We start from the raw sequence: 136,866 nt of genomic DNA, 5'->3' as shown, positions 1-136,866 counted from the left end.
GGAGTTTATAGTTTTAATAGCTAGTTTCAGGCTAGAAGTCCATTTTTCAAAGCTATTTTAGTGGACAAACAGAAAACTAGAAGATAAAGCAGGGTGTGGTTTAGTGAGTAGCATTCATGGTCTCATCATTAGCTTTCCCATTCTCTTCTGTTCATAAACTAAAGCAGTGGTGGGAGAACTGGTTTTCTCGACAGGAGCATGATTAAATCTGACCCTGAATGCAACTGGGAGAGAGTGATGTAGGTTATGTGGAGTTTAAATTTTGAATCTCAGCTGTACTTCTGGGAAAACTCAAGAGGTTGTTTCTGAAAGAGACAAGAGGTGTTGATATTTTCTAACTACTGTTTTTTTAATCCTCTTCATCCAAACGACTCTATCAAAATATTTAGAAAGCATACAAATGTATTACCCAGCATATCACATGCCACAGCATCATTATCTGGCAGAAATATTAGGCTTAATAAATCCATGCACTGACATTTTAGATCCACTTGATCTGTGTAACAGAAAACTTCCCACCAGTGTCTCCAGACTTCCCCGAAACGACCATAAGCTGTTAGGAATTCCAGCTATATAATAAAAACTACAATATTTCATGCATCTAACTCAGAAGGACTTTTCTTTATTTGGCTGTACTTCCACTGATATCTTAAAAGAGAAACTTGTGTGCGTGTGTGTGTGCAGGAATATGCGGGAATATGTCACAAGTTCATTGTTGACTTAAATAACACCAGCCCAGATGGTGAGTCCCTGAAGGCTAGACCAATGAAAAACAGCACCTCTGTTTTGTGGTTCTGTTCGGCAGACCCTCTTCTCTGTGCAAACGCAGCTGGTCCGACTGCACATACAAAACCCACGCACACCCACTCACTTCCCCTCTGCAGGCTCTGTGCTGTGGTGGAAACTCTGTGGACGCTGACATCATCACTCCGAGACCACTGAGGAACATTACAGACAGAGAGTGGAAATATAGTCCCAGGCAACGACATCACACTACGGTTACTGTCATTGCTGTACCACAGAGATGGAAGCAGAGACTGCAGGATGCACCAATCACGTGCCCACCCCACCCCCACCCACCGTCCTCCTAAGGACCAGCGTACACAAACAAAGTGCAGAAATGCAGCCTCTAAGGTCCTCACTGCTTCTTGCTTCATGATAAAACCATCTAGAAACGAATCATCGTTGCTGCTTTAATTGCATGTTCTTATGACAGCTCCGGATGGCTTTTGTGTACTTGTTCACTATCGAATCCCTCCCTAACAATCATTTGTCCATCCAGTATCTCGAGAGGCACCTTTAAACAAACACTCCGGTGGGGGTGAGCTATTCCCTGATGTGTTTATCTGCCTTGAAAGATAACAGTTTCTGGTAAATTCCTGCACTTATTCGCTCTCTCCTGTGGATTGGAAGCATATGGCTTCAAGGGGGAGAAATGACTTCACGTTATTAGAAGAAGGAGTAGGTATGTAGGCTCCCTTTGTGAATTTTAAGTTTGGCCATTAATCTTATGAGTATAACCTGATCTATTTTGCACATGTCTGAACACAAATGAAGTCTTAGTCAGTGTTTCCGTTTCCAGGTAATTGGCAGTTTAAAAAAAGCCCAGAGGACAAAGCATTCCCCATCAAAGTAGAACGAAAACAAATCGGGACAGTAACAAAAAGTTTAAGCCAAAAATTAGTCTCTAAATGTGACGTCGTTCTAACACAGATGGTTAAACATAATAATTACCATGTTTGCCTTTTGGTCTGGTCTGCTGTTACACCACTTCACTAAATACAGACCAGAAGCTTCATTTACTGGATAAGTATATTTAAAAAGAGAACAAATTCAAACAATTCAGTGTTTACACTGAGTCTGGCATAACACTTGAAGCATTTTTTATGTTATATTTTTAAACCTTGAAACATTCACATCATTTGCTACTATGGCCTTACTTTCCTTCTTATTTTAACCAATGTTCTGCATAGTACCAGGAGCACAAGCAAATCTATCTGATTTCATTCAGCACTCACAGTCCTTAATGAAAAGATCTAATCAGCCAATCAAACGGCAGCATCTCAATGCATTGTTCACTTCAAAATTCTACACAAAATACTAATAAATAATGACAAAGTGAAAAATGTTAGATTGAAATAATGCAAATTTATTAAAACCAAGAGACAAACATATAACATTTACCTAAGAATTCATGGCCTTTGCCACAACACTCAAAATTGAGCTCAGGTGCATCCTGTTTCCACTGATATCTGTCAGATGTTTCTTCAACTTGCCTGGAGTCCACCCATAGTAAATTGAGTTAATTGGACATGATTTGAAAAGTCTACATAAAGTGCATGTGAGAGCACAAACCAAGCCATGAAGTTCAAAGGATTTTCTGTAGACCTCTGAGACAGGATTGTATCAAGGTGCAGATCTGCGGAAGTGTATAGAGAAGAGTCTCCCAGAGTCTCGGTGCATAGTGGCCTCCATCAGTCTGTAAATAGAAGAAATTTGGAACCACCAGGACTCTTCCAGTATGAGTGATTAAAGTTAAAGTGTGTCAGACATGGAGGTGACCGAGGAACCAATGGTCACACTGACAGAGCTCCAGTCACCAATATTTCTGCAGCACTCCACCAATCAGGGCTGCCTGGTAGAGTGGCCAGACAGAAGCAGTAAAAGGCACATCACATCCCAGCTGGAGGTTACCAAAAGGCACCTGAAGGACTCTCAGACCATGAGAAACAAAACTCTCTGGTTTGATGAACTAAAGATTGAAGTCTTTCGAATGTGAAGCATCATTTCTAGAGTAAACCAGGCACTGCTCATCACCTGGCTAATTCCTCCCCTACAGTGAAGCATGGTGGTGGCAGCGTTATGCTGTTGGGATGTTTTTCAGCAGCAAGAACTGGGAGACTAGTAAGGTTTGAGGGAAAGATGAATGCAGCAATATACAGAGACATCCTTGATGATAACCTGCTCCAGAGCACTGTGGACTTTGGACTGGGGTGAAGGGTCATGATCCAACAGGACAATGATCCTAAAAGCACACAGAGATGAATGGCCAGAGTGCCTCAAGCTGATACAAAGCCAACAGTAACTCAAATAACCACTTGTTGCAACCAAGCAAAGCGAAACAGTATCTCTGAACTTATAGCACACTGAACCTTGAAGCAGATGCGTTGTAGCAGCAGAAGAACAGACTGGCTGCTAATGTCAGCTAAGAACAGGAAACTGAGGCTACAATTTACACAGACTCAGCAAAATTTTTCAACTGAGCATTAGAAAAACTTTGGCTGATCTGAAGAGTCTGGGTTACCCCTGCAACATTTGGATAGTTAGGTCAGAATTTGGAAGAAATAAGGGACGAATAAAGTCATAAAACATGAATCCCTAGAGGTAGAATAACTACTTGCTTCCATCTTTGCAATTCATTTGATCTCTCTTATGCGTTTTGGTGAAAGAGGCTAGAAGGCAGGTGGTAACTGATGGTTTAAACTATGATCATTTTCTCTCTGACTTTGATTAATTAAAAGCTTAAGAGGAAGATAAACAGGGCTGAAATTTCACTAGCAGAAGTCACTGATGTCTGCTTTGTCAGAATGTTGGATGAAGCCAGGTTCAAACTTCTGCTTCTTTTCACTGACGCATTAGAGTCAAAGATCTAATTTATTTATTTGCCTATTGTGTCACATTATTGCTTAAAGTCCATAAAGTATAGCCCAGAGATGTAATGCCTTGTTCTAACAGTGGCAGGTACCATCTATCACATCCTGTATATGTTTGAGAGAGAACACTGCAGGTACAAAGCAGCCTGAGCTGAAGTAAACAGGATGATTTAAGAGTGAGGCTCTGTTTATTTCTTGGCTGAACAGATTTGCTGAGAAGGGAAGGACCTTTGCAGGTTAAGGGCATTCTGTCTGGAGGGGCAGGGTGCACAAGAACAGACACCAAGCTGACGTACCACAGCTGTCTGACAGATTGCATTGCATTTAAAACGTCCAAATGTTTCACATTTACTCTGAATCATTTAAAAGATGAAAATGGAAATACAGTTGGGATTGCTCTAGGAAGACTCTGGAAAATCAGATCTGGGTTCACGGGCGGGTCCTTATCGCCTCAAAGAGACGCTCCTCCAGATGTGCAGACCACTGGCCAAACTTCACAGCTTCGTGCAATAACGAACAAGTAGAAATATTTATTCACACCTTCAGCGTATTGTGGAGATCTCCACATGTGGAAGACAGAGAGAGGGCCCTGATATCACCCAAAGCTCCAATCGCTGGCTCTTCTGGAGTTTTTCTTGTTTGTCATGAAAAGGAAAATGATGCTTTTCTGTCCGAGCACTTAAAGTAACTCAGTTTAGAGCTTAGTGCTCGCAGCTCTGTGAGGTTTTACAAAGGCTGCGCAACACTTTGTGCTGAATGTCAGCCTAATACCAAAAGAAGCAACATGATGCTAAAAGAATTTCACTGTGTAACAGTGGAGGTGGTAGAAGTATAACTTCCAGGCATAAAAAGACCTAAAACTTCACATTGGTGCAAACTCAGCAGTGTTTGAAAATAACTGGACATTTCAAAATAGATGACACAGTCACAACCTCCGTGCTAACTGATTGTGCAATTTAACATACCAGCATGTGATATAGGAGGAATTAACTCAATAAACCTGTACACATGTACACAGTATATATGGATCAATAATGTGATATTTTTGTGTCTGAACGCATAATTATATAGGTTCTAAAACGTGTAAAATATTTTCAGTGCAAATAATGTATATTGTTTTATATTTTGCTATCTAAAAACCATAAATATAAGATCACAAATTAACTTTGCTTCTCAGATTTTTTTATTGTTAAAATAGTCCCATATTATAACTAATATTAATTCTAAAGATATTGAGATAATTTAATGTTGACCATCACTGTATGTCCTCAAATGTCATGGTGGCACAACCATAAACATGAGACTTTTATTATGAAGCAAAACAAACAAAAAAAATCATAGAGAGAACTCTATGTGACTAAAAAGGTTGATAACTGTCTTGTGAATATGGATTAAAAAAAATACCCTGCTGCTTCTCAGGTTGTAGAAGCAGTGTAAATCTGGGAAACCATCAACTTACCGTAAATATCTGTGTGTTCTTTCTGCCAGTCACGAGCCTTAATACATGTGTCCAAGTAAAATCATGTTTAAATTGAAAACAGCTGCCAAACTCAGGCGGCACAAGTGCAAGAAATGCTGCTTACATAAATCAATAATGTTATATAAACTCTGAGACGATCTATTTGGTTTCTAAAACATATAAAATATGATCATTTATCGAAAAGAAACACCTACAGATCATGAACTGAATAATTTCATTTAAACAGAACAGCTGCACTCAGACATTATCGCACCAGTGAAAAACTAAAAGTATTAAGCAAAGTCAAATCTTCCCCAATGCTGGCATGAGATCAAAAGCCCAAGAAGTTTATTGCAATTTATTGTTGAATGTGTGCACTAAATTTAATAGCAGCCAAGCTGGTGAGATATTTTACTAGAAATTCTTAGTCGTGCTGGAGAAAAAGGTATTTCAGATTTATTATCTGGAAACCAAATATGTCCATATCACAGTTTTTGCCCATTCATCAAGATTTTTCCCAATTTTCCAGAATCAGTAAAACATTCGACCTGATATTGGCTGGATGAAAAGTCCCTGGAGTCATCGTCTGCAGATGGTTTTGGCAAAGTTTTATGGCAATCAAATATTTGTCAAAATATTTCTGATTGGATCAAAGCGGTGAGTAACTGAACAAAAATCCTAAGAGCCATTCACGAGTATGGCTAAAAAAAAACGAGGTGAAGATCATATGAGATGATGAAAACCTCCACAAACCTAATAAAAGTTAAAAGTTATGAGATGTGATTTATTGATTTATTTGTCAACAGCATTTTAAGAATTTTTAAACTGTTCACAAAAACTTTTTTTTTGTTGCTATAATTTAAATTGTCCATCCGGCAGAACCGGGCAATTAAAAAGCTTTAACTCTGTCATCCTTTGGCTCCGGTCCACTAAGGTGGAGCAGAGTGCTGTGTGCTTGGCCGTGGCCCCATGGGAGTAATCTGTTTTCTTGAACCGCACCAAACAGCTCCAGCATTTATTAAAGAGCCTGCCTTGTTTTACGCCTCCCTCTTTAGCTCATCTCTTTGGAAGTCCTTTGGAAGCAGGGAGAAAAACACTTTTTTATGAGAGATACCAAAAGATGGTGTCTTTTCAGTTTCCTTGCAGGAGAAGATGTTGTTAGATTTGAGGAGGCAGAGAAGATGATGTCTGACCACGAAGGATCAGCTGCATGAATACTCAAACATGGAGAGGCAGCAAACTTCCCAAGTCTTCTAAGAAAAAGAAAGCAGACTTTTCTCATTCCCAGAAAAAGTGTCCAACAACAAATACGTTCAGCTCAGACTTGAAGTTTGGAAGTTTCTGGAGGGTGAAGATAACATTGTGTTGTTGTTATGGCTGCTGCTCCGTGCGCACGACTGGTTTTGTGCTGTAATCTCAGGGAGACATCTCCTGACATTTGCAGAAGAATATGTCTGAAAATGCTTCCAGTGCAAGCTAGCATGATTCAGCACTAGAAATATGAAGGTACACTTTGTACCTAAATACACATACTTGCTACATGTGAATTGGCCCTTCATGCTGACTATGTTTTTAGGTAAGTGAAGCATGAGTTATTTTTGAGATATGGTGATATCCATCTGTTTATACAAGAGAATCCATTATAATAAACTCCACTGAAATGCAAACATGTTATTACAATGTGATAATAATGCAATATTCATACATTTGAACTAATATTACAAAAGAAGCTATGCTTCTATGACTTATATAAATAGTAATTAGGCATTTTATTGCTACTTCTGTAGGCTTGTATTTTTGTTTCTGAATGTACGTTGTGGTGTAAATACACTGTGGTTTACAACATTGTTATCTGGAACTATAACTATGTCTTTATTGGGTGTGGAAACATAATATTTTTACAAGATGGTCTCTGTTGGTCTAATAGCTGATGAAAGATAAAAGCTCACCAACATGAACCTCACAGTGTAGCTTACATCGGAGGTCTCTTACGGAGATCTTTCACAAAAAGTAAACATTTTGGCCTGTTGGTGACATCAAAGATCTGAGAGAATCTGCGTCAGTAATCACTGATGTAATGTTACGGTTCATCCTCCAAGCACTAAGGAAGTTACCAACTGAAATCTTTCACCCTAAAGCTGTCAAGATGTTTGGTTGAGTTCCAAAAAATGGTGCACTACATGAAAGCGTGAGAGTCAAACACATTCAGTAAAAAAAAACTAGATATTACAGTCCCTGATAATGCATTGCTTTAGATGGAGAGACTCTTGAGGGATGGCTGTTATGAGGAAAGGCAGCCCAGAAACTTTGCCAGCAGCGCACGTTGTTGTGTGCCTCAACTTTCAGTCTTTTACCCAGGCTAATCTGCCATTTTCCTTCCTTAGTTAGGATTAGGGATTAGAGATCTGATCTAGCTTATCATTTTAAAATTTGGGACACATCGTCAGTAGTGGACATTGTATTCATCGGGTGTTTCGACCATTATCACTAGACACCCTCATCCAAGGAGGCCCTGCCAGGGTTGATCAGGCCCTGGACTGTGTCACTGGTATATGTTAACTTGTTATTTCTCTTCTTCTTTCTTCTGTTTAGTTTCCTACAGTTTATTTTCTATCTATTCACTGTAACTGAGAAATAATACTTACCTCTTTAGCATTTATGGAGCCTAATTTCTGCAAAGGGATAGATAGGCATAGATTCAGTAAGGTGATGGTAACATATCCATGTCCATATTGACATGACAACATCACACAGTCACTGTGTGTCAACTGCACCCATGGGATGCTCTATGCTATGGGAAGCAGCCATCAATATGTATAATCTGCATTCATAATGAGATGGTCATGGCATCTGCTTCTGCTTCTGTCTATTTCAGTTATTATTGCCTTTCTATCACCTCTAAGCAGTCTGGGTATTCTCTTCTGACCTCTGACCCTCATCAACTGCTTCTCACTGGATATTTTCTCTTTTTAAAATCGTTCTCAGTAAACCTTAGAGATGATGGAAAATCTGAGTAAATCAGCAGTTTCTGAAATACTCAGAACATCCGGTCTGGTACCAACAACCACGTCACGTTCAAAGTCACTTAAATCAACTGCACTGAGTTACTGCCATGTGATCGGCTGACTTGATATTTACATTAACAAGCGGTTCAATAGAGTGCTGAGTGTGTGATTGCATCAAAATAACCCCATGAAGAATTTCAGGAAGGGAATGACAAGGTAACGTTTATAACCAGGGATTATCATCCTTCCACATTGTTACATAAACTGACACTTTGAAATGTTTATAATTTTATACATTTACAGAATGTTACTGATAATTTTGATGTTCGCAAAGCTACAGCTTGAGTCGTTATCAATTATTAAGAACGCCAGGCTTTTACTGATTTCCTGTTGGCTTTTCATTAATTTTTCATTAATTTAGGTCAAAGATCTTGAAAGGGTACTCCAGCTTCCTCCCACTATCCAAAGATATTCAGTTAGGTCAACTAGTGTGTGTGTGTGTGTGCGTGTGTGCGTGTGTGCGTGCGTGCGTGCGTGCGTCCTATGATGACCTGGTGACCAGTCCAATGTGTGCCATGCTTCTCACTGTATGACAGCTGGACGAGGCTTCAGTTCCCAGCAACCATGAACTGGACGAGCAGTTGAGAAAACAGATGCTTTCCAGTCATCTGCACAGCTGTAAAATATATCTTGGAATATTATGTTTTTGATATCAAACTCTTTTGAATTATGTGTGGGCTTGCTCTGTCATTTCCAAATGTCTTTGAGTGTGCTGTTTAATTGAACAGCCCTTTTATAAAAAAAATCATTTTTCACAGCTTTGGGTTGCAGAGATTTTGGTGAGGAGCAAAAATGACGTAGCCTGAAATACCTTAAGGTTGACAGAAGGGCAGGAGACCGTGTCTGTCATAACTATCTGTCCAGTTAGTATATATTAGATGGAGAGGAGCGAGACCATATGCTCCACGTTCTTCGCCATCACTTGAGTTGATGTGATATATGTTGTTTGGCTGGCTGAGATCCTGTGAACCCATTGTGTCTTTTTTCCCTTTTTAATGAACTAAGACGAGCATCGGCTGTTAGGCTCAGCTTTTGCTGTTAGAAAATGAGTTCTCCCACACATAAACACGCCTTTGCATAAGCTGAGAATGAGGTCTTTGTCAAGATGCTATATGTTCAGCCATGTAATTTGTAAACTTTACAGTTCGAGCAGCCTCTCAGTTCATACCAAGGTCTAGTAATACATCCATCCATCCATCCATTCGCTTCCGCTTCTCCTTTTCAGGGTCGCGGGGGGCGCTGGAGCCTATCCCAGCTGTCATAGGGCGAGAGGCGGGGTACACCCTGGACAGGTCGCCAGTCTGTCGCAGGGCCAACACACAGGGACAGACAACCATTCGCACTCACATTCATTCACACATTCACACCTAGTGGCAATTTGGATTATCCAATTAACCTATCCCCACAAGCTGCATGTCTTTGGACGGTGGGAGGAAGCCGGAGTACCCGGAGGGAACCCACGCAAACACGGGGAGAACATGCAAACTCCACACAGAAAGACCCCGGCCTGATGTTGGAATTGAACTCAGGACCTTCTTGCTGTGCGGCAACAGTGCTAACCACCGTGCCACCGTAAATGTGGGCTCATTGTGCTAACTGTAGCTACTTGTACATAATCCTTTGAAAAGAAGCACAGAGTCACTTGAGACATGAACTAAAGCATTTGCAATTTGATAAAACCAATGAGAAATGACATTCTGTTGTGAACAATTGCAAGGTGGTTTGGAGATCTGTCCATGTTATTTTGAGAATGTCATCTCGGTTTCAAGAAATGAGCCAAACCAATCGAGAAAAACTGTAATACTGAAGGTGGGGCTATTGGCCCTGTGGCATGAAACCCTGTCCCCATCTAATGGTCAAGAGAGGCGTTACATGAACATAGAGAGTCCCTGCTGAGTCAGCTCAGTGATATTAGAAGCTTTGGCACAAAAGAACAAAGTTGTTTGCCCTCTGCGATGTCTGTAAAATATATTCTGATAAAAGCGGTAACTTCATGGTAGCTTTTTTTTCCACTTTTTGTTTTAAGCTACTGAAACCTCCAACAACGGAAAACATCTGGCTGCTAATACTTGAATGTTCTGTAAAAGCTACAGTTGACCATCAGGAGTAAGGTGGTCATGTATATTGTGCTGGCACTTATTTATCAAATGTTCAGAGTTGTTTTTACAATCTGTTTTAGAATAACTGATTAATAGACTGCACTGCTTGGTGCAAACAGTCAACCGGACTCCAGTTTCTGACAGATTACATCAGCTATAAAACCTAATCTGACGTTTCTGGTTCTTTCCAATAAATAGTCGGGTATGTTTTTGCTTATTTACAAGTGGGCACTTTTTGCGTCGCGTCATCTGACAGGTTACTGTTCTTATATTTGTAACATTGTATTGGATTAAGCTTTTCCAAGTGCCCTGCGTTAATTAAACTAGATTTCTCCCTGTGGTGTATTTGCTGTGGTTCAACTTCCTCCAGTAACTGTTAACAAGTTCAGTTCACTACAAGTCAGTCCAGACACAAGCACAGGAATTACTGTCATACATACATTTATTTTATATAAAAGAAAACAAGGGTTGTAATATTAACAGTTATACACACACAGCCCAATCACTGGAAAACTACTGTATCCAACATGGCAGCTAGGCACTGAACAATGTTGGATGTCATTAAAACATCTACGTGCTCCTCCAAGTGCCTCTTGGGATCCTGTAGATTAAATAACAAAAAAGTTTTAAAAAGATGAAAAATGTAAACCACAGGGTCAAGATTTTCAGATCCTTTTTGAGAATTCCCTGGTTTCAATAAAGTTTATAATAAATACAAACAAAAATCTACCTGTTTTCCAACATTCTTGATTGCCAGCTGCTCAGGGGTCATTTTGTCCTCTTCTTCAACGGCCTGAGGTGGAAATATGACAGTATGTCAGTATTGTGGAACAGTATGGTAAAAAAAAAAAAAATTTAAAAATTTAAAAAAATTATCTGCTGCTGAATTATTTCAAGTCGCACCTTATTGTAGTTCTTAGCCAGCTCCAACATTTCTTTGACGATGGTCTCATTGTGCTTGCAGTGCTCGCTGTAGTCCTGCAGGGTCAGACCCTCCATCCAGCTCTTCTTATGCAAGTTCAACAGCATCTGAATAAGAAAAGTCATGTGTCATATGTTCTACCACAAATTAACAAAAGTATTAACTCTTTAATAGGTTGTGAGACTCAAACCTTCTGCTCCAGCTCATTTTTCCTGTAATTGATGGTGATGGAGTAGTAGTGTCTGTTGAGTCCGTGAATCAGGGCCTGAAAACACAAGAAACATCAAGTTTAGCATTTTTTTTTCCTTTTTGGATAATGTCAGCAAACATTGCACAAAAAAAATCTCTAACACTGGATTTGTTTTGAATTTTTACAAAAAATCCTCTTTAGATCTTTTACACTGATTTAGTTTCAATACAATGGCTGGAAATGAAGTGTGATGAATGGCAGGGCACACAGCTGTTCCTGTTCTTCACGTCTCTCTGAATGCAACCTTACTAGTGCCAACTGCCTCAGGTATATGCTGTTATGCAACGATTTAACTGCATGTAAATAAAGTTAACTGAATTGTGTTTGTTCATGTTATAACAAGCTGATTGTTGAGGCTAACTGAACACTAACAACAAAACAAACAGCTGGTGTTGTCTGCAAATATTCAAAGAAAACGCTGAACATAATTTTATGGAGAAGCATGAGTGACTATTACTTTGCATATGATGTTCAGAAACTGGAGATAACAATACACGTTGCTACCATCTGTTAGGAGATTTTAAGAAAAAACCCATGTTCTAAGAACACAAACAGCAGGTTACCTGGATTGAAGGCTTGTTCAGATGACCCAGGTTGGATGTGGTTTGTCTTGGTTCATGACCCAACACCATCATGTTGGCATTGATCAATCTGAAGGCATCAATAACAACCTGAAGATGACAGTGGAGGAAAAACCGTTTCACAATTAAACGATCATCATCACTAATTCATTATGAATTCTCACTTAATAACTGATCTTGTGCGCTGCACTTGAAATAATAAGAGGCTGATTAGAGGGTTTCTCCTTGGTACCCACTCATCCCTACCTTCCCTTTGACGCTCTGAATTGGATCAACGACCACTGCGACAGCTCGCTCTGACAGAGCCTCAAAGCTCTGCTGTGTGTTGATATCCACACCAGATAACCAACAACCAAACCCAGGGTGACTGTGGTACCATCCCACCACCATCTCTGGTCTGTTAAACAGCACAGGAAGAGGACAGCAGACATATGTGAATATGATTTTAGAGACATTTAACGTAAATTTTTTCATAAAAACTTTTCATTTTCTCTTCTAAGCCTTCACTTTATGCATCAATTACTAGCTAAGCAGGTATTTGATCAAACTATCCTTTTGAAAATGAGTTTTTATTCATTTTATATAGTCTCAAGTGTTACCTGCCGGTCTGCTTTAGCATGTCCAACATCTTGGCCTGAAACACAGGATCCACTGCTTCGACACTCACACCCTGTGAGGCACAAAATTGTGATTTTGTGAAAAAGTATAAAGTCAACATTAATCATCACAAATTTATTTCAAAATTGGTCATATCATGATACAAACAAGGTGTTTATTATCCAACTGTGCACTCCTTGGTAATCTACAGGAGGAGATTGGGACAAATGAACTTACCGTTCCTGACTGCGGCATGGCAAACACATCAATCACTCGCACTGTGTAGTCATCAACAAATTCTCCCAGCATCAATCCCATGACCTCCATGGGTACACCAGCACGCCCGTGTTTCAACATCTGAGGAATAGCATGAAAAGTCATCGAGATGTTTTTTTTTTATGGACATCATATATTTACTGCTGATGATGTGGTGCAGAGGTGTTACCTTGAGCAGGGCAAGAGAGGAGATGTACACCTGCTCTGCTGTGTCCACAGCAGGTGCATCTGTTGGGGGGCCCTGAGGAGCAGTGTTTTTTTTATTAGTTCAGGCTTTTGTAAGACAGCAGCAGCTTTTACTAATCACCACATTCCAGGTATCAGTTAGAATTTTAGAGCATACAATGTGCATATGCATTATATTTCTTTCTGTTAATATTTATTTAATGGCAGTAACCATCTGATAAAACCTGCAGCACACAAGCACTCCCCTTTAGCAAGTGTATTTTTTATGTAATGTAGTTATACTGTTGGTTATCTTTAGGTTACCTGGCCAAGACCTGGCATTCCACCTCCGAGCCTAAGCAGCCGGTCCATACTGAGATGTGTTAACTGTGAAACAGAAACAAACAAAAAAAAGTTTTGTTAAACTCGTGATCAGGACATGGTTTGTGAAGATACAGAGTTATATGTAATAGTTCCTTCAGTCCACATTTATTCAAAGAAAACTTATAGAGATCAGATTTTACTCTGTTTGGACAATCTCCAAATTAATAAGATCACCCTATACATTATTTAAAATTATATTTAACTGCTAACATTAAAATAAATGTACCTTATGCATATTTTATTTTAATATTTTGGTTATATTTTGTTTTTATGAGATTAGACGTTATGTGTAGTCACAGTGTACGTAGGCCTAACGAGTAAACTCGAGTAGAAAATTCGGACTATTTCTAAGCTCTGTGTGCAGAAAATGAGCTAAACTGCACTTCCAGTAACACAAAAAATTACATTAATTAATCAAATATCCATATTCCACAGAAAGGCTAATGACAGTTAGCTTCAATGTGCTAATTCACCCATAATCGTCAAACGCAATACGGCAACATCATAAGCCTGATAAAACATTATCGGCTCGTATGTTTTAGTTAATGTATCATTACATGCCTGTGGCTGATGACTATAGTTTTAGCTTGTTTACTGTTTTGAGCTGCTTTTAGCTCAGTTCACGGACACAATTAGCGTGATGCTAGCGCTAGCCTGTTTGTGCTAACTTAGCCTGCACCGTTTAGTACAAGAAAATGATTAACAAATTGTTTACAGTAATCCCCTTTCATCAGATTTAATGACTTCTGTGAGCTGTGTTGAACGTCTGCCTCCACTTACCTGCTGTCAGACCTGTGTGGTATTCAGAAGAGTTTGTTTTTCTGGTCGTAGCCGAAACAAACCACCCGGCTACAATGAATCAGCCAGAATCGTCTTTTTTCCACAGAGTAACTGTCGCACTAATGACGTATATTGGTGGAGCCCGACTGGCATTTGCAACATTGAGACACTAGAGGGAGCCACAGTTATGTATGTTAAGTCATTTAGGACAACAAATCGATTATGTAAAGAATTCGACAAGAAGGAGAAGAAGGAGAAGAAGAAGAAGAAGAAGAAGATGAAGAAGATGAAGAAGAAGAAGAAGAAGAAGAAGAAGAAGAAGCACCAGATTTATATCAAAAGTCTTTATAATTTATTATTTGTATTAACTTTTCTGTTAATCTAACCAGTTGAATTATGGGTACTTATATATCAGCTCTTTCTGTCAATATATACATATTTTGAAGTCATTTACATACCCTCATCATGGACATGACTGTCATGTTAATTTTGGACAACTCGGCCCTTGTGTATGCTGTATAGTTTTCCAGGGAGGAATGATTGTACAGGTTACACATTTAGTGACTCAAGAAACAATAATTGGGTGTACAGGCTTGAATTTATTTTGCATTTTCTCTAAGTCACACAGGGTCAGATATAAACATACACATCAACTTATATTAAAATGTCTATCAACAAGCAGCACCTTGACCAGATGCTTTTGCTAGCCATCAAGTCAACCCAAACTAACAGTAACCAAGTTTGAACTGTCTCACTGTTTTTGATGCTATTTGATTTGAGGTGAAGTGGAAGAATTTGGAGGTAGCCCTTCATTATTATTCTTCCATCCACTTCGTGCAATTTACCACTGACAGCAAAACAGCCCCAGAGTATGACGCTACAACCACCATGCTTGACAGTCAGTCCAATTTTTTTAGTTTGAAAGCCTCACCTTCACTCCTCAGTACCTACATACCTCTTGCCACTGTGACCAAATAGCTTAGTCTTTAGCTCATCTGACTAAAAGGCGTTTTGCTTGCTTTAGATTTTTTGGAGCAGGGGCTTCTCTCTCTCTCTCAGCCCATGGCCATGTAAAACTAGCTTCGCTGTGGACAGTGATGCTGGTTTTCCAGCAGTTTTCAGTTAATAGAAGGCGTGAGCCTTGGTTTCTGAACATCCTAACCTATTTACTCTCATCTGAGGGCGAAAGTTTCTTTTTCCAGAACTTGCCAAAGTGGCGACACATCCAAATTACTGATGATCCTGGAATCTGCAGCTGTTTACAAATGGCCCAAGAGACCTCCCCAACTTGTGTAACTCTAGAATTCTCTTTCTTAGATCTTCACTGAGATCCTTGGATGTTCCAATTGTTCTAAGTGTTGATCAATCCAGTGAGTGCGGTCAAACAAATCCTTTTTATGTATTTTCTAAATGTAATGAATCTAACCAGTTGCCACCTCTAGCCCTCACATCAGTATCATTTCTATGGAAAACAGAAGTGTATAAAGTAAATAGTATTTTTACATAAAGGCTGAAGACTGCTGTGATGTTTTCATGGTTTCTCCTTTTTCAGCAATCAAGCATTTCATTGCTCCCAAAGGAGCCACAAACGCTGAGCCAAACCACACCATTACTGGAGTTGTGAAAAAGCTTTTCTGTTTGTTTCCTGTATTCTAGCCAGACAGGAGCCAGTTCTACAGAACAACTCGTATGATCTCACCCAGCACCGTTACTAGATACACTGCGATGCTAGATGCGTCAGCTGCCACGCTGATGGCGCCAAGGGGGTATTTCAAATTCCCTTATTCTTTGGTGGATGTGGACAGAGCAGATAATCATCTACATTCCTCAGCCCCTCCCTCTTCAAACCCTCAGACCCCCCCGCTACATCAACACAGTTCAATACACTCAGCAGTCTTAACCAGGATGTGCTTCCTTATGATGGGTTTCTCTGACCTTTGGGATCCAGGGCTAAATTAGTAGGGCGTACATTATTAACTTTGCCTCAAAAGTACATTGTTTCAGGGCTTTCTGCTGGCTTATTTTTTGTTATAGTTTTAATACATACAGTCATTATTCTACCAAAAATGATGAGAGAAGCAATTCTTAAAACATCTGGAGGAATTATTCAGAAAACTAAAACTAAATTCTATGGAACAATCGACCTACTGGATATTTTAATTATTTATAAAGAAGAGCTTTTAAAAGAAATAATTAAAAAAAAAAGTAGAATGAAAAAATACAGAGATTTGACTCATCTACATTTGAATCTTTTGTGAAACCTCATCTGTCACCAGCACATTGGATGTATTGGATTTATTAATCAAACATGGCCTAACTTCATAAAAACAAGTGTACAAACACATTTATGAAAACAAATGGTGCAGCTGACTGTTCAGATAGGAATCATTGGACTTTTCAAGTCACATCAGAAGTGGCTTGTAACTCAAAACCAGCATGAAACCTTAATCCTACCAGCAGAGGAAATAAGGAAGAGAAATTTGATGCTTTAAGAGCTTCCCTGCACCCTGATGGGATTTGGATTTAGAGCTGCTTTATAAATCTCCAGCAGGACTTGCAGCAGGATGACTACTAGAGGAAGGCACTGCTTTGAGCCTTTAAACATTTGTATGTGAATGCAAAATGAGTGTAATTAGATCAAAGTAAAAAAGGTAAAATGGGTGCTCTAAAAGTTAGAACCAACAAATCCACAACACACATCTACACGTGTGTGGTCTCTGATACCATTTCCTCCTTTTTACATGTGTGAAAACCTCTTGGTAATGGTTCAGCTTGGGCCCAGGTTTGTATGCCATCATTTTCCTATTATCCCTTCATAATAATAATAATAATAATAATAATATTAACAATAATAATAATAATAACGATGCTGAAAATATAGCAGTTTCCTTCTTTAGAACCCCCCCCCCCCCCAAAAAAGAGCATCATACCGTTTTTTTATGTGTTTATTAATTATTATTATTATTATTATTATTATTATTATTATTATTATTTATTCCTTTTCTGTAGCAGCTTGTTTCTTTTCTACACTGAAATCTCCTGCATCGTTTGCACAGGTGAAAAACTCAAACTTAGTCCTGAAAAGATTCTGATGACCTGCACACTGCTGTGGACTCGTTTTCTTTCACAATTAAGGCAATGCACTGTGGTAAGTGTAGTCATTTTGCGGTACTGTACTTACTATTTATGTCAAACTAGGCTACCATGACTGTAAATTGACCAATGTTTTGCTGTGTGGATCTGAAGTTTATTTGTCCAATAAATAAAAGATTTCTTTACTCAAAATTTCAGATTTTTGTACAGATAGTTTGGTTTTGTTTGGTTGTTTTTTAGAATAAAATTATCGCCCTTAAAGGTAGGAGACGGGGGACGGGACTTTTAAAGCGCTTGGTCTTTAAATAAAGTCTTCAATACACAGTGAAGCCGCTGATGAGAATCTAGAAATGTACAATTCCTGTTTTCCCATCATTCAGTGAAGTGGTTAGTGTTAAAACGCACTTTTACGAAGGGTCCATGAACTCATCAATCTTGTAAAGCCGTTAAATAAAAAAAAGGTATTTCTTCTTCTGACTCATAATTATGTGATATGAAGTACACGAAGCCTTCCAGAAAACATCAATAGCATGTTTTTGTGTGTTTTGAATTCAATATTTGCTCTGTGTTCTTGCCTCCGTCCCACATTGTGCGGTTTACAGGGAAACTGTGACCTCGTCTCGGGGCCGGTGGCGACTGCTTATATATCACTGCATCCTGACTTCTGTGACATGTACTAGCCTATGTTGGACGGGGTGTGTGTGTCGGGGGGAGGCGGGGGGGAGGGTACAAAGAGGAAGAGGGTGTGTGTGTGTGTACAACTCTGTGTGTGTGGTTTCAGGAGGTGGGGGTGAAGAATGCTTGGTATGTGCGGACGACGACAACATGAAAGGCGGCGAGGGTTGAGCCCAAACTGATTGTGCTTCCCAAAATCAAACCCAAACCCGCTTTGTGTCTGAATTTCGACCGAGCCTCAGACACCACACGTCCGTTTATCGCAATAAGCAAGCGTCCGCTGCGAGTTTTTAGGTGGCGGCAACGCAGTTTATTTGATGTCAAACACCCTGCAGAGGCGGAGATGGTTTAGTCTGTAGTAGGTGGGACTGCCGAGCGGTCTGCAGCAGGACGTCGTAGATCAATGAACCGGACCGGAGGGCTGGTCCATCGCCTGGTGTGCATCTGACTGTATAGATGTAACAGTGTACCTATGCGGGACCGAGGGTTCTTTTTTAAAGTGTCCAGCAGCCGTTCATGATGCGGATGTTATAAAGCGACTGGGTATTTGATAGGCTCCCGAACCCCGCTCGGATTTCGTCTCTATAGTGGCTCTCATCGGTGCGATTTTTTTCCCCTTTTTTCTGGGGGGGAGGAAGTAAAATCCATCTATAACCTCCAGGATGATCTTTGCAAACACGGGCAACCCGCCGAAGACAGCCAATCGTAAGCAGGTAGGCCAAAGACACACACATACACACATTGGGTTTTCCCCCTTTCTTCCTACTTTTTTTTTTTTAAATCACACTTTGAGGGGAGAAAATGGGGTGAATAATAGCACATGACATTGGAAAGCCATTTCAGGATTTACATGCGTTCACGCCACATTCTGGTAATAATTAAACCCCGTTTGGAAAACAGATCATCTGCTCTCAGCACTTGTCAAAAGGGGAAACCTAATAAGATGAAGATATTAAATAAAATAAAGATAAAATCCGAGCCGATCTGTAGCTGTACAACCGATACTTTAATTATTACGTCCGTATAACCTTGCTGGCCAACTCTGGTCAATGTGCATGACGGTTGTAGTCCATTTTATAGGTTAATGCATTCTGGTTGGATCCAGAGAGGGAGAGAGAGAGAGCTGGGATGAATGTCAGTGTGCTGGCTGAACTATGCAGCCTGCCTGCCTGCATTCTTCTTTTTGACCTCTCAGGTGAAGAGAAAAGGCTGGTCTGAATGAAGGCCGTGCCCCTGTGCTTTTCCATCTGAAGATGGAAGATGGAAGGAGAGAGGCGGCGGGTGTTTAACCTCTGCCGCTGACGGAAATGTGAACCCTGCTTCAGATAAGGTGGAGCGAGGGTTCAATTTTCTTGTAATATATATTCATCGGAAGGTACTGCACGTTACTTTGAGGACGGGGATGTGAATCCGATCTCCTATGAATCCCTTCAGGGGAAGAATGAGTCTTCAGTGTAGGTGTTTAATCAGCTATAAGAGGGCCCTGCGAGTAAAATATACCATAGCTGCCCTCTAATGGAGAAGCTTTGATGGGCTTTTTTTTTTTTAGCTTTAAGTTAAGCTTTGTAATTGCACACCAACAAAAGTGTAAGGCCTCTACTTGAACACATAAGAGACCTAACAGATGTTCCTGTGGCAGGAATCAGGTCTTCACGTGTGAAAGAATAATACCTGCTATGAACATTTAGCCATAGTTGGCCTTGTTTGGCCCATGTGCACAGTTTTGGCTCCTAAAATGTGGATTGTATTTCGGTTATGGACAGATGGTGTTATTTTGCCACGCTTTGTCTTTGATCTGAACTGGAGAGGGTTGCGGTGGCTGGTGGGGGGATTTTAATGAATGAGTAAAGGGAAGGAAATGCTTTGCAGGGCAGTGGTGTGGTTTGGTGTGCAAGTAAGAAAAAAAATGGAAGTGTCTGTCTGATGTCAGACCCAAAGGCCCACCTATAAGAATGCAAAAGAATGCACAGGAAATTTGTCTTTTTACAGCTAAGGGGTTAAAGGGCAAACCTTTTGCTCAGTTTAAGAAAAGGTAGAGAATTCAAGGAGTTCCTCTGTGACCCTAAGTCAGATAAGCGAGTTAAGAACACGCATGGATCGATGGAAATATGGAAACGTACAAAATTATTATAAGAACATATTCAAGATGTAGGAAAGCTGCTTTTAGGCTGCTGTCCCTTTAAATAATTTAATTTGTTTGACTGCTTAATTTTAGGTACCTCTATGCACAACTGGGTAGTTAATTAGTAACATTTGTTAATATTTGTTGAGTTTTCTGTGATCGGCATCACTGCAAACTCACCAAATGTTTAGCATGCCTTATTCTTTAAAATGAATGTGAGTGGCATACAAGCAAATAACCTAAAAGCAGCTCAAAGTTGGCCAATCCTTGAGTCCTTCTTCTGTTACCACCGGACCTGTTGTGGTCTCAGGTGTGTCTCGCTGTAGAAAACCAACTGAAATGCAGCTCTTTAGCGAGCAGTGCTTATTGATGTTAGACGAGTACTGCATGGACTAGTGCAGACAGCGTTTTCCCTGTGTGTTTGTCACACTGATGAAATGTTCTTGTGATCACGCTTGACCTGAGTTTAAATTAGATTATCCAGCTCCCGTACATTTCCTAACAGTGTGTTTCCTGTGTGCAGTCCTACCCCATGACTCCGTCCAGTCCCAGCAGCAACAGCAGCAGCAGCACAGGCCTGGAGCAGCTCAGCAAAACTAACCTTTACATCCGTGGCCTGCCTCCTGCCACGACAGACCTGGACCTGATCAAACTCTGTCACCAGTGAGTTCGTGCTCATATACGCGTATGGCTGTGCAAACGAATGTTTTGTCACTTATTGTACTTTGCAAATGAAAGGGGTTGAATAGTAGCTCTAAAAAAGGACAGCAATTTTTTAAAAATACATTTTAATTGAAAGAATATATGACAAATTCAGGCTCAGATAATGGCCCAGAAAAGGCAAAATATAAGTAGTTTGCGCTAAAATAACTCACAAAATTGAAAATTATTTCTTAATTTTTTTATGTAAGGGATTTGTTATGGTACACGAGCAGCACTTCAGTGGTTCACCAGGTTGATAAGCCCCACACACTGGGAATCACTGATCCACAGGTTACTGAAGTCCTGCTATTGACCCATGAGTGTTTTCGCCATGATCGTCCTGCTGTTTAAATTTGCAGCATTAATTTGATCTTTTGTTCAGTGTAATCAGAAACTAGCAATTGTGACCATAAATGTATCAGGAACATGTAAACCGAGGTCCCAGTCCAGGGGTTTCTATCCAGCCCAAATTTATTTTGGAACCACAAGAGTCGTCCCCTGCTGGCTGTTAAAGACAATCCAAAGTAATTCCACCTTAGATTCACTTTTCACCACTAGAAGCTAGCTCCATTGTTCAAGAGCTGTCCTCTTTATTGGACATCAAAAGGGAAAAAAATTATATTCCCCAACCATTTCGTAAGTAGTTGCTTTCTTGTACTACAAGAAAAACCCTTTAGCAATTGCTTTGGTCACTAGCAGTAGCTTGTCTGCAAACACTCTTATTACCTACTAGCCAAGTAGTAAACCCTGAAAAAGTGCTGCACAAACTGGAAAAGAATAATGTTCGTCTAGCTAAGACATTTTAAAAGGCGCATTTTTCACAGTTCTACTGCCATTTTTAGAATAGTTGGCCAGTGTTGGTAGACAAGCTAGCTGGGTTCATGCAGACTACAGGCGACTGCAGCATTCTGCTAGCAACCAAAAACCATCACAACAAAGGTTTTGCCTATCGGTCAGGGAATCCATTTTTCCCAAGAAATGGATGGTTGTCAGATGGTCGCAGACTGGTCTTTAGGCCTGTGTATCTGGGGTTTTATTCACTTAACTTTAAATTGACAGCATGATTGTCACGCGTCCAAAAATGGCAGATAAGTTGGTATCTCATGGCTGCAAAATCTCAATACTTTCTATGGTCAGGGTCAGCTTGTCTTAGGACAGAGGACAGAAAATAGAAAGCTACCATCTGTACCAGCACAGCATGAAATTGTTACATTTAAGGTTTTTAAATCTAATTAGTAAGAATTTAAGAGTGGACATGAGACATATTTTGTTCTTTTGGGCAGAATATATATTTATTTTCAATTCATCACATTGTAGTAAGCTAAGCAGATTAACAGATACCGTTAGCCATCAAACACCACCTGTGTTGTGTGGACTCCTGCTTTGATATTACGGCTTTTACAATCTTCAGTTTTTGAAGCCAGAGGTGACCATATTTGGACAGGATGATTGGATTCTTGCTACTCAGTGCTTGGTGACAGGAATATTTCATTCACCATATATTCAGCACACTTCTTAAAACGTTGGATAGTAATTAGTTTAAGTAAAGCCTAGCAGTCTGCCTGTTATTGCATAATTTTAAGTGTGAATGCAATATAAAGAGGTGAGTTATGATTTCTTGTTATTATTTTGTGTATAACTGGTTTCCTACACAATAAGAAGAGACCTTTCCTGAATATGCTAAATAAATAGCATAAGTGGTTTAATAGTTACTGGAATTAAAGTAAAATATTACACTCTTAAAAATAAAAGCCTGTTTGCTGTTTGATGCCAAAAAATCAATGCAGACATGCAAAAACCATGCTGGTTTAACCGTAGTGTCCACATAAAAGGTGCCAACCACCATAAAGAAACATATAGAAAAGTCACAGCTCATCTTTGGTATGCAAAGCAGATTGCAAAACTCTCATTCAACTGGTGAGAATGCCTTGTACGCCTCCTGCCAGTCTAAGTGGTGCCAGTCTAAGTGGTTAATGTGGTGGGTTGCCATAATTAGTGCTGTTTTGTCCAATCTTTTTCCTTCTGATTCACAAGCAAATGGAAAAGGACGTCCACTCATGTAACCCGCAGCAGCAACAGCAGCTGTTTGTGTCATGTTTGCTTGTGTTTTGTTCGTGTTCCCAGTGGTGTTTGGCAGCACAAAGCAGAAATGAAAGTGCTTTTCATAGCAACAAGGTCTGAATGGTGATGTAAGCTAGGCATTCAGTGTGTATGGTGTGCGGGTAGAGAAGCTCACAGTTTGTGTCAGAGTTCAACTTGAGTGGAAAGTCAGAGATAAAGCAAAGCCTGAAACATGTAAACTGAAACCAGTTACACATTGTGTGGTTTAATCGTCCTGTGAACTGTTCTTTTCTTTAACCTCACTGTCAAGTTGAATGAAGGCTCTCCATGTAGAGATTTCTCTGGAAACAAATCCAGAGAAATCTGGATCTGGAAATCTTAAATAATACACAATGAGAACAGTCTCAGCTGTTGATTCATCGTTGTCTTTAACGGTAGTCTACATCTTTTGTGCACACAGGTATGGAAAGATTCAGTCTGCAAAGGCAATCCTGGACAAGACAACCAACAAGTGTAAAGGTCAGTGAGATCAATAAGTTCTAGCTGCCAAAATATACTAGCAGTTCAACTTTAAATTAAGTACAGAGAGCCACCTAACACGTGACCTGAAAGCCAACTGTGAATACGCCCGGTTTATAATTTTGTCACACAACGTGTGCTGTTGGTTTGCTTCACAGGTGAAAGTGTAGATTGATTGGTAAAATCTTCATTGCATTTTAACACTATGAAGACAGAAGTGTGATAAGTATCACAGAGGTTTCACCGAGTCTCCGCAAATAGATTTAACAGATTTTTACACTTTATGGAAATAAATGGAAAACAGTGCATAATGGCTGGCTGTATAATAAGAAAGCAGATGGTAAGATTCGATGCACTGTTTAAAAAAATACGGAAAAACTTTCTTCATTTTAAAATGCAGAACATACTGTACTGCATTTTTACAGATCTTTTTCACACTGTTGGAATGTTCTAGAAAATGGTGAAAAGGCATGCATAGAATGTGGGTGAGACATAGATACCGGTTTAAAGGAATAGTACAGCATTTTGATTTCAATACTACAGAAAGGTGGCTGAAAACCAAAGGTTTTGCCCAGATAAACAGGATACAATGCATTAATTATATCCTGCTCATTCTGAAGAGGTCCCGGTAGACGGTTATCTTTTTATCTTTCAACAAAGCCAAGTATAGTTTTTAGTGTTTATTCTTAGCCGAGCTTACCCGCTCAAGGATCTTAGTGTTATCGAGCTTCTGGTCTAACTCTGGGGAAGGAAATGAATAAGCAGACTTCCCAAAGCAATTCCTTTAAAAGATTTCCCACACATCTCAATTACAAGATTTCTTTTATGAGTCTTTCACGTATAAAATATGTTGTTATATTTACGAGAATAAGCAATTTTTATATATATATATATATATATCTCAGTAAGTGATGTTATCACTTACTGACTGCTGATGTAAATACTATTCTGCAAACTCCAGGTTACGGCTTTGTGGACTTTGACAGCCCAGCGGCTGCTTTAAAAGCAGTCCATGCTCTGAAAACCAGCGGCATACAGGCCCAGATGGCCAAGGTGAGTTTGGTACATGCACATGTGCATGTCTGTGCATATTTGTTATGCTTCCGAACATCTCTTTGGGGTTGTGCTTTTTTTCTTCCTTTGTTTTTTAATGCGTGCACACTTGTGTCCACTGTGTGTTGGGGAATGACATTAGACCGGTCACATGACCTCAGCTGACAAGCTGTTCTTCCCGTGACCCCATTTACTTTCACTGTAGAAACCAGATGTCACATCTCTCTCTGCCAAATAACCTATCAGTGCAACACATTACCCACTCTCCTTTATACACTATACAGAATTTTACCAGGAACTTTACTGCTATTGGGTATTTGCAGTTGCTATTTATACATAGTGATATCTGCAGCAGTGCTCTGTTATAGCAGCACTTTAAGCGTTGAGGCATTCTCAAGCCTCTGTGGCCAATTGAAAGTAAAGCACACAAGGATATTTTTGCATAATATCTGTGATTTCTCTCATAGTGGGCTAATGTCTTCCAGTCCTTTCCCTTTCACATGCATGCTGCGTGTGATTGAATTCACGGGTTAGAATTCACTGGTGTGCGGTGGCTCACTGGAGACCTGCATGTAGCTGCTTTGTTTGGAGCAAACATGGCTGAACGCAGTTTGTGTGTTGCGGTAGCTAGGCTACGCCGCTCTCCTGCTGTTTCTAGGGAAGACTGTGGAGGCGCTGAGCTGCTGCACAGTGCGGATGAAGTGTGTAACACTGTGTGTGTGTGTGTCTGTGTGTGCAGGAGAGCTTGTTTAACCAAATGTTCCTCTAGCCATTAACCACACTTTAGCTGATCTGCGCCCAGGCAAGTTTCATGCAGAGAATTTATTTTTTTTGTGTCATGCATTCATTTGTCAGTAGAGAAATGGCACAACACAGCCTTTGTGAGTGTTGATTTCATTTTATCGTGACATGATGCTAAAGCATTCAGTGCATTTCTTCTTTTCTGTCTCCTTCAACACGAGCAGCAGCAGGAACAGGACCCCACAAATCTGTACATTTCCAACTTGCCTCTGTCTGTGGATGAGAAAGAGCTGGAGAACATGCTGCAGCCCTTTGGTCAGGTCGTCTCCACGCGGATCCTACGAGACTACAGCGGCAACAGCCGAGGTGTGGGCTTTGCCAGGTCTGTCACAAGAGACTCACAGAAAGAACATTCTTTTCTTTTTTTTTTCCTGTTTGATCGGTATTAAAGGAGGTGCAACATAAACCTTCAGCAAACCTATGATGATAAATTGTGTTATGAAGTAGCAGTGGCACTGTGCAGCTCCTGTCCTAGCACAGCAATCTGTAACCTGCCTTCCTTTATTAGACATAGAATTAACAGTGCATTAGTTACTGTTACCGTTTGCTTTTGAAATTGTGTAATACAATAGCTCACTTGAGGTACCATTGTATTGCAATGTAGAGCAAACAAGCCTGTGTTCTGCCCTCAGACTTATTAAATAGAGTCAGTTTTGGCTCATTGTCTGTGTAAGACATGCTTTTGCATAACACTGCTGTCAGTAACAGCAAACACGAAGCATACAGGCTGTGTTTGTGTTGTCTGTGTTCCTCCAGAATCTGGCGTTACAGTGCAAAACCCAAAGCAGTCATCGATAACTGGACATATAACCCTATACTGCCTCCTGTTTCACTTCACATATCTATGCCGGTTGTTGGCTATAAACCCTACAGAATGTAAATGGTCACAAAAATGAGAATCCGAGTTATTCCAGTCATGCCAGCATCACTGCGTTAAAGAAGATTGCACTTTAGATGATCTCTGTGTCACTTGATGATGAGTCTTTGTTGTTGTTTCATCCTCTCCTCCATCAGGATGGACACAACAGAGCAGTGCAATGCAGTCATCTCCCACTTCAATGGGAAGTTTATCAAGACGGCTTCTGGAGCTCTGGGTAGGGAAGAGTTTCCCCTTTCTGGATACTTTCCCACAGATGAAAACCGCAGAGGCGGTGATTAATAATTGTTGAGTGATTGTTAACATGTCAGGGTTTTTGTTTTTGTTTTTTTTCCACATCCCTCCTCCCCAGCACCCTCTCAGCCCTTGCTGTGTAAGTTTGCTGACAGTCAAAGGAAGAAACATGCTCATGGCGGATTTGTTCCCAACGGACAGACAGCGGATCTCAGATTAGTACGTAATGTCATCTATCTTGCATGTATGCCACCTCGTTTTTATTACTGAGAATCAATCTTCTTCTAACAAGTCTATCAAGAATATTGTATGGGTCTGTTGAGCCATACCGTTGAAATGAAAAGGTAATTTCACCAATTATGGTTTCATGGTGTTTTACTGTTACGCTAAAGTAGTAAGAACTAATAATTCAGTTATGTAATTCTACCTTTTTGATGGTTTTGTCATTTAGGGGGCAATGACTCTCACTTATGACCCCTCCTCAGCAGCTATACAGAACGGGTAAGTTGCACTCTGGTTATAACAGTTCATGCCCTCATTTTACACTTTACTAGCCTCATAATTCCCAAGCTTTGTTGTAAAATACTGTCTTGTTTCCTAGGTACTATGCTTCTCCTTATCCAGTCACCAACAGGATAATGACTGTGCAGCCCACAATGGCTCCCTACATGTCTCCAGTCTCTGCTTACCAGGTACTGCACAATATCCCTTTAATGGGCCAAGAAAACCCTTTCTAAGAGCTGAACCGCTTTCTCGATACTTGTCCGCTCCTCTGTATTCCACATTTGAGGTTACAGTGTGTGGGCTGGTGGATCCTTTTGCTTGTATATGCAACTTACACTGGCAGCCTAGTCACTGTGTACCCCACCTCTTGCTCAATGCTTGCCGGGATAGGCTCCACCCCTCCAACCCCCACATCCTAAATCAGTTAAGATAGATGGATGAATGTAATTTTCCTGGGCTGCCTCAAACGTTGGAAGCTCCATGTGGTTTTGCATTTTTTTTAATGTGTGAACAGAGCTCGTGTTATCTGACAGTAAGCTTAGGAGTTCGCTGGAACAAACTCATCATTTGAGCAGGCACAGTCATCATCTCTGAGTCAAGGTTTCTCTGAATTCTCACGTCTTCCTTCCTGTTGCCAAAGAGTTTTAATGAATGACATTCTGTGTGGAAAATACCTCAAACCACTGAAAAGGTCTGTCACTTGCACAGGAGGGATAAATTTAAGTTTTGATTTGAGTTTATTTTTTTTCACCAGCCGTCTGCCAGATGGTCGCAGATAAATTCACTTCAGAGTTTTAAGAGCTGTGTAGTAGATACTCGGATCACGTGAGGAGTTAATCACGAACTCCAATAGATTCTTAACCTGTTTCCAAGAAAGCAATGCCTTTACATTTGCAACACTATGATCTTCTACTGCCAGAGCTTTCCTGTATATTGCCCATACCAAATTTAAATGATAACTGTTTAACATCTAACAGGCTTACATTTACAGTTAAACGAGGAAGGCAGCTGATTACAACAACAAATCAGCTTAAGCTTATAAAAAACTGTAAAAAAGGGTTTTCGGGAAAAGACCAGTTGAGCAGAAGTAGGGTGGACCTCACCCAGGCTGTTAGTAAGGCATATGAACTCCTTAATGGAGATGATTAGGCTCAGTACTGAAGGCAGAACTGGAGTTATGAAGCCACTGGTGTGCTTAGTGCCACGCAAGAGAAGCAACCAGGCTTTTACTTAAAAAGATGATGGCTTTGGATATTACTGGGGCTCTTATGTCTGAGCAGGAGTGTGCTGTCTTTATGATGATAGATGGCGTTTATGCTGATTCGCCTGTGGCTTGTGATTCAGACTGTTAGAATCATTCAATTTCTATCCTAGTATGCATCCTAGTTTCTTTGTCATATATATTAATTCTTAAATGGCCAAAGGTTCAAATGATCCATTACTTTTGAACTGTAAATTGTGCAGAGCTACTCTTATACAGTCCACAAATAAAACTACTGAGGTGGAGATGAGATAAATTGTTTTGCATTTGTAAATGGGCGACACGTTTTGCTGCTTTCATCCTCTTTCTTTGCATCTGTCTCTCATTCTGCCTCTCTCGTCATTAGGTGCAGAGTCATTCTTGGGTGGCACATCAACCATACATCATGCAACACCCGGTAAGGCAGCTGCAGCCACGGCTTTATAAACTGCGTCGTGTTCTGTGCACAGGAAATGGGTGTGTGGTGCCACTGCAGCTAAACTTCTGAGCTCATAGCCGCTCACAGTGTCACTTTATTCCCCCTGTTCTGCTGATGCAGACAAGTCCAGCTACAAAACTTCCCCAAACACATGAGAAGGCCAGAGGCTGAGACAAGTTCTGGGAAATAGCCGCTGCATGCTTTAAGTGTGTGTTGGACTGCGTATGAAAGAGAAATGGAACAACTAAAGAGGCTTCCAGCCACTGCCCTCCCCCCCCCTTCTCCCGCTTTCTGGATCCAGCAGGAAATGCCTGAAGCAGAGACAGTCTTGTGACTCTTTGACTCTTCCAACAGATGGTTTCCAGTGGAACAAGTGTCTCTGCTGATCTGCCCCCTCCCCCATTTTTTTTTTTTTTTTGTTAGGAAATGGTCCGTTCCCTGAGGGCATCATGTTTAAAGCAATACTCCATCTGAAAACTGGCTAGAGCTGGCAACACCACACCTTCTGCATAATTTACTAGCATAGAAGACAATGTTCTGAATGTGCAGCGTTTTCTTTCGACCTGAAACTACTACACCGTCACAGTTAGTGTTACGGATGTGTTTCGAAAGCCTGTCCTTTTCCCCAGCTCGCTGGCCTGTGCTGACCCGTATATATGTCAGAGAGTAACACTTGTTATTTTTGTACCAATCACTGCCTTTCCTGTGTGGTGTTGCTGTTTTTATCTAAATGACTTGACTCATGTGACGTGTGCCACAAAACTGAGCCACTTTGTGTTTTCAGGCCTCTGTGATGTCGCCCTCTGTGGATCCCTCCATGTCACTGCACCCAACAGCCATGATGACTCAGCAGATGGGCCAGCTGTCATTGGGAAACACTGGAGCGGTGAGTGGAATTCTGGGATATCTTCCATCTCTCATGCACACACACACACAGCACTAATCAAATGAAATCTGTGCTACCATTAAACAGCACACTAGAGGCAATTATGATTATGATTGCAACACTGTGCACAGATATCTGTGAATTGGCAAGATGAAATCTTTATTTTTGGTTATTACCAGCTGTAGTATAGCTGGCAATTGCACCTTGTGAGTGTGTGTGGTGTGTGTGTGTCATTATTGCAAATGAGGTCATGTTAATTTTTTTAAAAAGGGCCTTTGGCACACTTTTATTATTGAGCCTGAGCCAGAAGACACTTTTTTTTTTTTTTTTTTTTTTTTTTGCACTTTAAGGAAGTTAAATTCATTCATACGTGACAGATGTTTTTGGTTCTTATAACTGCATCTGCATGTCTCCAGATGCAGTTATAAGAACATAACACGAGCTTCTAACTGCTACAGTTACAGGAGGTTTTTTGTCAACCAAACTTTGACATTCTCCTGTGGATCAACGTTGTCATCCTGAAAATGCTGTGCACATAAAGTTGAGTTGCCTAACTGTCTTTCATGCATCTCCATAGGTAATATACTATTAAATTATTTCCATTTTTTTCTTATCTTTCAGTATATTCCAGCAAACCCAGGTGTCCAGGGAGCTTACATGCCTCAGTATCCCGCCATGCAGGCAGCACCGGTAGGTTTATTCTATCTTTATCATATTCAACTTTTCATTTAAAATGTTCAGCTTCTGCCTTAACGGTGTCGTACGTCTTAAAACAATAAACCGCTTAAACAAAATTGCAACAGCCAGTCCAGTGGTCTGTCCTTCAAAAGGGCCTGGATTGTTTTTGAGGTGCTTGTCCTCTAAAGCTATCAATTATCTCAATGCACACACAGCGAGGATGGTTATTATCAGATTCTAAATGAGAGATGCTGATGTTTTGCTTTTCAGGAAAATGGCACGCCGCAGCAAGTGGATTCCTCCAACAACTCGTCCCCTTACAGTCAACTCAGCAAGTAGATGCAGGTATGCTTTGGTTTCCCAACGTAAATCTCAACAACATGAGTGTTTACTTCAGCAGCTTCACTGACACGTAACAGTCAAGTGGACATCCTAATAAAGCCCCGGGACGAATTTCTGTAATGATACAAAACTTTTGAGGAGAAACCTTTGTGCGAATGCAAAGTACTGTAAATGTTTATATATGCTGCTCTGTTACAGTTGTCTCTTTTATTAAGTTAAGAGTTGGGCCTCACTCGGCTGCCTGAGTGCACACATAAAACCTGAGCAAAGGCATGTTGAGTCAAGCCCTAGTGACTTATTTGCCACAAGATCAAAAACATACTGAAAATGTAGATTACAGACTCGTGGGAATGTATATGTCTGAGTTCAAATCGTTAATTTAGTCGGTTGTGATTGTTATGTCTGCTATGCTCCATTTAACCTTTGACTGTTGTGTTTGTGCGACCCTATGGTTTAGCTAGCAATGGGCCACCCTGAACGACGAGACTTCTGTAGTGATTAATTGCACCCGGATGTTCAGGATTGTTGTTCAAATCTCAAGTGTGTTTATAGATATACACCGGCCACTTCATTAGTTATACCTTGCCTGTACCAGGTTGGACCCCCTTGTGTCTTCAGAGCTGCCTTGAGTCTTTGTGGCACAGATTCAACAGGTTGCTGGAAACATCCCTCTGAGTTTTTGGTTCCATATTAACATGATAGCATCACAGCCAGTTTCTTCACTTTTGTCATATTCACATGGAAATAAGTTGACTGCGGATTGCATTTGAGTACAGTCAATTTATTTATGTTATTGGCCAATTACCGTATTTTTCGGACCATAAGGCGCACTGTTGATGAACGGGTCTGTTTTCATTAATAAGGCACACTGGATTAAAAAGCGCATTAAGCGAAACAAAATCAGATAAGTCAAACTTTACTCAAATCATTCTTCTTGCTTCCTCCACTTCCGTACCACTGATTCATTAATGTTGAATTCACTCACAGCTGCTCTATTCTCATGTTGTTGCAGTATATTAATGACTAACCTCTTATTGTGGATGGATTATCTCAGTTGTTCTCCTGACTGAAGTTTGGTCCATTTACAGCAACCTGCAATGCGATTGCATTTGTCCCTAACCATCGGGAACCCTCACGTTAACTTTTATAGAGTGGAAAAAGTTAGCATTCATCCTCCAGCTTCACTGTGCTAATGTTATGCTAACATAGCTGTGTTGCTATCGATCACGTAGCACATCATTGTATACCAGCTAGCCCAACTTCAGTAACCCTGCAAAAGTCACTGCTTTGTAGTTTTCTGTCTTCATTTATGTTGGAAGTGATAGCAGAGCTGTACGTTTTAATTCTTTCAGCAATCTCTCAGTCAGAACATTCTATATCATGTTTAGGTAGAAACTAGCGGGCTAACTTCCTGCTAATTTCTAACTCCATTAAATTTAATAAATTCTGGTTTTATGGATGCCTGGATGTTAAACTTAATTGTTACACCCGGTAAAGCAGAAACGCTGATCATGTTATTAAAGATGATAGAATTTAGAGGGTTTTTAACTCGAAGCGAACGGAGTTTTGGACCCAGATTACTCCGCAAGGCTCCTGACTACGGGAGCCGTAATGCTCTGACAATCCGGTGCAGCTTCGTAGCTTACCAAGGTCGTACTAAAACATTTTTTGACAGATTTTTGAGCACCGTGTACCACATAAAATTGGTTCGAGGTCAGTAAGCACAACCAGAATTCATACATAAGGCGCACCGGATTATAAGGTGCACTGTCGATTTTTGCGAAAATTAAAGGATTTTAAGTGTGCCTTATAGTGCGGAAAATACGGTAGATATTTGCGTTAAGGAGCAGCTGACCTGTAGCAGTTGAGTGTATTTTTGTGGCCCCTGTTTAGTAAAAAAATCAAGTTTTATATCCCTGTTTCTGCTTTCTTTGTCTTTCAGGCCACATTCCTGTTTTGTGAGCCAGTTGGCAGGTGGGAAGTTGCTGATGACATCACAGGAATAACAGTCTCTGTCTGCTGATTGGACCAGAAACATGAACTTTTTTTTTTTTTTTTGCACAGCCCCAACATTTGTAGTTGAAAATGAGGACAGTGTAAACAGACTCAAGCAGCCAGCGAGTCAAAGTGGGGGAAAAGGAGAAAAAAAAAAAAAAAGAAAAACCAAGATTTATTTTGATAAAAAAAAAAATACAAAATGCTGTTCTTGTTTTCCTCTTTTTCAAGGATTCTCAAACACTTGCCAGATGACCCCCGTACCTCCCTCCATCCCCACCTGTGCCCATTCACCCTCACCTTCCCCATTCAAGTACGATGTGGTAATAAATGCATGAGATGGAGATATCACTCCCTCCCTCCTTATCCCATCAAGGTTTCTATGATTTGATAGTTCCTTTATTTGTGGTATATGGACAAAACCCTTGCAGACCTCGTTTGCACAGAATTTTGAAGTTTTAAAATAACTTCACTTTGGTTTTCGACTTTGCCACAGCTCAGAAAACTGCACTCGACAGTTGATACGAGTGACCATTTCATTAGGAATTTACTATTGGAAAAGGTGCCTTCCTTACGTGATATCGAACATTCTCCAACCTTGTTTCATCAAAACTTGATCAGGTGTCACTTTTCTTATCGGACTGAGCAAAACGGTGTGTGTGGAATCACGAGGCTTTCCATTGAGCGTTGCGCTATCTAGTCGTCTGGTAGCAATAAAGAAAACGAGAGTCCCGCGGCAATACTGAGAAATGAGAACGGTGACAAACTCAGAGCAAGGGAAATCCTTATATTCTTCTTTCCTTTTTTACAAAAATAAATAAATAAATAAACAAAACGACAACAAATTCATGACATGATTTGAAACGAGAGCTGTACTTTTATGAAATTGCATGTATCTCACCCAGGCGGCATCGTTTTTGGGAGGGTTTTTGTTTCTCTTGTGGTCACTTTGACCCGTAATCTACCTCATGGTTCTGCTAGCGTCCGCTGGGGTGGTGGGGTTTGCAGGTAAAGCTCCTTTTCACCAGGGTGGACAAAAGGGGAACAGAAGCCACGCTCAGGAGCTGGCTAAACAGGACTTCTAACATTTTTCTCCCACATGCAGCATTACACTTTCTGATCTTCAAAAAGGCAACATTGTGCTTTATTTTTTATTTTCCATCCGTATTTGTCATTGCTTCTGTTCCGGGTTTTCTTTTTCTAGACATTACGAGTGCTTTTCAGGTGCGATGCTCCCCCTTTTCGAAAGCAAGACAAATGCCGGATTCTCTGTAAAGTAGATGGCTTAGTGTGTGCTTGAAACATATGAAATGCAGGCAACAGGAATTTGCTGCATTCTTCTGCCTCTGACTTCTATTTTCCCTCTTCAAAATTAATATTACGATTTTGGTTACTCTCCATTTAACAATGTAGATCTCAAACTATTTGGGTGAGTGGGGAAAAAACCCAAATCTTGCCTTGCCTTGTGCAAAACAAAATATATGCAACAATCATGGATGGAATACTTAAAAAATAAAATAAAAACTGCGGTATTTCATTAATATTAGATGGATGGTGAAATCACACGGCTGATGTGTTTCTTAAGAATGCGATGTGTAAATTATAAACGTTCAGGGCCAAAAGTGAACAGTTTTATTGTGTTCTTAGCTTTTCTTCTTGACATTTACGATGTATTACCTCTACACCACTCTGAGACAAGAGAAATGGTAAAAGATGTATGGTCACCGTCCATCTGCCCACAATCAATAGTAAGCATTAAATGCTCAACGTAGAAAAATACAGCCAGGCCTTACCTGAGTGTACTTTCCCTTACTGAACATTTGTTGCTGGAAAAAAAAAATGGAAAAAAAAGAGAGAAAAAAAATCATTGCTTTCACCTACCACCTTCTGCTGATACTCAAGTTTCCCCTTGCTCTTTCCTTGGAACAAAACCAGTGCTGAATAAAATGCTCTTTTCTTTTTCAGACGTGACTCCGATCTCTTTAATTTAATTGACTGACAGACTATATGCATTAGTTCATGTCTCTGTACTGTACTGTACTTTGGGGCTAGCTAACTGGACTTTTTAGGTATGTTACACTCACAAGGATTCCTTAATTGCCACATTTGAGTTACTGACGAGCACTGTGCTTGATAAGTAAATAGATTATCATAATAAATATAAATTGGTACAATATAATGCCTTGGGACCAGAATCAGCCTGGGAAAAACTTGGATGGCTTTGGGGAAAAAAAAGTTGGAGGGCATAAATTCTGGAGTTTTATCTGTATTTTTATAGGTTTTATAGCTTTTCTTGCTGATAAATAGCTTCCCCGCAGCCATCATACCACACAGCTAAATGTAGTTAAGTAATAGATAAAGAATTAAATGACAGAAAAGTACTTGTTCTTCATTTTATACTATAGAAATTTAGCTTAAAGAAAAAAAGGAAATACTTTATCAATCAGCAAAAACTTTTCCGTTTTATAAAAGTGAGCTACCAGAACCATTTCCTCTAGTTTTACACATTTATCATGTAGAAAAACTGAGACGTGCTGTTGAGATTGCACTTCTTACTACATAAAGATATCTCAGAGATTAAATGTGTAGTTAAATGTCTTTAACTACGTTGTATGTGGCTCTTGATGTAAAATGAGTTTGACATCCCTGGTGTAAACTGGACTCAAACCCTTGAGTGGAGGCCGTACCAATTATCTGCCAGCAGAGGGTGCTGAGAGCCAAAGCTGCCCAGCATATTTGAATCCAGAGATCATTTCTGAAGGAGTGTAAGTCTGCTCTTATCTATGCAACTTATACTGGATCAAATTAGCAACAAGTGCGACATGTGTGCTCGCACCCCAGCCCTTTCCTGCACTATTTCGGGCACACAGGCTTTGTAGTCTCACTCATGTGCCGGATCTCCCTTCTTAAGCTCTGACATAGCACAGCTGATCCCAGGGACATAAAGGCACCATGCGCGCATCTCTTACTAGTTGAAGGGATCAAAAGCACTCGGGGTGCAAGATTAGCCATCATCCCCACACCTCTCCGATCCCCACACCAGGAATATATATACATATATACATACATACATGTAGTTCATGCACACCCTCATGTCAATCAAATGCTTATTGTAAGGGAATCAGACCTTTGAACGTCACATACAAGACAAATCCCTCTCTCTCGTTCTCCACAGCTGAGAGGACACATGGCACTGATCCCTTGGGAAAGACCAAGGTCAGAGTTGGGGCATAGACACAGAGAGGACTCCTACAGTACTTGTTTTCATGCATTTAGTGAAATACGCATGTATCCAAAAAGTGAGATGCAATCAGGCTGAATAAGCCTGGTAAAGACTCCAATCCAGACCACTAGAGAGTGTTGGAAAATGTGTAGGAGATCATATATTTGTTATATCTTTTTGAGTTTTATATTTTCTCTTGCTGATAAAGACCTTCCCCATTGCCATTCAAAAAAAAGTAATTAGTAATAGATAAATAGTAACAATAAAAACACAGGTGGCATTTTCTGTCAATTAGTCTGGCTAGTGAGCCACCAGAACTTTATATATACCGGTAATTAATTCTATATAATTGTATACATTTATTTATTTGTGGTGACAAATTCCTTTATTTAATACATTTACTTAACTGTTAAAACTGCACTACTTTTTCTCAAATGGGATGAAATGTGTAGTTAAACATCTTTACACTGAGAAAAATGAGTTTCACTGGTACAGCCCAGATAAGATCAACAGATCTTATCAGTTTTAAAGTCGCATCAAAAACAAAAAGAAATCCATTCCAGGACCAAGAAGCTAGCAGAAGCTAGCTAACGGCGACTATTTGAGGGTAGAACAAAAATTATTATTATTATCTTTTAGTTATTAACAATAAAATTCTAATATATATACATAATTGTTAAGTTTATACGAGGTGCGGGCTCTGGATTATCATGTTGACTTCATCGTTAGTTTCAGTTACTGATAAAAGCATGACCAAGTAAAACAGTAAAATGATGCTTCAGGCATCAGTAAAACAATATATAGAACAGACACAAGCAACATTTTTCTTCATCATAAGTTATTTTAATAGGGAAACTATATTAATATGTTGTTGTTCAGTCTGAATACTTTCAAAAAAAATTTTATGATGGATTGTTCTGCTGCTTTGCCTAAACATCAGCTGAGCTCAATTCCTAAAATAGTTTATATTTAAAATATACTTCCACATCTGAGCCAAACTTTATTTTGTTTATGAATAGTTAAAATATTAATATTATAAAGAACTAATAATAGTCAGAGGAGTAATCATTGTCTTAAATAAATAACGCCTTTATTGTTTCACAGCTGAAACCAAACCTAAAGTAGAAAATTTGGACTTATGATGAATTGCGGTTTTCCAAATGTAGTCAACAACATTTTTCAGAAGTGTCACAAACGTCAAATGCTATTATAAACAAAGCATTGAAGGGAACATTTGTTATCATTTCTCATTCCTAGTTCCTGTTATGCAAGTCATGTTTATACATTTCCCCATGCTGAGTCACAATACTTAGCCATTAAAAGTATAGCCAGAAGCACCTTCTGACAGGTTTGCATATATACATATATGTATACATATACATATGTATGTTTTTACTACTTTCTACATTGTAGATACTTACTGAAGACATCACATACTGTATATGAAGCAAGATTATGGAATTATATAGCAAACAAAAAACTTTCATATTTTATATTCCCTTTGTTTTGTTGACAATGATGCAAACCTTTGGCCTTCATAATGGGGTTGGGACCATCAGTTGTGTTGTGCAGAAGTCAGGTTGGTACACAGCTGACAGCCCTATTTGACAACTGTTAGAATTCATATTATGGCAAGAACCAATCAGCAAAGTACGGTAAAGACAAACGACAGTCCATCAATACTTTGTAGAACTGAAAGTTAATTAGTCTGGAAAATTGCTACAACTTTAAATGTGTCCCCAAATGCAGTTGCAAAAACCATCAAGCCCAATGACGAAACTGGTTCACATGAGGACCGCCCCAGGAAAGTAAGACCAAAAGTCCCCTCTGCTGCCAAAGATAAAATCATCTGAGTCCCCAACCTCCAAAATCTCAAGTTAACAGCACCTCAGATTAGAGCCCAGATAAATGCCACACAGAGTTCCAGTAGCAGAGACATTTCTAGATCAACTGTTCAGAGGAGACTGTGCGAATCAGGCAGTTATGGTCAAATAGCTGCTAAGAAACCATTACTAAGGGAAAGCAGCAAGCAGAAGAGATTTGTTTGGGCCAAGAAACACAAGGAATGGACATTAAACCAGTGGAAAACTGTACTTTGGTCTAAAGATCTTTCGTTCTATCTGCCGTGTCTTTGTGTGACGCAGAAAAGGTGAACGGATGGTCTCTATGTGCATGGTTCACAGTCCACAGTCACCTGACTTAAACCCAGTCAAGATGGTTTTGAATGAGATGGACCGCAGAATGAAATGCAAAACAGCCAACAAGTGCTCAGCATCTCTGGAAACTCCTTCAAGACTGTTGGAAAATCATTTCAGGTGACTACCTCATGGAGCTCATCGAGAGAATGCCAAGAGGGTGCAAAGCACTAATCAAAGCAAAGGGTTTCTATTTTGAAACTCTAACATATAAAACATGTTTTGAGTTATTTCACACTTTGTTTGCTACATAATTCCATATGTGCTGATTCATAGTTTGGATGCCTTGAGTGAGAATCTACAATGTAAATAGTCATGAAAGCAAAGAAAAACCATTAAATGAGAAGGTGTGTCCAAACTTTTGACTGGTAGTTTATATATATGTATGTATTCTCTTCTTTTTCATTCAAATCAAACAATGGTCCAGCAAAAAAATAACATGTACAATTCTGTGAAACACTATGTGCTCCTTCCTGATTTCTTGTTCTGTTGCATATTTGTCACCCTACATACATTTTGTATATCATCAAACAAAAATAATAATATCAGACAAAAATAACCAGAGTAAAATCTAAATACAGTTTTTAAATAGTGATTTCATTTATTACGGGGGAAAAGCTGGAACTCCAAAGCTTTCCTTCTGTGAGTTGTGGATTGAATGGGTATTCAACCTAAGGACATTCACACTGATGTACCATCCAGTTAAATATCAAAAGAATAATCTCCACTTTATGTTTCAGTTTTTTCCACAGTGAATCAGACTACTGTCAAGAGAAAGAAACACTGTTGATGTACATGTCAGCACAGCTCCTCGGCTTGACCACCTCACATCAGTTTTGTTTGGCAGACAATGGGTATTGTTTTGTCAGTAAGCAGACTTCAAGACCAACAGCGATTCAGACTTCTGGAATGGATCATAATTAGGAACAACCACTCCTGTGACCTGATCCCTTCTTAATCTCGACGCAAACCGCAGCTTATCCTATGCTCAGACGTTTTTATATTTTTTGTATTTATATTTGCTGAACCCCCTGATGAGGTTGACTTTTTAGCCTCTTTTTAGCCTCACATTACATGGCATTCTGTGAAATTTAGTAATATGGTGATGATTAGCATTCAGCTCAAGTGCATTTGTTTGTAGACTCTTTAGATCAGAAATGAGGCTCAAAGAAAAGAATCCTTTGTTGTTGTCTTAACAGTAATAACTTTCAGTTATTATTTTTCTCACTAACATATCCATGTACACCTGCATTCCTACCATACCACTGCAAGAAGGAGGCTGTATTACACTCTGACACTCCTTCTCTTAGACACTTGCGTCCTCCTCCTCCTCACTGCAGGAAGTAATTGTAGCAAAACACACACACACAAGCACACACGCAGAATCCTGACTAATCACAAGGTCTTTGAGTCAGAAGTGTTGTGATCCAGTTCATAAAGGGTTTAGCCTCTAGAGTGCAACACTAGCACATCAGTCAGATCGACTCTTAATAAAGAAGCTGGATCTGGAGGTCTCACAGCCAGCAGTTGTTACCGTCACTCATTGTCGTTGCGGCCTCCCCCTACACATACACACAGATACACTCACACACACACACACACATGCAAGCTAGAGCTTGTACAAACACCCACACACGACCCCAGAATGCATACATGCACACATACTTACAAACTTCCAGACACACACACTCACACGAGCGCGCACACACACATGAGCCAAGGAGCATGGGCAGCAGGGTCATCCTAGCGCCATGCTTCATAAAGGGCGCCGTTACAATAGGTTTACTGTTACTCTGCCAATTGCTGGGATACAATAGGACTGAATGTGCTGGGCTGATGCTTCTCCACTTCTCTCCATTTTTCACTTGATGTCAAGGAAGAAAGACTGAGACGGGACAGCATGTTATCAGAGGACAGCCTTGAAGGTGAGTCGGCTCACTGCAGCATTACACTCGCGTATAATGCTGAGAGAAGAGAGATAGGGGAACGAGATCTCTGAATTTGTAAATATTGATTGGCCTGATACTCATTGAGAATGCTACTTTGTGGTTTAAAGAGTCCCACTGGGTTTAAAAAGCCTGAATATCTCTGAAATGCTAGTGAAGGGCTACAGGTTTTAAAGTCATTTTGAGACATGAGACAGCGAGGTGAGGTGCAGAGGCAGTGATGCTGCAGTACACCTCTCACACAGGACAAACAGCAGGACATGACAGGCTACAAAAGTGGTGTTGGACTGCATCATGTTGAGGAATTCAGAGGAGAGGAGTGAAGTGTGAGACAAGGGAAGAATTAAGCTGAAGGAGGCATGAATTAAATGGCAGAGGCTACTGGAAAATATGGATCACAACACAAAGAACTTGGGAGAAGAGAGCCAATGAAAGACAAAAGGAGAAGAGGCATTAAGGGGTGAGAGGGTTTGCTGTAAGAGGAGTGGAGGTGGGGTTTAACTCGGGGTGGCAGATGGGTCTCACAGATTCAGAAGGGGTGTGGTGCTGAATTGTGAGATTCCTCTAACTTAGGACATGCGGGGATATCTGCACTGCAGCTGTCAATAGTTCAACACCTACTCAGCCACACCCCTCCTCCCCTTCTATTACACACACACACACACACACACTGATCATATTTCATATCTTGCGATAGGCCTGGTTTTCATCGTGAGTTAATCGTCAAGCTGGAAAATTCTTGTGAGACAGTGACACTGACTCATGTTCTCTGAGTCGCTGTGTTAAATATTAACATAACTTCTGTTATAGAGCCCACAGAATAGAGTTTTGAAGGATTTATTTGCTCATGGCGTGCCCTGTCTGCACTTTATTATTCCTCTCCACACACAATTTCAGCGATCCCATTTGACTGTAGCTTAATTCTAGCCTATTACACTGTAGCAGCATTGTAATGAGGGTATAAACAATCTCATATTTCAAATCCAGAGTGACAAGGTGCGCCGCCAGGGCCTCACAGAGAACAACAACATTTTTAAAAGCACAGAGACTTCAAGGGGATGGCCTAACAGAGAGAAAGAGAGTACATTCAAAAGCAACACTAGTTTGCTATCATTAGCTCATAACAAAATGGCATAGCTTAATATGAAGTATTAAGCCACATTTAATGCTTCATTAGAACAGAATGTTGTACTTTTACTTCAGTTTCAAATTTACAAGCAATCTAGCCTTAACAAGAAAGTCACTCACACTTACATAACACAAACACGACTATTTTTTAAAGGCCATTCATACTACAGAAACACTGTAGCTGATGCAAGGTGGAGCTAATTTTACCTACTTTATATACATATATATATATATATATTTTTTAAAGTAGAAAAGACATTCAATTACACATTTGTCACGCCTGAATCTGTGATGTACTGTAAGATTTTACCTCCTGATATTAAAGGGGAAGTACGCATTTAGCTTGAAATAATAAGCTAATTATTTCTAGGAGAAAAATAGGCCTTTTTAATATTTTTATTTACCTATTAATTTATTTGCAATGCCGTTTATTTTTGGCTTCACGTTACTTTTAACTAAGAATTCCTATTTCCTATCTTATTCCTTACTAATACACAGACACAGACGGTGGGAACAAACCTGATTCATTAACGAACAGCTAAATAAGAAGGGGAGACATCAGCTAGCGGTTTGCTTGCGGTTTGTTTTCTCCTCGCGCCCGCCTCGCGTTCTCACCTGGACGGAAGTTGACTTAAAAAGGCAGGGCAGGTAGAGGCAGCCCCTCACCTCCTCCTCCTCCTCTATCCAGGTGGTGGAAAGCAAACTCCTCTCTTATTGTAGCCTACGTTTGGCTGAAGAGAGGAGCCATGACGCTGGATAGGCTTCACTCCTGTTAACGCGCTATGAAATAACCTGAAACATTCACCTTGTGTTTCTTATCAACCAGTAACCTCACGGACTCATGGGGCTTCTACTGCTGAGCCTGATTCTCCGGTACTGGATCAACGCCGTGGAGGGTAAGCTGAAGTCCTGGCTTTCTTTTTAAAAGCTCATTTGCAAAGTAGTAGTCACTCAAGAGCAAGTCAACAATGCTGTCTTGGCACTGAAGAGTGGTTGGGATGTTTTATTGTGAGAAGGTATTAAAATTTGAAACCAAGAATTATGTTACATTTACTACACTGGACTACACATTTACTACTACTAAGGATTAGAATAAACACACAGATTAAAATAATCATATCAATAAGTAAATAAAAAATGACACCATAAATGCAGACTTTTTGTAGTGTTGGACTCTGGTCTGTGCTGACAACCCTTACCTGTTTATGTGCTGTGCAGCAGGTTTGTGTTCAGCCGGCAGTGCTGTGACTTGTGACGACTGTCTGCAACTCAGCCCCCAGTGCGCCTGGTGCACACAGGAGGTGAGCAGCTATACGAGAAGACAGTCACATTTAAAGTGAAGTGATTTTTTGCAAAATATCTTCTCGTGTTTGATTTACATGATGACGCTGATGACAAAGTAATAATCTTTATGGCCTGCTGTAAAACAGCCTGCAAACTGAGGTTGCTACTTGTCACATGTTCCCCTTTGTTTGTCAGAATTTCACAGACTGGTTTTCAGTCACACAAAGATGTGACACACTGGATGTCTTACTGGAAAAGGGATGTGCCAGGGACCTGCTGCAGTTCCCTGTTTCCAAACACCAGATCCTCCAGGATCAGCCACTTGGGAAGAAGATGGGCAGCACTAATAGCACACAGATATTCCCTCAAAAAATGTCCCTCAAGCTCCGACCTGGTATGCAGTCGGACATCTTCTGAAGTGACGATTTGTCTTCTGAAGCAGTTTTTTGAGTTCAGAGAGATAAAACGTGGCCTGATTTTGTTTCTCGCACAGGCAGTGAGGTGACCTTCCAGGTGAAGGTTCAACACAAAGAGGACTATCCTGTGGACATGTACTACCTGATGGACCTGTCAGCATCCATGATCGACGATCTGAAGATGATCAAAGACTTGGGCTCTACTTTGTCAAAAGAAATGGCGAAGCTCACGAGTAAATTTCGAATGGGCTTTGGCTCTTTTGTGGAGAAACCCTTGTTGCCCTTCATCAAGATCACAGAAGAAGAACTGGCCAACCCGTGCAGGTTTACATTAAAATAAAAATCTAAACATGAGTAGAAGTTTGTTTCTTTTTGTTTTTTTAAAATGCTCTGATCTTGTAAATCTGACACTCTTACTCTTCTAACGCTCGCTTTTAATGTCTTGTTACATTACAGCCGTATAGACAACACCTGCTTACCGACGTTTGGCTACAAGCACGTCTTGTCTCTGACGAGCAACACCAGCAAGTTCAACGAGATAATCGCCGTGCAGCATATATCTGCAAACATTGACGACACGGAGTGTGGTTTCGACGCCATCATGCAAGCAGCCGTTTGTGGGGTAACATTTCCCATTTCAAGGTTCCAAAGATGCCGGCCGTTCGTTTGTGACGCCACCTCGCCAACTGTTTTTTTCAGAGCAGCTGTGTGTCTCCTGCTAGGACAAGATCGGCTGGAGGAACGACTCCATGCGTTTGCTGGTGTTTGTCAGCGATGGCAACTCACACTTCGGGATGGACAGCAGGCTGGCCGGTATTGTGATTCCCAATGACGGGCAGTGTCACCTGGATGCCAACAATGAATACTCAAAGTCCACAGTGCATGTAAAACCTGATTTTATCATTTGATTCATCTAGGATTATTATTTTTCATTATTATTTGGCTTTCTCCTCTAACACTGTGGTAACTCATGGTAAATAATCACCTGAAACCTCTTAGAAATGTAACCTTTTTTTTTTCAGGAATATCCAACTCTTGGTCAGCTGATTGATAAGCTGGTGGACAACAACATCTTGCTGATATTTGCAGTGACAGAAGACCAGAAAGACAACTACATGGTAACAGCTCCCTAGTTTTTTTCCCTGTTAGAAGAGATCAAACTAGAGAGCTGAATAACACAAGTGTTTGTGAGGTTAGCATATTTATCTTCTGAGTTGCATTCAACTTGTTACAACTGGCCCCGTTTCTCTTCCACACTCCTTTTCGTACTGTTCTTTTAGGGAAGATGTGTGGTGATGAGCTTCCCGTATTTGTAACAGTGACATTACTGTTTATCTGTTTTTTTTGTTTTGTTTTCTGTGTCTCTTAGAACTATGCAGAGCTCATACCTGGTGCCACTGTTGGAGTCGTGGCGAAAGACTCGCGGAACATCCTGGAACTGATTGTAACAGCATACAAAGTAAATAAAAGGGCCTGATAATCAGGATGTGCTGGCAGAGTGGATGTGTGGCTTTGTGTGTGTGTGTGTGTGTGTGTGTGTGTGTGTGTGTGTGTGTGTAAAAGTCATAAGACAATTTTTTTTTAAAATCAAGTAATATTTAATGGTGCAGGCACGAAAATGTATCTATAGCAAACTGGTATGTTACTATTTTTATTTTCTCCACCCCTTTGTTATTATTTCTTTTCCTTCTTTTATTCTTTCTTCTATCACATTTTCCCCTCTACCTCCCAACACTCTGCATCAGCATGTTGGCCAGCATGTTTCTGCTTGTCCCAACCGTTTCATCTCCTCGCCCCCTCCAAATCTGATTTGCTCTAAACTTCCCCTCCCTCTCCCGCACACTGCCTCTTTTTTCTCACTCTTGGTCGTTTTCGTTCTGCCCATCTCATCCACCGTGCGTCGTTTTGTAAATCCCCCTTGGCGGCGATGACTGGTAGTTGTGCAGTCCTCTAATTACTTCATCGGTTGCGTCATTTAAACCCACATTTAGTCTCTGCCGCACTAGCAGAGTCCCTGTCATCACAGTGATTGTAGATGTGGTGCTTAACTGGAACGCTCTGAGTACTTGCACTCACCTGTAATTCTGATGAGTAACAGCGAAGTCTCTTTAGATGCGTTTTATCTACTTAATCCATCCTCAGCTGGGTGTATCCCATAAGTGCTCCGGTTTTCTTCTTCCTTACCAACACTAAAGCCAGGAAGCACACAATATGCCCTCTGTTAGCAGTCAGACGGGCCGTTACAGAGTTCATTAGTCAGTCAAGCACACTATTTTCTCAAGCTGAGGTTAGCTGTCACACTTTCTTCAGGTGCTTTATACAGTGCAGCGCACCTGGGATGCTGACTCACCCCCCCAAAAAAGAATTAGACATGAGGTGTCAGGTCAGGTCAATGCAGGGTGAAAAGTATAATTCATCTGACAGCGCTGGAAATCCCACTTCATCTTGACTGAACAAAAGGAAAATCTGATTTGATTTTAGTTAACTTAGTTTTGCTTTTTTTTTTTTTTTTTGCTTTTTTTGAAGGAGAAACCTGATCAGTACCGAGGTGTGCTGCCCATTGTGTTCTCATATGGCTCACAATACACATAATCTGTTTTCCAGGAACTTCGCTCAGAGATTGAACTAGAGGTCCTTGGAGCCACGAAGGAGCTGCACATGTCTTTCACAACCGTTTGCCCTAATGGAACTATCCTCCCTGATCTAAAACGCTGCTCCAACATCAAACCAGGAGAGACGGTGAGTTGCTGTTGTTACAAATTGCTTCATTTTTTAAAATTTTTTGAAGTGCCTTTCATTAAACTATCTCATCAGACAAGAACAGTTATTAACAATTCTAGTGAAACACCAAACATAACATAAAAAATGTAGATATTTAAGATTAAATGTGAACAAAAGTTGAAAGCTTAAAGGAAACTAAACAAAGGCATTAATTCTCACAAGGCATCAGGAGGGCATCATCCCTGGGTCCTGAAGGTAGGAGGGCCCTCTCCTCTAAAGTATACTGGAAGCTCATAATCATGGTGTTATGATGAAGTGGACATACTATAGGAGTTCCACTATGCCCATGGTTCTGTCTTGTGAATCAAAGCCTAGCTTTTATGCAGTGTACATTTTTCCTCACGAACTGAAACAAGGCTAAATCTGTTTTGAGTTTGTGGGAGCTTAGCTGAAGAAAATAGTGTTAGCGTTCATTCCCATGACATCTGACCCCGGATGTTGTCCATGGTGCTGATCAAAACGCTGGAATTATACTATTAAGAGTATCGATTATTATTGTATGCTATTTTTTTGCACTTGGAGCGTGTGTCAGAGAGAGAATGGGATGCTGTGTTTGTTCTGTTGTTGTTACGCCTGTGAAACTAAATAATGGAAGGGACAAAAGACTATTCTAACACACAGACAGTCCTAACAGCTCAAGAGTGTTAGGTCTTTCTGTGTTCGGTCTTTCACTACAACAGTAAAAGCTTAATTTTAGTGTATGCAGAGAACTTTGCAAGACCTGCAGTGCTTTATAAACTTGTAAAAGTATGTAAAAAAAAAATCTATACACAGACTGACAGGTGAAAAATAACACAACGTGCACTCTGCCTCGTCAACATTCATGCCTTAGTTGTACCTGAAGAATTGTTTGGATTGGGTCAGATAGGAATGTGTTGTGTAAATCTGGAAATTTTTAAGTTGTTTTTTGTCAGAGACTAATGTTGATTAGAGGGAGACCTGGTGAATTTGAGGCTTTAGCACTTGTAACTGATAGATCAGACAATATTTCTGAGAGAGAAAAAAAATCAACCAGTTTGTCTGTCAAAACACAAATGCATAAAACACGCTAGGACAGGATAAGAACTTAGATTAGATAAGACTTCATCAATCCCTCGGGTGGCTTCCTCCGGGGGCATGTGCAGAGGAGGGATGGTGGATATATTGGACAAAGTTAAAGATGGAGGAACATAGGAAGATGACAGAAGATTCATGGATGTAGTGAAGGAGGACATGCAGAAGGTTGGTGTAACAGAGGGCGATGCTACAGATACGTGAAATGGAGATAGGTGATCTGCTGTGGCGACCCCTAAAGGAAGCAGCTGAAAGAAGAAGAAGAACGGAGGAACTAGTTTACTTACTTTCACCAACATCAGGGCTTAATGATCTTGTTTAGCTGGTTCAAATCCGAAGTTTTTCCTCTCTCTCTTAGCTGTGCTGTCTAAAACAGATGAAAAAGCCCCCAATTATCAATGGCGTTGCTGTGGGGATTAATAGCGCTGACTTTTCGCAGGCAGAATATTTGCAGTCTGTTCTTAGTTTGATCTTAATTTGATGCCCTCCTTGTTTTTGCTCCTCAGGTAGTGTTCAATGTGTCTGTGGAGCTTCTGGGATGCCTGTCAGGAGTTCGGCACTTTTCCCTCAGACCTGTAGGCCTTCAGGACAGTTTGGAGATAGAAGTGCAGTCCCTTTGTTCCTGTGACTGTGAGCCTCCAAAGTCAGACAGCAGCCAGTGCATTGAAGGCCAGGGGGTTTTCCAGTGCGGCGTGTGCATATGTCAGCCGGGCTTCCTGGGAGCGCAGTGCGAATGCAATGAGGAGAGCACTTTGTTGAGCAACTGCCTCGCAAACAATCAGTCTGAAATATGCAGTGGTCAGGGGCAGTGCTACTGTGGACAGTGTGTGTGTCATGCATCCAGTTTTGGGCGCATCTACGGTCCCTACTGCGAGTGTGACAATTACTCCTGTGTTCTCTTCCGTGGGGAGCTCTGTGGAGGTGAGTAACTTCATGCGAATGCTTCTGACTTATTCATGTGTTTTTGTGGAAAGCCTTTTATTATAAATGAAGATTTCTTGTTTGTAGGCCATGGAGTGTGCGACTGCGGAGAGTGTGTTTGTGAACACGGATGGAAAGGGCAGTACTGTAACTGCAGCACCAGCATGGAGGCGTGCACATCTAAGGATGGCTCACTTTGCAGCGGCAGGGGGAAATGTGTATGTGGCCACTGTGTCTGCACTGTACCCGGAGCATCTGGGGACAAGTGTGAGAAGTGTCCAACCTGTGGAAGCTCCTGTACATCTGCAAGGTGAGAGCGCACTCATTCCATCGCTTCTTTCAGCCGAACGAGGGTGTAATGTCGAGTATTTTGTCAGCGTCACCTCGGTGATTGGTATTTCTTTACCTCAGAGATACAAGATATCGTCTCCTTGCGCCGCGTGATCTGTCTGCTCTTTGGAGTTCAGGCATATCAGGTTCTGGTCCTGTTGTTCACATGTGTCTACACCTTCCATGTAACTTCAAAAGATACTAATGTCCCCAACACAGCATTGAGAGATTTCCTTTCTTCATTGTAAAGCAGCTGTCAGGGCCAGGACCATTTGATACTACTCTTACTGTGGAGGGGGGGAACCCGTGATAGAGAGTGAGAGAAGCCTTGGGAAAAAAGCTGATAAGTGACCACAACTGTGATTTCTCCTTTCGCCCCGTGTCAGTGACTGAAGCCTCAAGAAATGCTTGCTGCATCATCTTAACCTTTCGTTTTCCTGCTCATTTCAACACTAGGACCTGTGTAGAGTGCCATCTTCAAGATCAGGATGATGCTGAGTCATGTGATCAAAGGTGCAGCGCTACTACAATTTCCATCAATACAACAGGAGGTAAAGGATTCCCTAACTTAACCTGTTGTTACTTTACTTTCATTCAGCCTCTTAGTCTAACTCACTGAACTCTAACCGTAACCTAAACTAAACTTACTTACCTAATGGGGTAAATCACTAAATCACCACATACAAACCTTCCCATTTGTCTCTAGTAATGTCGCTCTACAAGGTGCAATCGATACATTTTCTAACTCTGGCTATAAAAGTCATAAAACCATATCTGCTTTAAGTTCGGCCCTTCCTTATTCAATGTTATCTTGTTGGAAAGCCCCGCAAAGGTTTTCAAGACTACTGTTATTTTTAGATCACTCCTCCACTGAGTCAAAAATGATGACCAAACAGTTTGACTTGCATTTCAGACAAAAGGACAAAGTCACAGTGAGACTAATCTGGCAAGTTGAGCAGGTGGTGTGGCTAAAAAACCCAGTCCTGCCTTTTCAGGGTGTTACATCAGAAAGAGCTAGCTGGTATTTAGGCCTTCCAGGTATTCCTGGTTCAGTAACACAAAACAATTATTCTCTCCCCCAAAGAGAAGGAGGATGTAAGCAGCCTAGTGTCCACAGTTTTCAAGATATCATTTTCAAATATTTTTTTGTGATTGTAGATGCCAGTAACAGCTTGAACTGATTTCATTTTGTTGAAAATCGGGTCAAGGTCACTCAAAATGTGAAAATCAGTAAAAACTATCACCCACAATTTTTTATGGATCATCTTCAAACTTCACAACAATATACTAGGCCTTGGGGGATATGAGTACCTAGGTTGACTAAGCATTTGACCTTGACCTTCATTTGTTTGAGTCCTGTGACACCTTTAAATCCACAGGTCTCTCTGGCCTGATAGTACAATACACTGCAAGCGACGGTATGAAAACTGTGTGAATCCACAGCTAGAAGGACAGCCTGTTGACTGTTGAGAGAAATTGCTTTTTCACTTCTGTTTGGTTACTTTTTGCAATTCATGTTCACAAACTCGCTGTGGGGTAAACGGCAATTTGACACCTAAATCTGTATATCAGACTCTCTTGTATGATGTTCACAAGGAAGAATTTGCAAAACAGGACCTGCTTGCAACTGTCAACGAATGTTTCAAGTCTATGCATGTTAACAATCCTTAGTTACTGGTATTGATTTAAATCAATCAAATAAAGCTGGTTTTTAACTGCCACCAAGAGATACTGGATCTCATGCAGGTTTTAAGTCTATGCAGGTTAACACCCCTTAGTGGGTAAATAGTAATTAATGAAAGAAAACCTTCAAAAGATATATGACATATTTTGAAGAATGGCCAGGAGCAAAATATTTAAAATAGCTTTTTTTAAATGTGCTAAAATGTAGCAACTCCTTAAAACCAAGCAAAATATATTAAAATCAAATAACATCAAGTTTTTGCCTCCCTGTCCTGCAAGGGTTCTTATTCATGGTGGTGCTATCAACACAGAGGCCTGCTAAGTTTCAGCCAGGGTCGCTGCTTTGGAGGAATGCTGACCTCCATTGACTCGGGTGTCTCTGTGAAGTCTGCACCCCCCCTCTCTAACACAACGCCATCCATGTCCTTTTGGGCAGTGTGGAACAATGGGGAACATATTATTTACCTTGTTGTACAGGCAAAGCTATTATGGTGCCTGTGAATAGCCAAAGAACCTGGTCTTCCTTTGTAGAGGAGTTGATTTTAAAGCCGCTGTACTTGTGCAAGCTGAGAGGCATATCTGATTATCACAGAAGATTTTCAAGCTTCAGATGTGAAACACAATGGTTCGGTCCACACACACCAGATTCTAGTCTTAGATAATGAAGTCACACTGACAGCACAACAGAGCAGAGTATATCATCTGACATTCTCAGCACAATGTCAAAGGGAAGATGATAGCCTTACCTTATGGATATGTATGTTCACATTTCCTCACAGATTATGACAAGAGTCCTTCTATGTCGTGCACGTTTATGATGAAGAATGAGTGCTGGGCGTCATTTAAAGTGGTGGAAGGTGAGACGGACACCACTGCCTATGATCTGCAGATGTACGGTAAGCTTGACACCAACGTAGACGACTAAAGTGAAAGATACTCCCGGTGCAAGTCTCATCTCGCTCTCATGTCCTGTCTCAGGATGTCCAGAGCCACCCAACATCCCCATGATTCTTCTCGGGGTCTCCCTTTCTGTCGTCTGTATCGGCCTGATCCTGCTGGGTGTGTGGAAGGTGTTGGTGTCAGTCCATGACCAAAAGGAGGTGGCCAAGTTTGAGGCTGAGAGGGCAAAGGCAAACTGGCAGTCGGTAAGACCGTGGATGACTTCGCTTTTATTCTTTCTAATATCTTTTTGTTGGGCTCAGATGAATAATTAAAAAGCAAAATAATGTATTAGACATTCATTAGATATTCAAAAGGGTGGACAAAGTCTGATGGCGAGGTGTCTCTCATAACTAAACTGTTCCCACTAATATTCACTGACATACATCCCGTGACTCGGTAGCTTGTAGAAACACCTTTGGCAGCAACAAATAGAGAAAAAAATTCTGTGTGACTTTATCAGTCTCTAAGATTGTTGCGGTGGAATTTTTGCCCACTGTTTTTTACAACTGTGCTTCAGGTCATTGGGGCTTGTAGGTATTCATTAATGCACAGTCACCTTTTCCACTCTCTATGTGTTTATACACGTCTCTGGGTTTAATCATTAGTTATTATTAATCTCCGGCTCTCTTCCACAGCATGTCTTTTGTCTTATCTTCCTCCCTTCACCCCAACCGGTCGCGGCAGGTTGGGGCCGCCCCTCCCTGAGCCTGGTTCTGCTGGAGGTTTCTTCCTGTTAAAAGGGAGTTTATCCTTTCCATTGTCGCCTTGCTCATAGGGTATCGTGTGATTGTTGGGGTTTTCTGTGTTGTATTGTAGGGTCTACTTTACAATATAAAGCACCTTGAGGTGACTGGTGTTGTGATTTCGCACTATATAAATAAAATAGAATAGAATAGAATTGAAAAGTTACTGTAACAGCATTTCAGGCAGGTCGAGGTCTGGACTTTGGTTTCAGCCATTCTGTTGTAGATTTACTGATCTACTTGGGCCATCTCTCTGAAACTTTAGCTGTCAGAGAGATGGCATCACATCTGACTCTAGAACACTTTGGTATACAGAAGAGTTCATGGTGGACCCAATGACTGCAAGGTGCCCCGGTCCTGCGACTGCAAACCGAGACCAAATCATCACCCCTCCACCACATTGTTTGACAGTTGGTATGAGGTGTTTGTGCTGATATTCTGTGTTGTTGTTTTTTCCAAATGTGGTGCCGTGCATTACAGCCAAACATCTGCACTTTGGTCTCATCTATCCACAGGACATTGTTCCAGAAATCGTGTGGTTTGTTCACATGCAACTTTGCAAACCTAAACTGTGCTGCCGTGTTCTTTTTAGAGAGAAAAAGAGGCTTCTACTGCAACCCTTCCATACTTGTTCAGTCTTTTTTTAAACTGTGCTATCATTAACTTTAACATTAAACAAGCTCACTGAGATTTCTGATTTGGGCCAAATGAGCTTCAGGCAGTTTGGAAGGTTTACAGGACTAGTGTGTTGTTGGTTTTGGTCTTTCTGTGGCATCTGTAAAAATCTAAACGTCATTGTGTTCTTTCTTTGTTTTCTTTCAGGGGACCAACCCTCTGTTCAGGAGCTCAACATCTACATACAGAAATGTAACTTATAAAAATGCACAGAAAGAAAAGACTATCACAATGAATCACTACTGATGACGAACTGGATGCGTCTGAGTGCACTTAAGTGTGTGACTTTGTGTGTGTATGAGACAGAGAATAGTTTTTGTACGAATCCCTGTGTTAATTCAGAGATGTCCTAGCACAGTAGACAACACTGTGAACAGACAAACACTGCGAGATGAATTTGCTGCTGTAGAAGTGCACTGTACTGTCAAACACTGGACATTTCTATTGCATGGCCCTACATGTACTGCAACTTGCAACTTGGTAAAGGAGAAGTCTACACTACAAGTGATCTACTACTGAATGAAAATGTATAAATATACAGGTGTAAGAGATGTTTTTTTGGTAATAATGTGTCGATTGTTTTACTGTAAAACAAGGCTGAGCCTTTAATTTTAATAACTGTTGTTCTGAGTTTTTTTTTTTTAATGGTATGTGGCACATAATTAAAGTTGGATTTGGCATTTTTGAAATGACTCCTCTGCAATTTGGGTTTTAATTGCAGGTTACAACACAGTTCTCACAAAGAGTGAGCAGACTGATTTGATTTACCTGCAAGAAACAAAATTTAAAATTTATTTTGCTTACAGTGGGATCACACAGTGCTCAGGGTTTCCATTTTTTAACAAGGCAACTTGCCCTGGATACTAAGGCCCTTTATTCAATGTGTGTCAGTTTGATTACTTGTTTGCAAATCTGACTGAAATTGCAATAAGCTAGGGTGCTTTATTTATCCCCACAGATGGGAAATTCCTTTCACACACAACCTTTAACTTAGTATAAAGGAGCAGGTTTCATAGGGATGAGGGAATGGGGAACGGGGCTGGAACAGAGGAGGATTCAGCGCAAATAAGATATACGTGAATCCCAACATAAATGACTCAATATCCTAAAATTGCCAGAGGAATCCTATCATAAAAATAACACTAATCCAATACATCCAGAGAGTGGCACAAAAAAAATAATACCATAAACTTCACATAGAGAGTTGTTAAAACTTTTGAGAGATCCTTGCCATACAAGGTGCAGTATAAGACATATTTTAGCGCAAGTGCTGTTGTTTTTAGCTATTCCAAAGTTGTGTACCTTTACAGGTCACACCAAAACCTGTACGCTTAATTTTGTTTTTTGTTTTTTTACGTGTTATATGTGTTGGAGGCATTACACATTGTGACAAGCATACAAAGTCTTTTGTTAACTCTAAATATACATAACAGAGGCAATATGAAAGATAGATTTTCTTAGCATAGCCTAACTCCAGAGTACTTGTTGATATCTGAGTGCCTGTCCCAGACATGACACAGCTGTAGGCTACAGTTTGCTGTGTGTAGTTTACCTGAGAGCAGTCTGTTCACAGTCATGTACTTTACACAGCTTACAGACAAACTGTCTGTCTGCCCTCTGTCTGTTTTTTTCTTCGGTCAAGTCTAAATACAGACTTGTGGCTCTGCCCCAGCGAAAACAGTCCTGAGCGGCAGGAATGCAGCTTTCAGGCCGGACAGCAGCGGCTCCTCCGTCAGACGTGACGTCGCTGTTTCCCCGCTGAAAAACCAGACTCGACGGAGGAAGTTTTTGTACGAGGGGAGGAAAGAAAGAAAGAAGAAGGGAAAAAAAGAAACCCCCCAAACACCCCCTGCGCCTCTGATCTTCGGAATGTGCGGACATTGGCTCTCCAACGCTGCATCCCGCTGTCGAAATGTTCATCCAGTTGTACCGCTGCGTGGACTCCGCGCCTGTTCTGGCGATTATTTGCGTGATTGTGTTGTTGGCGAAAGGCTGTGTGTGTGTCACTGAAGACGAGGACGATGAAGTCCTGGAGAAAAAACAGCTCGTGGAGTTTTACAGTAAGTTACCAGCTGGTCCCTTAGTAGAAGTTTAATTGCCTACATGATGGGACGCATAACGCATGTAGTAGTTCCCTTTTTTCATATTTCATGAAGATGTTGTTTAACATCAGGGAATTGTGCATGGAGGGGGTGATCTAAAGACTCACCTAAACTCTCCTCAGGTCTGAATAGAGGTCTGTGGACCACAGTTTGAACCCCACAGCTGCACCAGGCTCACATTTCTTGCTGTTTTTTTTCTCAATTCTCCCCCGTGTGTGTGTGTGTGTGTGTGTGCATGTGAGCATGCAGTCTGTTTATTATGAGCACAATAGGCCAGTGAGTCATTCGAGTGATAAGCAGTTGGGTTATTCTGGGAAAATGTCAAACATTCACCTTTGCATGTGTGAGACTGCTGATTTTCTCCATCTTTCGCCATCTTACATCCCCGCGTTTTAGAAAGCTTTGCATCATATTGGCATATCCAGCTTCTTAAAGGTGAAGATCTGGGCATGTTTAAACGACGAGTTAGTCAAAAATATCTGCAACTTACTGAACTGTAAGGAAAGTTATGAGCAGCAACCACAGTTTGTTTACTTTTGTTCAGATCAGCCCATGTTCTCGTCCAGAATGCAATCAAATACAGTGTGCACATTAAAAACGCAGAGGAAGAATATCTGGACACTGAAAATGCCCTTTTGGTGATGGATGTGCACACCAGCATCTTTTTTTTTTAAACCAATTGAGCCATGTAAATTCTCACCGAACAATTTTAGTTATTTGTTTTAGATCCGGTAACATATAATGCTGATTTTCTTTGTCTGTACAAACTAGCAAGATGCAGGAAGAGATGATTCATTCACACTCTTTTCATCTCCGCTGCTTGGAATCATCCTCTCTCTTTGTTTGAGTATCCAGTTACAAAAGACCATGATTTGTTTCTAAACACAAGGCCTTCCTCGAGCTTGAATATTGCTCCGTCAGATATGGAAATGCGGAAAAGCATGTCTTTGTACTTTACTTTTTGATCTCTGAAGCTGAATGCATTCCCTGTTGTTTACGGCACACGTTCACATGAATTGCCCCACATTGCCCCGTTTTCAATCACTTCCTACCAGAGAAAGGTCTGTTTATCCTGGAGAGTGAGCCGCTGAAGCAGTGCATCTCAGCAAATCGCTCGAAACTAGTGCTGGAGGACTGCGAGCGTCCGACGCGCCGCATGCTGTGGAAGTGGGTCTCCCAGCATCGTCTCTTCAATCTGGGCACCAGCGCGTGCCTGGGCCTCAACATTTCCGACTCGACGCAGCCCCTCGGGATGTTCGAGTGCGATGTGTCCCTCCCCGTGCTGTGGTGGCGCTGCAGCGGAAACACGCTGTATGGAGCGTCCCAGTGGAGGGTGACTGTGGTTCGAGGTTTAGTGGCGGTAAAGAAAAACATTTACCATCAGTGGAAGAGGTACAACACTCCCAGAGAGGGTCCCTGCTCATATCCATATGAAGGTAAACAACCCAAAACTTCCTGTGTGCCTTGTCTGCACAAGATATTTCTGACATCAAGTGAAACTTGGCATGTTTTGTTTACAGATATCCACACTTTGTTGGGGAATGCACATGGAATGCCTTGTGCCTTTCCTTTTAAATACAACAACCAATGGTACTCTGAGTGTACTACTGAGGGGCGTGAGGACCACCTTCTGTGGTGCTCAGCCACCTCTCGCTACGATAAAGGCGAAAGATGGGGTTTCTGTCCAGTGCAAGGTAAACCAGACACACAGACGCACCAGTGCAAGAAAGGAAGACAAGTCATCACAGGCCGTTGTTGCTGCGTGCTCATGTTATCTTCGTCACTTTACCTTTGTGCTTATCAGTTTTCATTTGTCTGTTTTTTCATAGTTTCCGGTTGTGAGCACTTCTGGGAGTCAAACCAGGAGTTGCGCGCATGTTACCAGTTCAACCTGTACACTATCCAAACCTGGAGTCAGGCGCTGTCTACCTGCCAGGCCCAAGGTGGAAATTTGCTCAGCATCACCAGCCTGGCAGAGCACAAGTATATCAGAGGTACCGCACATGTTAAAAAAGACACTAAAACTGTTTTTATCTAGGATGAGTGCCACCCAGCGTGGTCTTCTGCTGCTGTAGTGTTGTGCATTCAGAGATGCTCTTCTGCATACCTTTGTTGCAGTTACCTGCGTTACTCTTGCCTTCCTATGAGCTCAAAGCAGTCTTATCATTCTCTGCTGACCTGTGGAATCACAAAGGCATTTTCATCCATACATTCTCGTTAAACTACCTTTCTTCCCCATTCTAATTATCCTCGTGAGCATGTGCACGTCTACATGCATTGAGTCGCTGCCATGTGATTGGCTGATTAGATATTTGCATTAACAAGCAGCTAAACCGGTGTACCTAAAAAAGTGTCCCATGAGTGTATATTCAGTTATGTCCGAAGTGTATTTTAAGAACTACTACAACACTTTTCTGTGTTTGCATCTTGTGGTAGATCGAATGGCGAGCGTTGGGGCGATGGTGTGGACCGGGCTGAACCACATTAAGGATGGGCATGGATGGGGGTGGTCTGACGGAGCCCCTCTGTCACTGGTGAATTTCACCACAGGTACTGACTACTGGTTTATCCAGGACCAAGTGAGAGGGAAATTTAAAAAGTACCCCACATTTTCACTAATGAGAATATTAGAAATGCCTCTCCAACAAAGGCAAAAAAGAAGTCATTTTATCATGAAAATAAAGCATAAAAGACTTATTTTATAAAACCTATGTTATAGAAGTTTCATCTAAAATAGCCTTTTCATCTGATGTACATCGACAGCTCTGTCAGGACTTAAACATCCTTCCATCTTAACACTTTAATGTTTAAATATGTCTAGTTGCAGCTAGACATATTTTGCAGAACTTTAACTTGTGTAACTGATGAGGAAATAAAGCCAACAAAGCTTTTTTACCATTTGTGCCCGTCAGATCTCCCAGCCAGCCCGCTACAGGACAATAAACAGTGTGGGGTGTACTCAGGATTCGAGGGTCACTGGCAGAGTCTATCCTGTGAATCTGCTCTGCCTTACATCTGCAAGAAGACACCTAACGACACGCGTGGAGCTGAGCCACTAGGTGAGAACATGTTAACGCGCAGGAGACACAAACATATTGGAGACCTCTCTGCATCCTTGGAGGTATCTGTGCTGTGCTGTGCCCTCACATATCTGAACCCCCAAAATCCAGTTTGTTTGAGTTGTGAGGGTAAGACCAGCTGCAGTTCAGCTGGACTCTGGCACATGACTCTATCCATGCCCCGACATGGATCTCAGATGTTTCCACAGCCATAGCTGCATCTGTAAATACTGCTTTTTTAAGTAAGAAATTAAAAAAAAGTATAGGGCAGTGAGAGTGCAAGCCAGGGGAGGAATGTGGACAGGAAACAGTCGTGCTCGAGCTCAGTACAAGGCAGCTGCGTCCAGTGTGAATATGCCCTTAGAACGTGACTGGGCAGCTGCACTGCACCTGGGGGCCGAACCTTTGGCCTTCCTCTGTGTTGCGCTGTTGGCAGCTAGACCAAAAATAATGTCTGCAGCTTTGAATATTCTGGTCTGGCTTATGTCTCCTCTCCCTTTGCAGAGAACTGGCAGTATATCGATACCGAGTGTGCGGATGGCTGGTGGCCTCACAATGGTTTTTGCTACCGAGTGCTGCCAGAAGCAGAAGCGGGAAGCTGGGAGGAGTCTTCTCAGGAATGTCATTCTTACGGGGCAAATCTCACCAGCATCCACTCCTTGTCTGAGGTGGAAATGCTGGTCAACCTCCTGGCTAACTGTAAGGAGTGTTATGCAATCCAGATATTTCGTGCTGTGTTTGTTATCCACCCTAAATGCTAAATTCTGCGGCGTGTGTGTGTGTGTCCTCATATTTGACAGATTCTGGGGGGAGTACAGAGGTGTGGATTGGACTTTGGAAACAGGCGTTATTGCCAGCTGTAGAGTGGTCTGATGGCTCACCAGTAACTCTCACTCTCTGGCACCAGTATCACCCTCTTCATAACCTGACGGATGGAACACTGTGTACCAAAGTGGACAGGAAGGTGGGAAACCCTGTGTTGGTGTAAGAACGCTGCAGTATTTAAATTTCTGATTAAGCTGCCCGTTTAAAAAACAAACAAACATCTAATTAAATGAAATGTTAAATATGCCCACTTCTAGCCTTTTATTATTACCAACAGTTGAACAAAGGATATTTCACCCTAATCTATTACCAGGAAAAGTGCCAATCTCATTTTTCAGTAGCTGAATGCATTTCCATCAGACTCCATTAAAGCAGGTTTTAATGGACTCGTGATTAATAAGCTACAGAAATAGCCGCCAATTTATTCTCTGTCAATTAGCTAATAAATTAACCATCTAATTATGTCAGGGTTAATCACTTTATAATGTTTGAATGCATTCATCACGGAACGCATCATCTTTGAACACATCTTTCACAGAGTGGCAACTGGCTGCTAGCGTCATGTGACGAGCGACTGGCTGCTGTGTGCAGAAGAGAGAGCCAGAATGGCGTTCAGCACCACGGAACCTGGGATGAGGGCTGTCCTGAGGTAGGGAAACAAGAATACCCCCAAACACACACAAGTTCAAATGTGCGATTTCTTTGAGCAAGATATAAGAAGTCATCTTTTGGCAATATGTGAGCTTTAAACTTTGTCACATTATATGACGGCATGACACTAAAACGACCTCCGATAAACATTTACTCGCAGCAGGGCAAAGCTGAGAAATCAAAAGAAACATCTACAAGACTTGGGGTTAGAACTGAATCATTATGGTACTTGTCTTTACTTTCAAACATGAAAGTATTGCTTTTTTACAGAAAAAAATAGCTATATAGTGAACATTGTAAAAATTAATATTAATATGTAATATTTAAGTATTTAGATTTTTTTCATTCTGATGAGAAACTTGACACTAAAAAAACAACTTATTTCTAGTTTTTCAGGCATATTGTGTGCTGTGTAGCATTAAAATAGCTCCACAGAGATCAGGACTTGCGTTAGAAAGTGCCACATGTCTGCTGTGGTTCAATTTCTGGGCATTCTGCTCCTTCAAATGCACAATTAGCTGACTCATTCAACCTCTGACGTGTTGTCTGGCATGCATGTTGCTCCTTGACTGTGTTCAAAGGAATATCAGACTCCTGAGTCATCAGGGTGCTTCATGCCCTGAAACAGGAGGCCAGAAATTACCCCGATGACACAGTATCAGTGGACATGCTCGAGTAGTCTGTGAATTTTTCTGACAATATTTAAAGAATCAAAACAAACTAGACAGGAAACAGGAGCGACGGGGGGGGGGATGTGGGGGTTTTCTCACCTCTTGTCCAAGCACGCTCACCACATTACACACACACGCACACGCACAGGCGTGTATTCTTGCTGATATGCATATTATTACAGTATTATCATGTTAGAACAGATGTAACAGGTGAGTTTTAGCAGTTATGTCAAAAGGATATTTTATTTAACATAACTGGCTTAAGTGCGATTTTTATAAGGCAGAAATATGATTGTTGAGTGCTTTAATAAATAGAATAGAATAGAATTCAACTTTATTGTCATTGCACATGCACAGGTACAGGGCAACGAAATGCAGTCTGCATCCATCCAGAAGTGCTTTAGCCATGATATAGATATATTACAATATATTAGCAATAATATAGATATGTAAGTATATTACAGAAATGGGTCTATTATGGTATGTAGAATTAACTTCTACAGTTGTAGAATTAAAAATTATCGTATTATACAGAATGATAAAGACATATCGTTTGACTTATTTATCAGCCAGTATTAGTTACACTATATTGCTAAAAGAAGCAGTCTGCGTGTTGGACCAAAGAATTGATTGTGGACTTCAGGCGGACCAGGAAACCCTTGACCCCTGTTTCAATCCAGGGGTCGATGTGGACATTGTAGAGGACTATAAATACCTCAGATTACACATAGATAATAAACTGGACTGGGTTAAAAACACCACTGCGCTCTACTGGAAGGGCCAGAGTCGTCTCTATTTTCGGAGGCGGCTGAGGTCTTTTAACATCTGTCTGACAATGCTCAGGATTTTTTACAAGTCAGTTGTGGTCAGTGCTGTCCTCTATGCTGGTGCATGCTGGGCCAGCAGGTTGAGGGTTGCAAATGCCAACAGACTCGATAAACTTATCTACAAGGCCAGTAATCTTGTGGGGACGGAGCTAGACTCCCTTAAGGTGGTGTTGGAGATCCGGATGTTGTCCAAGATAAGGACAATGCTGGATAATGCCTCCCACCTTCTCCATGACGTGCTGGCCAGTCACAGGAGAACATTCAGTGAAAGACTGAAATGACCCAAACGACCAAAGAACAACACAGGAAATCAATCCTGCCCATCTAATCCACACTACAGAGTGCAATAGTTACATCCTTTTGCACACGCTCTACAGTAAAATAGCAAATCACAAGTTTTACAGGTTAGAGTAAAATGTCAATCATATATATTTCATCTGTGTGACTGTAACCACATAATTTCATTAGGGATTAATAAAATATTGTGATTCTGATGATTGATGAGAGCAGAGTCAGGCAAAGCATAAACAACTAATCTACAACTTGTAACAATTAAACTAGATTATTTTTAAACTGTCGTCTTATCTTAGCAAGGACTCATAAATAGCAACACATAACAAATGGTAGGAAAATCTATTTATGTTTCATGTGTCTGAAAGAAAAAGATATCGGCTGACATATTGTCTTCTTATGTCACCAAATATCTATATCGGTTTTGAAATTAGTCAGTCACCCTATCTATCTCTGAGTGATCAGTGCCACCTTTCAGTTCCTCGAAGGCTACAGACACATTTCAGTTGTTCACTTTTAAATGATTTAGTTTGTAAAACGCCTTCATTTGTGTGCACAAGCTTAATTTTTGGAGATTATAGAGAAAATAGTAACTGTAGCACTATTTGGCTGAAATGATGTTTTCACAGAAGAAGCATCTCAAATTCTGCCTGTGCTGACTGATCTGTTAATAAAATCTTCATTTTTTTTCTAAACCCTGAATGTATTGTCCGTGTGTAATAACCGTATATGTAACTACAGCAACCGATCGAGCATGATAATTAGAGATTACAGCCTCTGCGGTAAAACCAAAGATCAGTTCCAAGCACCAAAACAATAACTGCAACGTTTTTTCCAGTCTTGTGTTTTGGAAAACCTAATTTTTCTTTTTTTGGTTAACAGTAGCGGCTTCGAGTGTGGTCTTCTGCTGCTGTAGCCCATCTGTTTCAACTTTCTATGATGTGTAGCAAGTACAGAGATGGTCTTCTGCATACTTTGGTTGTAACGAGCGTTTGTTTGAGTTACTTTTGCTTTCTTACCAGCTCAAAGCAGCCTGGGAATTCTCATCTGACCTCTAACATCAACAAAGCATTTTCTCCCAGAAAACTGCTGCTCGCTGGATATTTTCTCTTTTTTTCTGGACCGTTCTATGTAAACCATGGAAATGGTTGTGTGGGAAAAAACCCAGCAGATCAGCAGTTTCTGAAATACTCAAACCAGCCCATCTGGCACAAACAACCATGCCACGTTTAAAGTCACTTAAATCACCTTTTCTCTCTACTGTGTTGCTCAGTTTGAATTCTGCAGGTCATTGTGACCATGTCCACAGGACTAAATACACTGAGTTGCATTTAGAGTTTTGCATTAATGAGCAGTTGAGGAGGTTTGTCTAATAAAGTGGAACGGGACTATATGTGTGAAACTGTCATACTTTTACTCACATTACCATAACAGAAAAGTATAGAAAGCCATATTCTGTTGCAGTCTGTACTGAGGTCCTGACCACTCGTGTCTACACGTCAGGGATCATTATTCACTATAAGTAAATAATAGCTGCTGTGCCATGTGCTTAAATATACCTTTCAGCTTTCTGTCTCAGAAAATCCCGTTGCTTTATAAGAGCTGCCTCGATTTAATAAAGACGGGGGAAAAGACTCCTACAAACAGCTGTAGGCAACAACCAAAATGTCAGCTCCTGTTAAGCTTCTGGCTAAACCTGGATTCGAATCAGTGGCATGAGGGGATGATTGTTCAGCCTCATTAATCTAACCTGTTACGGCACCAGGGACATTTCAGCGAGTAATAGATGGAAAGCTGTAGAGCAAAGCACATGAGGCAAAACCCGATAATCTGTAAATAGAAGCACCATGCATATTTACCTCTATCGCTGCTCTTTAAGATAAGATAAGATAACCTTTATTAGTCCCACACGGGGGAAATTTGTTTTGTCACAGCAGGAAGTGGACAGTGCAAAAGTTATGACGCAAAAATTAGAATACAATAAGAATAAATACAGTACACAGCTGTACAGAATAGAATAAAATAATATACTATATACAGTAGAATAAAATAGAATAAAAATATACAATAAGATAAAAATAGAATACGAATGCTATATACAACTGAGTAAAAATACAACGATGCCAGAAAAGATTATTGCACTTAGTGTTATTGCACATGTGTGGATGTGTGTGTTTGTTCAGTTAAAGTCTTTGTTGTGGAGTCTGACAGCAGTGGGGAGGAAAGACCTGCGAAATCTCTCCGTCCCACACCGTGGGTGCCGCAGTCTCCCACTGAAGGAGCTGCTCAGTGCTGTCACAGTCTGCTGCATGGGGTGGGAGACGTTGTCCAACAGGGATGACAGCTTAGCCGCCATTCTCCTGTCACTCACCACCTCCACTGGGTCCAGAGGGCATCCTAGAACAGAGCTTTAGATAGTTTATTGAACAGGAGTGCTGAAATGTGAACAATGATGACGAAAGGCAAAACCTGTCTAACCTATAAATCCGATTTTTCTTATTTTGGAGTTAAGCAGTGAGAGAGAGCCTGATAACGGGTGTTTTTGTGGGGGTGGTTTTAGGGCTGGAAGAAGCACGGCCATTCCTGTTACATGGTGACAGGTCAAGAACAGAGCTACGAAGATGCCCTGATGGGGTATTACTGCAAGGGTTCTCTTCTCACTGTGGAAAACAGGTGATTTATCAATTCATTTTTGAATTTGTCACTTTAAGTTTTTACTCACATTTTGCCATTCTTCTTACTTTTCTCCTCTCTTGCTCCACCTGCTGGCAGGTTTGAGCAGGCATTTGTCAACAGTCTGCTGAGTGAAAGTGGGGCCAAAAGTAGCATGTATTACTGGATTGGTCTCAGGGACCAAGACCAGGGGAGGAAGGGAGAGTACAGATGGCTTCATCATAACGGCTCCTCTCTGCCTCTCACCTTCACAAACTGGAATAAGCACCAGCCAGGTAGCCCAGTGTTTGGAAATGTTTGTTTTTTAATTTGACATTAGTAATACAATCGGATTCGTAAACTTTTTCACTCTTTTTTTTAATACTCCTACATCTTCTGCTTTCACTAGTCAGCACCGGTGGCTGTGTCGCTATGTCAGGAGGACCTGCTCTGGGCCGCTGGGAGGTGAAAGACTGCAAGGTTCACAAGGCCTTGGCTGTGTGTAAGCAGAACATCAGGAGCTACCATGATGTTCAGCTGCCAGAGCATCACATTGATGCCTACGCCCCGTGCCCCCCAGGGTGGGAATCAAACTCTGGGCTGCTCCACTGCTTTAAGGTTAGATTATCCTCCTATTTTTTTATAACACTAAACAAATCACCATGCACTCTATCTGATGTGGATATTTGCTTTTTTGTTTTGTTTATCACGCTAAGGATCACTGGGGACGGTGTCCTATCCCATCATGCACTATGCAACAGGCAGGGCTACCTGGGGTCTCACACATTCACACTGACAGGCAATTTATTTTCCTGATTTCCAATTTCAACCAGCTCTACATTTAATAGTTATTTTCATTATCAGTTAAAACGTCTCCTATAGTATCTGTTTACTCCAGTTTACAGCTGCAAGATATTTACTTCAATACAATAGACAGATCCTAAAAGACATTTTAGGGTCTAGAGCTTATTAACTGTCTGTCGCTTGACTAATGAGTCGATCAGCTTACTATCCCAGCTCTGAAAATGCGTCTCAGTGTGTGTTTGTTTGATCAGTACTGCACTCCCACACTGGTTTTATTGAAAACCCATCCCCCGGATGGCTATAATTTTGCTGTTGCCTGCCTTCTATGAACATCTTCTTTGAGCTGTTCCCTTATAAACGAGGGATCGCGGCATATTTGATTTAACACATGTTTACACCACGCTGCCCTTCTGAAGCAACTCACAGCAGGATCAGTGTCCCCCCCACCCCGGTCTCAAACTGGAACCTTTAGGAAGTTAGGCAGATGTGTAAACCACTTGTCTATCCCTGCCATACATCATGATTGCTAATAGGATTGATGTTTTGATATGTTTCCTCTCTTTCTTGTTTATAGAAAAAGGTGTGGAATAGCTGAAAAAATAGTTAAAATGCAGCACATCTTACTATAAAACTGACGCAGCGCTACAAATCAAAAGCGGGATGGAATAAACCATTATTTTTAGACATAACACCCCACTGCCAAATTGTACCCCAGCTATCAGCATGTTTCCGAGCAACGAGCACATAATGGGATACATTTCTGTTCTTTGGACCCTGTAACCCTCAGCTGACTCCAAGTGTTGCTCTTCCAGGTGTTCCACAGTGAGAAAGTCCTGATGAAGCGCTCCTGGGTGGAAGCAGACTTCTTCTGTCAGGCCCTCGGGGCTCAGCTGGCCAGTTTCCAACACTATGAGGAGCAGGTGTTTGTTAAACAGCTCCTCAGTACCATGTTTGAAGGGTTGGTACTCATCAGTACAGGAATGTTATGGGACGATTGAGATGATTTTGTTTTATGTGCTTGGAGGAGTGAATATAGAGTTTAATTATTTGGTTTTGGAGAGCAGATGTCCACCTTTTTTATGGTGTTAGTTTTTTAGTTGTGTGTAGGAGACTTAGATTTGAAAAGTTATTTAACGCAGCAATCTCGATATCAAGAACAAGGACAAGGTGACCGCAGATTCTGAAGTTACATCAGGGCGTCTTCATTTCCAGATAAGACTGATTTAACTCTCTGACGCATATTTCTCAGATTCACGTAAGAAAGACGTCACTCAAATTAGAGATAATTAATCTCAGGATGTCTTTGGGGTCACTTTGACTTTTTTTTTGGTTCATGTTTTCTTAAAAATATGTTTTACATTAAGCTTAAAAAATGTGCAGACACAAGTTGTAAAATGAGTTTCTCATGTAGATCAGAGCAGGCCAGGACTTTGAAGCCCTGAAGTCATACATTTGTCTATTTTTACATGTAAACGGAAAAACAGTCATCAGGTTCTCATGTTTGTTTTGTGGCAGCAGCTCGGAAATATAAACATGAAACAAATGGTCAGCCAATGCAGTGTTGCTAAGGGGGTGGGCTATGACTTCATTTCTAGGTCTTGGGAAAAAAACGAATCAAGGTTTATTTTGTATGACTGCAGAGGATGAAACCAAAAAGAAATTAACACATTCAAGTCCATTTTACAATCTCAGTTTAAAATAGCACACAGCTGTCAATCTGATCATTACAAAAAACATACTTATCTATTTTATATAAATGTTTTTATTGATGTATATAAATGTTCCCCTCACATATTTGTTAGTTTTTCTTACATGAACAGATACAATAATACACACACACACACACACACACGCTTATATAAAATTGAGAAAAACAAACAAAACAAAACAAAAACTAAGATATTAATCAGCTGGTAGAACGTTTAATTACTTGCAATAGTTTACGAAGGGGCCCCAGATACGATAAAATTCTCTGTATTTGCCCTTCGCCACAAGGCCTATCTTTTGCAATTTAAAAAATGACATCACATCTCTAAACCAAAAGGAAACTGAAGGTTTCCTTTGAAGATTTCCAAAGGAGTAAGATGCAACGTCTAGCCAAAAGTGATGTAAAGGCTAATATTTTGAAGTGTGTAGGGTCGGTTAGACCAGTGTTGACTGGAAGCCCAAAAACAGCTAGAAAAGGGTCCGTGCAGATTTGGGTCCCAAGAGCCTTGGAAAGAATAACTGACTCCAGAAGCCATGGAGTCTTGGGGACAGAAAGAACATGTGACCTAGGTCACATGGGCTGGCATGACATCTCTCACACTGATCCATCACTTGTGGGTAAATCTCAGAAAGACGAGACTTTGAATAGTAAACCCTGTAGCACTTATCTATTTTGATGTGTATATATACAGTTTTGTTTTGCACAGCAAAGACTTTGATGGGTTTTGAGGATTTTAATTGAAGATCATTTGTAGACGGAGGATCTTTCACTTCTAGGAGAACTGCCTGGCTCTGTGGCAACAAACTGCACAATCCAAATAAGATGGAAATGATGAGATTAAATCTACAGCTAAATCCAAAATATAAAACAAGGGAAACTGTTTCTCCTCACAAAGGCTAGACAGTCTTCCAAGGGGTGATGGGAGGAAAATCATTGCCGAATATCCGAGTCCTAAAAGGTTAGAAGACCCGTTTATCTGTGGCTGTGTTTGTACTGTGCTTCTCTTTTTTCAGAACAGAGGTTCGTCGGTTCTGGGTGGGTTTAAACAAGAGAGACCCTGAATATGCCGGAGCTTGGGAGTGGTCTGATGGTTCTCCTGTGAGTACACAGAGACATTCACGGAGTGTCCTGGTGACCCATCAACGCTCCGTGGAGTGTTACAGATTTGTCTTTGTGCAGGTGGTGATGTCGTTCATTGATGATAAGAGCGAGGAGGATGACAGGAGGGACTGTGCTGCGTACAGTGACCTGACCAACACGTTCATGCCGCAGCTGTGCGACTCCAAACATGAGTGGATCTGTAAGCTTTCCAGAGGTAAACACGCACAAACACATTCACCTGCACTATCTACACACACATGCTGTTTATACACACATCAGGACTGCATCATTTACCAAACTCTGTTTTACATTGCAGGTGATAAACTGAACAAACCCTACTGGTACACTGAGCGTAAGTAAAGATTGTCTTTAGTTTCAACATTTGGGAACTTCATAGAGGGTTTCCTTTGTGTGTCTACAGTCTGCTGCTGGGTACGACTACATCATTATCATGTGACCTGCTAGATTAAAAAAAAAGTTTTGAGAGAAAGTGCTAACCGACCATTTAATGAGCATAAAATCCAGCTCTGGTAGCAGGCTAAGCCAGAGCCACTTTTTCTATATTTGTGTCATAGCCAGGAGTTTGTCTATATGTAGTCCTATCTTATTACGTGAATTTGTGTCCTGTTTCTGTGCTTGTCCTCGGCCACAGAGAGCGAGCCCTGGGTGTTTTACCGTGGAGCTGAGTACCTGCTGGCCAAGCAGCCCTTTGACTGGCAAGCTGTCTCTCTGGCATGTCAGATGATGGGAGCCTATCTGCTGTCCATTCACTCCAAAGAGGAGCTCAACTTTGTCAAGGAACGCTTGCGGCGGGTCTGTTACTGCCGCTGCTCATAGACATGGATTCTACTTTAAATCTTTAAATTCACAACCTGTTAAATTCAATTCAATTCAGTTTTGTTTATCTAGCAAAAATCACAAAAACATATTGCAAGATAAAGACCCGACAATAATAAAGATCATCAAATGACCCCCTATGAGCAAGCACTGGGTGACAGTGGGAAGGAAAAACTCACTCAGACAGAACCAGGCTCAGGGAGGGGCGGGGCCATCGCAGGCTCGGGGAGAAAGACGGGACAAAATAATGAGATTCCACAGAAATCAGTTTTTATAATCACTTTGAGGTGGTAACAGAATTTATTTCCAGATTACTTGTTAGCATTTTATTTATTAGCATTTGTTTCTAACATTAATTGTATTATAATAGTATTTGATGCAATTAGTTAAAATATTACACAATTTCTTCTTTATTATATTCTAATTCCTACCACTTTAATAATTTAATTTAAATGTAATCAAATGGAAAATTATTCAATAATTTATTGAATACATACATAAATACAGTAAATATATATAAAAAATGTATTTTGATCATTTTAATACTCCTGATGAAGCTCGAATGGGCTAAAAAGTTGATTGTATTAAATTGTTTTTTGTCCCTGCATCACACCTGACCCTCAGTATACATTTTGCATCAGATAATTTTAATTTGACAATTTTTTTTTAACAAAGTGGCATCAGCTGTTGTTGTTATTTTTTAATTATTGTTATTAAATTTTATTTATTGAAGTTGCAGGTCTAACATATCCCCACTACAGAACATGAAAGACAGACAGACTGTGTCGCTATTGTTGACTTCCAAACTTTGTTGGGCTTTTATAGCCACAGTAACCAGATAAAATTGAAAGTATTCAGTTAAATAAATCCACAATACATTAATATTGTAAAGCTACAATAAATACACATTAGCTGCAGAGAAACAAAAAAGCAAAACTGTTAGGAAATACAAAAAAAGGAAATACATTTTTATTTTATTTTGATGATTATGATGCTTTAGTATAATTAATTAAAATGGCTGCAGCTCTAAATGTGCTTTTAGCACTAACCTTTGACCTGAACTGTGAAAGATGTAATATTTGTGACTGGTGTTACTTTATTTCACAGATGGCAGGCCTTAATGGAGAATGCTGATTGTCCATATTTAGATCAGCGATGTGGTATTTCACAGCTACCGTTCACCATGCTCCTAGCATCTCTAGCACTCTCTTGACTTTGGATGAATCTACAAGGAGGCTCCAGGGCTAGATTTTTTTAAACAGTTGAAATGTAATTTAAGAAAACAGAAATGAATGAAACTCAGAGCAAAGTGGTTTATATTTCTTTAAGATGTGTTTTCAATGATTTCTAATGTTAAACACTATTAATTCTCTTAGGATTAATGGTCCAGCTGAGTAATCCTACTTCCTAATTGCAGTGATTTCAGTGAAATCAGGACCTTTTGAGGCATTTTCTTGTTTTCAGAGATCCAGACAAACAAGCCAAATGAATGCGCTTAATCACAGAGGTTTGTCTCCATTGAATGGGCCACTACATCCATTCTTCAAACAGTTTACGCACACACTGATTGTACAAGCATGAACACAATGGATTTCCTGACTCGAGTGTTTACAGACGCATAGAGACAAGCTAAAATGCGCCTCATATGTGGACCCTTTAATGCTCGAGCGCTCCCAAAAAGCCTTTTGGATCGGACTAAAGAAGTCTCTTGTGGCGTCGAGGCTTGTGAGAGGATAATGAGAACAAAACAAGGCAGTGAAAGAGGCCAAGAACAGACTAAGCAGGGTGCCTGAAAGGCCCCTCATGTCAGGAGCTCTGAAAAGCCAATCTTCCGGCCTGGTGAAGGATGGCTCGCAAGTTTTCTTTGTCATTTATTTTCTGTTTACTGTGTCTCTTCAGCTCTCGCTGGGCCCGACTGAGTGGTGGATTGGCCTGTCCATTGGTCCGCCTGGACAGGAGGTCAGGTGTGTGGGGATTTTTTTTTGGAGCTTGTATCCCGTTTCTGTTACTGTGAGTGAAAAAATGCTGATGTTATTTTATGAATGTCAGACGTGATTTATAAAATGCAGGTCTTTCGAAGGCCTGTGCGTAAAGGTGTGGTGTTCTGTTTCAGTTTGTGAAACTTGTAAAAGCGAGCAAGAGGAAATGAACTCACGCTGCAAACTATTGCAGATTTGGTGAAATGGGCCTTACATGACTAAGGAAAAGCAGCATAAACAACTGGCCTTTAAAGTGGGGGGAGGGACATAAAGTGGGTGAAAGACAGTGGAAAAAACAGAAAAAAGCTCATTTTTTTAAAATAAAAAAACTTAAACAGAAGTTGGAAAAAGTCACAAAATTGCAAAATATTTCAAACGTTAATAAATTAGAATTGTGAATAAAATTTAAAGCTAATCTTCACTGTCCATCACTTAAGTCTCTACTTAAACTACTTCTAGTCACTTACATAAAGTGACTAGAATAGCTGCAGTGAAATCATCTGTGTGGTCTCATGAGGAGACAGTAACATAAAGAACACGTTTCCATCAGTAACAACATCATCTCTTTAAGTTGATGTTTTGACGTGGAGAAAATCACTGCGTTCGTACCTCAATACTGCATTTTCTTTTTCTAATTTTGGGTTACAATTTGTCCAACATTTACATGGAAACATGACCGATATCGAGGCTCACAGCTGCAGCTTCAGGCGTTTGAGGTACGGTGGCTCACAGCACAGTTTGTAATGGGCAAATCTACTCCAGTTCACTTGTATGAGCATGACTGCATTTACATATTGCCAATTATATTAAGTATGAAAACAGCAGCAGTGAAACCCTGTCAGTCACAGGTAATGAGGTGGAGGTTAGTGCCAATGAAAAATGGGGTTATTAAGGTGAGAGCACTCAGGCGTGTAACAATCCTCATTAACAATTTTTTTTCATGTATTCATTTGCAGGTGGAGTGACAAGACTACAGTAGACTTTCAGAAATTTGATGAAGTGGCTGTTGGCGATGATCTTCGGAGAAGAAGGGCGTGTGTCACCATGTCTTCTTCGTCAGGTAAGCGCGTGCACATGGAAACGCTCGCCCTCGTTTGCGTGTATTACCCTATGCCAGCGCTGAGATCTGCTCTGCACGTTGCAGGGAAGTGGGCACTGAGCAGATGCAGTGATCTCCATGGATACGTGTGCAAGAGAGAAACTGTATCTGTGGTGGAGACCCCCCGGGAACCGCACTACATTGGACGATGCCCGGAGAAATGGCTATACTTTGGACACAAGGTTCAGATAAACGCTTGTTGTCTGTGAAGGTTCTCAGTCATCCAGGTCATCGTAGTCTAAGGAGCTTGGAAAGAAAAGCGTCTGGACTTCTTTAAGTTGCTTGAAGACGTTTCCCTTCTCATCTGAGAAGCTTCTTCAGGTCTAAGAGTCAAATGGTGGAGAGTCCCAGATTTAAACCCAGTGGGAGTGACCCCCCAAAGAGGGACAAAGGATCCCCTGATGATCCTCTACCTAATCACATGAGCCAAGGTGTGAAAACGGGTGTGGGTCTGATAGGTTTGTAGCTTGAACCCATCCGCTGGAACGTTGAAGACAATATAATTACACTGCTAAGCAAGACACAAATAGGCAAAGTTCTTCATGTTACTCGTGCACGGGAGAGACCGGACAGAGCGCCGTCCCTTTGCTTGACCCCAGTTGCTCTCGTCCGTCCTCCCGTAACACTGTCCTTTTATTGAGGTTACATGAATATGCATAGGTTCATTAACATACGACGTCTACATACAAACAAAGAGTACCTTGCCTGTGTGTGTGTGTGTGTGTGTGTGTGTGTGTGTGTGTGTGTGTGTGTGTGTGTGTGTGTGTGTGTGTGTGTTGCTGATCAAAGGGTCAAACATCCTTGGTCAGGAAGAGGGTAGACTAGACCCCCCCCGGTGAGGAAGTCCAGCAGTTCATCTAAACAGAAAAGCACTTAGACTAGAACAGACGTAGCTACGTTAATCCTACCATAAAACAATTAAAACAAGATGCGACCTCTTCCCGTGCTCCCAGGATGTAGGTGTGCATTCTAGTGTGGAATGCACACCAAGCCTCTGTAGCCTGTTAAAGATCACACAACTTATCACTACACAATTGATTATACACCTCTAAGCATCTATGGTTAAATATTTCTAAGCATAAATAACAATCAACAATACAAACTCTAACAGGGTCACAATCAGCCATGGTGTCGGGTGAGCTCATTGTGAAACCTGGCCCCACACTATCATGTGATTTCCTGAGGTCAGATTGCCCAGGGCGTGAGTGGGCGTTAGCAACACGCTCAGACAAAAACTGGTTCACCCAAAAGACAAAACGCCAAAACACAAACTTAACAATGTGGTGTATGCTGTACAGTGCAGCGAGGAATGCCCAGACCTCTACATTGGAGAGACCAAACAGCCACTTCACAAGCGCATGGCACAACATAGAAGAGCCACCTCCACAGGACAAGACTCAGCAGTTCATCTGCATCTAAAGGACAAAGGACACTCTTTCGAGGATGCCAGTGTTCACATTTTGGACAGAGAGGACAGATGGTTTGAAAGAGGAGTGAAAGAAGCCATCTATATCCACTGTGAGCGACCATCTTTGAACAGAGGCGGTGGTTTACGACACCAACTCTCTGCCATCTATAATCCAGTTTTGAGATCCCTTCCCAGACGCCTTAACACCCACTCACACCCTGGGCCATCTGACCTCAGGAAATCACATGATAGGGTGGGGCCAGGTTTCACAATGAGCTCACCCGAAACCCTGGCTGAAATCTGGGACTCTCCACCCTTTGACTCTTAGAAATGAAGAAGCTTCTCAGATGAGAGGTGAAACGTCTTCAAGCAACTTAAAGAAGTCCAGACGCTTTTCTTTCCAAGCTCCTTATAAACACTTGTTCACACACATGCACGCATATATTCAAATACAGATAATGAGACATTTGCATTAGTCTGTGGTAACTCTCCTAATCTGGTGATTCGTGCAAGGACACTGCAGCTCTCTAAGCTTGTTAAGTTGGCATATCTTTAATAGCAGCAGCTCATAATGTGTGCATATGTGCGCTTTTATTAATGCTGTTGTCAGCAACTAAAATTTTAGATATATATCTATAATACTTTTGTGCAGTGTCATACCTAAAATACATTATATCTTCACGTGCAACATTGTAATTTTTAGTTTATCCCACCAGATGAATTTATGCCACAGTCAATTGCTGCTCCTCATGCTGGTCAGGACTGAATCAAACTTGCACACAGCGATTGCCTAATGCGAGGATATCAGAGCCATTTATATGAGGGACCACACACAGCGGGCTATGATCTTAAGTGGGCCGGACCAGTAAAAATCCCCTTTCTGTCAGTATAAATAACTTTAGCTACATATTTAATCCCTGCAATAGGTCAGTATAAGAAAAAGAAGTGCAATTTCAACAGTTTAACCACATGTTTAAAAAAGCAACCAAAGCAATCTGTCAGCATGACTGTCAGGGCTTCAATTCTTAAAATAAATATTTAAAATTACAGAAAAAACTTCTGGTAGCTCATTGCCCAGACTCTTCTGTTATTATAAAGCTGGAAGTTTTTGTTAATTCACAAAACTTTTCTATTTTATTTATTTATTGTACTGTGGACACATTGTAAAAAAAAAACCCCAGAAATATCTATTGTGGATAGATTATATTCAAATATAGATTTATGAAAATACAGTTAAATGTCCAAAGTCTTTTCCCTCCTTCACATTTCCCAAAGATGTCCAGTGGGTTGGGTTGGAGTATTGGCCGATTCTGACCCCCGGGCCTAATGTTTGACACCCATGGCCTTTCACAGCTTTCCCCTTTTCACAAAGATGAGAAGGTGAATACTTGCAAGATAACTTCCCAAAAACCTGCAGCTGCACTTTAGCCACTTCTCTACAAATGCATTTCGTTTACTAGAAGAGCTCACAGATGCTGGCAGGGATACCAAAACCAAATGTGTGCAAGTATTTCCCACAAGTAGCCTAAACACCCTCGAACACCGAGTAAAAACCGTTACAGCGAACATGAAAGGCAGGAAATAATAGTCGCTCTTTTCAGTAAATCATCTGCTTTGGCAGTTACTGCCTCTCAAAGCAAACCTGCTGTCACCGCCCTAATCACAGAGGAACCGGGCAATCTGCCAGTTCAGTCACCTCAGCAATCTGTAACTGTTCACTGTTAAGTAATATGTACAGTATATCTTATTAATAAACTGTGTTAGGTGTGTAGGAAATAAAATGTTTGCATCTGTTGACAATCTGTGTATTGCACACTACTCGACACTGCTACCACATTATTATTACGAAGAGCAAACTGCGCAAAAGTGGCTCATTTTACCGTCTGTGCTTCCTCTAAATTCCCAGCTGCATTTGGGTTTAAAGTAGGATGTTTGTGTTTCCATTCACTGTTTCTGGACTGTTGTGTTTTTAAAGAGCAGCTTCCCCCCACCCCCCACCCTGACAGCACTCGAGCTGCATCAACCTCACAAGAACCAGCACATGCTCACATGAAGCCATATCAATCGATGATGAATGATTGTTTAAATTGTGGATTTTTTGGCATCATCGAAACGATTATTTTGAAATAAATGCAATAGGAAAAATTCTGGTAAAGACTTGACACAGGATCTGAGAGATGCATCTGACCCTTCAGTTCATCCATCTACTTTTTACTGAAGCTTCAGCAGAAATGTTATCAGTGGAAGGGTGGCTGTCAAGAAGCCATTCCTAAGGAAGGGAAACATGGAGAAAAGGCTGAGGTATGCCAGATTACACAAGAACTGGACTGATGAAGTGAATCCAAATTTCAGTGTTTACACAGAAGATCAGGAGAGGTACAACATCTGTAACATCTGGTGGCATCTGTAAAACACGGTGGAGACTGGACTGGATTTCAGACAGGGATGTTGGGAATGTTGTCAAAATTAATGCAATTATGAAGGCAGAAAAGTAGCGTTGGAGTTTGATCCAACATCTAATGCCATCTGGAAAGTATCTAATTGTTGCCTTTCTTATTTTTTTTGCCTTATATGCTATAATTCCATGTATGTTTATGCATTTAAAAAATTGCTGCAATTATTTCCTACTTTCCTCGAAAACTCCAAAAAAATGAGAGGTGAGAGAGGCTTAAGACTTTTGCACAGTACTAGAAGGGAGAGAAACACGATAATAACAAAGAGACTCAACCTTTTGGTTCATAGTTAATGGGGCTTGAACTCCTTAGTCAGAGAAACCTTAACTGCTTTCAAAATACAACAGAGACGCTGTCATTTCCTCGTGTAACGCGACCAGATTTCTCTCAAATTGAATCAAGAAGCAGAGCTCTTGTTGCTGAAACTTTCCCTTTTTGTTAACCAGTAACATTGTGGTTGCATTACCTCCTCCCTCCTACATGCTTTGACTTCTGTATCTTTGAGTCGTGCACACTCCAAACAACAGTCCTGTCAGTGATCTGGGATTTGCATTCATGTTTTGTGTGTGTGGTTGTGTGTGTTGGCAGTGTCTCCTGCTTCACCTCCCTACCAGTCCAAAAGAGGGAAAGAGTTGGAAAGATGCCCAGTCCATCTGCTCTTCTTTTCAAGGCTCGCTAGTTGCCATAGAAGATGAGATTGAACAAGGTAGAGTCTTAGTGAACTGCACAACCATGCGTCAATGATTCGCTGCACAATCACTGCCTGAGAAGACAAACAGCTTTATTTCCACTTTTTTTCCTGTCATGTCATCATTTCTGTAGCCTTCATCACCATGTTTCTCCAGGGAAGCGCTGTAGGTGTGTGGATTGGGTTGAGAGATGAGGACACCATGAAATGGACCAATGGGAGGCCAGTCAGCTACACCAACTGGTCTCCAGTAGAACCAAAGAACCCTCTCAATGTAAGCTGTAGAAAATACCTGAAGTTCACTTTATTAACTGCTAGAACTGCTAGCATATTCTTAATATATGAGCTTGTGACTGTGTGAATATGTAGGAAGTACCTTGCTTTTTGTCCTGTGAGAGCTTAGTACATCCAAGTTACAGTCATTTTATATTAGATAAGGAGAAATAGCACCTCCCACTGCTGTAAAACTGGCCCTTCCAGTGCAGAGATTTGAAGGAAGGCACAGATGATTTGGGCATGTGCAGAGGAAGGATAGCGGAGAAAGGATGTTGAATATGGAGCTGCCAGCCAATTAGGAAAGGAGGAAAACCACAGAGAAGAGTAATAGATGTAGTGAAAGAAGACGTGTAGACTGCTGGTCTGATAGAGGAGGATGAGGGGAAAGAGTGAGATGATGGCAGCCCTAAAGGGAGCAGCCAGAAGAAGAATACAAAAAAAAGAATAATTCATTAAAGCTGTGCAAAATGTATTCGTTCATCTCATTACTTTGGCTTTAGACACTTGGAGTATGAATAAAGTTGATTTGATTGCAGTTTTTGGGCTCAAGTCGTGACATTTTCATAGTTTAAGTCTAAAATTTTGTTTGACTTTATTAAATATACTAAAGTTATCGTATTAAAGAAAATCAGGTGATTCTGGGGCAGTCAACTGGGAGGTAGTGATTCATTGTTCCTGAAACGAGCTTGTCGTGAACAGAGGTGACACATGCTAATAAATGTGCTATTGTCAGTAGTTCTTTAGTAGTGGTTCTTTATGTTCTCAGGAAGACACGTGGCTCCAAGGATATACTGATGAGCCTCTGTGTACTGTCCTGTCCAACAACCACAACTTCCACCTGACGGGGAAGTGGTACGACGAGAAGTGCAGCGAGAGCGGGTATGGCTTTGTATGTCAGAAACCTCAAGGTAAGGCTCCCTCAGGTTCTCTATCTTTGGTTTTTGGTTTTTTGCTCTGAAGGTTTGGATGGATGGATGGATGGATGGATGGATGGATGGATGGATGGCAAAGCTAATTAGCGATCCATTAGCTGTGTATGAACTAATCCATCATGCTGAACCTTGAGTTCTCCCCACACTCCTCCCTGCTTTCTTGTCACAGATCCATCCAAACGCCCCACCCACTCGTATCACCACCTTCTCCCAGAAATTATTGAGTACAGGAACCGCAACTACAAGGTTGTGACTGGCAACCTGAGCTGGTACGACGCGATGAATAAGTGCAAAGGCCATGATTCTGACCTTGTGAGCGTTACAGATGCCTACCACCAGGCTTTCCTTACTTTCCTTGTCAATAGATTGGGAGCGCCGCACTGGATTGGACTGTACAGTGTAGACGTATGTACCTTCTATCCTCTTATCTGTTATGTACTGTATACAGTGGGGCAAAAAAGTATTTAGTCAGCCACCGATTGTGCAAGTTCCCCCACCTAAAATGATGACAGAGGTCAGTAATTTGCACCAGAGGTACACTTCAACTGTGAGAGTCAGAATGTGAAAAAAAAATCCATGAATCCACATGGTAGGATTTGTAAAGAATTTATTCATAAATCAGGGTGGAAAATAAGTATTTGGTCAATAACAAAAATACAACTCAATACTTTGTAACATAACCTTTGTTGGCAATAACAGAGGTCAAACGTTTACTATAGGTCTTTACCAGGTTTGCACACACAGTAGCTGGTATTTTGGCCCATTCCTCCATGCAGATCTTCTCGAGAGCAGTGATGTTTTGGGGCCGAGCAACACGGACTTTCAACTCCGCCACAGATTTTCTATGGGGTTGAGGTCTGGAGACTGGCTAGGCCACTCCAGGACTTTCAAATGCTTCTTACGGAGCCACTCCTTTGTTGCCCGGGCGGTGTGTTTGGGATCATTGTCATGTTGGAAGACCCAGCCTCGTTTCATCTTCAAAGTTCTCACTGATGGAAGGAGGTTTTGGCTCAAAATCTCACGATACATGGCCCCATTCATTCTGTCCTTAACACGGATCAGTCGTCCTGTCCCCTTGGCAGAAAAACAGCCCCATAGCATGATGTTTCCATCCCCATGCTTCACAGTAGGTATGGTGTTCTTGGGATGCAACTCAGTATTCTTCTTCCTCCAAACATGACGAGTTGAGTTTATACCAAAAAGTTCTACTTTGGTTTCATCTGACCACATGACATTCTCCCAATCCTCTGCTGTATCATCCATGTGCTCTCTGGCAAACTTCAGACGGGCCTGGACATGCACTGGCTTCAGCAGCGGAACACGTCTGGCACTGCGGGATTTGATTCCCTGCCGTTGTAGTGTGTTACTGATGGTGACCTTTGTTACTTTGGTCCCAGCTCTCTGCAGGTCATTCACCAGGTCCCCCCGTGTGGTTCTGGGATCTTTGCTCACCGTTCTCATGATCATTTTGACCCCACGGGATGAGATCTTGCGTGGAGCCCCAGATCGAGGGAGATTATCAGTGGTCTTGTATGTCTTCCATTTTCTGATGATTGCTCCCACAGTTGATTTTTTCACACCAAGCTGCTTGCCTATTGTAGATTCACTCTTCCCAGTCTGGTGCAGGTCTACAATACTTTTCCTGGTGTCCTTCGAAAGCTCTTTGGTCTTGGCCATGGCGGAGTTTGGAGTCTGACTGTTTGAGGCTGTGGACAGGTGTCTTTTATACAGATGATGAGTTCAAACAGGTGCCATTCATACAGGTAACGAGTGGGGGACAGAAAAGCTTCTTACAGAAGACGTTACAGGTCTGTGAGAGCCAGAGATTTTCCTTGTTTGAGGTGACCAAATACTTATTTTCCACCCTGATTTACGAATAAATTCTTTACAAATCCTACCATGTGGATTCATGGATTTTTTTTTTCACATTCTGTCTCTCACAGTTGAAGTGTACCTCTGGTGCAAATTACTGACCTCTGTCATCATTTTAAGTGGGGGAACTTGCACAATCGGTGGCTGACTAAATACTTTTTTGCCCCACTGTACCTCTGTAGTGTGTTTGTGTGAGATATTACTGTGTGTATCTTTAAACAAATTCTTTTTGGACATACACAGACTGCTTCCGATACCTAAACGGCTTTCTTGGTTATGTGCGCCTGGTTAGCCTAAAGGCTAAATCACAATCACCAGGAGGTTTTTGTCAGCTGTTTGGGGAATACACATTTTTCCCTAGCAACTAGATTGTCACACAGCAGTCTCTAGGCCTGTATGACTGGGGCCATCTTCACGTGATCCTACACACATCACACATCAAGTTAGCGCCACATGGTTAGTGGTCACGTGTCTGCAAAACCTCAGTGTGAAGAGTTCAGAGTTATGCAGTACATTTTTTGTTAAAAAGCATTTCTACCAAGCTCCTGTCTTCAGATTTAACGCATTCAATTTAATTGTTATTAAGAAGGAAAACTTCAAAGATTTAACTTCAATTAACTTACATTTGTTGTTTTTTGGTGGGTTTTTTTTTTAAATGTTATTATCTTTTCCAGCAAACTCACTTTGTCCTTGCACACTTTGTTTTTTTGCAGAAAAGTCCACTTCTTTGGACAAGACTAAAAGGTTACAGATCATTAAGCATGCAGATGAAAATGTTGCAAGTTGTGAAAGCAACAGTGAGAATGAAATACTGAACGAAACAATCAGTATTAACCTCAAAGCACAACCACATATGATGACACAAAACGACAGCACATCCTTATTGCTGCACACTAACAGAATAATAAGCAATAAACCGAAGACATTACACCAGACGAAGCACTCAGAGTGCAAACCTTTCCCAAGGCAGCTCACTCAGTGGACAGTATTTGCTTTTAAGTAAACAGTATTTGTTTTTGTACATATATATATTCACCTTGTTTTCCTTGCTCCTTTTAAATGTACTTTAAGATCTTTGTAGTCCAGAAAAAATAAAGCATCTTGGGATCTGCTTGAAAGAAAGGCAGACATGAAATGCAAAAGTGATATCAGACATCAAATATGACATGATATTTGAAGGAAAACTAAAACGTGATACTTAGAATCCCCATACATTATTCTCTGTATGCCTCTATGTTGTCGGTACAAACATTGGCAGTAAGAAACAGTCTTAAATAGCTCCATAAAGCTGTTGATCTGTTGATCTCAAAGAGAGGTCAGAGGTCAAGTGTGACATGACATTTTAAATCTTTATGCACTACTTTCTATATGTTACACACAACACACTTATAAGGCTTTTTGTGAGTTTTAAATAAATCATTAAGTTGGCCTTGAAGACTTCGGTGGATGGAAGCCAACCTTTAATAGCTTCTTAACATGAACCCACACTACATACCTTTTAGCAGAATGCATTAAAAACTTTTCAAACCGTTATGTTTACAACCAGAATGAGCCTCACACATGTAAACACAACCAAAAAAATATATCCTCCTTGGTGTATATATAGTGTACTGCTGTCACACAGTTGAGATAGCATTGTGTGCCAACTTCCTACTTTCTAACAGTCTGAACAATCAGATTAAAGGGACCTGTTTCAGTGTCATGGGATCTGATTTGTGACTCCTGATAGGTGAGGCTGTGGACTTCTGCTGACAAAGGGAAGTGATATTTAGACGTTTCTGGGTGTGTGGGATTTAGCGGAGTTGAAGCAAAAGCATTTGATTATCGTTTACTAGAGGACGTCACTCTAGTTAATATCACTGTCTTATTCCTTAGTGAGACTTCTGTTGGCGTGTTGCCCATGTAGAGATCTCATGGGCACGTGTTTTCCCGTCAGTCTTCCTAGCCACTGTAAAATATCGTGAGCGTCGAGACAAATGAACACAGTGTGTGTGAGGAGCCGATTTCCTCTATTATATGTATTTTATTACTCATGTTAAAGATAAGCCAGCTACTCATTTTTATTGTAGGGTCTGCCTTACAGTATAAAGCGCCTTCAAGCGCCTGTTGTTGTGATTTGGTGTTGTATAAAGAAATTGAATTAAATTCAATTAGCAAATTTTAGTCAGTAATACATTGACCGGTAGCTAGATGCTTCCTCAGAAACATATATCTCCTTAAATAAAGTTTTTTTATTTTTAAATATATAACACAACAGATGGTTTTATGCAGTAAAATATAGAATAAAATGTGTGTTGGGCTGAAGAAATACACCTGACACACTGGTAGAAAGCCAGCGCTAATGACAGTTTATCCACGCGAGCGTCAGCACTGATTGCAGGAACATTTTGGTTGCTTCTTATTTAAAGTTAAGTCATGACTGACACTTTGTGACTGTGCTTCCTTACAGAGCGGCATCAATTATCAGTGGTCGGATGGCAGCGACACAGTGTACACGCACTGGGACGCAGCCGACGACGATGACGACTTTGAGACCGGCGAGTGCGTGTACATGGACGTGAATGGAGGCTGGCGGCGAGCTGACTGTGAAACACTGCTGCCAGGAGCCCTGTGCCATGTTCCCCAAAGTCCCTCCAAGCCAAGTCGGTGCTACTTCAGTGAAAATCCGTGCACCCGACATTGCATCTATTCAGCTTTTGGTTTCTGTAGTTCACAGCGGAATGTGTGAAAATACCCATTTCCTGCCTTCTCCTGCTGTCCCTCGCAGGCAATAAACCGTTAACCGCGAATGTGATGGCGTGTCCCTCCACATGGGTGAAATTTGGACATGGTTGTTACAGCTTTGAGTCCGTGGCGGAGAAACGTAGTTTTGAGAAGTCAAGAGAGCACTGCAGGAATAAAGGTAAGCTATTCGTCGGATATGACTTACAGTCACTACCAACGCAGCTGCTATCTGTTAATGTTTCCAGACCGATAGCTGTAAATTATCTTATTTCTCAGCTGTTTTTTCAGACTGTGACATGACGTGTTGCTTTTTGAGTTTCTTTAACCTGCTTTACTTTGTCAGACAAGTTCTATTTAAGTGATTTCTTGATTCAACAGGTCTGCCAATAATCAGGCCTGGGTGTGGCTAGTGAAATTAAGTGTGGTTAATCCCAGTTCATTCATGATTCACCAAGGAGAGGAACTACTTTTTCAAATAGGGACAAATAGATCTGAAGAGCTTTTTTCCCTTAATAACTGAAGCCATCATTTTAAAACTGCATTTTGTGTTTACTCGGGTTATCTTTCTCTAATATTAAAATGTGCTTGTTTATCTGAAACATCCGAGTTTGACAAAAAATCTCGAAATCAGAAAAGGGGGAGATACTTTTTCACAGCACTGTGGGACCACATGCAGCACCTAGATTAATGAAGCTTAGCTGAACTTGGCAAGAAGTTCAGAAGCAGGATGAAACAACGAGCCTGTCTCTCTGCAAAGATAACATCCACCCACAGCAATAAAAAGTAAAGTGTAAAGTTAAGCTGTGTTTTGTTTTGTTTTTTGCGGCGGGTTATTTGTCTGGTATTTTCTTTGATTTTTTCCTTAAGACGTCTCTTCTCGCCTGCCAACTTCACAGTTATAACAGGACAGAGCCAAGTTGTTGTTTCACCCTGCTTCCTATCTTCTATCTCTTCTAAGTCAGGCTAGCATTCTCAGCGTATCTGCTCATATATTGCATTGAAAAATGAAGGTTAAATTCAAACGTCTGCCTTTTAGTAAGAAAGCAAATAAATATTTTCGTCATATTCGCATTCCTTTGCAACACTAATTATCGTGAGTGTGTCATGTTTCTGTTTTTGTCACCCACTAGTCAACACCTCCGATGTCCTGACCATTGAGGATGAGACAGAGAACCGTTTCATCATGGAGCAGCTCTGGTCATCGAGGCTCCTTCCCCAGACCTTATGGTTGGGGATGCACTTCAATGTTGACAGTAAGAGTCAGTCGCTTTTCTGTACCATCAGATAAACACAATGTCGTGTCATTAAAGTGAGGAATCTGCTTTTAGCTGACTCTATGGCCTGGGTAGATGGTTCACCAATGGAGTACACCAACTGGCCCCACAAAGGTCCAAACCCCAAGCTGCTGACTGAGGATTCCTGTGTCACTACTAGGGTAGTTGATGGTACTTGGCACTTTACACCGTGCACAGAGCGGCTTGGCTTCATCTGCAAAATCATCTCAGGTAACGTGAATCAGAGGCTCCCAAAATCTGCACCTAAGTCACAAAGAAAATAAAAGAACTGACATTATAACAAAAGTGGAGTACAGAGAAGATTAGATACAAGACATAAAAGTAAACTCCTTGTTCACTCTGCTGGAGGAAGATTTGAATCAAACTCTAAATATTATTTCTACGTCTTTCAGCTCAGTGTTTTGGCTTTCCAACTGACAGCCAGTTTTCAGTGTTTTGGGTGAAAACAGTAGAGCAGCCAAACAGCTCCTTCTGAACACAAATCAAGCAAGCAACTATTTGGTGAAGTATTTTGCTTTCTCTTGGAAATCCATCCATCCATGCTCATCTGTGTTTGCAGCTCATTTTAATGCTCTCAACGTGGACAAGTCAAACTTCAAAACAGGGAAGGCAGGATAGTTAAAAGTGCTATAACCCTATGCAGAAGGTTGTGCTCATTCTAAACAGATAAACAGCCTGGAAACTAAATTTGTGGCTCCTAAAGAACACTACCACAGGAGGCATGTGTAGAAACTGTGAGCATTACACTCACTGCCCACTTAATTCATTAATATATGAATTTAAATATCTTATTAGAAAGTCACATGGCAGCAACTTGATACATATAGGAAAGTAGACGTGCTGAAGTTCAAAACTGAGTATCAGAATGAGGAAGAAAGATGACTTAAGTGACTTCAAACGTGTCATGGTTGATGGTGATGGTGATGGAGTAATCTGAGTAATTCAGAAACTGCTGACTAACTACTGGGATCTGGGCTTTAGCGAGTATGACCCTAAAAAGAGCAAATAGCAAGCAGCAGGTTTCTGCAAAAATGGTTTGTCAAGTCATGTCAGCTTTATTTATATAGCACATTTAAAGGACATCAAGTGTCGGCCAAAGTGAAAGTGAACAGAGAGACAATATAATCAAATAAAAATAGATAAGATAAAAAACATTGTAACACATCCATATATACACACACAGGCAGACTCTTATATATACTTGTTTGTAGAAATATACATGTATGTGTACATATGCACATGCATATACAAAAGTGTACACATACACACACAAGCACACATACGTGAACATAAAATACATGTATACATATACACAGGCGGAACAGGCTTGAGTGACAGATGCCTAAATAGAGAGAGTTACAGTAGTCAAGACGTGATGATATGAAGGCATGGATAACGGTTTCCAGATCTTTAGATGATATTTTTGAGTTTAGAAATGCTCCTGAGTTGGAAAAAAATGCCACAAACAACTGAGTTTATTTGTTTGTCCAGCTTGAGGGTAGAATCGAAAATGAAACCAAGATCTTTTACATGGGGATGTACATTAGCTGATAGTGGGCCCAAGTCCTTTCTTATGAGACTAACAGACTCTTGCTTACTGAAAAACTCTGTCGATGTCAGAGGTCAGAGAAGGGTAGTCAGACTTGTTCAAACTTATAAAAAGGCAACAGTAAGTCAAATAACCACAGGTTACAAGCACATCTCTGAATACACAACAAAGGGTTACAGCAGCAGAAGACCACACCAGGTGCCACCCCTGTCAGGCTACAGTTTGCGCAGGTTCACCAAAATTAGACGTTAGAAAATAGGAAAAATGTTGCTTGGTCTGATGACTCTCAATTTCTGCAGCAGCATTTGGATGTTGAGGTCATACCATGGACTAAACAACATAAAAGCTTAAATCCCTCCTGACTTGTATTTACTGGTTCATTGTGGTGGATTCACAGGTTTCTTTGTTTGTCTGTTTGTTTTATATATTTAGCTCTATAGAAATGGTTAGAAATCATTATTGAGACCTAAAATAAATCAAATGTTCATATTGATTCTTTTGATAATTGTTGCTGCACCGTAACATAACATTTGAAAGCATAAACTTTTCCTATTTATTGATCTTTGCTGCATATTCTCACCTGATGAGTTCAAAACGGTTGTGCATTTCTTTTCCAGATGGAAATACTGAGGTGGAAGTGAAACCGCTGAATGGTAAAGTGCATTTCAAGCTAAATAACTTAAAAACATTGAATGTTTTTCCGTAGGTTTGATATGTGTGAGGACGCTGTTTCATGTTGCAGGGCCGCGTTCAGCTGGAAGCTCAAATATGTGGCTAAACATGCTGACCGCGATTCCTGCTGCAGTGTTTAAGCCCTTTGCATGCTATTTAATAAGAGGTTCACACATTAAATTTAGAGCACGACTACATAAGAGCTGCTGTTGTGCGTTTCAGGTTTGCATCACGGTGTCATCCCCGCTGCTGTGTTGGCAGCGTTGCTAATCTTTATCCTGCTGGCAGGGGTAATGTGGTTTCTGTACAAGAGGAGCTCCGGACGTTTCCAGCGGCTCCCCACGCTCGGCAGCGCTTATTTCAGGCAAACGGACTCGCAGGCTACGGAGTCAGATGGAAACGTTCTCATCGCAGACCTGGAGCCTCCCTCGGGAGAGTAGCACGCGTTGACTTGTTTCTTCCTCGAAGCCTCTGCTGTCCTCCCGTGCTCCGTCACCTTGTCACCGTCAGCTACGGATGCCGCGCTGCACTGTAAAACTGTGATGCTGACTCCTCAGGACAGTGGTGAGATGATGACGGCAAGCAGTTTCGAGCGCGTCTCTAGTTTTCATTTACTCGCACCATTTAGGTCACCAAACACTTGCAAAGACACTTGAAGGCCACGGACTAAGAGATCACACAGACCAAGAAGGGACGCTAAAGAGCTTTGGACTTGTTTGAAGAGGTTCCGTTTGATGTCATCCGGGATTTATTCTGTTATGATTTGTAAACAGTGTTAAGGAGAATAATTTAAGACATGCTCTTGGGCTTCTTTTCAGGGCAAAAAGTCACTTTCATTGTCAAGCATGAGTACGATTCATGATAAAATATTCTTTACAATGATGCTTTGTTCATTCAGACTTCTGTTGATGGGTCTGTATGCATGGTACAGTATTTTGTCAGTATTACTTATTTTGTCATTTTTTATTCTCTCATGTGTACGTGCTGTATGTTGGTCATGACCAAATAAGTACTGGGACTGAATGGATTTGCTTGGTTCTGGCTGCTGACGAAAAGAACACAGAGGGATATATGTTTTGCACAGTTTTATTTGTGTTTTAATAAATCGAATTTGGTTGAATGGTTTCTGTTAGTTTCATTATTACTTACTGTACTTTCAATTTGCCTGGTGTTATTTTCTTTGCTTCATCACCTTAAACCCACACTTCCTCTTAGACGGCCAACTTAAAAGATGCCAGCAGAAACCACAGTGAGGTTGTGCATCTCGTATTTAACTATGTTTTGTCTTTTGGGCATTACTATTTTTACCAGAAAGAAATCTAAAAACTTAGATTGACGTGAGGGACAGAGATCAGAGTCCTTACAGACTGCCTGGGGAATAATGTTATTGATATAGTAATGATGTAGGGCCATAAAGGTCATTGTCCTTTTTTATTATCAAAGGAAACCATTCGTGCCTATCGGTTTCCCTTGAATGTTATCTGTTATGTTTTATGATCTCACCCTGAAACAATTTCTTGATAAATTTCTTCACTGTCCTGAGGGCAAACTTTTTTCCTGACATGGTGCCCTTTAAGTAATAATTTAATAATCACCCGGTGTTTTGTTGATCTCTGTAAAACGCACAAACGTCTCGGTGTGTGTGCAGTAATTATCGGTAACGAAGCTGGTGAAATAATAGAGAATAAACAGAAATGAAAGGACAGGTGATCAGCTGTTAGCTGTCACGGGACTTTCATAGTAGATGAAAAAACACCCGAAAGCCCGATTATTCAGGGAAACAACCGAGTGGGTGCGAAATACCTTTCTGGGCAGGGTATGTGAAAGGAAGACGCCAGAAAATAACCAGAAAGTTCACGGTACTTGAGGGCGAAACCGGAAGAAGAACGTCACCACCTTCCAAATTAAAATTTAACGGTTGACTACGTCAACTTTTTTCTTTAGGTTTTTTTTTTTTTTTTACAACACCGTAATTTAAAAATATCCGATTTTTGGCTAAGTATTTAAATTTCTAACATAATTCTGGAACATGTTTTACTCCTTTGTCCTATTTTTATTTTTTATTTAAAGTTTCTCAAATGGGATAGCCTAATATCATTTTTAAACTCGTAATTTGATATGTTTTTAAATGTAAACGTGTTCTAATATTTTTTTAATTGTATCTGATAATACTGATTTTGGTAAAAAAAAAAAAAAAAAAAAATTCAAATTTGACTTGGGGTTTCGCTTTATAATGGAGTTGGTTTCATTTCTTACCATGTTGGAAATACCCCTTTTTATATTTATGTAAATTGCATAATTATTGCATAAACACGGGCCTGAGCTGTAATATTTTATTTTATGTGGATGTGGTTTTACATATAGATTTAATATATAATTTTGACTTCTATTAGAGTCCTTCTGCATGCGCCTGTAGTGTCTGCTAGTCTGATCCATCGTGCGTAGCAGCTGTTTATTTCATAACGCTCCCTCTGAAAGGTTTCTCGTTGCTGTTGTTTTATTCGTTAAGCGGAAGTTTGTTGCTAAATTGACTTGGACTCAGTGGATGACAAGACTTTCAACTGGGAGAACTGGGTGGCGTCGGCGATCACTTTCGCTTTGGAGCTCAGTTATCAACCGGCCTAAACTAAGTGCGCCACGCTCAGAGGAGGCTTTATGATTATAACAGAAAGACTCGGTCGTGACCATGCCGAGTCTATCCAGAGCGCCTCTTTGTCTTTGTTTGTTGATATTGTTGGAGGCAGCTGTTCACTGGGGAACTGGTTCACCAGCTGCAGGTTTAGGTGAGTAGATCCGACACTTTGCTTTCATTTCTGTTCACTTGCCACACTCTCATTAAAGTCGCGTCTTCATTCCTCACTTGGCGCAAATGAGCAAAAACTTCTCCCATAAAAGCGCGAACCTAATTTTTAGGATGCGAAACACTTTTAACTGACAAGATTTTGGATTGAGATACAAACTCGGCGTTTGCTTATCTAGATGAATGCTTGTTTATTATTATTATTTTTACTTTGTTTGCTTGTTTTGTTTTTTGTTGTTTTCTTGCCCCCCAGTGTTATGTCTGACAGGTCAAAGAAATCGCTAACTCATCCTTCCCTCCCTCCCGAGCAGCTCCGTAGAGCCAAAATATCGGCATATTACTGCCGTGACACCAAGTCGAAACTGTACTCTGATAGTATTCCTGCTCAGTTGTTCTTTAGCTTCAGCCTGTAAACATTTACCCAGATCACCTTGTCCCCGCCTACTGTCCTCTTTTATAGTTCCCCTCTCTCAGCATAAATATGAAACTCTTTTATGAAGTCAAATGAATAATTCTCGGTGCGGGGATATTTGTGTGTATATATTTATTATGTATTCATTTAAACGAGTAGTTTCACTCTAATAGAGCTGTATTGGTATGCATTTACACTGCATATATATATTTTTTTAAATAGCATTTTTTTATGTGTCAGTCTCAGATCTCTAAGTGGTGCGTGCCCACATTAATCATGGAAACAAGGTCAAAGTTTGAAACGGTGAGGTCTGCCTGTGTGCAATTAAAACCTGTGAGCTAAAGTGTCACGCTTCAGACTGGTTCAAAGGCTTGGTCTCCTTTGAAAAAGAGATGTTAATCTCGAGGGACGTCCCGATTAAATAAATGAATAAATAATAAAGTTTTTGTCACAGCTGTTAAAATTTAGTGAGACACAGTGAACATATAAGTTAACTTCCATGCAAGGAATGGAATCCAACTCGTTAAAGGTGCTTTCCGGACCTTTTTTTTTTTTTTACAAGTGTCAGCCAATCAGAATAAAGTTGGCTTAGAGAGGCTTCAGGTTTTATTTTGTGCTGAGTCATGCAAAGCTACTCTAGAATTAAGTTCAAAAATGAGGATAAAGAGCTGCAAACATCTTCACTTTAATTATGTCTGAGAACTGGTGACAGTGTGGGAACACAGTAGCGATGAGGGGCAGCCAATCAGAGCAAGGCTGCCTTAAAGGGAGTTGAGGGGGCGTTGAAATGGATTGCTTGAGAAGTGGAATGAACTCAGAGGAAGATAAATGATGATTATTTTTGAACTGTGGCTCATGCCAAGCTACTCTAGCACCGTCTGGGGATTAAAAGTGCAAAGCTAAGCGTAATAAGTCCCCTTTAAACTTGTGTTTTCTGTCCTGTCATCACAGATGAGGATGCTTTCACCATTCAGCACCAGAGCACAGGGAAATGCCTGAGTGCATGGGGTTCAGCAAACCTGAGCCTCGCCACCTGCAACTCAAACAGCAAGTCCCAACAGTGGAAGTGGGGTTCAGGTCAACGGCTCTTCCATGTGGGAACATCGCTCTGCATGGCGCTGGACGTCAATTCCAAGATGTTGACTATGTTCGACTGTGGCTCCAACATCCTGCTATGGTGGAGCTGTTTGGATGGAGTTGTTTATACTGTTTATCAGATGGGCCTGGCGGTCAACAACGGCAAAGTAGCGCTCAGTCGGGAAACTAATGACACTTGGGTAAGAGGAGAATCCCAAGACAACATCTGCCAGAGGCCATACCGCGGTAAGTGTGGATTCCTTTCTCTTATCTAAGAGACAGAATTGCTTACATGGACTGGCTGTTTTCTTTTCTTTCTTTCTTTTTTCTGAATAGTGCTTCAGGAACTAATTTGTCAAGAAATTAGTTAAAGTCAGCTTGTGCTTCTGTTGTGTTCACTTCTTGAACTAAATGTGAAGACAGTCCAGGCTTGTAACACATTACACCTCTGGCTCTTGTGTCACCTGACCATATAAATTCTGCTCCCTTTTAAACACGCCCTGTCAGCTTAATTGTTGTCAGGCCTCTCAGTTATTGCTTCTTTGCGCTGGGCAACAACACAGGGTGTCAAATTCCAGGTGTTAAACTTGCTCTGAAAACGTAGAGTCTGCCTGTTCCGTTTCTTTTGTTTGTCGTTGTGGTCGTGCAATCGTCTGCAGCATGTCTGCAAGGTGCAAAGGCTCCGTAACGCAGACTTTTACTTTCTTTTCTGCGTTCATTCCTGTTTTGATACACATTCCACCGAACACTGCAAGGTTAAAGAAATATTCAGGTAGTGACCGAATGTTTGGCCATAACATTTTAAATAACTGTGTGTTATTAAAACAGTTTAAGCTCTTGATTAAGGACACTGAAGCTTAGGAGGTGCTCTAGAAGTACATGATGCAATACCAACCAGACCTGATCGACTGCCACGTCTGATCCACGTATTTGAAACAGAAGAGCATCTTGTTTATTGTCATTTTTCATGTCTGCAGTAACATTTAGAGAGAAGTTCTTCTTCAAATGGCCCATTACGGTTTTTCTCAAATGCTAAAACACATTTCACAAACGTTACCACCAGGTCCCCCAATGTCCAAACACAACACCCTTCTCTAAAGCTACATAAACACAACCACACCTTCCCACTGCAAAACTCAAACTCCCACACCAAGAGAGCAGCTCGAAGCTGTCAAAACTGTAAACACTATACACAGCATTACACACTACAGCAAAACAATTGAAAACACAATGCTCAATTTGTGAGAAGGTTCTTTGTTCCATAACTGCCAATGCATATTTTTAGAAACTATACAGTAACGGATCGTCGTAGATCTCTGCAGAGGATTAGGCATTTAGATTTGTGAGTTTCATATGAGTAGTATAAATCTATAGGAAATCCTGCATGTACGTACACTACTGTAACACAACTCAATGCAAAAACAGAATCTATTGCACACAACAGTAATCTTGAAAACATGAACAGGGTGTGAAGTTTTTTTATTTACGTTATTCACACCACACACACACCACAATCACTGTGCGGCATCATGTCGCTGAGCTGTTGCTCGCATCTCGTCCGTAATGATGGTGCGAGGTTGTCTTGCTCTCCCTCCTGGACCTTCTCCTCTCCCATGTTGGCCTTCTCCTCTTCCTCGTTGGTCGCTCCTCTTCCTCCTCTCATTTGAACTCCTCTTCCTCATTGGCCTGCTCCTCTTCTTCCAGGGCCAGCTCTTCTCAAAACAAATTTCCCACGTGTGGGACTAATAAAGGTTATCTTATCTTATCTTATCTCCCTCCTCTGCATCAAATTCCTCTTCCCCTGACTCTGCCTTCATCCATTGTGTTTGTTTGGAACCTTCAGCATACTGTGCACTCTGAACTTGCTTTTACATGTGGGTACAGCATTAGCAACAAGTGTCTTCAATTTTGAGTCATTGTGTGTAGTGAATGACGCCAGGTGTGTTCCCTGTGTTCAAAGATTGGTGACTGTGGCAAGCATTTTGCATCACATGGGCTTTCATTTGAGGATATGAGCAGAGTTGTTTTGCAACATGTGTTTTAGCAAGGAAAAATGTGTTTAGATTTATGAGTACAGAGGGTTGTGTTTTGTGAATTGTGTCTTCATGTGACATGTGTTTATGGTACTGGAATATGGTGGCTACATTTAGTAAATGTGTTTAGACTACTGGTCATTTGGGTTACAGGATTGGCTTTTGTGTTTTAACATTTGAGAAAAACTGTATTATGTGTTCAGATCCTTTTTGTGGCAATACAGGAAAATTAGTTTGAGTGCAGAGAGCATGAATATTAAATTCAATCACAATGATGATGCAGACTGAGCTGAAGATGCACTTACATGCTACTTTTCGCATTTAACTGAATCAAAACTCCTTTCTTGGGACTTTGTTTCTTTTCTGTCACTTTCTGTCACTGAAGCAATAAACAAAGCACAATTTTTGCATCGTCTTTGATTTCAGTTTCTCCACAGACTTGTTGGGGGTGCAGGAAGGAAGGGAGACGTTGGCTTATAAACAAGCCTAACCTCCCCTTCTTCACATTCATTTATTTATCAGTATACAGGAATTGATCTAAGGAGTAGGATGAGCTGTCTATATTGGAAGCTCACGTTTGATTGTGTGTATTACGGTACGAAGAAGGTGCTTTGGTGTTTGCAGGAGGGCGTCAAATTTCATCTCATCCGTCGCTGCTGCGAGATGATTTACGAGTCGTCGAAATGAAACGACTACCACGGGCTTGAAATAGATCTTTGACTTTGTTCACTTCTTCTCTCGGTGCAGTCATCCATACCATGGATGGGAACTCTGCCGGCAGCCCCTGTGAGTTCCCCTTCAAGTACAATAACAGCTGGTATCATGGATGCCTCCCCGATGCAGAATTCCCTGGAATGTCCTGGTGTGCCACCTCCTCAGACTATGACCAAGACAAGAAGATGGGACGCTGTCTGAAACCTGGCACGTTGTATTTTTATTTACTTGTAGTTTTAATGGTTTAATGTTTTTTAACTGTTTCTTTATTCACCAGCCACTAACATATTTATTTTTGAGAGCATTTAAAGCAGAAAAAAAATTTGTGTGGTCATTTCCAAATGATGTCGTTGCACAGTTTAACCAACAGGGCGGGGTCAGCTCCATTAATAGTTAGCACTGTCTGCAGCACATGTAGCGGTATAACTTTAGACTCATGTTATATATAAAGAATATATTCTTATATCAACATCAAAATATTTACCCTATTTAAAAAAGTTACCCTAATAATCTTTTTGTATATTGTTATATTAATATAACAGTTCACGTTCATGATATTAATGACTTAAACATTCTCGTTGCACATAAATGTGTCCAAGCTTAAATCCACTTTTATTTGTTAATATTGAATATCCGAAGCTACATGAAACACAAACTGTTGATACTGATACTGTTGTTGTGTCTTTGACTTTGCAGAGGAGGGCTGCCAGACTCTTTTTACTGGTCCAGACGGCGATTCATGCTATGAGTTTGTCACCAACGGTGCGGTGACCTGGCACGAAGCTCTGGATTCGTGTCGCAGTCAGGGAGCAGATCTGCTTAGTTTCTCTGGGCCCGATGAGCTCAATTCTACAATCTGTAAGACTGACTTACTACTAGTACTTCTATTACTGCGGCTACTTCCATAATACAATTAAAAAAACACAAAGGTTTAAAAAAATAAGTACATTCAGATTGTCTTTGTGACAGAAATGTCTCATTTACAACAAAAAATTGCAATAATGGTGACATGAGCAATGCTCGAGATTTTGATTTTAAAAGAAGTATAAATAAGTAATGAGAAAAATGATTCAGATCGTCACTGTATGAGCAGGCCTGTGCTTCTCAAGGTCTTGAACTATTAGTCACACAACCTGGAAATAAAAAACACACACACAGAAACACACTTTTCCTACCTTTAGTCAGTCAGAACTAATCCTTCTAAAACAATCCTGTCGTAATGTGAATATTTTCTGTACTGTGGTGATTTCTAAATGACTTTATTTAAAGTTTCTTTCTCCTTCCTTCTATCGCTTTGTCTTTTATTAGTTTATTAGTCTGCTTCTCCTATTTAGTGTTCCTTGTGTGACAAGTAGAGACGTACAGAAAGGAAAAGAATCTGTGAACGACTGCAAACTTTCAGTCTAAATAAGTCCTGGGATTTTTGTTCTTACTTTTTTATTTCTGAATTTTCCAAGTATGATGTCATAGAAGCCACATATTTTTCATTTCCTCAATTTGTTTTATTTATGTCCTTTGCTTCTTAATCGTCATTCTTTGGGATTTTCAGTGGATGATTACAAAAGGGTGAACTGTAAAATGTTCGCCTATACAACCCCATTTCCAAAAGAGTTGGAGCACTGTGTAAAATGTACATTAAAGAAACTGAATTTAATGGTTTGCAAATCTCACAAAATCTTACTTTATTATCATCAGCCTGCAACTGGATGCATGTGATCTTCAGGCCATCTTTTTGGAATTGAGATTGCATCTAAAGAGTAAATGAAACAGCTGTGGAGGCTCAAAGTTCCAACTTGATGATTGAAACTGCATTAGACTTACAATTTCCTTCATTACATTTACTTGTCCTGTGTGCTGTGGTGTTGCATTGTGCAGTGTTGGACGGCCTTGGCAGAATGCCGGAGAGGATGTGGATCGGCCTTCACCAATTAGATACTTCTCAAGGATGGCAGTGGTCAGATGGCTCTCCTCTCTCCATGTTACGCTGGGAACAAGGTAACAGTGAATATGAATGTATTTTTCACCTGTTACTTACTACTCATTCTCTCTGAGAACTGTGCTGCACATGTTCTCATTTTGCAGCCTCGTTTGTAGGCTTTGTTTCCACAAAACCAGAATAACACAGTTTCACTTGCCAGAAACACCTGGTCCTCTCACCACACCAAATCTTGCATCAACGCTGTGTTTCTGCTCGTCTATGAAAGGGAGCGTTGGTGTCGGTCAGAGAAACAATGAAACTAGTGTTGTGAAGAAACCCACTGTGCCACACACTGTGACACTGGGACTGCTAATGTTGTTGAATGACCCATTTACAGTACTGAGTAATGCCTGCTAGCTTTTGTAATGTGTATTTCTTCTTAACGAGAGCAAGCATGAATGTAGCATGAAGTATATTGCAGTCATTTAGTTTTCCATTGATATAAACTCTTTGTGATTGCTCTCATCAGCAAGATTGTGCTGGATCAGAGAACTCTGAACTTCTATGTAAAGCACAGTTGATATGCTAAACTTTGAATGATACCCACATCTCTTGTCCTTCTCGCAGTGACTGTTTATTTTTATTGATATTTGTGTGGTTATATATGTAACAGGAATGCCCTCCACCTCCATCATCATTCTGTCAGACTGTGGAGTCCTGAACTCCAAGAACAACTATGAAACGATGGCGTGTAACAGGCGGCTGCCATACGTCTGCAAGAAGAGAGTCAATGCCAGTGAGACAACAACAACAGGTGAGCTGGCTGCTGACGCTCAGCAGTTACACTTCTATTGAGTCATACTTACAAAAAAAAAAGAAAGAAAAAGATTTGAGCGCCGATTTGGTTCACCACATATACCGCAGGGCTTGTTGCGGCAGTCTGGGTTTGGTTTGGGGCTCTTTGTTGCGTTTCTTCCCCCGCTTTCTTTCATCGCTTTCCTGTCTAAATCTTCACTGTTCTGTCAAATGAATGTAAAAATAATGTGCTAATCCTAATGGCCCTGCTAAGCTGTGCTGATACGCAGTAATGCTTTTGAGATGAATTCTAATGTTAGCCTGCTAATAGGTTTACAATAACAATGCTAACAAGTATTCTTAGTTTAGTTTGTCAGCTTGCTAAGGTCTCAATAACAGAGGGCAACTATCTGGCAACTACCACATACAAAAGAAAGATGTATATTTCCCAACTGACCAGGGGTTGCAGCAGGTATACAGCGCTGCACCAAAGATCTTTTCGTGATTGCTTTGACTGCTAGCAGATTGCCACGGTTGCTGATCGTTTGTCTGGAAGTCTTATCAGACTGCAAACAGTCTTTTAAATACTTCTCAGACATCGAAAAGTATAACGCAAACTGGAAATGGACAACATTTGTCTTCAAAGTCAAAGCTGAACCTTTTGAAATGTGCTGGTTGCAGTGGGGAAGTGTTGTAGAGTTAATGGCAAGCATCTGAAGACAACTTGGCATCTTCCAACTGTTGGCAACTAAGGCAATCACGATCTGTTGTTGGTGCAGCACCCTCTTCGTAAACATTTTCAGCCCAGAAGCTTTATGACCATCTGCCCAGCCAGTAGTCAGCGAGTGTTTGCAGACACGTTGGTGTCTTTTATGCAAATAATGGGTGAACACAGTAATCTGCTAGCAACCAAAGCAATCATAACATTTTTAGTGCATTTCACTAAGCAGCTGGCAGCAACCTCAAGCATCCATTCACCAACAGATTGGGGAATATACATTCTTCCTTAACATAATACAATAATATAATAAGGTTGAGCCTCTTCTGTCACTTTTTTCTCACAAAATATTTTCCTTTTTTTCTTTCAAAGTAATGGTTTAAGGATAATACAGCACTGTGGATGTTGTACAAAATATGAAGCCCTCTAAGTTAAATAGCCTTGATCTAAAACGCCCAAATCCCCTCAAGGCCTCTGTGTGACTTGACTTCTCTCTACAGATTCTTTTGTCTATAAAGAAACGTTGTGTAAGGATGACTGGGTGCCGTGGAACGGACTTTGTTACAAGTTGATGGAGCAGCCAAAGAACTTCAACGCTGCCCAGGAACAGTGTAAAGCTGAGAATGGAGTGTTAGCCAGTTTCCACACTATTGACAGCAAAGAGATGATCAGCACTAATTTCCACGGAGGTAAAACTGTCCAAGTTTCTCTTGTGTTATAAATAATTTTATAATTCATATATTAATGAGTCTTCCTAACATGTTCTCATTTTCTCTATTTATGTACAACATGCATTTTTTTATTTTATAATAGAGCCATACAGTTAGTACTGAAGTATCGTGATTTACACCCTACTGCCTTATTTTTGATGAGAATGATTTCCAGGCCTATGCTTTCACTGTTCGAGTCAAATTTAAAGAAAGCCTGAAATTGAAAATGTTTGTGTGTGTTACTGCTCATCAGATGGCAAGACTTTAGATGTGTGGATCGGTCTGGTTGGTGTTGGCACAAACCCCACCGTTTTCAACTGGACGGACGGAGCACCCATCACCTTCACTTACTGGGCTCCATCACAACCGGTCCAGCCCACTTCGGATACCAGCTGTGTCTCGTACACTGGAGAGGTCTGTGTGTGTTGGTGTAACACACATCCACTGTACTCAAGCCTTGTGTGCACATTTGTGTATGTACTGCCAAGAGCATTACATTTGTCCTGTTTGAGGTCTTACAGAAACGCACGCTGTCTGTTTTTCCACAGTTTCATAGTTGGCGGATTGAGGATTGCACACAGATGCTGGCCTTCATGTGCCAGAGGAAAGGAGAGGTCAATGAATCAGCAGCACAGGTCGGATGTAGCTCGAAAGATGTGAGTATTCTCGCAAACAGCAGTATTTTACATTTCCTACTAAATGTGTGGTGAGATACTTCTACGCCTCCACACCAGCAATTAAATTTCATATGTTAGAAGGATGTAGAACCCATGCATATGTTTGGTGGTGTTATAACGAGAGCTTACTGTAAGGGTCAGATGATTTTTATGGCACTATGGAGTCATAAAGGAGTTGAGAAGCAGATGTCGAGCTCTATTGGCAGCTGTTGCGGATAGAAGCAAATAGATTTGTAAACTGAAAACAAAACTGTAATCCTTGATGGTGGGGGGGGAAAACACTCATGCGACTGTTGACAAGAAATCCTGTTGCAAAAAACAGCATGCATGTCATAACTTGAATCGTGAAAGAGACGTAGTTCTAGCTTGCAAAATATGACTGTTTTTAACTGACCAGGGTTGGAAGAGACATGGAAACTCCTGTTATAAAGTGAACATGACGCAAGTGTCCTTCAAGGACCGTTGCTACGTCACCATAAGAAACAGGTAATCAAAAGGGTTTTTGTTATCAGTCCAAAAGATGACCTATATTACATTTCTGTGGTTTTGCAGTTAAAGAAACTCACTCACATTTGACTGTTCTTTCCAGGTTTGAGCAGGCCTTTATTAATAGTCTGCTGCAAGAGACGGCAGGCAAGGAAACTCAGTATTTTTGGATAGGGTTGCAGGACATCAACAGCACCAGAGAGTACAAGTGGGTGAGGGCAGAGGGGTCGACGGATGTGGCAACATACACCAACTGGGGCGTGTTTGAACCAGGTACAAAGACTTGGGGCTAATGGCTAAAGTATCTGTATATAAAATGTTATAGCAGACTATAGTGTTACAACACATTGTATTTAATTGTGAACCTCTAATAGTAGTTTCTTTATACTGTGGAGGCTCAGATTTACTGATTTTTTTATTTTTTTTCTCGACCATTTAGGTTTTTAGAAATGTGAAATTTACCAGACACACTCATATATTATACCCCTGTAGCTTGGTCATTAACAAAGAGCCTGCCATGAAATGAGAAGGCTATGACGTGTGAGCCTAAAGTTTGATGAATCTGGCCTTTATAATCAAAATCCATACCTAGTGTAAATATGGCCATCCCCCTTTTTATATGTTCCGTATACGCTATTCAGAGAAATGTCTGTGCACCTCAGAATACTCGCTAACATGCAGTCAACATAATAAAAAATGATCTAGTTCTTAGCATTCCTTAAAAAGAGGTAAAAAAGAGGTAAATACAAGCCAAGATGTTTACATTTTTCCATTATTTATTTAGCAAAAACAAAGCCAAGATGCAGAAGTGGTATAAAAATCAAACCACTTTTAGCAGCAGTCACTTTGAAGTAATTATTATTTGACTTTACCAGTCTGCCATGTTGGTGAGGAGGAATTTTGGCCCATTCTTCTTGACAGCGTCGCTTCAGGCATTTGTTTATACACAGCAGTCTGAAGGTCCCACCCAGCATTTCAATCAGGTTGAGGTGTGGATTTTACCAGGGCATTGCAACATCTTGAGTCATTTCTTTTTCAGTCATTTCGTTGCAGATTTGCCTCTGTGCTTTGGATTGTTGTCCTGCTGCATTATATTATTTTGGGACAAGCTTTAGCTGTTGGACAGATGTCCTCATATTTGACTCTAGATACTTTGATATGCAGAGGCGTTCACGATTGACTCAATGATTGCTAGCTACTCAGGTCCTGTGACTGCAAAACAAGCCCAAGTCATGACGCCTCCACCACCGTGCTTGCCACAGTTGGCATTCTGTTGATGTGCTATGTTTGGTTTTCACCAAACATGGTGCTTTGGATCATAGACAGATATCTTTACTTTGGACTTGTCTGTACACAGCAGATTGTTCCAGGGGTCTTGTGGCTTCTGGCTTGATTTTGGTGACTGTAAAGATAAATGATATAAATCCCTATTGGGTGGTATTGGTTACACCAAAAGATGCAGAGCTGAACTTTCTTTTACTTCTATCAGTATCTTATATGTTTGTGTGAGAATATATGTTATATATAATCATATATGTTATAATAGATGTTTAACAAATGAAGACCCAAGTAACTTAATCGACTGCTCCACCACAATATGTCATAACATCAATGAACTGGTTATCGTAACAGACACAATCTACGTAATAAATGTCACTTTTAAAGATTGAATTTCATTTTGCTTCATTTTCTTTATAGATCGGCAAGGAGGGTGTGTTGCAATTTCCACTGCAAAGCCTTTGGGTAAGTGGGAGGTGAAGAACTGCACTCTCTTCAGGGCCGGCACCATCTGTAGAAAAGACCTCATTACACCTCCTGCCCCAGAACCAGAACCAAACCTTAATGCATCGTGTCCTAATGGCTGGGTGTCCAGGCCAAACATCAAATACTGCTACAAGGTGTGTGTATGTGTGTGTCTCTTTAAACAGCACCAATAAGAGATGGCTCTTTTGTTTTGGTTTTGGTTTTTAGCAAAAGTGAAAATGGTTGTAAGTAGGAGTGGCAAAAGCACTGCACTGATTTTACATTTTGAAGTCTTTTTACAAGGCTTCAAGATCATTTCTCCTGAAAGGAAGTAATATGTAGTTTGGTTATAGCTAAACTGAGTTTTTTCACAATCTACACCATCTAAGCTGTCTTAAATTCTTCTTTCACCTTGGCAGGTGTTTCATGAAGAAAGGTTGAGCAGGAAGCGCTCCTGGGAGGAGGCCATGAGGTTCTGTCAGGCTCTAGGAGCCAATCTTCCCAGTTTCACAAACTTGGATGAAATGAGAGCCCTACACTTCATTATGAGAGAGACTATCAGGTAGGCACACAATCAACACAAGTTGTGTTTCCTGTTATAAGTAACAAAGGACTACTGTCATGCATCACTGTCACAAGAAGTGTCACATCATTTATGGAAGTCACAAGTCAAGCACAGGAACACAATACTATCTAAACTATTGTTTGTATACCAGCAGAAAGAAATGTATTTGTTTTTGTCACATTAAAGAAAAAAAATTGCCCAAATTGAATTATTAAAAAAAAAAAGAGCAAATGAGGTTTCAAAATTGTGAAAAATGAGCATCATTCCTCGCTCTGGATATCTCTGGGGTTGTGTCTGTTAAGATTGCTGATTGACAGCTCTCACATGAATCTCCCTGAATCATGTTCTACTAGAGGTTTCTTCCTGTTAAAAGGGAGTTGTTTCTTCCCATTGTCACCAAGTGCTTGCTCATAGACTGTCATCTACCGGTAATTCTTGCCATTTTCTCTGTGTTATTGTAGGATCTTTTGTAGGATTTCAGCTGACTGTTTTTGTGAATTGGTGCTCTATAAATAAAACTGGCTGCTGAAACCAGCAGGATAAAGCCCGGTGAGAGCTGGCTCACCAGTAATAGCGGATTGTCTGTAAATCTCATCTTAGTTAGTGAAAATTTCCAAGTGTAAAGTCATTATTAAAGAGACAGCTGTCAGCGTGGCTCTTCTCAAAAGCAGTTCTGTTCTGTATTCATAGAAAATGTATGACCAGTTGCAGGAAAAAGGCAAATCTGTATAATCAGGCCCCATCTTTTCCTAAAGAGCTCATAATACTGGATTATCCCAATAGAGCACTTAGTTCTCAGACTGCTGGCTCCCTTGCGGCTTCTTGAGTTAACGGTAGAATGGAAGGCAGAGACTTCAGCATTCACATTGCTGGGGTTTTGCCCAAACACTGTAGGGTCTTTACCCTACCTACATTATAAAATGTGTGAGCCTATATTAGCGCTATATAAATTTGAATTAACTGGCTAGTTAACCATATGGTAAATGGCCTGTATTTGTATAGCGCTTTTCTAGTCCGTAAGGACCCCTTTACACAACCAGTCATCCACCCATTCACACACTGGTGATGGAAAGCTACATTGTAGCCACAGCCACCCTGGGGCGCACTGACAGAGGCGAGGCTGCCGGACACTGGCGCCACCTGGCCCACTGACCACCACCAGTAGGCAACGGGTGAAGTGTCTTGCCCAACGACACAACAACGAAAACGGCTCCAACCGTAGTAGCTCAAGTTCTATTAATAGAAACACTAATGCTAAAGTGGTGTAGCATTTACAACAGTTATATTGTTAATGGCTTGGTCATGCTGAAGAATCTGTCCTTCTATAGTTTTCTGTTTTTCTAACATGTACAATGTGTCAAACTCATGTCTGATAGTGTGATTGTTGGCAGGAGTCTTTGGAACTTTCCTGTATGAACAAATCAATATTCGTTATGGCTTTAACCTTTATACACACTTCAAACAAAGAGTGTGTACGGGAGGTGGTGGGGTGTGTACCGGCAGCCTTTTCTTTATCAGACCGGCACATCTAGTCGCTTTAACGAGGAGACGACTTGTAAACATGCTGCTTCGTCTTCGTGGGAGCATACCTAAGAGTTCAAACTTGTCTCTTTGCTCACATAAACATTGAGCGCACTCGGCTCGAGCATTGAAATAAACACATACCATCTCCGGTCTCACATTTCGCACGTTGCAGTTGAGTCAGCGAGGGGGGAGAAATAAAAGCTTACGTGAAACATCAAACTGTCTTAATGTTTAATTCTAATTATTATCTTCCTACTTGAAAGAAGGCTGGTTGAGTAACACAGTGTCCTCCTCTTCTTGCAGTAATAACCGGTACTTCTGGATCGGCCTGAACAGGAGAAACCCCGCAGATCGCTCGTGGCAGTGGAGTGACGGCCGGCCCGTGAGCATCCCAGCTCTAAACACACGTACCCCAATTTTTGTAAAATCTGGTGGAGTGTTTCATATCATGTTTGTGTCTTTAATAGGTATCTCTAGATATTTCATACAGAAATTTCTACGAGGACGATGCGTACGATCGGGACTGCACTGCATTCAAGGTGGGTCGCTAAACTGAGACTTTTAATAAAGATGGAAACATTTGGCTTACACAGTCGTGTGCTTTTCAGAATCTGTAGTCTCTATCCTTTCTCTTACAAAAGCTCAGCATTAAAAGTTGTTTCATGTTGTCAGACACAAACAGCTCCTGCATGTTTTTTTTTTCTTCTCAAACAGACAGTGAACATGATCTGTGATGTCAGAATTGTGTTGCCGATTTTTGTTCATTATTGGTGATGTTTGTGCAAAACCCATCTGTGTCCTCAGACAATGACGAACAGCTTGAAACACGTGTTTTACTATCTGCTGCACGACTTGCCTCCCATACCTTTCTACCCCAGACCCTTTCATTGTGACGCGCAGCTGGAATGGGTCTGCCAAATACCCCGAGGTGAGCTTATATCTGTGACCAATGACGTATAGTCTGTGTGTGCACCAAATAAAGGCTGGTACTGGTTTGGGAAGAGCTCAAAACACTCATTAAGCTAATTAACAGGAATTTGAAGGTCCACAAAGTGAAAGAGTCATTTGTACAGCAGTGATGTCTCCGTATAATTTAAAAACCTGATGGACTAAATCTACTTGAATTCTTTGTTTGATGTCTCAACAGGAGTGACACCGAAAACGCCAGAGTGGTACAATCCCGGTAATGCCCTCATCATCATTTGTTCAGTGTGATTGCGTCTATCATTGGCTGTAGCTCAGGTGGCAGAGCAGGTCAGCCACAAACCAGAAGGTCGGTGGTTCGATCCCAGGCTGCCTCCTGGCTGCATCCCAAATATCCTTGGGCAAGATACTAACCCCGTATTTGCCTACTGGTGGAGGTCAGAGGGCCCGGTGGCGCCAGTGTCCGGCAGCCTCGCCTCTGTCAGTGCGCCCCAGGGCAGCTGTGGCTACAACGTAGCTTGCCGTCACCAGTGGGTGAATGACTGAATGTAGTGTAAAGCGCTTTGGGGTCCTTAGGGACTGAGTAAAGCGCTATATAAATGCAGGCCATTTATCATTAGTCTGACTTTTTTTTTTTATTCAACTTTTTCTTCTTTTGTGTTGTAACGTTAGAGTTGTTTGTGTTGTTTTTCAGATGGGCATCATGACTCGTCCATCTTTGTGGATGGAGCAGAGTTTTGGTTTGTTAATAAGCCACCGCTCAGTTTTCAGGAGGCGAGGCTCTTTTGCGATTCAGAGAACGGCACACTGGCGGCTCCAACTAGCACCGATGCTGCTATTAAAATCCAAAATGCAATATATACAGTAAGTGGCACACTATTACAAGTGGCAAACAACATCATCAGAAATGTTTGATTGAAGTTTTGATTTTATTTTGAAATATTGGACTGTTTATTTGAGACAAGCATAACAAGAGCAGCATTCTCATTTCCTTTTGCTCCTTGAGGTCCCGCATTAACATTGATGTTGAGGATGAGGTCCTGACTTTGACTGGGCCGTTGCAACACTTTGATTCTTTTCTGTTGTGGATTTGCTGCTCTGCTTTGAAGCATTGTCCAATTGTTTGACCCGTTTTGGGCCAACTGAACAAGGCTGTTAGAGACGCGGAGTCACATTTAACTCTAGAATACTTTGGTATACAGAAGAGTTCATGGTCAACTCACTGACAGAAAGGGGCCCAAGTAATTCAGCCCTCCACCACCGTGCTTGACAGTTGGTGTGTTTATGGTGCTGTGGTTGTTTTTGACCAGATGTGAATTCTGGCTCTTCTCTCCAAAGGTCATTTCCCCCAGATGTCTTGTGGTTTGTTCAGATGCAGCTTTGCAGTCTTAAACTGTATTTCCATGTTCTCCCAGCACCTGGTTGCTACTTACACTCTTAAATGCTATAGAGACAGTAAGGTGGTACTTAGTTCTTCTTCATTTTAAGCAGATATCGGTATGAATCAGCAAGTTTTGTCAGGCAGGGAAAAAATTAGTGCTGGAAGTTTCCTGATTCTAGTTATTTCATCCAGTCAAGCTTGAGTAGGCTTCAACTGCACATAAATTGTCTATGCAGAGAACTAAAGAAGGATCACATTTGCTGAAATACAACCTTGAAACCTCTGTTTTTGTTTCTTGCTTTGTTAAGATTTTTCATAATCATCATTTATAAAAATCTAACTAATAATAAATGGGCAGCTAACAATGAAGAAGTCTGATCACAAGAGGAATTCTTCCCACTATATTCAGGTTGTGAAAAGCTGTAAATGGATAACAATATGAATGACAAATCTTCCAGCGCTAAAACGGCAAAAAAGAAAATGACTCATTTATGGAGCACAATATACGGTTAGCTACTCACAATTAAACAGCAGTTTCAACACTTTTTTTATTTATTTAGAGAAAAAGGGGGCATAAGTCCTATTAACCTGTAACAACTGTGATACTTGCTTCTAATAAAAGATATGTGTCAACATCATACTTCTTAGATACATACTTACTAAACACAGTAAGGAATATAAGTCACCTCAGACGTTGATACCACCAATTTCAATTGTGTGACACTTAAACCTGCATGTTTTAAACAGATATCGGATTCCAACAAGCAAAGCTGGTGGATTGATATGAGCCAGCCTGGACGCATATTCCCTATGACGTAAGCCAGTCTCACACACACCTTTTTGAACTTGTATAGATGTGGTAAAATGTGATACTGAGCTTCATTGAAATTCTGTTTGGTTTAGGTACAACTCTATTTTCCATAACCATTTATTTCCCCTGGGTAACTGCACCTACATCACTCCTGAAAGTGTCTTTCCCGGTGAGTAAACACCAGAGAGTTTGTGTAAGGCTGAGAATGATTAAGGTTTTAAATTTGTTGTGAGAACCTCTACGCTCATATTGTGCTGAGGAGCAAAGAGCAGTCATATCAAATATTTACCTGCTAAAAGTTAAATAACTATTGTGTTAAAAAAAAAATCACATTGCTTTTAGTGCAATGAAATCATTGACTTTTTTTTTTCCCAATTAAAAACAGTGAAAACCCGTTTCAGCCAAATTACATAGTGCACGAGTGACTTCTTGCTTATTCTCTCCTTACACAGAGCTGTGGGGTACCCTTACAGTCACTACTTCTAACACTTATACACACATTTACTGTCCTATTTAAACTTGCAGACTCTGATCAGTGCTCACGGAGGTTACCGTTTGTGTGTGAAAGAGTGAACACGACATTAGTGGAGAAAAAACCCCTGGAGCCTCAGCCTGGAGGACTGCCCTGTGGGAAGGAATCTATCCCCTTCAGAAATAAAGTCTGACACATTTATTACATACATATTACATTCTTGTCATTTTTTACAAGTCCTAAGTGATTAAAAATCAGGAAGCAATGATAGTTGATAGAAGAAAGTCAAATCAAATTTACTACTGCAGTTTCATAGAGAGGATTTTAATTATATGTTTTAATGTTAATGCTTGAGTGATAGAACATTGGTTGTAAAATTATTTCTGACAATGTGGCTTTTTTGCCATCAGTCGCGTATTTTATTTATAGATTAGTAACCCCGTGCCTGAGTTGCACTAATGGCATTTTCTGCTGTAGTGATTATGATGCTGGTGTCTTTTTGCAGTGCTACACGCTGATGAAGAATTCAAAACCTTTTAACTTCAAGGGTGCCAACGAGGAATGCCAGACAGTAAAGGGAACCTTGGTCACCATCTCCGATCAGATTGAGCAAGGTGAGAACGTTAACATGCTTCTCATGACGAGCTGAAATATATTTGTTTGACAAAGTTTTGTAGTTTATGAAAAGCGTGACAGAAGTCCCCAAGAGTGTAAATGTGAAACTCCTCGGTGCAAAATATTATACAATTCATATGTGTAACAAATGTGTGTTTCAGATTTCATCAACACCCTCCTGATGGACACAAAAGACATGGACAAAACATGGATTGGTATGAAAATCCAGAACAGTGAAGCTTCATGGATTGACAGTTCTACAGTGAACTACATAAATTTTAACCCTCTGCTTCTGGGCATGCACAAGGTCGTGGCTTTTCATGTAAGTAAATTGCTTCAGCTGATATCTCTTTTAGGCGCGCCACATATTTGACAGACGCCTGTATTTGTACAGTTATGAACCATGACTGCATTATCGTAATACACCCAAATCTCCAACTACCTTATTTTCCGGACTACAAAGCGCGCCCGAATATTAGCCGCACAAGCTAAAATCAGGGGAAAATCCTGTTTTGTACATACATTAGCCGCACCTGACTAAAAGCCGCAGGTGTTTCAATGTTGACTTATATGTAAGAGAATATGCACAAAGGGAATTGTCAGGAAAGAGATGGCTGTTTGGAGACACACCCCTTTTATTAATATTTTGAAAAACAAGTTATGGGTACATATTTGCATATTTGCAAATGAGTAACAAATGTAGTACATAACAATAACCTACAGCACACCAGAAAAATAGATTCGGACTACCTTTTAGGCTCAGGTGCAGTGACACGGCTTTAACAAGAAGAAAAGTCAGTCATTCACCACCATCTTTCTCTTCTTCCTGCGCTCTAAAACCACCAAAGTCCTCTTCTCCAGTGTCGGATACAAACAGGCTCAGGATGGCTTCGTCATCCACTCTCAGCTTCCCTCCTTCGTTGTCACTTTCAAAACCAAAGAAATCCTCGTTGTCAGTGTCGGAGTCGAACACCCTCTGAAGGGCCGTGGCGGTGTCCTCCTCTCCATCATGCAGCAGTGCAGCCCTTCGAAATCCGTTGGTGATCGTGGATGTTTTCACACTTTTCCACGCTGTCAGAATCCACTGGTGGAGTTGGGCATAACTTGCTTTTCGCAAGTTTATCGCCGCTCATCATCCACACCTCCCACTGAACGCGTAGCGCTACTTTGAAGTTTGTTTTTCGCACTACTTCGTACGGCACTACGTTGCCTGGCGGACGGACATGTGACCAACATACCACTCTTGAACCCCGATACTGTGTGTCTGATCACATGCCCTTCCACCAGGCAACGTAGTGCCGTACAACAGCGGAACAAACAAAACAAATCATCTTACGATATCACAAAAATCCTGGACAATCCATAGAAAAGCCGCAGCTGACTAAAAGCCGCAGGGTTCAAAGCTTGTGCAAAAAGTAGCGGCTTATAGCCCGACAATTACGGTAATTATTTTAATGCAAACTTCAGATGAATTATTTGCTTTGTGTCTCTTGATAGCCATGGGATCTGGAGAGTTTGGATTTGTGCGTGTTCATGCTCCATAACGGCAAGTCTGACATGCTGGGTACCTGGGACTACACCAGCTGCACAAAGATGCTAAATGTGGCTGTTTGCCAACACTATGCAGGTGAATCTCTACTCCTGTCACTTTATTATCCAAATCTCATCCAAAACATGCATGTTTATCCTGAGATTTAATTTTATGAGTGCTTAACTCGTGAACTTTGATGTACCTGATGTGATAAATCCTGATAAATGAGCAGCAAAAACTGCAGTAGGGCTCTTTTTAGAATAGTAGTGTAGGGGTTAATGTTATTAACTGAGACATCCATGGAGCCAAAAAAAAAAAAAAAAAAAGCGTGGACCTTCCTTGCATGTCGTTTCCCATCGCTCTCGCCTATAATTTCCTCTCGTATCTCTACAGCAATCTCTCCATTAAAAGACAAAGTGCAAAGCAGATACATTTCTGTGTCACAAAGGCACAGAGAATCAGGTCTCTTGCAGCCCTGTCATGAGATGATAAAAGACATGTATTATTTCTCATTTCAGATAAGCTAGAGGAGCCACAGGTCCCCATGAAGCCTTTCGTTGTCAATAACCACACCGTGCTGCTGCTCGTCAAAAATCTCACCTGGTTTGAGGCTTTAGAGGAGTGCAAAAAAAACGACATGGACCTGGCAAGCGTGGCTGATACCTACATGCAATCCGTCCTCAACGTGCACGTGAGCCGTGCAAAAACACCCATGTGGATTGGACTCTTTAGCGAAGATGTAAGTGGACCAAAAGGGATTTCTGTTTGAACTCATCACTTGTACAGTCCTTAAAATGATTTCCCGTCTCTTTTGCACTCAGGACGGGAACCACTACCACTGGACTGACCAAAGTCACACTGTGTTCAGTCGCTGGTCTTCTGATGTCACTAGTGGCCAATGCGTTTACCTGGACACCGATGGCTTCTGGAAAGCCACTGAGTGTCTGGACAGTCTAGGAGGTGCTGTCTGCCACAAACCAAGCAGTAAGTGAGGATATAGTAATGGCTGCACATCAGTGCAAGGTCCAAAAAAACATAGATTAGCGAGTTTGGTGTGGAAGAACTTGACTGAAATGCACAGAATCCCAACTTAAATGTAACAGGACACCTTTGGGATGAATTAGAGTGGAGACTGTGAGCCAGGCCTTGTTGTACAACATCAGTATCTGAACTCACAAATGCACTCAGGAAATAATGGTCACAAATTCCCATAAAATGTTCTGGAAAGCCCACAAGACCTGAAGCTGTTATAGCTGCAAAGTGTGGGCTGACAGTATATTAAACACTATGGATTAAGGATGGGATGTCACTCAAATTCATATGCATGTGAAGGCAGATGAGCGAACACTTGAGCGATATAGTGTAGCTTCTAGACATTAATATAAAAATAATTTGTTCCTGATTTCTTTGGCTGCAAAGCAGTTTCTTCCTAATTTCTCTAGAAACGATAATTATCCTTTATCATCCTTTGCTTTTTAATCTCGTGGTATCAAAGCTTTTATCTATTTTTCTTGTAAGGCATCGTTACGCCATTTGTTTTTTGTCTTTGGTTTTTTTACAGAGCACAAAATCCCCACACATAAGGATGTTTTAGTGAAGTGCCCCCATAAAAAAAATGGTCCAAACTGGATCCCCTGGAAGAATAACTGCTACTCATTTCAGCTGGTTGGCTCCAGATGGGAGTCTTATAACCAAGGACGTATTGAGAATACCTGCAAAAATCTTCGTAAGAATTTGATAATATTAGTCACACGGCATTCTTCAGCATGGCTAAAGTTACTAATGATGGTGTGTGTATATGTTTCAGATGCAGATGCAGACATCCTGACTATCCGAAATACACAAGAGAACGAGTTTATAAAGAGCCAGCTGCTGCCCTTTGAGTCATTGGTCCAGTTTGTATGGCTGGGACTGTTCAAGGATAACAATGGTGGGTATGAGTACCTGTGTTTAGTAGATGTTTTATTTTTGGTTGTCTTGTTACCAAAGCTCTTGGGAATTGACCCTTCTTTTTCTCCTCTAAGACAAATGGGTCAGTCACACCAGGGCAAAGAAAAAAAACAGGAACATCTTTGTGACTAGAAAAAATTGGAGGTGGCCCAATCATTGGATTGAAATGTTTTTTGCATTTGGTGACTGATTACAAGCAGATGCAGCAATGAGCTGGTTGCCCACACATTGAGCTTGCCACACTCTCTCTGAGAGATCATTTTTGATCGCAAGTTGATTATGCAGGTCGCCCAGGAAGAAGCAATGTGTCCAAATAATCGTGGCCCAACTTGGTCCGACTGGATTCTTTCTCAGACATATTGGTGAAGGTTTTTAATAACTGCCATCTAATTTATACACACAAATAGATTAGCAACATGCTGCAATCAATCCGAGTCAGTCCGCCCCAGTGAGAGCGATTTATTTACAATGTGACTCTTTACAATAGGGCACCAGAATCAGCGGTTGTATTGTGGTTAAATTCCAATATAACGGCAAGGTTACTGAGTCTCTAGGTCATTTTGCAGTTACATCCCCATTCTTTATCAATCAGTAACAATTGTAAAAATCCGATCCTGTGATAGCAGCAGGCTAATGTTACCTTGCCCCGTGTTTTACATACTATACAGACACTGACAGTAGGTCCTATTGTGTTTGTGTATGTGCCAGAGCTAATAGTGATTATCTTTTGCCATAGATAACCAGACAAGGTGGTATGATGGCACAAATGTGCAATATTCCAACTGGGCGAAAGGCCGACCTAATTTAGAAAACCCATTCTTAGCCGGTCTCACGACTGATGGCACATGGATTCTCGTCACAAAGAAAGAGCTACACCCCGTGTTCAAGCAGAGGACAATTGTGAGCTGCAAGCTGGATTATGGTATAGTAAACATCTACATTTTAATAGTATTTGCCTGTTTCTGTTCTCATGACTAAAAATTCATGATGCTAAAAATAACACTTTATGTGTTTAATCCTTCTCCCCTAAGAACCCAAGAAAGAATACAACCAGTCAGCCAAGGATTTTCAGCAGTATGGTAACTTAACATACAGGGTTGTTACCCAAAAGTTGAATTGGTCTCAGGCTGTAGTCGAATGTGATAAGCTTGGAGGCCACCTGGCAAGCATCCATGACGTGGAGCACAATGCACACCTGAGGCTCATTTCCAAGATGGATGGCTTCCCACTCTGGATTGGCCTGTCAAACTATGCTGTAAGAACTTTTGGCAGCCAGAAACTGAGCAAAAATATTCACTTCATCATAGTAGATCCAAACTCATCTCGTTTGCACTTCACCCATTTGTTTTTACCTCTTAATAACATCCTGACATCCACAATGCTTTGTTTCTGTGTGCAGGTCAGTGGCTCAGCCTATGAATGGTCTGATGGAACAAAATTTGACTACCATCCCACCATCTCTGACTCCCAAGACACACCGAAAACCAACTGTGTTTATATAAACCCTGCTGGAGACTGGAAAAGGACCAGCTGCAATGCTATGATCGATGGCGCCATCTGTTACACCACCAATATTACCTCTTCTAGCCAAAGTGAGACACTAACTTTCATAGAAAAAAATGGTACTTCTTTGGTTAAGTATGAAACAGAGCTTGTCTATAATCCAACAGTACTGAATGGTTTACAGTAGTGAAAACACTCAGCTTTGAATCTTTTTTGGCTTTGGGTGAAACTGTACATTGTAAAAGCAGGATATCTACCTGTGATTTAGTTCATTTTGGTTAGTCATTAACCATTGTCTATCCTCTATTCTCCGTTTTTGTAATCAGGAGCCAAACTACAAGATGGCCCAGAAACTAATCATTGCCCTCAGGTCGATGGTAAGTCCAAGTGGGTTCAGCACGAGGATCACTGTTACGCCTTTGACATGAGCTTCTACAACTACAGACTCTACAGCATGGAACAGGCCAAGGCTCTCTGCCGGGCGATGGGTGAGTTGTTGTTTTCTGTGTAAAGAAACCCAAAAAGTCGAGCTGAGCTGAGAAGGTATTAGTGGAAAAGAAGCTTTAGACATTGAGGATTTTGGGGGGGAACTGTAGATGATGTCGCGAAATCGATCATTGTAGAGCAGTGTCACAAACCACGGAGGCCCCAGAAAAAGTGCAGTCAAACGTTGAGTTTATTAACAGCCCAGAGAAAACATCAACATATGTCTTCTGACCAAAATACATGTTGTGGACACTTATAAAGCAGTGGGGTACACGCCCATATGTAAGCATATATGTAAGCATTTAAACACTGCAGAGAGTAGAATTAACAGTAACAGTATTGTAGAAATTCATTTCACCGAAACAATAACGTGGCGCACAGTGTGACGCATGCACCAGTTTATTGTATTTCCAGACTTGCTTTCGGCACAATTTACAGTGCACGCTACTCTGTTTTTTGTCAGACTTGAAATAGCCGAAATACCTTCACACTACGGAACTTATATGGCTCTTCCGTTCGACAATCTCTCCGGCGTTGGAACCATCATCTGTTTTCTCTTCGGTCACGCTCGGTTGATTTTTCTAGTCAGCACACTCATTTCCTCCATTACGCGCTGGCTCCATTACCCGCTGGCTGCTTCCCAAACAAACACACGTGCGGCTTGGCACTTGTGCTGTACGTAACAAGTCACGCGACGTGATGCTGCGGCTGTGATTGGTTCGGCTCTGCACTACTTAATTTGGATTGGCTGACCTTTTTTTTTTTTTTTTTTTTCTTGAGGACAAGAGCGGCGAGGTCTATCGCGATAGCTTAATTTCTCTATCAGTCAAAGTTATATCGCGATACATATCGTTATCGTTCTATCGCCCAGCTCTACGAGACAGGGGAGCAGGCGAGTCTTCATATACCCCTATTTCGTGCATCCTGGCGGGGGGGGGTTGGATCCCAGATCTTTGCCAGTGCATATATATATATATATATATATATATATATATATATACACGTCTATTGTTTCTTCTCGGGTTGGACAGTGCAGCATCACTTCCAGTATTGCTGGAGACGGAGCAATACTGGAAGAGCATATGGGAGAAGGATGCAACCCATAACGGCAATGCTCAGTGGCTAGAGGATCTGAGGGCTGACCACAGCGACCTCCCTGAACAGGGTCCAGTAACCATCACAGTGGCAGATATCCAAGAAAGGGTCTCCAGTATGAAGAGTTGGACAGCACCAGGGCCCGACATGGTTCACGCCTACTGGCTGAAGAAGCTGACTGCACTCCACGAGCGTCTGGCAGCACAAATGAACCAGCTGCTAGTTAACGAGAGACACCCGGAATGGCTAACTGAAGGCCGGACGGTCCTGATCCCCAAGGACCCCAAGAAGGGACCGGTCCCCTCCAACTACCGACCAATAACCTGCCTCAGTACTACATGGAAGCTCCTGTCAGGCATCATATCGGCTAAGATGAACAGGCACATGGGTCAATACATGAGCGGGACACAGAAAGGAATTGGCAAGAATACCAGAGGCGCAAAACACCAGCTACTGGTAGACAGAACAATCAGCCGAGACTGCAAGACCAGACTGACCAACCTGTGCACTGCCTGGATTGATTACAAGAAGGCCTATGACTCAATGCCCCACAGCTGGATACTGGAATGCCTAGAATTGTACAAGATCAATGGGACCCTAAGAGCCTTCATCAGGAACTCAATGGGGATGTGGCGTACAACACTAGAGGCCAACTCCAAGCCCATAGCACAAGTCACCATCAAGTGCGGGATCTACCAAGGAGATGCTCTGTCCCCACTGCTGTTCTGCATAGGCCTGAACCCCCTCAGTGAGATCATTAACAAGACTGGCTACGGATACCGACTACGGAACGGAGCAGTTGTCAGCCACCTCCTGTACATGGATGACATCAAGCTGTATGCCAAGAGTGAACGAGACATCGATTCACTGATCCACACTACCAGGCTATACAGCAATGACATTGGAATGTCGTTCGGACTGGAGAAGTGTAGTCGGATGGTAACAAAGAGAGGGAAGGTAGTCAGAACTGAGGGGATTGAACTACCAGAAGGCAACATTGCAGACATAGAGGACAGTTACAAGTACTTGGGGATCCCACAGGCGAATGGGAACCATGAAGAGGCCGCTAGAAAAGCTGCAACCACCAAGTACCTGCAGAGGGTCAGGCAAGTCCTGAGGAGTCAGCTGAATGGTAAGAACAAGATCCGGGCCATCAACACGTACGCCCTGCCCGTGATCAGGTACCCTGCTGGGGTAATAGGCTGGCCAAAGGAGGAGATAGAAGCCACTGACATAAAGACAAGAAAGCTCCTTACCATGCATGGAGGGTTTCACCCCAAGTCCAGCACCCTGAGGCTGTACGCTAAGCGGAAGGAAGGGGGCCGGGGACTGGTGAGTGTCAGCACCACAGTCCAGGATGAGACAACGAACATCCAAGAATACATTAGGAAGATGGCCCCAACTGACCGAGTGCTCAGTGAATACCTCAGGCAGCAGAAACCCAAGAAAGAGGAGGGAGACGAGGAACCATCATGGAAGGACAGGCCCCTGCACGGTATGTACCACCGGCAGATAGAGGAGGTGGCTGATATCCAGAAATCCTACCAGTGGCTGGACAAAGCTGGACTGAAAGACAGCACAGAGGCACTAATCATGGCAGCACAAGAACAAGCTCTGAGCACAAGATCCATAGAGGCTGGGGTCTATCTCACCAGGCAAGACCCCAGGTGCAGGCTGTGTAAAGATGCCCCAGAGACAATCCAGCACATAACAGCAGGGTGCAAGATGCTAGCAGGCAAGGCATACATGGAACGCCATAACCAAGTGGCCGGCATAGTGTACAGGAACATCTGTGCCGAGTATAACCTGGAAGTCCCGAGGTCAAAATGGGAGATGCCCCCAAGGGTGGTGGAGAATGACCGAGCTAAGATCCTGTGGGACTTCCAGATACAGACGGACAAAATGGTGGTAGCTAACCAACCGGACATAGTGGTGGTAGACAAACCGAAGAAGACGGCCGTAGTGATCGATGTAGCGGTTCCGAATGACAGCAATATCAGGAAGAAGGAACACGAGAAGCTGGAGAAATACCAAGGGCTCAGAGAAGAGCTCGAGAGGATGTGGAGGGTGAAGGTAACGGTGGTCCCCGTGGTAATCGGAGCACTAGGTGCGGTGACTCCCAAGCTAGGCGAGTGGCTCCAGCAGATCCCGGGAACAACATCGGAGATCTCTGTCCAGAAGAGCGCAGTCCTGGGAACAGCTAAGATACTGCGCAGGACCCTCAAGCTCCCAGGCCTCTGGTAGAGGACCCGAGCTTGAAGGATAAACCGCCCGCAGGGGCGTGCTGGGTGTTTTTTATATATATATATATATATATATATATATATATATATATATATATATATATATATATATATATATATATATATATATATATATATATATATATTGACTTGCCTTTGACGGTGCATTATAATAAAATATACATAAGTTCATACATAATATAGAATCATAACAAAGCACATGTACACACATCACAAACAGCTGTTTAAAACACAAAGTATGCCCCATTCAGGGTGAGCCTTGGCAGCATTACATTTAAATTAATGATCAATACTGCAACAACAAAAACAAAAGTCTAATCAAAATTGTCCTCCTGGGGTCTGTCTGGTAGAATATTCATGTCTATCTTCTCTGATATTTTTATACAAAATAAAATTTGAATTTTTTGTGTGAACTGCGGCTTCTCTTTACTGACAGATTCTCATCTACTAACCATCGAAACCAAAGACGAAAATGATTTTCTGGCCAACTACATCACTGAGCACCCTCTCATCACCAATCAAGTGTGGCTCGGCATAGATCTTGATACTCAAGGTAAGAATCGCAATTTAAAAATAAAAGCTGGACAGTAATATGACATTAATTCATTCTTTTTTTCATTTTTGTTTGTCCTCTTAGGTAAGCCTGTATCCTCGCAGGATGGCTCCCATCTGGATTTCTCTAACTGGTCATCTACAGCCGGAACCGGGAAGAAGTCTGGGTCCCAGTGTGCCGTCATGGTGGCAGGCAATGGTGGAAACTGGAATCTGGTCCCCTGCGAGAGTAGCTACAGTCGTGTTGTTTGCAAAACGAAAGCAAGTGAGTATCACAACAGGTGTCGAGACAAACCCTAACACTTTGTGGGAATTTGTTTTGCTGCTGACTGAAGGATGAGAGCATTCCTCTGTTATTTGCATGATAAACACAGAAAGTACGGCGACTTTTTCACTTTTTCTTCATTTTATTTTGCTGTAAAATTAATTCACACTAAAAAACCTGTAATAACAGGAGGTTTTAGTTGAAACATTTTTTGAACTTAGTTTGTGTCTAACACGCTGCCTCTTGGACTTGGGCTGATGATGTGCTAACGTTTGTTCCTCAGAGTCTGCAGGCTCCCCGGTGGCACTGGGCTTCTTCATCGTGGCGCTCATCGCTCTCATTTTAGCCCTCGGCTTTGTCATCTACAAGAAAAAACGAGCCCACTTCCCTTCTACCGTCCGCTACGAGAGGACCTTAGACGATATGGACACCACCAGTATAATTGATGCAGACTGAGCCTGCTTCAAGTTTTCAGCCTCAGGAAGTATTGATATGTCTGCCACAAGTGATTTTTTTTTAATGTAATCTCCCCCCTCCTCTTTTTTAAATTATTTATTTATCTTTCTCAAGCCAATTTTTTTCCGTGTGAAGTTGTAAATATTGTTTGAGATTTGTGAATATCTCCCAATCAGTTTCTTAATTTGGGTTCACATTGTGTTTAATAAGAGCAGCACTGTATACTTAATTTTAATGGGTGGGCTTATTCTTCTTGGTCTTTTTTAAATTTTTTATTTCAATTATAAAAATGGGATTTTCAGATGCTTTACAAACATATGCAACCTGCAGCCTTAACAGCTAAAATTGCACTGATGCATGAGTGACTTCAAACATTCACAAAAGTGCTTTTAACCAATAATCTACTGTTTGATTTACGTGTGTGTGTGGGAGGGGAGGGGGTGTCAGTATATGAATATGATTTTTAAAAGCACGGGTCATCTGAAAATACAGTAACAACCTGTTTTCTTTCAAGCGTTTTTGTATCTAGATGGATTGTATTTCAGATAACACTGCCACGTCCCCTGTACTTTTGTCTTCAAGCAAAACAGGGAAACTAAAGGCTGTGGATCTTGAATCTTTTTTTTGGGGGGGGGGGGGGTTTGTTTTATGCCAACTGCAACTCAGCTGTATTAAAAGCTGATTGGTTTGACAAATTAACACTGTGGCCTAAGAAAATACATGTGTATTTTAGTTTGACTGCACTTTAAAATAACATTTTTTAGCGTTTTGTTTTTAACTTTAAAACGCAGTCAAACATGATCTAGTTTAATTTTAACAAAACTTAACAGATTGTTATAAACATGTATTCATGTCTAACAATGGTTTTATTAGTGTAAGGGCAAAAAGGAATTTGAAAAAAAAAATCTTAATCCTACTGATAAGCTTTGAAGGATACTCTCCTATCTTAAGACTCATTTAATTTAATTATATTTAATATAGCTCTGACTATACTATATACTTGACTACTGACCAAGAACGCACTTTAATACCTTGTGGAGAAGCGGCTCCCAAATTCAAGCACAGTGAGTTTTGGAAAGAGTTTTTTTTTTTTTTTTTTATGTTTGCAATCGAGATTGCACTGCTGTTTCTTGTAAATGCTCTGTAAATAAGTGATGTGTTTATTACTGAGAATGAACCAAAGATGCTCTGACTCATTTTGAATGTTAAAAGCCAGAAGAACTGCTTCCGTGTGGCTTGTTAACCTCTCTTTATATCAAACTGCAGACCAAATGGTTTTTTTGCTCTGTTTACTTTCATGTCATTGCTGCTCAAACTTATCAGCTCAAATCAGGTATGCTTCCAATAAAATGCACCGCTTTCAATGGCTTTTATTTTTCAGTTACCATTGTGGCCACTACCATTAGTTTATTTATACTTCAAACACACAAAATACAGAGGAAGGGACGTATCATCACAAGAAGACAACACATGAAACCATACACTGTCCTTCCAGTCATCGCTCATGCATTCATCAGGCAGACTAAACATAAACATGGCCATTGCTACAAAACAAAGATCTCTCCATACCTTGTGACATGTCCTCCAAATAAAGACGTAGATTTGTGCCCTTTTCTAAAATAATTATCCGGTCTTCCCAATCATCTGAGAGATCTTTTTAAATGCTATAGCTTGTGTCATCTCCGCCAACAGTTCTTGATTAGTCTGGAACAGTATGGGATAAAAATCCCTACATCACCACAAATCATTTAAATAATTTCAAATACAGCACTGTGGAAAAGTCTTGAATCACCCCTCAAGATCTAAAGAATCAACAATGCCAAGGTGTGGCTGATTTTGATATCTCCAATTCAGTATCCAATTCAATAAATAAATGTGATTTTTTTTTTTTTTTAAGGGTCAGTCTTCTCTTTTGTTCTTAATTTATAGTGATGAGAAACAGGCAGAAAAGTAAACGGTTGGGCCAGAACCTCATGTCACAGTGAGCTTTAAACATGTAGTTATGAATTATGGCCAAAAGATCTTTTTAAAATAAAACACTTGGAAAGTCAAAGCATGCTGCCATTTGTCACTAAATTCCCAAACATGGCAGATATGAAAACACTCATTTAAGGGTGATCCCATATGAGCAGTGTGTGCAGTTGTATGCTGCAATTTACCACTAGCTGTGATAACAGAGAAGCTTTGCTGTAAGTGACCCTCATCTAGAAGTCTGCCAGGATCCAACGTCCCTGCACTTCACCTGCAACACAGCTACCAAAAAAAAAAAAAAAAAAAAAAAAAAAAGTTTCTCATGCTTGATAGTAAAGAGGACTGAAAGTAAGGAAGTGTGCAATTATTCTTTATTCCCAAAATTAGAAGCATTAAACGAGATGTGTACATACACAAAGAAATTATGATACACCATTGACAAACTGTCCTTGCCTTGTACGCCCCCCCCCCTTCTCTATTTTTAACATATTCCTAACTGGGAAACAAAAATAATCAGAGAAAAACACAAAAGAATATTTTTTATTATTATTGTTATTTTTTCCCCCAAAAGCTCGCACTCGCCATCACACCAAGTACATATCACTTGTTACCACAGTCCCATTCTATTTCTGCTTTTTCATCTCAACATTAAAGCACTTGTGGTATAACAATTTGAAAAAAGAGAAAAGAAAAAAACTTGCATTTTAATTGAATTATAACTGAATTAAAGTGCACTCTCAGGGAAACAAATATAGTGGTATTAACCTAAATATTTTGTACTAATTCATTCCAAGTTTGCATATCTGCAGAAAAGTCGAGACATGTTCTGTGCACTTGGTATCTGTAGCCACGGTTGCATTTCAGATGTCAAAGCCTGTGTGAAACCTGGTGAGCCCCCTGGAATGAGAAGCCCTGTAACTGCAGATCGTCTGACCTACTTTTATTCTTTCCCACATATTTAGTACTCCTCTTCGAGATCGTCATCCAGGTCCGAAAACTCGATGGACGGTCTGTTGTCTCGCACCTCCTCGTCACTTTCTCCATGGGGAACTGCAATCCACAGACATCAAGTCAAATTATGTAGCCACAAAAGATCCCTCATGCATTTGTCAACACAAAGCTGGTAGCTTTAGACAAAAACAATCAGACAAAAGCTTGTTTGCGACAAAAGGGAAGAGCAACATACTTTCAAGATTGTCCATGTGTTCATGAAGAATTCTCACCAGGTTGAATAACTAGGTGAGAAAGGGAAGATGCGTCTCTTTTCAAGATTTCAAGTCAGCCACAATTCATCGCTTCAACATTTTTGAAATTGTGCAAGTGTTTTTGCTCAACTGCGCACAGCGAATGGGCAAACTCAATGTGCTGCTCAAATTCAAGAAAACATTTGTGAACCCTGTGAACTTTCATTGGTTATCTGGATGGCCATCAAAAGATAACTGAGGAGTGGGTATCATGTAAAAGATCACACCAAATATTACATTCATTATCAAAATGTGGAAAAGACTTAAGACACATTTATGTGTCTTCTTTTTTAAGTTCATAGTAACATCTAATTAGCTTCTCCCATAGTCTAGCCAAAGCCGTTATACGCACAGATGAAATAAATGTTAAACTCGGCATCACTATGTTTGGCCCATCACAACAAATGCTCATCCTAACTGAAGCACAGTGAAGGCAGAGTCTTGTTTTGGGACTGCTTCTGTGAATCAGGGACCAGATGCTTTAAAAATCATTGTGTGAGATTAGTCTGGATGAATTTGTGTTTGTCTGTGACTGACTCAGATGACAGCAGCATGTTTTCTTTGATTAAAATCACAGCAGAAATCCTCACAGGTTCATAAGCATTTTCTTATAGCTGTGCTCTAACATAATTGGACAATAAATGAGTCTTTCAGCGTTCAAGCTAATAAACACCACAGGTGAATTTGTTCGGTTTCTCACCCCAGCTGTATCGACCGCTCCGAGGACATCTGAGAACCTTTGCTCACAGAAATGTAGCAGGACCACTAGGTAGAGACCGCTACTGATGAACTCGTCATATTCAGACTGCAGAGCATGAAAAACACTTGTAAGGGCGTTTTCCCAGCATACTGAAATAGGTAAACCCAAGAGCAGCTTCAATGCTGCTTGTCTGTGTTTAATCCAACATAGTTCAACTTTGTTCAGATCCAACTGCAGCAAACATAACAGAGGAATCACTTCAATTACACCAGCACTCATTGTGCTTTGTGGGTTTTTTGTTTGTTTTTTTAAACTCGGTACAATGACATGTTTTAAATCCACTCAAATTAAAAAGGGCAGAGAACCCCTTGATTATGTTATTAATACATTTGCATAATTAATTAAAACAGTCACAGTAAATGAAAACTGCTTCTTTATTCATTTTAATTAGAGCTTTTGGGTTTGGAAATTCTGATTTTTTTCCTCCAAGTGAGGTGAAATAACTCACTTGCACATGCGTCCTGTACAGCTCCTGAATGTCAAAGTTATCGATGTTCAAACGCAGCTTCTCCTTACAGAGTTCACACGTTGTGATGCCTTCGAGGTTTGCACCTGAGCAGGAAGGAAAAAACAAAAGAAAAGACAGAAAGTAGTAATTATGAGACACTTTATTCATAAAAGTCAAAGGAGCTTGCAAAGAAAAGCGTCTGGACTTCTTTAAGTTGCTTGAAGACGTTTCACCTCTCATCCGAGAAGCTTCTTCAGTTCTAAGGTCAAATGGTGGAGAGTCCCAGATATAAACCTAGTGAGAGAAACCCCCCCACAGAGGGATAAAAGGACCCCCTGATGATCCTCTAATCGCCTGAGCCAAGGTGTGAAACTGGGTGTGGGTCCCAATCAGCCAGAGTTTCGGCTACATAGGGATGATAGCCGGTGTATCAGAGAAACTCAGGAGAGTTTTCTCCAAGCATGACATCCCGGTGCATTTCAGACCCAGCAACACGCTCAGACAGAAACTGGTTCACCCGAAAGACAAAACGCCAAAACATAAACTTAACAATGTGGTGTATGCTGTACAGTGCAGCGAGGAATGCTCAGACCTCTACATTGGAGAGACCAAACAGCCACTTCACAGGCGCATGGCACAACACAGAAGAGCCACCTCCACAGGACAAGACTCAGCAGTCCATCTGCATCTTAAGGATAAAGGTCACTCTTTCGAGGATGCCAATGTTCACATTTTGGACAGAGAGGACAGATGGTTTGAAAGAGGAGTGAAAGAAGCCATCTATGTCCACTGTGAGCAACCATCTTTGAACAGAGGCGGGGGTTTACGACACCAACTCTCTGCCATCTATAATCCAGTTTTGAGATCCCTTCCCAGACGCCTTAACGCCCACTCACATCCTGGGCCATCTGACCTCAGGAAATCACATGATAAGGTGGGGCCAGGTTTCACAATGAGCTCACCCGAAACTCTGGCTGATTGGGACCCACACCCAGTTTCACACCTTGGCTCAGGCGATTAGAGAATCATCAGGGGGTCCTTTGTCCCTCTGTGGGGGGTCACTCCCACTAGGTTTATATCCGGGACTCTCCACCATTTGACCTTAGAACTGAAGAAGCTTCTCGGATGAGAGGTGAAACGTCTTCAAGCAACTTAAAGAAGTCCAGACGCTTTTCTTTGCAAGCTCCTTTGACTACGATGACCTGGATGACTGAGAACCTTCACAGATTTATTCATAAAAGCTGCACCCATATGAGAAGCCTGTGATTACCTGAGCCAATTTTGGAGAGAAGCCACCTCTTGATGCATTCCTGGTGGACATATTGCAGACTGCCCGTACAGCGGCACGGCTGAATCAGAGGGTTTGATGAAGATTCCTCCCCCATCTGGCAGATTCGGCACAGATCACCTTCTTCCTCGTCAGAATCCTCCAGCAACAGTCTAAACAGGAAACAGGGCGTTCAGATCTACTCGATACAATGTATAACTTAATTTTTTCTGTTTTACATAGTGAATTAATTAGCACAGAGCTGCTGATAAACACCTTGAGAAAATAGAGCTGTGTTAAAGATCTGACACTGATCACTACAAAATAAGTGAGATCAGTCATGCGCAGACAGATCAAAAGCCATTACCTTTCTTTGATCTTGCGCAGCTTCTCTTGATCCCTACTGGAAATGTTCTTCTCTTTCTGGTCGTCAGACTGGCTCTCAGCCCCACCCAGAGGACCGACAGAAACTGAAATGTTTTCATACACCCTGACTCTACGGCGTGGTGAAATTTCAACTGAGGCATCTTCGAGTTCAGGTAATGTTTCATTCTCGATTGTATAAGTACGCCCAGCACCAAAGGCCTCTAAACCAACTGCTCCTTCCTCTTCGTCATTCTCTTCTTCATCCTCTTCATTATCATCGTCTCCATCATCCCGTGAGGTTTTAAGCTCAAGATCATCCCACCTTCTCAGTAAACGCTGAGGCCGTCTGTAACCTTCTTCTGAGGCCACGGTCGACTGCGTGCTTTCATCCCTGGCATGCCTTCTGAGGCGAGAGAGGAGAGGAGGACAGCGGCCTCGGAAGGAGGAAGAAAGCCAGGAGGAGCCGCTGCCGCCTCCATTGCTGACACCAGGCTCTCTCCACGACGCCATTCGTGGTCGAGGCAGGCCACTGTGATAGTCACTGCAATTGCTTTCCTGGATAGAGCTGAGATCTGCTCTGTTTTTCCTGAGGCTACCCATGATTGACCTTCCAGTATCAGGGTCCACACTAGACATCCTGGTTCCTTCATCGCTGTCCACGGACTCCCCACCAGTTGACGGGCTGTCGTCATCAACTGAACGAACACTGGAAGATCCGCTTGAAGAGTCCTGGCTGGAGCGTCGTGAAAAGAGACGGGACAAAAGGCGGCGTGTAGAGCGACGGCTCTCCGGTTCAGCGCCTTCAGGGATCGGCCTCGGCAGCGTAGGCTCTGGTCTGGGCACGGGAGTGGCATACCAGGGGGCGTTGGAGGAATAAGAGGTGGTGGTATGAGAGGAGGATTCGGGCCTTTCCGTTTGTTCCTGAGATGAGTTGAGGGTTGATGAGCCATTCGAAAAACGGGTTGCGCTTCTGTTCCTGAAGTTATGCACCTGAGGAGAAGTCCCGTGAGAAGAGGAGAAGTGGTGATTCAAGTGGGAGCTTTCTCGAGTAGAAGAAGACGATGAGGGAGAGTAGGAAGTTTCTTTAGGACGAGCTCCCTGTGCATATGTGGAGGTCACCCGGTCTGTGTGATCTGAAACAAGGGTAAAGAAAAGAGTAGTGTGTGTAAGACTGGCGCCAAGTCGACAGGGTATTATGTGTTCAAATTATCCAAAAAAAAGAAAAGAAAGAAAAACGAAGCCTACATAATGAGGAAACTAATCCAGGCGTCCTAACTCTTCTTTCTCCCAAACCTGAGAGACTGGGCTCATTCTTTGTCTCTTGGTCTCTTCTGGACAATAAAGGATTGGAAGATGAAGAGGATGATGACGATGATGACCGTGAGAGTAATCGGCATGAGCTCCACGAAGAATCAAGAGAGTCATTTGGTTTTTCTCCTATACATTTTAAGAAAGAGGGTATACAAATGTTCCAAATCAAATTAATGCTGATGGGAAGTAGAATTTAATCAATTCTCCCTGAATGCAACGTTTCTTTCATTTCACATTTGTTTTTCCTATTCGCCATCATGATGCTAGGTTCTTTTTTTACTTCATAGCCTTTGTATTACTTTCAGCTGGTAATGAGGAAACAGCACCGTGAACTGCTATAACGTACCTCTGCCACTGCTAAGCCCATTACTGGAGTAGGTGGATCCTGTAACTGAACTGCTGGCCATTCTTGAGTAAATTCCTCTGTTGGTGCTTGACAGTTTGGCCCTTTTAGAGTCACCATCGTCAACGGCATTCAACATACCCGAGCGCATCCCAAACCTCGCCTCAGAGTCAGTCTGGAAATAATGAAGGCAAACATCAGAGAATAAAATACTTCAATAGCATTCACCAGTCCTCTACCTTGCAGTCTTTCAGAAAATACATTTAACCAGGCTGCTTTTTTGTGCCTGCTGTTAGAAAATGGCACAGAACATCATCAGTACCAGTTTGCTCCTGCTGCTGAGAGAGGAATCGGCCCACTGGCAATCATGCGATCTGCTGGACGATGTCAGAGAGGGCAACTTCCAGCTACTGGAGCGACTGTCAGAGTTACTGTAGTCTCTTGTCGAGCTCAGGAGACGAGAACTCTTTGAAAGGAGACATGGTAAATAACTTTAGCATTAGTTAGACCATTTTCTGCGCATTGTTTTGATGAGTGGTTCGCAACTTGTGCTCTAGCAGCACAAACATATATACACATGTGTATACATATGTGTTTTATCTAAAGGTTAATCCCTGATTTAGATATTGGTGGGAAATCTATGTCAAAACCATAAACCCCTTCTAACTCTACACCGCAACCTTCCATCCCATTTAGCTGTGTTGGCAGTGTTGACCCTACGTTTAGTCGAATGTTTTAACCGATACATGATACTATAAATTTTTAGACTTAAGTTGTAACGGCCGCCGTTTTCTTTGTGAGTATTTATTACACGGCGTGCTGCGGGGAAAAGCCTGTTCTACCGTTTTTGTCTAAGGTTTATTTTTTAGCACCTGACGGCTCTTTTTTTCCTTCTCATCCGTAAATACCCTGCATACTCTTTCACGTGATTCCGTTTATTTTGAAGAGTCTCAACAGGATCTTGAGCTTTATTGTGAAAGGGAGTCTTGATGCATGCTCAATCATCCAGGTAAGTAAATCTCCAAAAGTTGATTCTGTTCATCTGGACGTCCAGATGTAATTTTCCACATAAGGTTTATGTGGAAAATAAACAAGCGGACACGCAATGGTTTTACCGTCGTTGTTGCTAAAAACAGGCGCTTGTCCATCTGTAGTGTGGTCATATTAAATATAAGAGAAAGAGAGATCTTTAAGAAATTATAGCCACTACAGTGACCATCAAAACTGTGAAAAAATATTGCCGTAAACAGTTTATTTTGTGACACCACAAAACAAACGATAGCGTGAAATGAAACGATAGATGTTTTTATATTGTCATCCGATACATATCATTATATCGAACAGCCCTATGTGGAAGGTTGTGGCATAAGGTTAAAAGAGGTTTCTGGTTACATCACAAGTTATGATGCAATTTCCTGTAGAAGTCTAAATCAGACATAAGAAACTTAGTGCTAAACTGAAAAGGAAGACAAACGTGAGCAGACCTACATGTCAACAGCCTGCCTTTAGATATCTCATACAGGAAGGACAATGACTCAAGTAGTTTGAAGTGACAGGCCAAAAAAAGAAAATGAGAATGTATTCATGTCCGCTTTAACACCCTTTTTAAAAAAAATTTAACTATCTTTCTTTAGGCTAACAAAACATGTTCATGTGTCTTAGGTTGGAAGAAGAACTTGTGCAGATTTAAGTGAATGTTAACTGAAATGATTGCTTATCTCGCTTCATGAGCAATAACATTAACATACACAAGGTAGTTTGTAGGGTGAAAGCACCAAGAGTCCCTTGAAAAAAGAAAAAAAAACAACAACAAAAGCTAGACACAGCCAGAGCCAATAGTAACACTCTCTTTTGAGATGGTCTTTGACGAGCATTGGGACTGAAATACGCACATCATGTGTCAAGGAATCTAGGCTACCCTATAAAAAGACCTCCAGAGTGTCTCCTGTTGCACTACTGTTAAACGTAGTTTGGATCATGCACTAAAGGGAACCTGTGAGAAAAAGAGCTGACTTGAATGCCATGGAATACGCTAGAAAGGCAGCTCACTAGAGCCCCAGGTAGTAGAGGAGAGAGTAGGGAGGCAAATTTTAGGAGCAGCTGCTGTTGTAACCGATCGTTGTATCCAATTTTAAACCAGCAGCTTTCCCGCTGAAATTTCACCCAATTGGGATAAAATGGTGACATTTAACTGCTGTATTCAAAGAAATAAAATAATAACACACACACAGAGAGAGAAGTACTTCATAGGGTAAAAGCTGCTGACTCCCTAAGTGCACCAAACCATGAGAGCAAAATACAACCGATAATGTAATCACCCCTCACTTAGCAATCAAGAATTCAGGTTCTTTCTTTAACTTAGCACTTGGCTGTACATATTGTAAGCAAAAGGTCTGGAAGGGGGTGTGCATGGCGTAAAATGAAGTGTACGATTCCCTGCATTAGCCATTTTTTGCTGTGCCAGCAGCCTACCTACCTGTTTGTCGACATCTGCCTTGTAAGACGATGACGCCCTTGGGAAGCGGTCATTATTCAGCACCGTTTCCCTGCTGTATAGTCTACTGGAGCCCAGCGATGAGGATGGGACTGTTGAATGCGCAGGACTGGATATGTAGGACGACCTTGAGCTGGACAGACAAAACGGAAGCCTGCGAGACCTCGAGTCCATTGTGGATTGCCTTGAAAATAAAGCTGACGGGGGGGAAGAGAGAGATATTGTTGCTGTAATACCACAGATGTCTTTTCAATGTTAACTTCCTTTCACAAGTGCCTATTATTCCACCTAAACACAAGACAGGACATGAAGTCCACACCTCTCAGCACAAACTTTTAAAGGGCCTGCAACTTCAATCTGTTAAGCAACCATGCTGTGCCGGGTGGTGTTGCAAGACCTCTGATTTGTTGATGGAGCACATGTGACAGTGTGTCTGTAAACACTAAAAACTTACCACCCAGCCACTTCCTGGTCTTGGTATCAAAGACACAGTGCCTATCTTAAGGACTGTGAACTCTGTTACAGGAACATGATACTACCAAGGAGCCAATTCAGCACTGTGAGCTGAGCCTCTAAGCAAACAAGATGCTCTGCAACACTTATAAGACACTCATTTATTATTAAACACCATTACAACAGCAGCACAGTGAGCACAGCCAAATAAACTGTATTACTCTTACATTTTTTTAACGCAACTTTCAGCACCAGCTGAACTCTAGATGTACCAGCCGACCTAAAAACAGAGTCGAGCCTTCATGGCATAAACTTGTACAGTATGAGTTACTTCCTGGTATTGACACTGAGATTAGCTACAGCACCTGTGGTCACAGATAGTACAGCCAGCCAGCAGCCTGTCAGGTCCGAAATGAAGGGCAGTAAATCAGGCCAGAAGACAAAAACATTGAAACCAAAACACAGCACTGAAACCTGTTAAACAGATTAATTAGTAAAACTCCCACTGAAATCCCCAAAACAGTCCAAAATAAATATGAAGCCTAAAAGCAGAAACATTGGAACTTTCTGCAAATTTTGCACAACAACGACAAAAAAAAAAGCGTGAAGGTGCATCCTATTAAAAGGCAATGCAGTTTAGCTGGATTCCCCCCCAATCTGTCTTTAATACGTTTGCATAAGCAAGGCCCTCGCTTTATTTATGGCTAACTTATCTGCAGGTTACGTTTTTGGACAAATGGGGAACTAGCATAATGAGGACCTGAAACCCCAACACCCGTCGACAAAACCTCATTAGTCACCACAACCCTACCAAAGAATTTAAACAATCGTGTGGCTGCACAGACTCGGCAGCGGCCTGTGTTTTCGAGATGAGCCATGACTAACCCCGACTGCTTGACGTCTTGCTTTGTTGAATTTATCAAGGAACGCCCTCCTCGCCACCAAAACCCTTAATCCATCTAATAGTTAGCCGTCTGACAGCCGTTTAGCTTTAGCTGTGCGATAGGTAGCATTCAAACTTCCATGAATTTCCGTTAACCTGCGCTTGCCGCGTATTTCCATTTACGCTGGATGCTCGGAACTCCGCGTCGCTAATTGTCTTCACCAACTTATTACATTCCGCTGCACTTGCACGACAAACGACGTTAGCAGTTTAACCAACACCCGGGTTAAAAGGGATGTCACTTTCCGTGTTTACATTAGCAGGTTAGCCGTCGCTGGCTATTTACAAATCTTGTTTATCTCGCTAGCAGTCGTTCAGACTCGGTTACCGAGCAGTTCAGCTGCTGTTTTCCGACGACTCAGCAGACAGCCCTGTTAGCTTCGAAGCTAGCTGCTTAGCTCCCCCATAACCCCCACTTCACGACAGTCACTCGCTTCTTCTTTTCTGCTTCTTCTTCTTCTTCTTCCCTCTTTTTACGTTTTAAACGCCAGGTTGCGTCAGCTAAATTCCCAAAACATTCCCACCTCACCTTTAGTTTCAAGCTTGCTTTTCGCACAACAGGAGCGATGGCGTCTGCTGTCGACGCAGACTGTTAAGTGACTTTACCGTGACCCGGAGGGAGTGGTCTGACTGAAAGGTTGTTTTTAGGTGGTTGTTGGAGCATCCACCTGTATCCACCCCCTTTTTTTCTGCCACCTCTGAGCCAGCTACAATTGTGCGGCCTGAGAAGAACACAAGAGTATTTATGGCACTAATTAAATCAAACCTGGTGCGACTTTGTAACGTCAAAAGTATCCAGGCAGAGCCGAACAACACCCCCGTGTGGCCGACAATTCAGTCCTGTTTTTAATGTTTTAGTGCTCAGACTGATGTAACGACTTCTCTCTACTTATAATGAGATTTACTTCACTAAAGCAGACTGCTTAAAATCTGTTTACAGTTACTTTACAAATTAAGACGCACATAGAAAAAAATAGAAATGAATTAATAAATAAATGATTAAAGACAGTACACCATTGTTTATGACATCCATACAAATCAATCAGTAATGTTAAAATGCTGTTAAAGCACTAATACCGCTGTAAAAAAAGTTTCAACTAGGGATCATTCAGCAGTTATGACTGATGAGCACTTTAGCCTTTAATATTTAATGCTGCTGACTTAACTCATGATTTCTTCTGCTTGTAATTAAGTGTTTTTGCATCAATTATGTTTCCATCTCCATTTCACGTCTGAGACAAGGCAGGGTCAAGAAAAAATGAACAATATTTCAGATCTCCATATCATACAAGTTTTTAACATCCTTTCAGATTCATCTCAGAAATGACGGAAATGTATGTTTCTTGGTCCACACAGAGTGGTCCACAGTGACAAAGCAAAAACAAAGTGCTTTCACTGGGGAAAGTTCTAAGGAGCAATCCTAGTTCCAGCTTGTTGAATTGTTTGATTAATATGCAAATATGGATGGTATCAATACCAACGCTGGTATTTGTATTGGACCATACTGGCGTGATAGGATCGATGCTTTGTTTCATCCAGGGGCGTAATTTCCAGATCCAGCCAATATCGGACTGATACCAAAATTTGGAGTATTGCACAACACTATTGTTCGAGCCCATTCTCCTAAACTAATAAGCCACGAAGCAGACAGACAATGGGAGGCATGGTTGCAAGAAAACTTTGGCTTATTTTTAAGTGAGGGTGGCAAGGTTGCTGGAGAAATATTTAGACTGGGCATAAGTCTGGGGCAGATGGAGCAGGGAAAGGGGGGTGGGGGTAGGGGGGAGCTAGGCACAGCAGAGTAAAGAGAGTACAGAAAGTTAAGTCTATCTGGGGGAAGCAGAGCTGAGTGTTGGTGTGCTGTGTTTGTTCCAGTGACAGAGGAGCTTTGGCGCAGACAAGAAGTGGAGAGCAGGGGTTGGAGATGAAGCGGGCAGAATCGCAGGGCAGATGGAGGAAAAGGGATTTTCAGAAGTGCACGTGACACAACCAGTTTGGATGGAGCGTGTCAGTGTACAGGGATAAGCAGGTCTCTTCAGAGATGCTCTGTTTTGGTTCAGGTACTCTGACACTGTAGTGTTGAGTTGTGTTAGCATTCAGGAGTTTGCTGAAATCCTCTCCTGTGTTTCCACAGCAGTATTTTTCAGGTTGTGTTGATGAAGTATAACCTTTTTTGAATTCTTAAATCCCGAGTACTGTGAAACAGGTATTCACTTAAGATTGACATATATTTTACTGCATGCACATTTTATCCTCACCAGTCTCCCAGTCCATGTCACAGAAGAGTAACCTCACAGTCTGATACCCCTACCACTGTGTTTGGCTTCTGGCAAGGTATTGATGAGCTGATACTCATTGCCTAGTGTCCTTGACACATAATAATGGGAATAAGGGTCAAATAGGTCAGTTTTTTGTGTCTCCAGACCTGGGAATTTTGCTTTTCGTGATCTGAGAGTCATTTAATTACTTTCTGTCAAATACCCAGTGTGCTGACACGTGGTTTTAACTAAGGACTGGAATGAGTGATGCACAAACAGTTGTCCTTCTGTAATGTTCTTCCACCTCCACAAAAGGAAATCTGGACCTGATTCTACAGAGTTCTAGATTGGCTTTTATGGCCAAGGCTCTTTCTGATTATTCCTTTTGACTGGGTAGTTATATTTATATAGGAATATGTCTCTTGAGATCTTTTTAAATTGATGGTTTGACACCCAAATGTTAGTATTAGCTGTTATAAAGCTTATTGACTGCTGACTAATGTTAATCTGTTGTGAATAACAACATTTTCACATGACTGTGTGCAGTCATTTTCTGTATGACTTAATTAGTCTCTCACAGCAATGCAGAGGAAATTGGCCCACTTTTCTTTACAGCATTGCTGCAGTTCATTGAGATTGTGGGCATTTGTTTATACACAGCTCTCTTGAGCATTTCAGATGAGTTGAGGTCTGGGCTTTGACTAGGCAATTTCAACCCCTCGATTCTTTTCTTTTTCAGCCATTCTGTTGTAGTTTTGTTGTAGAAATCATTGTCCTTTTGCGTGACCCAGTTTAAGCCAAGCTTTAGCTGTTGGACAGATAGCCTCGAATTTGACTAGGATACTTTGGAATGCAGAGGAGTTTGTGGTCGATTCAGTGACTGGAAGGTGCCCAGGTCCTTGCATTACTCCTTCACCACAGTTGCTGTGAGGTGTTTGTGCTGATGTGCTGTGGTTGATTTTATCCAAACATGCATTATGTGCACTAAGAAAAGACATCCGCACTTTGATCTCATCTGATCAAAGGACATTGTTCCAGAAGGCTTGCGGTTTGTTCAGATGCAACTTTGTAAACCTAAGCTGTGCAGCCATGCTTCTAGGGAAAGCGGCTTTCTCCTGGCGACTCTTCCAAACAAGCCATACATGTTCAGTCTTTTTCTAATTTTTCTGGGCATTTAATATGCCCGCAGAGGCCTGTAGAGTCTGAGATGTAGCTGTTGTTTTTCTTTTCAGTTTCTCTCAGCATTGCACGATCTGACCTTGAAGTGAATTTGGAAGATTGGCAGCTGTCCTGAATATTTTTCACTGGTGAATAATCTTTTGCACTGTGGAATGACAGACTTCATATTGTTTGCAAATGTCCTTATAAGCTTCCCCGCTGTGATCAAGTGCATTTTATTATCAGCACATGGCTACTACTTACCCTCTTAATTCATATGTAAGCAGTAAAGGTGGACTTTTTTTCAGAGGACTGCATACGACCAAATGAAAACTTTCTTTTTACATGTATGTTTGGGTTCCTTATCTTTGAGATCCACTTACATGCATTTGTATGATGGAATTTGAGCTTGATTTTCTTGTTTACCTGGAGCACAGAAGGAAGTGGGTAATTATAAAGAACAGTACATTTTAATAAGGTACTGGACAAATTGTTATTTTAAACATCACTTACTCCCAAAATTTCAGAGTCATTCCTTCCATCAGTGGGCTTCAAATCAGTGTTGGAGGAAGCTCAAGGATCACAGACGGATGGGAGCCAGAGCTCAACTAAAAGTGTCAATGCCTGAAAGCTTTACTTTACAGCTGAGGTAACACACACACACACACACACACACACACACACACACACACACACACACACACACACACACACACACACACACATTTATATAAACACCCAAATATACAGTTACAGTCGTGTTTCCATCACTTCAGAGTTGATCATTTCTTGGAGATACACACGCATGATGCACGGACAGAGAGCGAGAGAGGGGGCTGACGTCATTATGAAAGCCACACAGGCAGCTAATAACCACTAAGGGGCGCTGTAGCTCACACTTTCTTCCATGGCCTCTTTGAACTGCGCTGTTGTTTGTATGCCATAACTTGGTGTTTGTTTAGTCAGGGAGGCAATTAAAGCCAATTTCAACCGGTTTAATTAGATTGATTTGAATAATTGCTTTGAAAGGCATTGTGGATCCCACCATCACAGTAAATCCAGGATTAGGAGCATTCAAATGATTTACATACTTTTAACTCACGTCTAATTTATTAGACCTCAGGAAGCACTGATGAGAGATAAGCCTTAACACAAACCTTTTTTATTCGTTTTGTTTTGTACCATGAGGTAATTGTATTTATTTCTTTTGCTTTTTTTTTTTTTTTTTTTTTTGCATTTGCGTAAGATTCATTTAAAATCACGAGCGCAGGACTCGTGTTAAGTGTGTGGGGGGTCCAGGAAGGTCAGCGTGGAGCAGAGTGGGAGCATTGTTGCACAGCAGATGCATAATAATGTGAAGGTCAACAAGATGCTCGTCGTGCCCGGTAAAATGTAGCGCTTAAAGGGCCCAGCAATCCATTATTGCTTGCATGTGTACAACGGTGAACAGTGATCAAACCAAGTGTAAATCTGCCCAAGGCCAACTGAACAAGAGGTGAAGGAGAACCAGTGATAAATATAGGGAAAGGGATAAATATAGGAGGGTGGAGCTGCAGATTAATTGCTGACAAAAAGGATGCCTGACCTAGACAAATGAGAAAGTGCAAGGTCTGGTGAGTTGGGGAGGAGGCCTCGCAATCCCAGTCGAAGGTCTGTAGGCCAGTGTCCCCCCTACCTTCTCCCCACTTTGCTCCTTCGCACACGTGATTCTGCACACTGCTAAGTGAAGGGAGACTTGAAGCTCTTCATCCCCCCCAGTGCTGCTGATAGGATGATAATGGAGCATTCCTTGGAGCTGTTTCTCATTCATGGTGGCTGTGACAAGGGAGGAACATGCTTTCTATCCACTGGGGGCAGCTAACTCTTTCAGATCCCATGCATGTAACCTGAGATTTGCCCTCCTCTTTCTTGAATCCTCTTATGTGTGTGCAGTGGATATGAGATGGATACTTACCTGTCTCTGTGAGCTGCTCTTTTTCTTCGTTCTTTACCCAGCGCTACAGGCTGGTGCAACATCAAAGTTTCATGGTGTAGAAAGGAAATGCAAATTATTATTACAAATTGACGGTGGGTCTCCGCCTCAGGTTTCTTCCGGACTGTGTTTGTCGAATTCAGAGTGCTCAAAGACATTAACAGTGTCTAACAACATCTGCTGGAATATGGAGATGCAGATGTTTACACTCCCCTCATGAGACTGACTTTAACTGGAGAAGTAAGGCACAGAATAACTGCAAGAATGTCTGGATTTGTCCAGCACTGTGTAATCGCAAAGGAATGTCCTGAGACATTTCTGCTTTTCCTCTACAAGACCCCTCTTTTCCCACGGCTCGTCCAGGTCTTGAGAATCCGTTTCCTGTCTCTCTCTCGCTCTCTCTCCCTCGTGCTCTCTCCCTTCCTCCCTCTCTCTTGTTCTGTGCCTCTGTTTGTGGACACCACAAAGGCTGGTTTATAGGAGGACTGCACAATGCAAGCCCAGTGTCGTCAAGAGCACAAAGAGCAAGAGTCCTTGCCTTCTGAGAAACCTCTTGGAGGAAACATGCAGGCCAAGGTTTCTGAGTTGTTGTTGTTTATTTTATTTTTTTCCCCTGTAGCCTGAATGAAAAGCTGGATTCACAGACACAAACAAACTGATAAGCACACACCCTTATCTTGCTGTCTAGAGGGGGAATCAGAAAGTTTTTAAGAAGTTATTTTCTAAAACTGGGAAATTATTTAGAATGCCCCCCCCCCCACACACACACACACAAAAACCACATAAAGAATTGTGACAAATTTAATGACAATTTGGAAAACAGCCAAACTGCATTTAGTTCATCAGAGTTTGCCTGGTTTTAGGTGAAGGTAGGCTGCATTTAAGGTGCTTTAAAAGCCTAGTTCACACACACACACACACACACACACACACACACACACACACTGCCAGACGTCTGAACAGATCAGTAACAATAGGGGAGGGAAGCAAGGCCACATGTGTTAGCACTTTAGGTCACATGTTTTGTGGGGGCACCATCAAAAATACTTGTATGCTATTTGTGGACACTCTTCTCTCAGCATGCTCTTCACCAATTAGCGAGAACAGGCCTTTTATTTTAATTCGCACGCATTCACAACATCATATGCTAAAAAAACGCCAATGCCAAACAAAACAACAACAAAAAAAAAACCTTACACGTCATTGATTTAGTTTGGGACTTTTACCAAAATCTTTAAAAAAAACAACAAAAAAACCAGACAAATAACAACAATACAAATTTAACCCCACACGAACACAAAAAACACGCAGAGGTTTCACCGAGAACTCCAAGAACATTTGTTGTTCTTAATGTTCCCCAGACACAAAGTGACATCTGCCTCGCTCTCTGCATGCCTGCTGCTCTTTGTTCAAAAGAGCACTGAGGGGAGAGCACATTGAAGGCAACGATGATGTCACCATTGTGATCATTACTGTGCTGTGTGGTGCCCTATTTTTGACCAGGCGTCACTGAGGGCAGGCCAGAATGTCTGCCTGCACACTGCCAGGAGGAACAGCGGCCTGCCAGTGTTAATTAACACAGGGCCTGTTTGCATCCGTCTTAAGACCACCCCCACAGGCCCACCTAAGTCTAAGTGCACATGCTCATCAACACATGCATAATTTGAGCTCGCCGACGAAGGTTTGCGCATGTGTTTTTTTTACCTCGCGGTCCTTTGTTTTGGGCACCGTTTGGCTTCCTTTCCTTGTCTGGGCCTTGCAAGTGAATTATTTATTCAGCCTACTCTTCTGTGGACATATCCTCACTACTTGTGCATGTGCTTCCTGCCTGTTTGCTTTCAATAACGTCAAGCTTGAATTCGGCATTTATGGCTATTGAGTAACTAATGACTACTCCTGCCCATCTGTGGTAGACTCCACCTAAGTATAAACACGTGAGCTGCATAATTCATTTAGCCTGTTGAGGAACGTAAGCGAGACTCTGATAAAATAATACAAACATGCAAGGTAGGATTAACAGAATAGTAGTCTGAGTGTGTGTTCAGTGTTAAAGCTAAACTAACTGTGATCCTGGAAGGTATTTGATGCGTATTTGTATCGGTATAGTAAAGCAGATCAATGCGGAGTCAAAATGCAGGTTTTATTTTTACATCATAGTGACGCCACCATGCTTTAAGGGTTCACTGACCTTTTGTGCTCATAGCAAAACTTTCAAACATGCAGGTGTGATGAACCGACAGATGTTATCACCTTTTGACTTTAGCATTCCACATCTTACTTGCATTTTATAACCGACTTACACTTCATAACTTACACTTGATTGTTGAAGTTCTTTTCTAGCATCTGGCTTTTTATAAAGAAAATTGGGGATTTTTTTTCCCCTCCTAAAGGTCATTTCATTTGCTCACTAATTATTAGCACGCAGAAATTCTTGAACTACAGATGTAGTCTTGAAGCTTTCTATTTTGATTTTCTATTTAAAAAATAAACAATAATAAAGGCTCTGTAAGCTGAGGAAAAGTTGGGAATTGGAGTAAGCTGTTGGGCACAATTAGAGGTGTATTTTTACACCCAGTGTCTCAGTGTTTTGGATGAAGTCCTCTAAAACACTGAGCAATCAGGCTCAAAGGCAGATATCGGTGCATGACGCACACAAACCAAGATTTTGTTTCTCTGAGGCATTAAAGATGTTCTTACGGAGAAATCGCCAAAAATATATCAACCGCAGTGTAAAATGTGCTCGAAGTATGTGACCAATTCAAAAAGCTCTTCTCTCTATGTATGTCTGTGCGTTATCTATCACTATATCTATCACTCAAGTGATGGCTGTTAACTTGTTTTGTCTTTTGCATGGTTTATTGTTGATTTTCTTTGAAATAATGTGAAAATAAAGTCCTAAAGTAGGAAATTTCTTCAATAAGTTTAATGGATGTTGTTATGGGAAAAAATGGCTCAATTAGCAACTCTCACATGTCGCATGTTGCGACATCAAAATTGTAAAGCCACACATTTCTCTGATGTTTAAGACAAACAACAGCAAACGTGTGACATCACAAGCAACAGGAACTCCTCCAAACACTAAAACCACAGCCCGCTCTCCAAAACATTTTGTCTTTGTTTATCCATTTGCTGATTAAAAAGAGCACTGTTGCCGGCCAGCCATGGTTATGTGGACATTATGCCTGGAAGGGGATCTATCTTTTTCTTTTTTTCTCACACATTTTATAACAGCTCTTAAGGGTTTATGTAGTTCAAACACACCCCTGGAATGAAAATGAAAGCTCATTCGGTGTCAGGATTTCTGAAGACCTTGACACATACCACCTGAAAATAGCTCATGTGATATGCGTTGACGTTATTGCTGTATTTAAATTAGATGTTAGGGTCTTAAAATAACCTGAAGGTAGCATTTTAGCACACCGGATTTGTTTTTGTGCTTTTATTTCTATACCAGAGAGGCGACAAGAAAAGGTAAAGGAGACCAACACGGAGGACAGACTGAAGCCTGAAGCCACAAATATGGTCTCTTAAAGTTTTCCACACCAAGATACACAGAGGTATTTCGTCCTTAAAAGGAATGCTTCAGATGTGGTCACATGTAGGTCCTGAAAGCACTTGTGTGTCAGGCAGCTCATTCCATGATTTAGGCATGAGACATAACTGCAGTCACACCAAATATGTATGAGACATCTTATATATTTATAGATATTTACAAAAGTGTCTATCGTTATCTTGTTTTGTTCTGAATGTGGAGCAAATGAAAGGGGCGAATGAGCCACGTTTGACATATTGTTTTCTTGCTGCGGTGCGTGCGAACCAAACTCAGCCTGTTGACAAAACAGTAATCCATATCGCACGAACGCTTACACCGATCAAATTACATCTGCGAGATAAACTCAAAGATTTGAGAAGTTTCTCTCTGGATTTTTTTTTCCAGAATAAAAGGAACCAGCCAGTTTCACAATTAAAAAAGAGAAAAAAAACTTTGACAGTTGGCAGTTTCAGCTTGACTCTTTCCACTGTGTAATTTTCTGGATAGTGTGAGAGACGCTACACTGCCAAAACTGCAATGATTATGTCTTCATATTTTTTTTAATGCCAGAAGTGCATTGCACAATGTTGCATAATCTTCATTTAAAAAAGGTGCTGATTTCTTGTGACTTTTTGCTTTGTCCCAAAAGTAAGTGTTTGCACTAAATAGATTAAATCACATAGCACGAAGCTTAGCTCCTTTCACATTAATTATGAGTTCCAGCTTAAATACAGTGGAGTGTAAAAAAAAAAAAAAAAAAAAAGTATTTCTTTTCCTTGCTTTGATCTAAAATTTTCAGGTAAATCTGCCAAATCAAACTTGTCAAAGTCACTGCCTAAAGAGAAACAAAACAAAGCGCTTTGCATGCAGAAGCTGAACACTGTTGAATCTGATGACAGTGACGTCTGTCAATATGAACCGAGAGCTTCACAGGAATTAGCACTTGAGTGGAATCTCATGAAAGGAAGCTTTAGCTTTCAGTTACAAATCACTAGCAGGTGATTTAAAAAAAAGTCTCTGTGGAATTACAATAATGTTCCTGGTTTATTTTATTTTTTTAATCGTACATTATTAAAGTAAGGTTTGTGCATTTATGTGTAAGGCTGTGTAAACTTTGTAGTAAGAAAATTAGACACAAGACAAACTGTGTGACGTGTACCAAAACTATAACTAATATTGGGCTTTCTATGTAGGTCAGAGAAAAGAGGAAAAACACTGAATCCTGACTTAAAATAATAACAGAACAACGGCAAGTGCACCAGTCAGTTATCTATCAGCGTATGCTCCGCTGTCAAAGATATGTCTGCCGTGGACAGAAATCAAAGCTAGTTATATGTAAACTATGATAAAGCAAGGCACTGAAGCTTGAAATTCCTTCAACTGTGAAAGTCATTTCCCTTGAAAAATCCCCCTCCGCTTCATCTGTCACAAAATGCAGAAAACAAGAGAAATCTTACAGTCGCAGGACGCAAGTAACGCCTGTTTTTAGTGTGCACATCTGTTTTCCCTTCTTTTCTGTCTTAGTGTCATTAGTGGCCTTATGATTGGAGGGGGAAATGCTGTTCTCACGTTGATGAAATTATAAAAACTAGGAGGTCGACTGCAGTTAGCTGTATTTAACA

At 41.1% G+C, this 136,866-nt stretch overlaps 6 protein-coding genes and 1 long non-coding RNA gene across 12 annotated transcripts in view; 4 read left to right on the top strand and 3 right to left on the bottom strand.

Annotated features, from left to right (window-relative positions):
• LOC143417009 (uncharacterized) overlaps positions 1–966 on the bottom strand; it is a 4,643-nt gene extending 3,677 nt beyond the window's left edge. The window contains exon 1 of the long non-coding RNA XR_013097494.1: positions 872–966. This is a non-coding gene — a long non-coding RNA (uncharacterized LOC143417009). The remainder of the gene's footprint in view (positions 1–871) is intronic.
• A 9,734-nt stretch (positions 967–10,700) lies between these two features.
• On the bottom strand, positions 10,701–14,388 carry psmd14 (proteasome 26S subunit, non-ATPase 14). Its single transcript, XM_004543394.6, has 11 exons — positions 14,232–14,388; positions 13,392–13,454; positions 13,072–13,143; positions 12,864–12,983; positions 12,629–12,699; positions 12,276–12,426; positions 12,012–12,119; positions 11,389–11,463; positions 11,180–11,305; positions 11,007–11,069; positions 10,701–10,877 (listed from the first exon to the last, which is right to left on the bottom strand). Exons 2-11 carry the CDS (start codon positions 13,437–13,439, stop codon positions 10,779–10,781), a joined length of 933 nt encoding a protein of 310 aa, XP_004543451.1. The 5' UTR covers positions 13,440–13,454; positions 14,232–14,388; the 3' UTR covers positions 10,701–10,778.
• Positions 14,389–18,127: 3,739 nt separating this feature from the next.
• Positions 18,128–34,416, top strand: rbms1a (RNA binding motif, single stranded interacting protein 1a). The gene is made up of 14 exons (XM_014412440.4): positions 18,128–18,712; positions 20,645–20,784; positions 23,345–23,403; positions 24,365–24,456; positions 25,422–25,579; positions 26,272–26,351; positions 26,487–26,587; positions 26,820–26,869; positions 26,970–27,060; positions 28,480–28,530; positions 29,336–29,437; positions 30,059–30,127; positions 30,386–30,460; positions 32,400–34,416. The coding sequence occupies exons 1-13, from the start codon at positions 18,662–18,664 to the stop codon at positions 30,452–30,454; spliced, it is 1,113 nt and encodes a 370-aa protein (XP_014267926.1). The 5' UTR covers positions 18,128–18,661; the 3' UTR covers positions 30,455–30,460; positions 32,400–34,416.
• Positions 34,417–39,642: 5,226 nt separating this feature from the next.
• itgb6 (integrin, beta 6) lies at positions 39,643–52,466 on the top strand. Of its 3 annotated transcripts, XM_012917013.4 has the most exons (16): positions 39,643–39,795; positions 41,771–41,840; positions 42,163–42,245; positions 42,424–42,622; positions 42,722–42,968; positions 43,101–43,266; positions 43,367–43,528; positions 43,667–43,762; positions 44,014–44,103; positions 45,249–45,383; positions 46,985–47,399; positions 47,487–47,709; positions 48,186–48,280; positions 50,192–50,308; positions 50,391–50,557; positions 51,920–52,466. In XM_012917013.4, the coding sequence occupies exons 2-16, from the start codon at positions 41,786–41,788 to the stop codon at positions 52,016–52,018; spliced, it is 2,349 nt and encodes a 782-aa protein (XP_012772467.1). In that variant the 5' UTR covers positions 39,643–39,795; positions 41,771–41,785; the 3' UTR covers positions 52,019–52,466. The 3 variants fall into 3 exon arrangements, with proteins under 3 accessions (XP_012772467.1, XP_004543448.1, XP_004543447.1); XM_004543391.4 differs by lacking the exon at positions 39,643–39,795 and having other exon boundaries at positions 41,617–41,840; positions 42,166–42,245; XM_004543390.4 differs by lacking the exon at positions 39,643–39,795 and having other exon boundaries at positions 41,617–41,840.
• An 855-nt stretch (positions 52,467–53,321) lies between these two features.
• pla2r1 (phospholipase A2 receptor 1) lies at positions 53,322–85,372 on the top strand. Of its 3 annotated transcripts, XM_004543388.6 has the most exons (30): positions 53,337–53,832; positions 54,930–55,310; positions 55,395–55,568; positions 55,704–55,868; positions 56,311–56,424; positions 56,787–56,933; positions 57,438–57,632; positions 57,734–57,897; positions 58,297–58,407; positions 62,759–62,871; positions 62,971–63,146; positions 63,260–63,468; positions 64,467–64,612; positions 66,376–66,460; positions 66,542–66,677; positions 66,780–66,815; positions 67,116–67,276; positions 69,200–69,264; positions 70,236–70,339; positions 70,424–70,560; positions 74,828–74,945; positions 75,062–75,201; positions 75,970–76,111; positions 76,305–76,540; positions 80,457–80,649; positions 80,775–80,909; positions 81,862–81,984; positions 82,060–82,236; positions 84,193–84,228; positions 84,470–85,372. In XM_004543388.6, exons 1-30 carry the CDS (start codon positions 53,685–53,687, stop codon positions 84,685–84,687), a joined length of 4,485 nt encoding a protein of 1,494 aa, XP_004543445.3. In that variant the 5' UTR covers positions 53,337–53,684; the 3' UTR covers positions 84,688–85,372. The 3 variants fall into 3 exon arrangements, with proteins under 3 accessions (XP_014267910.3, XP_014267909.3, XP_004543445.3); XM_014412423.4 differs by having other exon boundaries at positions 53,335–53,832; positions 55,395–55,868; XM_014412424.4 differs by lacking the exons at positions 80,775–80,909; positions 81,862–81,984; positions 82,060–82,236; positions 84,193–84,228; positions 84,470–85,372 and having other exon boundaries at positions 53,322–53,832; positions 55,395–55,868; positions 76,305–76,404; positions 76,501–76,540; positions 80,457–80,547.
• A 1,341-nt stretch (positions 85,373–86,713) lies between these two features.
• ly75 (lymphocyte antigen 75) lies at positions 86,714–116,088 on the top strand. The gene is made up of 35 exons (XM_004543386.6): positions 86,714–87,030; positions 88,411–88,782; positions 91,317–91,490; positions 91,980–92,141; positions 93,159–93,278; positions 93,875–94,015; positions 95,215–95,403; positions 95,678–95,838; positions 95,973–96,080; positions 96,499–96,587; positions 96,691–96,860; positions 98,286–98,485; positions 98,750–98,892; positions 100,723–100,801; positions 100,887–100,958; positions 101,224–101,347; positions 101,567–101,602; positions 102,038–102,207; positions 103,472–103,539; positions 103,628–103,704; positions 104,061–104,194; positions 104,513–104,621; positions 104,784–104,944; positions 106,120–106,249; positions 106,672–106,892; positions 106,975–107,137; positions 107,715–107,879; positions 107,961–108,083; positions 108,840–109,025; positions 109,135–109,358; positions 109,503–109,695; positions 109,933–110,094; positions 113,888–114,004; positions 114,089–114,268; positions 114,552–116,088. Exons 1-35 carry the CDS (start codon positions 86,934–86,936, stop codon positions 114,722–114,724), a joined length of 5,193 nt encoding a protein of 1,730 aa, XP_004543443.3. The 5' UTR covers positions 86,714–86,933; the 3' UTR covers positions 114,725–116,088.
• A 961-nt stretch (positions 116,089–117,049) lies between these two features.
• Positions 117,050–127,065, bottom strand: marchf7 (membrane-associated ring finger (C3HC4) 7). 2 transcript variants are annotated; one of them, XM_004543384.5, is made up of 11 exons: positions 126,854–127,065; positions 124,911–125,125; positions 122,757–122,900; positions 122,438–122,609; positions 122,026–122,217; positions 120,782–121,913; positions 120,418–120,587; positions 119,148–119,251; positions 118,640–118,744; positions 117,882–117,930; positions 117,050–117,745 (listed from the first exon to the last, which is right to left on the bottom strand). In XM_004543384.5, the coding sequence occupies exons 2-11, from the start codon at positions 125,100–125,102 to the stop codon at positions 117,654–117,656; spliced, it is 2,352 nt and encodes a 783-aa protein (XP_004543441.2). In that variant the 5' UTR covers positions 125,103–125,125; positions 126,854–127,065; the 3' UTR covers positions 117,050–117,653. The 2 variants fall into 2 exon arrangements, with proteins under 2 accessions (XP_004543441.2, XP_004543442.2); XM_004543385.5 differs by lacking the exon at positions 126,854–127,065 and adding an exon at positions 126,653–126,799.
• Between the last annotated feature and the right edge of the window lie 9,801 nt (positions 127,066–136,866).

The sequence above is a fragment of the Maylandia zebra genome, linkage group LG1 (assembly GCF_041146795.1).
Source record: "Maylandia zebra isolate NMK-2024a linkage group LG1, Mzebra_GT3a, whole genome shotgun sequence".
Taxonomy (NCBI): Eukaryota; Metazoa; Chordata; class Actinopteri; order Cichliformes; family Cichlidae; genus Maylandia; species Maylandia zebra.
Note: the sequence above shows the minus strand (reverse complement) of the source record. Positions and strands in the feature narration are given on the sequence as shown.

What these genes read in the sequence shown, in the direction of transcription:
- psmd14 (XM_004543394.6), bottom strand. Translation starts at nt 13,439, where the DNA reads ATGGACCGGCTGCTTAGGCTCGGAGGTGGAATGCCAGGTCTTGGCCAG. An exon ending in TTCAGAGCGTCAAAGGGAAG is followed by an intron (nt 12,120 to 12,275) that starts GTAGGGATGAGT and finishes TGTCATCTTCAG; the next exon opens with GTTGTTATTGATGCCTTCAG. An exon ending in TGAACAAGCCTTCAATCCAG is followed by an intron (nt 11,464 to 12,011) that starts GTAACCTGCTGT and finishes TTGTGTTTTCAG; the next exon opens with GCCCTGATTCACGGACTCAA.
- rbms1a (XM_014412440.4), top strand. Translation starts at nt 18,662, where the DNA reads ATGATCTTTGCAAACACGGGCAACCCGCCGAAGACAGCCAATCGTAAG. An exon ending in TACAGGCCCAGATGGCCAAG is followed by an intron (nt 24,457 to 25,421) that starts GTGAGTTTGGTA and finishes CAACACGAGCAG; the next exon opens with CAGCAGGAACAGGACCCCAC. An exon ending in CATTGGGAAACACTGGAGCG is followed by an intron (nt 29,438 to 30,058) that starts GTGAGTGGAATT and finishes CTTATCTTTCAG; the next exon opens with TATATTCCAGCAAACCCAGG.
- itgb6 (XM_012917013.4), top strand. Translation starts at nt 41,786, where the DNA reads ATGGGGCTTCTACTGCTGAGCCTGATTCTCCGGTACTGGATCAACGCC. An exon ending in ACTCAAAGTCCACAGTGCAT is followed by an intron (nt 43,529 to 43,666) that starts GTAAAACCTGAT and finishes TTTTTTTTTCAG; the next exon opens with GAATATCCAACTCTTGGTCA. An exon ending in CTATGATCTGCAGATGTACG is followed by an intron (nt 50,309 to 50,390) that starts GTAAGCTTGACA and finishes GTCCTGTCTCAG; the next exon opens with GATGTCCAGAGCCACCCAAC.
- pla2r1 (XM_014412423.4), top strand. Translation starts at nt 53,685, where the DNA reads ATGTTCATCCAGTTGTACCGCTGCGTGGACTCCGCGCCTGTTCTGGCG. An exon ending in CTGGAATAAGCACCAGCCAG is followed by an intron (nt 63,147 to 63,259) that starts GTAGCCCAGTGT and finishes TGCTTTCACTAG; the next exon opens with TCAGCACCGGTGGCTGTGTC. An exon ending in AGAAGATGAGATTGAACAAG is followed by an intron (nt 74,946 to 75,061) that starts GTAGAGTCTTAG and finishes TCATTTCTGTAG; the next exon opens with CCTTCATCACCATGTTTCTC.
- ly75 (XM_004543386.6), top strand. Translation starts at nt 86,934, where the DNA reads ATGCCGAGTCTATCCAGAGCGCCTCTTTGTCTTTGTTTGTTGATATTG. An exon ending in TGTCTGCCACAAACCAAGCA is followed by an intron (nt 107,138 to 107,714) that starts GTAAGTGAGGAT and finishes GTTTTTTTACAG; the next exon opens with AGCACAAAATCCCCACACAT. An exon ending in TATTACCTCTTCTAGCCAAA is followed by an intron (nt 109,696 to 109,932) that starts GTGAGACACTAA and finishes TTTTGTAATCAG; the next exon opens with GAGCCAAACTACAAGATGGC.
- marchf7 (XM_004543384.5), bottom strand. Translation starts at nt 125,102, where the DNA reads ATGGACTCGAGGTCTCGCAGGCTTCCGTTTTGTCTGTCCAGCTCAAGG. An exon ending in TGGGCTTAGCAGTGGCAGAG is followed by an intron (nt 122,218 to 122,437) that starts GTACGTTATAGC and finishes TAAAATGTATAG; the next exon opens with GAGAAAAACCAAATGACTCT. An exon ending in CTGCGCAAGATCAAAGAAAG is followed by an intron (nt 120,588 to 120,781) that starts GTAATGGCTTTT and finishes TTTCCTGTTTAG; the next exon opens with ACTGTTGCTGGAGGATTCTG.